At 39.6% G+C, this 122,449-nt stretch overlaps 1 protein-coding gene and 1 pseudogene across 5 annotated transcripts; both read right to left on the bottom strand.

Moving 5' to 3' along the window:
- Window positions 1-20,966: 20,966 nt before the first annotated feature.
- LOC110288726 (solute carrier family 22 member 27) lies at window positions 20,967-107,198 on the bottom strand. 5 transcript variants are annotated; one of them, XM_085834243.1, is made up of 12 exons: window positions 107,086-107,197; window positions 81,324-81,419; window positions 75,003-75,445; window positions 74,492-74,595; window positions 66,598-66,752; window positions 66,340-66,508; window positions 55,429-55,549; window positions 36,701-36,816; window positions 35,928-36,142; window positions 24,979-25,087; window positions 23,836-24,039; window positions 20,967-22,779 (listed from the first exon to the last, which is right to left on the bottom strand). In XM_085834243.1, exons 2-12 carry the CDS (start codon window positions 81,337-81,339, stop codon window positions 22,719-22,721), a joined length of 1,713 nt encoding a protein of 570 aa, XP_085690369.1. In that variant the 5' UTR covers window positions 81,340-81,419; window positions 107,086-107,197; the 3' UTR covers window positions 20,967-22,718. The 5 variants fall into 5 exon arrangements, with proteins under 5 accessions (XP_085690369.1, XP_085690371.1, XP_085690372.1 ...); XM_085834245.1 differs by lacking the exon at window positions 81,324-81,419 and adding an exon at window positions 77,548-77,684; XM_085834246.1 differs by lacking the exons at window positions 35,928-36,142; window positions 36,701-36,816 and adding an exon at window positions 55,223-55,259 and having other exon boundaries at window positions 107,086-107,198.
- On the bottom strand, window positions 100,732-102,259 carry LOC110287968 (elongation factor 1-alpha 1 pseudogene; annotated as a pseudogene).
- Window positions 107,199-122,449: the final 15,251 nt, after the last annotated feature.

Raw genomic sequence — 122,449 nt, 5'->3', positions numbered from 1 at the left:
AAACCCGACTAAGTATCTGTTCTATGTTCAAAACAGCATTTAATTTGGTTATTACAGAATATTAATAATTGATCTATTACATACCATCATTTTAAATAAGATTGACAATCAATATCACAATGATAAGTTAAAAATTGTTTTTATGCATGCTTCTGTATCTTCCATAAATTCATGCATGCATACATCCCAATTATTGTGTTTAAAAACAACCCCTCTATGGGAAATAAGTACATGTGAATTAGATCACACACTTATTCTTTTGAGTTTCCCCCTGCTTCAGCACAGATAATTAAGTTGTGTGCTGTAGATGGTGTTTTAGAATGCTGAACAATCAAACTTTAATTTGTATATTAATAGTCAATGTTATATCTCAGAGCTTACAATTGCTTTAGATTTTTTGTCCCTCCGATGCTATTAATTCTCAAATTTGCAATTGTTTATGCATATACAACTCATAGAAAATATGCTGTCCTTTTATGAAGGCTGGTTTTAGACATTTAATAAATTCTTCTGAATTGTCTGGACATCTTAAAGCAATGCCATGCTGGATTTTCTCTGAGGCAGTCTATAGGTCATACATATAAGATAGATTGGCTATATAACTTCGTTTTTTGTATATTCAAAACAGTTACGGTTTAAGATAATATTTTAATAATCTTGGAAATTGTGAATGTCAATTTCTGCTATTAGCGTCCTCAGTTACTACTTGTTCCCACATAATAGTGTGAATTCTTGAGGACTTATACTTAATAAATAATTGCTGCAAATAAATGCTCTTATTTCTAAGTTAATAAATAAATAAATTATGCCCATGTGACTATTAATAATCTTTCAAGCCATCTAGTTACAATCGCTCTTTAAGAGAAACAATTGAATGAGCTATTAGTCACTGCTCATGTTACATTAATACTGACTATAACAGTCAAGTATTTGATATGTTTTGTCAACAAATTATTAATTCTCAAGGACAAGGTATTGTGGAACTTTAAAACTTTAACTTCTTAAAAGACAAAGAAGGGGGAAAATATATCCCTGTGCATCTTATCTAGTGCATTCCCATACACATTATTTTAATCATATATTTATTTTAGAATTTTGAAATTTAGATGTCAAAGAACTTAATAAATGCTTTATAGTATCTTTAAAAAATCTACTTATTGGCATATGGTTTGATCCTAAACAGCTACCTTATTAGGGAAGGGAAAAACATAGGTTCTCTCCACAGAATGCTGTGGAAGCATGATGGTTAATTTGTGTGACAAACTGACAGGTGGGTTGGCTCAGTGCCCTGACTGAAGTGTCAAGGAAGCTAAATTGGGTACAAGTTTTCAACCCATCCTTGCTTGCCATTTTTCAAGTTTGGACTAGTGAAGCTGTCTGGCTGCAAGCTTTTTAACTTTATGGCAAAAAGAACATCAGAGACTGCATATTCTGACTTAGTTAGATTAGTCATTTAATAGAATCATAATGATTTTTTCTCTTTTCTTCAATGTGACCAGTTATTCTAACTCAAGCTTAGACTGGTCTAGTAAAAATTCCCATATTAGAGATTCCAATTGTAGATAGCTAAAATTCTTAATTACCTAGCAAAGTTAATTGAGAGCACAGCCTCCACTTCCAGAGAGTCTCTGGCCTTTTTCTAATTCTAAAAGCCCGCTCCCCGATACCAGTAGGCCAGATCCTGAGCTTGATTGTTGCTAATTTGTACTGTTGCCTTTCACTGTCTGGATTTTGTTTTTCAAGCAGGTCAATCAACACCCTTCAGCTTGACTGCAGCAGGCATGCATCCTTGCCCCCAAGAGCATGCAGGTGGCAGGTACTAATTTTCATTCTAAAAGCATTCCAGTACATATTGTGGCTTTTGGTCTGTTTTGGGATTAAATTTTGCTATGAGGGCTAGAAAGGCAGAAATTTCAAATATTAGAAGAATGTTGTTTTTATTCTGATAAGGCTGGCTTAGTTCAATATAGCATAGACCTAGTTAGAACTAGTTTAGAAAAGAGAATACACTACAGAGAGGAACAAGAATATTGGTATAAAAATAGGTTTTCTGCTTCTCCTTAGCTCACTACCTTACTTCCCAGCCTTTTGGGACCTTTCGTGGGTATTTTACTGCTTTTATCTTTTGGCCCTTGGGCCTTTAATAGATTAACCAGTTTTCTTAAATCACAGATTGAAGCTGCTTTAAGCAAGCCAGCTGCAGTTCACTACCATCAACTGGATATTCCGAGACTCAAATGAAAAAGATGTCCCCTCCACTGATACAAAAAGAGTAACTGCTGGTCTCCAGTTTTCCAACCTTGCTGCAAATGCAAGGTCCCCTTGGTTCCTCAGGCTGTAGAGACAATAGGGAAGAGGAGGGTGACCTCCAGCTCCTAATATAGCCTATGAGCCACAGATTGTGGTGTTACAATTGGCATAATTCTTGTAGAGGCCTTGCTGAATCTGAGGTTGAAAATTCTCCTTTATGAGCTGCACAGGACTCAGAACTCTGCATGCTGGTTCGTGATAATACTAATCCAGTGTGGGCACCAGCATGGGTACAAGGCTAAGCACTTCAGGGCAAGGTCTAACTAGGCCATTTCTGATTCCCTGAGAGACACACCCAGTTTGGATGGAGGTTGGTATCTATTTCCAGTTATAACCAAAAGAATCTTTCTAAGTCTCTGCCTCCCCTCCCCAAAAGATACCAAGAACTGTGATTGTGGGTTGTGACTGCACCCACGGGAGGAATCGGGTCAATGCTCCCCCAGCCATGGTTAATGCCTACTCATCCAAGGATGAGAAGATCATTTGATCACCTCAGTTAAGTGTGGCCTTATTAAATTTAATTCAAAAGGGGGAGATGTTAGAGATCATACTGTGAGAAAGCAAGCCCTTCACAGTCTCCCACCCTAACAAGCCAAATGGCCTTATGCTAAGAAGCCTGTCATCACCCCCTCCTCCCTTTTCCCTGCCTGTCACCCAAGGCTGTTAAGGAGGATCTACATGTTCTCCTTTTGTGTTATCTTATTATAGTGCCTTTTAAGATTGAATTTGATATAGTTAAGTGTTTGACAGTGTCCCAACGTCCTAAAAAGACAGCGAGCTGACAACTTGGAATTCAGTAGGAATTCAGCAAGGAAGTTACCTATTCAGTAACTAATTAAGCATTACAAAAGACAGAGCCAACAGCTTAGGGCTAGTCTGCAAAATTTTTACTAGGATAGAAAGGACAGTCTTAATCAAATAAGGGTTTACCATGAGAAAAGTTAGGGAATCCCACTGAGACAGGTTTCTTCATTAGGCCCTAAGAATTCAGGCAGAACTATAGAGCATAAATAAATTTTATGCCTCAGCCCAGCCTTTCTTTCTTATATTAATAACAGGGAAGAGATGTAACCCCTCCCCCACAGCCTGAAAGTGGTTGAGCAGGCTTGACTTGTTGTCACTAGGAGACCACCTGGGGTGAGCCTGCCTCCCTGGACCACCCAATTGTTCTACCACTGCCACTGATGCTACCTGCCGCCTAGCTGTTCTGGAGCCTACACGTGGTCACCTGCAGCTGGACTGCAAGGATGATTTGGCAGGAATGGGCCCCCCATTGTTTATAAGTGTGTGTTCCCCAATATTAAAATTGAGCTTTGGTCAGAAGGTCTTGACTTAGCTCCATCCTTTCTCTCGTTGCCTACATTCCCTCTTTTCTTCCAGATTCCAAGGTGCCTTCCAGGCTCGAACTGGGACATCTGAGCTGCTGGCCAGCCACAACAATTAGGATATATGGGTCCCTTTGAGACATTAAGTTCTATTTCCTCTCTGTCTATTGTCTGTCCTTGGTGCACCATTTGTCCATATGTCTGTCTATTTATGTTTGTTTTTGTTTTGTTGTTTGAATGGTTGTTGTTCTCTGTTTCATGTTAAAAAATGGTTAAAATTTTATCTGCTGGCTGTATATCCTTTGATTTAGTTTAACATGTTTAAAAGGCACTCTCAATTTGCCCAGCAGAAACTGATAAGTTACACTGCACTGTGGCTGGGGTCAAATAAAGCTGGAAAAGACCTGCTAGAGGCTGATTATCTACACAGGAGCTCTTAAAGGGGCAGACAGCCTTTTGCTTATAACAGAAAGTTAACTTAAAATTGGAAACTCGGCGTTGGAGTCATTCTAAACAACATGTGGCATGAAGGAACCCAGGAAAACAGGTCTTTAAAGGTACTTCAAAATAGGGATAATCTTTGGGCCAGGACTCTGGCAGAGTGCTCAGATTGAGAAATGTTTGCATTTGGGTTGACGCAGAGCTCAGCTTGGAGCAGCTTCAGCAAGGCTTGTGTGGCACTTCTTTTGTTTCTCAAACCATGAGAAGGGAAGTTCCTGGGACCTCACCTCTCCCTCCCTTCCTTTTAGCTAAAAGAGCCTTGTTGCAGACCTAGCCAGATGTTTTTCTAAATAAAGTTTAAATTCAAAGTTTATAAAAGGTCAATCAGGCTGTGGAATTTATCGGGACATTGCAATTTGACTTGCCTACTTTATATAACGTTATAGTGTACAGAGTTTGCTTATATGTATATGTATATTGTTTCCTAAGTGAAAAGTATTTTAGTTACTAGTGCTTTTAAGGGGAAGTTTACTTTAAATTCTTGCTCTCACACAATGAGCTTTTAAGTTCTGGAGAGTAGCTGTTGCTCCAGATAAGATTTAGAGGCAATATCTTTTAATACTTAGGGTTTTTAGCTATATTAGAAAATCGTGGTACAGAAAATCTAAGAAGGAAAAATTGATTTGCTTCTAAATTTTATTTTCAAAAGCTTCCAGGAGATGTTAATTGGGTAAGACCTCACCTTGAGGCCTTAAAGCTTCTTAAACCTTTGTTAGGTGCTATCTAGTGAGATTCAAAATTACTGGTGAGAAACAAAAAGGTTTCACAGAAAGCAGAGGAAACTTCTCTGATCAATTGTTATCAATTATAATCAATGGTAAATAAATATTACCTGCTCATTTTATTTATGTGCCCACAACAAATCTTTGGCAAGATAAAACACTGTTGTAAAATCATCTTTCTTCACCTCAAAGTAAAGTTTTAGCATCTTATTAGGCCAATGTGGTGCTAATAAAGAATTGTAAGATAAATTCATATATTTTAGAAAAACTATAATAAAAATTGTGTCTTAAGAACCTAAGTATCTTTTCCTTGTTCCAAACAGCCATTATTTTGGTTATTACAGAATATTGATGTTTGATCTATTGCATACCATCATTTTAAATAAAATTGATAGTCATTTTCCTAAGATAGTTAAAAATTGTTTTTATGCATGCTTCTCTATCTTCTATAAATTCATGCGTGAATTCATCCCTTTATTGTGTTTTAAAAAACAGCCTTTCTATGGAAGAAAAGTATATGTGAATTGGATTACATACTTATTCTTTTGAGTTTCCTCCTGGTTCAGCACAGATAATTAAATTGTGTTCTGTAGATGGTGTTTTTAAATGTTGAACAATCAAACTTTAGGTTGTATATTAATAGTCAATATTATATCCCAGAGCTTACAATTGCTTAAAATTGTTCATTCCTCAGATTCTATTAGTTCTCAAGGTTGCAATTGCTTATGTAACGTATAAGAAAAAAATACTGTTCCTTTAAGAAGACTGTTTTTGGACAGTTTAGAAATATTTCTGGGTTGCCTGGAAAAGACCCCCTGGATTTGCTTTTGTGGTATAGAAGTTTACATATAGCTTTAACTGATAAGGATTACAGATAGCTCCTAAAAAGATACAAACTCAAGATCCTTATAATTATTTGGGTTTTAGACTTACTAATCAAGGTGTTTTTCCCTAGAAGATAGTTATTCACAGACACAACTTAAGGACTTTGAATGATTTTCAAAAATTGTTAGGTGATATTAATTAGCTTCGCCCCTATTTAAAACATACTACAAGAGAGTTGAAACCTTTGTTTGATAGTCTTAAAGGTAGTTCTGATCCAATCTCCCCTGGATCTTTAACCTCAGAAGGATTGCTTTACAACAAGTGGAAAAATCTATTGAAGAGCAATTTGTCACTTATACAGATTACTCTTTGTCTTTACATCTGTTAATTTTTATTACGATTCATATGCCTACAGGATTGTTATGGCAAAAGTCTCCTTTAATGTAGATACATTTGAGGATTTCTCCTAAACCTAATATCTTGCCGTATTATAAAGCAGTAACTCAGATGGTTATCCTTGGAAAGAAGCAGATACTAACTTATTTTGGCAAAGAGCCAGATATTGTAAAACAATGTCCTAAATGTATTATATTCTCTCCAGTGCCACATTTAGGAGTTAATCCACGAGGTCTTATACCTAATCATATTTGGCAAATAGATGTAACTCATTATGCAGAATCTGGAAAATTAAAATATTTACATGTTTGTATTGACACTTGCTCAGGATTTCCTTTTGCTTCTCTGCATACAAGAGAGGCCTCTAAAAATGTAATTGATCATTGCCTACAAGCCTTTAATGCCATGGGATTGCCTAACTTTATTAAGACAGTTAACGGGGCATCCTATTCTAGCAAGAATTTTACTTCATTTTGTAAATAATTTGGCCTCAAACATAAAACTGGAATTCCTTATAACCCAATGAAACAACTTTTAAAAACTGTCTATAGAACCTTGTTCTTTATATATTCAAAATAGTAATGGTTTAAGATAATATTTTGGGAGGAACTTAGTCTGCACAGGTGAGAGTGTGCACTACAGAGGCAGACAGCTTCTGGGATAGGCGGGAGCCACAGAGCCGCTGAGACAGCACCCTTCTGGGGCCGCAGACATCCGGCACCCTCCCAGCCGGAGGACAGTGGCCCGCCCTGCACGGGAGCCCTATGCTTCAGGAGAAGGGAGCACCATCTTGGTGCCGGGACTCCGCCAAACTTAGGAACTTACTCTGCACAGGTGAGAATGTGCAACACAGAGGCAAATAGGTTCTGGGACAGGCAGGAGCCACAGAGCCGCTGAGGCAGCACCCTTCTGGGGCTGCAGACATCTGGCACCCTCCCAGCCGGAGGACAGTGGCCTGCCCTGCACGGGAGCCCTCTGCATCAGGAGAAGGGAGCGCCATCTTGGTGCCGGGACTCCGCCGAACTTAGGAACATAGTCTGCACAGGTGAGAGTGTACACCACAGAGGCAGACAGCTTCTGGGACAGGCAGGAGCCACAGAGCCACTGAGGCAGCACCCTTCTGGGGCCGCAGACATCCGGCACCTTCCCAGCTGGAGGACAGTGGTCCCGCCCTGCACGGGAGCCCTCTGCCTCAGGAGCAGGGAGCGCCATCTTGGATTCGGGACTCCACCGAACTTAGGAACTTAGTCTGCACAGGTGAGAGTGTGCACCACAGAAGCTGACAGCTTCTGTGACCTGCCAAAGCAATACAGCATCTGGGAAAGGTCCTGTTTTGGGCCTTCTTCTTCGGTCAGGAGGAGGTCCAAACACCAGATATCTGTGCACCTTCCCTGTAAGAGGAGAACTTGTCAGCAGAGAGTGCTCTAACCACTGAAACTCAGAGGAGAGAGCCTGTCTCCCAGGTCTGCTGATAGACGGTAATCAGAATCACCAGAAGAACAATCTCTAAACATAGACAACTATAACAACTCCAGAGATTACCAGATGGCTAAAGGTAAACATAAGAATCTTACTAACAGAAACCAAGACCACTCACCATCATCAGAACCCATCACTCCCACTTCGCCCAGTCCAGGGCACCCCAACACACCTGAATAGCTGGATTTAAAAGCATATCTCATGATGATGGTAGAGGACATCAAGAAGGACTTTAATAACTCACTTAAAGAATTACAGGAGAACATTGCTAAAGAGTTACAAGTCCTTAAAGAAAAACAGAATAACACAATCAAACAGGTACAAGTCCTAAAAAAAAACAGGAAAACATCCGAACAGATGATGGAAATGAACAAAACCATACTAGACCTAAAAAGGGAAGTAGACACAATAAAGAATACCCAAAATGAGGCAACACTGGAGATAGAAACCCTAGTTAAGAAATCTGGAACCATAGATGCGAGCATCAGCAACAGAATACAAGAAATGGAAGAGAGAATCTCAAGTGCAGAAGATTCCATAGAGAACATCGGAACAACAATCAAGGAAAATGGAAAATGCAAAAAGATCCTAACTCAAAACATCCAGGAAATCCAGGACACAATGAGAAGACCAAACCTAGGTATAATAGAAGTGGATGAGAATGAAGACTTTCAACTCAAAGGACCAGTAAACATCTTCAACAAAATTATACAAGAAAACTTCCCAAACCTAAAGAAAGAGATGCCCATGAACAAACAAGAAGCCTACAGAACTCCAAATGGACTGGACCAGAAAAGAAATACCTCCAGACACATAATAATCAGAACAACAAATGCACTAAATAAAGATAGAATACTAAAAGCAGTAAGAGAAAAAGGCCAAGTAACATATAAAGGCAAGCCTATCAGAATTACACCAGATTTTTCACCAGAGACTATGAAAGCCAGAAGATCCTGGACAGATGTTATACAGACACTAAAAGAACACAAATTCCAGCCGAGGCTACTATAACCAGCCAAACTCTCAATTAACATAGATGGAGAAACCAAAGTATTCCATGACAAAACCAAATTCACACATTATCTCTCCACGAATCCAGCCCTTCAAAGGATAATAACAGAAAAAAAACAATACAAGGACGGGAACCAAGCCCTAGAAAAAACAAGAAGTGAATCCCTCAACAAACCTAAAAGAAGACAGCCACAAGAACAGAATGCCAACTTTAACAGCAAAAATAACAGGAAGCAACAATTACTTTTCCTTAATATCTCTTAATATCAATGGACTCAACTCCCCAATAAAAAGACATAGACTAACAAACTGGCTACACAAACAAGACCCAACATTTTGCTGCTTACAGGAAACTCATCTCAGAGAAAAAGATAGACACTACCTCAGAATGAAAGCCTGGAAAACAATTTCCCAAGCAAATTGTCTGAAGAAACAAGCTGGAGTAGTCATTCTAATATCTGATAAGATTGACTTCCAACCCAAAGTCACCAAAAAAGACAGGGAGGGGCACTTCATACTCATCAAAGGTAAAATCCTCCAAGAGGAACTATCAATTCTGAATATCTATGCTTGAAATAAAAAGGCAGCCACATTAATTAAAGAAACTTTAGAAAATCTCAAAGCACACATTGCACCTCATACAATAATAGTGGGAGACTTCAACACACCACTTTCACCAATGGACAGATCATGGAAACAGAAACTAAACAGGGACACAGTGAAACTAACAGAAGTTATGAATCAAATGGATCTGGCAGATATCTACAGAACATTCTATCCTAAAACAAAAGGATATACCTTCTTCTCAGCACATCATGGTACCTTCTCCAAAATTGACCACATAATTGGTCACAAAACAGGCCTCAACAGATACAAAAATATTGAAATTGTCCCATGCATCCTATCAGATCACCATGGATTAAGGCTGATCTTCAATAACAAAATAAATAATAGAAAGCCAACATTCACGTGGAAACTGAACAACACTCTTCTCAATGATACCTTGGTCAAGGAAGGAATAAAGAAAGAAATTAAGGACTTTTCAGAGTTCAATGAAAATGAAGCCACAACATACCCAAACTTATGGGACACAATGAAAGCATTTCTAAGAGGAAAACTCATAGCTCTGAGTGCCTCCAAAAAGAAACTAGAGAGAGCACACATTAGCAGCTTGACAACACACCTAAAAGCACTAGAACAAAAGGAAGCAAATTCACCCAAGAGGAGTAGACGGCAGGAAATAATCAAACTCAGGGGTGAAATCAACCAAGTGGAAACAAGAAGAACTATTCAAAGAATCAACCAATCAAGGAGCTGGTTCTTTGAGAAAATCAACAAGATAGATAAACCCTTAGCCTGACTCATTAGAGGGTACAGGGAAAGCATTCTAATTAACAAAATCAGAAAAGAAAAAGGAGACATAACACCAGATCCTGAGGAAATCCAAAACACCATCAGATCCTTCTACCAAAGGCTATACTTAACAAAACTGGAGAACCTGGATGAAATGGAGAAGTTCCTAGACAGATACCAGGTACCAAAGGTGAATCAAGATCAGGTTAATGATCTAAACAGCCCTATATCCCCCAAAGAAATAGAGGCAGACATTAATAGTTTCCCAGCCAAAAAAAGCCCAGGACCAGATGGGTTTAGTGCAGAGTTCTATCAGACCTTCAAAGAAGATCTAATCCCAGTTCTTCACAAACTATTCCACAAAATAGAAACAGAAGGTACTCTACCCAACTCATTCTATGAAGCCACAATTACTCTGATACCTAAACCACAAAAAGACCCAACAAAGATAGAAAACTTCAGACCAATATCCCTTATGAATATTGATGCAAAAATCCTCAATAAAGTTCTTGCTAACCGAATCCAAGAACACATCAAATCAATCATCCATCCTAACCAAGTAGGTTTCATCCCAGGGATGCAGAGATGGTTCAATATACAGAAATCCATCAACGTAATCCAGTATATAAACAAACTCAAAGACAAAAACCATATGATCATCTCGTTAGATGCGGAAAAAGCATTTGACAAGATCCAACACCCATTCATGATAAAAGTCTTGGAAAGATCAGGAATTCAAGGCCCATACCTAAACATGATAAAAACAATCTACAGCAAACCAGTAGCCAACATCAAAGTAAATGGTGAGAAGCTTGAAGCAACCCCTCTATAATCAGGGACTAGACAAGGCTGTCCACTTTCTCCATACCTATTCAACATTGTACTTGAAGTCCTAGCCAGAGCAATTCGACAACAAAAGGAGATCAAAGAGATACAAATTGGAAAAGATGAAGTCAAAATATCACTTTTTGCAGATGATATGATAGTATATATAAGTGACCCTAAAAATTCCACCAGAGAACTCCTAAACCTGATAAACAACTTTGGTGAAGTACCTGGATATAAAATTAACTCAAACAAATCAATGGCCTTTCTCTACACAAAGAATAAACAGGCTGAGAAAGAAATTAGGGAATCAACACCCTTCTCAATAGTCACAAGTAATATAAAATATCTTGGTGTGACCTTAACTAAGGAAGTGAAAGATCTGTATAATAAAAACTTCAAGTCTCTGAAGAAAGAAATTATAGAAGATCTCAGAAGATGGAAAGATCTCCCATGCTCATGGATTGGCAGGATCAACATTGTAAAAATGGCTATCATGCCAAAAGCAATCTACAGATTCAATGCAATCCCCATCAAAATTCCAACTCAATTCTTCAACGAATTAGAAAGTGCAATCTGCAAATTCATCTGGAATAACAAAAAACCTAGGATAGCAAAAACGCTTCTCAAGGATAAAAGAACCTCTGGTGGAATCACCATGCCTGACCTAAAGCTTTATTACAGAGCAATTGTGATAAAAACTGTGTGGTACTGGTATAGTAACAGACAAGTAGACCAATGGAATAGAATTGAAGACCCAGAAATGAACCCACACACCTATGGTCACTTGATCTTCGACAAGGGAGCTAAAACCATCCAGTGGAAGAAAGACAGCATTTTCAACAAATGGTGTTGGCACAACTGGTTGTTAACATGTAGAAGAATGCAAATCGATCCATTCCTATCTCCTTGTACTAAGGTCAAGTCTAAGTGGATCAAGGAACTTCACATAAAACCAGAGACACTGAAACTTATAGAGGAGAAAGTGGGGAAAAGCCTAGAAGATATGGGAACAGGGGAAAAATTTTGAATAGAACAGCAATGGCTTGTGCTGTAAGATTGAGAATTGACAAGTGGGACCTCATGAAACTGCAAAGCTTCTGCAAGGCAAAAGACACCATCAATAAGACAAAAAAACCACCAACAGATTGGGAAAGGATCTTCACCTATTCTAAATCAGATAAGGGACTAATATCCAATATATATAAAGAACTCAAGAAGGTGGACTCCATAAAATCAAATAACCCCATGAAAAAATGGGGCTCAGAACTGAACAAAGAATTCTCACCTGAGGAATACCGAATGGCAGAGAAGCACCTGAAAAAATGTTCAACATCCTTAATCATCAGGGAAATGCAAATCAAAACAACCCTGAGATTCCACCTCACACCAGTCAGAATGGCTAAGATCAAAAATTCAGGTGACAGCAGATGCTGGCGAGGATGTGGAGAAAGAGGAACACTCCTCCATTTTTGGTGGGATTGCAAGCTTGTACAACCACTCTGGAAATGAGTCTGGCGGTTCCTCAGAAAATTGAACATAGTACTACCAGAGGATCAAGCAATACCTCTCCTGGGCATATATCCAGAAGATGTCCCAACCGGTAAGAAGGACACATGCTCCACTATGTTCATAGCAGCCTTATATATAATAGCCAGAAGCTGGAAAGAACCCAGATGCCCCTCAACAGAGGAAAGGATACAGAAATTATGGTACATTTACACAATGGAGTACTACTCAGCTATTAAAAAGAATGAATTTATGAAATTCCTAGCCAAATGGATGGACCTGGAGGGCATCATCTTGAGTGAGGTTACACAATCACAAAGGAACTCACACAATATGTATTCACTGATAAGTGGATATTAGCCCAAAACTTAGGATACCCAAGATATAAGATACAATTTGCTAAACGCATGAAACTCAAGAAGAATGAAGACCAAAGTGTGGACACTATGCCCCTTCTTAGAATTGGGAACAAAACACCCAGGGAAGGAGGTACAGAGACAAAGTTTGGAGCTGTGATGAAAGGATGGACCATCTAGAGACTGTCGTATGCAGGGATCCATCCCATAATCAGCTTCCAAACGCTGACACCATTGCATACACTAGCAAAATTTTGCTGGAAGGACCCAAATATAGCTGTCTTTTGTGAGACTATGCCGGGGCCTAGCAAACACAGAAGTGGATATTCACAGTCAGCTATTGGATGTATCACAGGGCTCCCAATGGAGAAACTAGAGAAAGTACCCAAGGAGCTAAAGGGAACTGCAACCCTATAGTTGGAACAACATGATGAACTAACCAGTACCCCGGAGCTCTTGTCTCTAGCTGCATATGTATCAAAAGATGGCCTAGTCGGCCATCAATGGAAAGAGAGGCCCATTGGACTTGCAAACTTTATATGCCCCAATATAGGGGAATGCCAGGGCCAAAAGAATGGGAATGGATGGGTAGGGAAGTGGGGGGGGGGGGGTATGGGGGACTTTTTGGATAGCATTGGAAATGTAATTGAGGAAAATATGTAATAAAAAATATTAAAAATTTAAAAAGAAAAAGATAATATTTTGGTATTTTTAGAGAATGTGCATGTCAAATTGTAAAACCTTTGCTCTTGGTATCTTCAGTTCCTACCTGTTTCCACATAATGGTGTTAATTCTTGAGGACCTTTACTTAATCAATTGCTGCAAATGAATGCTCTTATTTCTGATTAATAAAGAAATTATACACATGTGAATATAATAACTTTTCAAGCATTCTAGTTATAACCGCTCTTCAAGAGAAACAATTGAAAGTGTAATTAGTCACTGCCCATGTTATATTAAAACTGAGTATAACAGTCAAGTATATGAGATGTTTTGTCAACAATTTGATAATTTTCAAAGACAATATATTGTGGAACTTTAAAAACTCAAACTTCTTAAAAACAAACAAGGGAGAAATTATACCCCCATGCACATTATTTAAATCATACTTTTATTTTTAAGAATTTGAAATTTGGTTGTCAAAGAACTTAATAAATGCCTTAAAGTAACTTTTTTTAAAATATATTTTTATTAGGTATTTTCCTCATTTATATTTCCAATGCTATCCCAAAAGTCCCCCATACCCTCCCCCCCACTCCCCTATCCACCCACTCTCACTTTTTGGCCCTGTCGTTCCCCTGTACTGGGGCATATAAAGTTTGTAAGTCCAATGGGCCTCTCTTTCCAGTGATGGCCGACTAGGCCATCTTTTGATACATATGCAGCTAGAGTCAAGAGCTCTCAGGTAATGGTTAGTTCATAATTTTGTTCCACCTATAGGGTTGCAGATCCCTTTAGCTCCTTGGGTACTTTCTCTAGCTCCTCCATTGGGAGCCCTGTGATCCATCCAATAGCTGACTGTGAGCATCCACTTCTGTGTTTGCTAGGCCCCGTCATAGTCTCACAAGAGAGAGAAATGTCAGGGTCCTTTCAGCAAAATCTTGCTAGTGTATGCAATGGTGTCAGCGTTTGGAAACTGATTATGTTGTGGATCCCTGGATATGGCAGTCTCTAGATGGCCCATCCTTTCATCACAGCTCCAAACTTTGTCTCTGTAACTCCTTCCATGGGTGTTTTTTTTACCAATTCTAAGAAGGGGCAAAGTGTCCACACTTTGGTCTTCGTTCTTCTTTAGTTTCATGTGCTTTGCAAATTGTAACTTATATCTTGTGTATTCTAAGTTTCTGGTCTATTATCCACTTATTAGTGAGTACATATCATTTGAGTTCTTTTGTGAATGGGTTAATTCACTCAGGATAATGCCCTCCAGGTCCAACCATTTGCCTAGGAATATCATAAATTCATTCTTTTTAATAGCTGAGTAGTACTCCATTGTGTAAATGTACCACATTTTTTGTATCCATTCTTCTGTTGCGGGGCATCTGGGTTCTTTCCAGCTTCTGGCTATTATATATAAGGCTGCTATGAACATAGTGGCCATCTTCTGCTACACATCCAGCTAGAAATACAAGCTCTGGGGGTACTGGTTAGTTCATATTGTTTTTTCACCTATAGGCTTGCAGACCCCTTCAGCCTCTTGGGTACTTTCTCTAGCTCCTCCATTGGGGACCCTGTGTTCCATCCTATAGATGACTGTTTTTGGGAGCTATTAAGACAACACAATTGTCCTGATCTCTGAATTGGGCCTCTCCCCCTGAGAAGAAAAGGGGGTCAAAATTGGGCTACCCACGCACCGCTCCAAGAACAACCACAGAATGTTCCAGCCCTAAATCAGCGCCGGATGTCCTGACCACAAGATGTACCCTGATACCACCAAGTTCCTCCTTCCCTGTGTAGTCGCCAAAAGAAACATTTCTGCTGCCCCATCCCTCCTGCTGAGAAGCACTTCCTCTCCTCCTGCCTCTGGGCAGGAGATGAAGGCCTGAAATAGGGCCTGTCCCAGAAGCAGTGTTGCTTCCGCCTGTCCCAGAAGCTGTCAGCTTCTGTAATCCACACTCTTACCTGCACAGACCAGTCTTGGAGGGATCCAGAAATCAAGATGGCTCCCCCAGGTGCTCTGACAAAGCCCTCCCGGGCAGGGTAGACACCTCTCCTCTGTCAGGGAAAGTGCCTGGATGTCTGGAGCCCGAAACAGGGTCTGCCTCAGAAGCTGTGTGGCTTCTGCCTGTCCCAGAAGCTATTAGCTTCTGTAGTCCACACTCAAGCCTGCGCAGACTAGTCTCAGAGGCTTTCTTGCTTTTTCTAGAGCATAGTTTCCCTCCTTGTGTTGGAGTTTTCCTTCTATTATCCTCTGTAGGCCTGGATTAGTGGGAAGATAATCTTGAAATTTGGTTTTGTCATGGAATATTTTAGATTCTCCATGTATGGTAATTGAGGGGTTTGCTGGGTAGAGTAGCCTAGACTGGCATTGGTGTTCTCTTAGAGTCTGTGTGGCATCTATCTAATATTATCTGTCTTTTAGAGTCTCTGTTGAGAAGTCTGGTGTAATTAAAATAAGTCTGCCTTTATATGTTACTTGACCTTTTCCCCTTACTGCTTTTAATATTCTTTCTATGATCTATGTATTTAGTGTTTTGCTTATAATGTAATGGGAAAAATTTCTTCTCTGGTTCAATCTATTTGGTGTTCTGTAGGCTTCTTGTATGTTTATGGCCATCTCTTTCTTTAGATTATGGAAGTTTTCTTCTATAATTTTGTTGAAGATGTTTACTGGCCCTTTGAGTTGGGAATCTTCACTCTCTTCTATACCTGTTATTCTTAGATTTGGTCTTCTCATTGTGTCATGGATTTCTTGGATGTTTTGGGTTATGAGCTTTGTGCACTTTGTATTTTCTTTGACTGTTTTGTCAGTGTCTTCTATGGTATTCTCTATGCCTGAGATTCTCTTTTATCTCTTTCATTCTGTTGGTGATGCTTATGTCTGTGACACCTGATCTCTTTCTTAGGTTTTCCAGTTCCAGGGTTTTCTCCACTTGTATTTTCTTTGTTGTTTTGAAAGACTCTAGGACTCCCAAGGGGAGACACCCACTCAAGCCTCGGGACAGCCGCGCACCCAAGAAGACACTGGGACTAAACTTAAGATGTAGAGAGTAAGATTTAATACAGCAGCAACAAGAAAGCACATAAAAAGCACATAAACCAGAGCTCCATAAAGCAACAGCAAGCAAATACATGAACTAGAGCTCTGGGGTCGAAACCCACACACCCAGCATGGTGTAGAGGAGATTCGACGACCGGCCCAAATTTTTCACAGGCTTTTATAGGAAGGAGGCAAGGGGGGAGCAGGGCAGGGAAAATACAATTTTACGTCACTAAGAGATTCAGCCAAGGGTTTTTCCAAAAGTGCTTTTCGCAACGCGTCCCACACTTTGGCCATGTACTTGATTCATTGGAACTGAGGTTTACTCACACCCTTATCTCAAAAATGTCCCTGGCACAGTCCTTAGTTGGGAGGGGTAGGAGGGCTCTGGGGTGAGAGTTCTGGTGGTCAGTAATTTTCCTCTTTCATTCCCCACTCCTTCTAGTGAGTAATTCTAATCTTAGAATTTCAGAAGTCTATATTTTTATGCGGAGAATACTGCATTTACTCTATTTTAACATGGGAACAAAAACAGAATAAGGAGCATTAGTAAACAGAACTAGGCAGGGGCCCTTTTAGCGAGGCTTGAGGGTCTGGGCACGATGTAGGTGCACGTAGATCAGATCTCTGGCTGGAACTGGTGAGATGTCCTTGGGGTACCCAGCTCGTTTACTGTCTCAGCTGTTGGGATCCCTGGAGCAATGTCGTCCGCGTACTCAGTCCGATTTTTCCCAGTTGTGACCAGACCACCTGCAAGCCTTTTAACTTAGCATACAGATCATTATTATAACATCATAGGTTTAAACACATCATTTAAGACTATAATGGGCATAGGAATCTCATAAAGGATAAAACTGAATCAAGAGGAAGTATTTCTAGTACGTTTAAGTAGGGCATAGGGAAGGAACACCAAGTCTGTGCCAGTCTCTACGATTAATTTAGTCAAGGTCTGTCATAGAGTTTTAAACTAATTTATTTTATCTGTCCTGAGCTCTGAGGTCTATACACACAATGTAATTTTTATTTGACCTCTAAATGCTTGGCCACACCCTGACTTACCTGGGCAACAAAGCAGGGCTATTATCTGACACTATTGCTTTTGGCACTCTGAACCTTGGAAAAATTTTCTTCAATAATCTTCTTGATGACTATGTGAGCAGTCTCATTTATCCATTTTGAGAACGTTTTTTCTCAGTAAAGTTTATTTCTCAGTTGATGTCAGGTCTGTCTTTTCAAGGGAGGACTAGTTTTCTTTCTTTCAGTTTTTACCATTTTATACAGGGTTTCTTTTACCAGTCTTAATTTGTCTATAACTTGATAGTCTTCAGACTGCCAGGATCATTGCTCTTTGGGATGCCTGTTTTTGGCGGTTAGATCTGCCATCTGATTTCTTTTGTTCACAGCATCTTAGGTCTTTTTCTGTAGATGTCAACAGCTCTCTTTGTCTGTATATTGTTCCATACAGTGGCAAAAGCATACCTGCTGTCAGTGTAGACTTTTCTTTTGTCATTTATAGAGCTTGTATCAAAGCCACAAGTTCAGCTTTTTGGGCTGAAATCCCTTTAGGGAGGCTGCTGGCCTAGATCACTTGCTTTCTGTCCACCGCTGCACTGCTGTCCCCGCCTTCCGCTTACCTTAGTCAAATCTGGCAAAGCCAGAGCGGGGGCTGCAAGCAGTGCTGCCTTTATGCTGTCAAAGGCTTTTTGGTGTTTTTCAGTCCAGGTGAATGGGACTTTTTTCTGCAAAAGCCCGCCGTCCCCAGAAACTCACGTACTTAGCGCGGGGTGGTGGGGGTTGGGATCAGCATCACAGTCTTTTTTCTGGCCTCGGTGAGCCACCGCTTTTCGTCGTCTCGGCACCTCGGTACGACATAACTGAGCTTTCTTGGCTGATACCCGATACCCCAACTCACCCAGTTCATTCAGGAGCTTCTAGGAGGGCCAGAATTTTTTCTTTGTCTTTGATGTCTCTGCCTTCAGCCAACCGCAGGGCTTGGGTTAGCGCCAAGAGTTCAGCCTTCTGAGCCGAAGTTCCTTCCGCCAGAATGTCAGAGCAGTGATGAGTAGGTGAAGACTCAGCAGGTTAGCAGGAGAAGCGAAGGTCACTTGTTCTGTCAACAAAAAGCTCTGATAATGTGTCCATCAGTCAGGGGAACAATTGGATCATGTTTTCCAGAGCATTAGTCAGCCATCGGTCAGGGGGCTGAACCACACTTTTAGGGCATGTGCCAAGTTTTGTCTCAGAGTCAGTTTATCTGCGTCCTTGACCAGAAGCCACTATGTGCAGACAAGCAGGTCATCTTACAGTCACCAGGTCTAATTTTCACAAGTATGCCACCGGTCTTTTTCAGGGTCCCAATTTCTGAGTAAGAACCTCTTTGGCAATACCTTTGTTTTCAGTCACATCTAGGAGTCTCAAAGTTGGGGACAACATTAGGGCAGTCTCAATAGCATCTAAGGCCATCCAAGGTTGTTCTTTTATTTTTTATACGAAGGGCTGTTTATCTTTTTAATTCAGCAAAACCTGGAATCCACAGTCTGCAAAGGCCCGCAGTGTCCAGGAACCTTTTAAACTTGCTTTGCATTGGTCAGTGGAGGAATATGAAACACAGTCTCTTTTTAGCTGCTTTTAACAGGTAGGCCACCGGTCTCTTTTAAGGACTCAGCTTCTGTGTTAGCACCCCTTCTGCTTTTTCTTTACTTTCAGCCACAAACAGGTGAAGGGTTTGGTCATGAGGGGGGGGCTCCTCTTCTTTTTGTTAGGGCAGTCTCTCACTCAGTGCTCTTTTTCTTTAACAGATAACAGTAAACACTTTGATCTTCAGCCAAAAGCTTGCTTTTGTTGCCGGGTACTAAGTTTTCTAGCTTCCCTGACTTTTGTGGCCGGCATTTTATTTTTCTTATCTTTTTTTAAAAATTTTCTGGCTCCCTGTTTTTTAACTGCAATGGAGATCTCATCTAATGTCTCTCTCTATATATATATATCTTTTTTGTTCCTCTTTTTTGTCTTTGCTTACTTTGAATGTTATTTAATTATTACATCTATATTCTGTCACTTAACTTTTTTCATAGTTCGACTACCCTGGTTTATTTTTCTGTCTTACAGCACATTTCTGATTCTGACTCTGGTCTCTGTAACAAGAGACAGAATACAGGGGACAGGGGAATGAGAAGCAACCAGGGAACCTGTGGCCGCAAACTCCTGGGAGTGGCAAACACTGGCGGGGAGGGGGAAGGTGGCAGAGTCAGCTATTTAACTACTTGATAGGCACCCAGTGTTCTCTGCACTGTCTTCCCGCATGGCTTGAGCCCTTGGAGGCGGCGGCGGCGGGGGAGTGAGCACAAAGGAGTGTGGGCATGCACCCGTGCGCAGACTCTGGGGGGAGCCAAATGAGGGACGACGGCTGTAGTCGGCCCCTCCCCAGCTGTGGCAGGCTTTATGGCCACTCTAGGGCTCCAGGTGGGACCGGCAGGCTGCCGCATTCGCCATTAGCATCTCGCAACTCGCTCACGGGGCACAGACAGCCGCTGCTGCTGCTGTGCCTGCAGAACTCAGAACCTCAGCGCCACTGTTGCTATTAAAGCCCTAACTGCGCCGCCAAGGCCGGAAATTTTTAGCCCAGCTCTGCATTTCAGAGCTCTTTTGAGCAGTCTGGGACTCACCAGCACTGAGTTTTTTTTTCCTTTTAAAACCATTGCTGACAAATTCTGTCCTGACGTCAGTCCAAGTCTACAGTCGGCAAAGGGTTAACACACACACACAGTCTTGTCACGTGGCAAAAACACAACCAGCCAAACGCCACTTTCTGAAGGGGTCGGATTCCACATTGACTCCTTTTCCTGACGGGGGTGGGATTCCACATCCACTCCCGCCCTGGCAGAGAGAACACTCTCTCTCTCCTTCACTCTGCCAGGCAACAGCCAGGTCTTTTTGACTGTTCTGTACCCTGGGCACTCCTTCCAGGGTCTCCCTTGGAACATCTTTTTGGGGTGCAGACTGTGAGGCCATAGACAGTCGTCCTCTCACAGCCACTAGGGTCCTTACGGTCCACAGTGGCAGCTGCCATAATAAACCCACAATCTCAGAATACACAAATGCAGCAGTTCCACACCTACACACCCAGCAGATTGTCCCATTTCTAGAATAATAGCAAACAACAAGAGCAGACACAAGACTGAGACACCACAGGCAACTTACAGAATCAGATGGCCTCTCCAAGGCCGACAGATTGAGACCTTCCTGGTCTCCACAGGGGTCCACCAAGCGTCCTTGGTCCTCCCCTATCTCACCTGGAACGTCTCCCAGGGGCAGATCGGACTGTGGGCACCTGAGCACGTCTGCTCTTACCCACTTCGCACTCCCTCCCGGAGTGCGATCTCTGGTGCTCTTACTGAGCACAGAGCGTCAAGCAAAACCAGAACTGCGATCGCACCAGATACAGAATGGCCTTTCTGGCCTCTCAGAAACTATCAGAACACAGACACCAGACCAAAGCAGAACAGTAAATCTTACTTCTGAGTGGGTCCAGGACTTCTGGGTGGTCGCGCTGATTCCCGGCCAACGCACCAAATGAAAGACTCTAGGACTCCCAAGGGGAGACACCCACTCAAGCCTCGGGACAGCCGCACACCCAAGAAGACACTGGGACTAAACTTAAGATGTAGAGAGTAAGATTTAATACAGCAGCAACAAGAAAGCACATAAAAAGCACATAAACCAGAGCTCCATAAAGCAACAGCAAGCAAATACATGAACTAGAGCTCTGGGGTCGAAACCCACACACCCAGCATGGTGTAGAGGAGATTCGACGACCGGCCCAAATTTTTCACAGGCTTTTATAGGAAGGAGGCAAGGGGGGAGCAGGGCAGGGAAAATACAATTTTACGTCACTAAGAGATTCAGCCAAGGGTTTTTCCAAAAGTGCTTTTCGCAACGCGTCCCACACTTTGGCCATGTACTTGATTCATTGGAACTGAGGTTTACTCACACCCTTATCTCAAAAATGTCCCTGGCACAGTCCTTAGTTGGGAGGGGTAGGAGGGCTCTGGGGTGAGAGTTCTGGTGGTCAGTAATTTTCCTCTTTCAGTTTCTATTTCCATTTTTTGATCCTGGATGGTTTCGTTCAATCTCTTTACCTGTTTGATTGTATTTACCTGTGTTTCTTAAAGAGATTTATGTGTTTCCTCTTTATAGGCTACTTATTTACCTGTGTTCTGCTGAAATTCTTTAAGAGACTTATTAACCCTTATAGGAGGAACAGCAATATGAACTAACCAGTACTCCCTGAGCTCATGTCTCTAGCTGCATATGTAGCAGAAGATGGCCTAGTCGGCCAACATTGGGAAGAGAGGCCCTTGGTCTTGCAAAGATTATATGCCCCAAAACAAGTGAATACTAGGACCAGGAAGCAGAAGTGGGTGGGTTGGACAGCAGGGTGGGGGAGGGTATAAGGTACTTTTGGGATAGCATTTATATTGTAAATGAAAAAAATATCTAATAGAAAATTGTTTAAGTAAAAAAATGAGAAAAGTACCAAAAAATAATAAAATGTAGTCAATCTTCTTATTATAACTTGGATTTAAGTGACTCTAAAAGTTTCCTCTACTGAAGAACTGGTCCCCTCCATTTGTTGTTATTACAAGGAAACAGAAAATTTGAGCAGGGGCAGGTTGGAGCATTACTTTGATGCAATGATTTGGGGAAGCATTGCTTTCAGGATTCTAGTTTGTTCTTGGCCATATCCAGTTACTTTTCTCCAATGTTGCCCCTTTTCTTCTTTTTCTTCCTTCTCCTGTGTGTTTTCTTTCTTTCAATCTCTCCCTCTCCCTTCCTCTCTCTCTCCCTGCACCCTCTCTCTTTCTTCCTCCCTCTTTCTTCCTCCTAACCTCCCTCTTTCTTTTCCCCTCCCCCCTTTATCTTCCTTGTTAGTATGAAATAACCATTCTCCTACCATACTACTGTTTAACACTAGAGCTGAAGTGTCTCCTAGTAACCATAAACTGAAACTAGTGATGTGGATTTGGGGGGAAAAGGATTACTTCCTTTTATTTCCTCAGGTATTATATCACAGAAGTGGAAAAATAGAATAGGTATACCTTCCCAAAACAAAACAGGTGTACATGATTGCAAAAATAGGCAAGTATGATTTTTTCCAATGTACTTTTCAAATCTTTCAATGTTCTTTCCAATTCTTCAAATCACCTATGTGATTACTCATAGGTATTTGACATATAGTAATCGATTGCAGCAATGCCAATGTGATCAGTTTTTTATTTTATCTTGAGTTATTAATAATTTTGATAATATCAGTGAATAATTCTGAGTAATGATCCTGGGAAAAATGTCACTATGTCCTGAATACCATTTTCTTCTCTTCTTTGATCAGATGACAATTCCAGGAGTTCCTTAAAACCTTGTGACTTTAATGATGGGATCCTCCTTCTTTCCTTTTCTTGATTCTTTCCAACTAGAACATATACAACAAAAAAACATAAGCATGAAACCAAAATCAGTAAAATCTGGAGAAAATGTGTTTGTCCCTAGGTTCATCACAGAATAATCTATTTTTACCCATCACCTTTGTAACAATGACTACTTCTGGAGGATTTTGCTAAATATTATAAAATAAATTCTCGAGCCGGGCGTGGTGGCGCATGCCTTTAATCCCAGCACTTGGGAGGCAGAGGCAGGCGGATTTCTGAGTTCGAGGCCAGCCTGGTCTACAAAGTGAGTTCCAGGACAGCCAGGGCTACACAGAGAAACCCTGCCTCGAAAAAACAAAATAAATAAATAAATAAATAAATAAAATAAAAAAAATAAATTCTCTGGTAATTTGTGAGTGAGATTTAGTACTTTCTATGTTGGTCATTAGGGGATTACCAAATGAGTTTTGTAAGAAAGCATTTGAAATACAAAAAATGTTTTAAAAAATACTCCATTATTTCCTTGCTAAGATCCATTAATTGACTTACACATTATTCTCTACCTGAACTTTTCATTTCTAGAGAAACCAAGGTGATTGGAATGTCATAGAGAACAGAAGCATGCAGTACTTAGATGCATAGTCATCTATGGCAGGTTCTTTAGTCTTGTATATTACAGACTATTACTTCCATACAGTTTGTCAGCATTCACTGAGTTGAAAGGTAACTGGGTCTGATATGTATGTGTGTATATATATATATATATATATATATATATATATATATATATATATATATATAACCAGCCAACAAAACCAGTAAATGTGTGTTGTGACCTAGAGAGCCTCTAGGGACTTCTGAATCTACAGGAAAAATTGATTAAAAAATTGTCCTCATTCAAAAATACTGACCACAATTAAAATAACTCCAAATTATTTTAGTTATATATACAAATATTTAGGAGATACACATTCCAATCAAAGGTAGTAACTACTATTAAATAAACCCAATTGATTCTGTCCTTCATTGTTGCTTTGCCTCCCTCAGCACAGCACATTAGCAAACAATTCCCCTAAAGGGCACTGAGAAGTTTTACTCACTTATTTCCTACATCATGGGTGGAGTCAGGAAGAGGCTGATTTTTGGTCTCAGGAAGGAGAAACACACTAAACGCATTGAAGATGGAGAAGCCTCCATAGAAGATCCAGGGCAAGTTGGCATAGTATGTCGCTAGCAGCATAAACAGGGGGGATAGGAATACTCCACTATTACCGAAGAATCCAATGACTCCTATAGCTGTTGCCCTTGGAGCAAAAATACAATGCACAGAAAAATCTGGTAAAAATACACACTTGAAACTTGTGACTTGGGATCATACAGATACTTTTAAAAATCTAAAAACCTGTTACTTGTCAGAAATCAGTGTAATTAAATTTAAGAATCTTGGTAAGTAACTCGTCTTTCTCAAATTTGTTTCATTTTGTAATATTTTTCGTCAGATTCAGACGAAGAAGACACTTCCGTATTCAACACAATGAAACAGAAATAGCAACACTATATAATTTATCTTTTATGTAAATTGTATATTTTAGCATTGTGTGTGTACACATATGAGCTAGGGATATAGGCTCTAAAACTGGGAAGGAGATATTAAAAGAGGTAGAACCCATCTCAAGATGAATAATAGTTTAAGTATAAACATGACATGAAAATAAAAGGGTTTACTGAGCATTAGAAGTGGACCAGCAGAAGTGTGGATCAGAGACTGGCAGAGTTGAATCAAAAGAAAGAACATCTCTGTGATAATGTTACAAAGCAACTAATTGTGTTGTATGCCAATTTAAAAGTTTGGGTATGAGAGCATTCAATTACAAAGAAGAATTAATTAAGTAGAAATAATAAGTTGATCAGAAAGAATAATGAAAATAAATATGATAACAGTATATTCTGTACCTGCATGAAATTGCCTTAAGTAAATATAATAAATGTAAAGAAATTTAGAGTATGCTGTTGCTTATAAAACACGCCTATTTATTTATTCCACATATTTACATAAGATGCTAAATAGTAGTGCTTTAGTAGACTTAATTATCCCAAAATAAAGTGAAATTCCAGGATACAAAAGTTATAAATATTTTCTTTACAAGTAATTGGTTAGACAAGTTCCCAGTCTTTATTTTTCTTCCTTTAGTTATATAGAATGAGCAGAGAAGTCTATTCTGTGACTGACTTGAAACTTGTACCTTAGTGTGGTTGGGAGTAGCTCATTTGTATGAAGACGACTAACACCCACACATAGAGAAGAAATTCCTCCTGCCAATGTGGCCATAATAATACGCAGGGTCTGCATTTCTAGAGAAAGGTAGACCAAGGGCAGTAGTTAGTTCAGCTTGGCTGTAGTAATTTATAGTTCCCAATTCCTAAATGATAATACCATCCTCAGAGGTGTTTGCATATATAAAACACAGAGAGGAAAACCAGCACAGAGAAAAGAATGGCTAGTATGTTGAGAAAAGTAACTAATTTATTCATGATGATTTGTGGAGAATCAAAGCTTTTAAACAATTGTGTTCATTCCTTCACATTTCAGAGAGTGGTTCGTCCAGGGGGAATTCACTTTCATATTTCCTCTCTAGAGTCCCAGTGGTCTTTCATGCACAATATAAGACTGTCATGGGGTGAATCAGGAAAGAATATAAACTCTTAAAGAATCATAGGACATTGAAATCCATGCTAAATATGGGATAAAATAAAAGAGTGTTATATAAACCTGGAGGCCAATACTGCTGGGGTGGCATATTCCTCAAGAAAAAAGAATAAGGATTTCTTCAGGACAATGTCAGACTCTGGATACCTTTCAAAGAAAGTTTCTTAGAACTATTTTCCAACTTCATTTTAGAAGTCTCATGATGAAAGAGCTAGAGAAAGGACCCAAGGAGATGATGGAGTTTGCAGCCTCATAGGAGAAAATACAATATGAACTAACCAGTACCCCCAGAGCTCCCAGGGATTAAACTACCAGCCAAAGAGTCACATGGTGGGACTCATTGCTCCAGCTGCATATGTAGCAGAGGATGGCTAGTAGGTCATCAATGGGAGGAGAGGCCCTTGGTCCTGTGAAGTCTCTATGCGTCAGTGTAGGGGAATGACAGGGCCAAGAAGCCAGAGTGCGTGGGTTAGTGAATGGGGGGGGTACAGGGGAGAACACGGAGAGGATAGGGGATTTTCCAAGGGGAAACCAGGAAAGGGGATAACATTTGAAATGTAATAAAGAAAATACCTAGTTGAAAACAAAAGTCCCATGAATCCACCAATCCTACATCTGATAGAGGGATAATATTCAATATATACAAAGAACTCAAGAAACTAGACTCGAGAGAACCAAATAACCCTATTAAAAATGGGATAAAGAGATCTTGGATCCGGGACGCCACCGAAAGTAGTCTGCACAGGTAAGAGTGTGGACTACAGAAGCTAACAGCTTCTGGGACAGGTGGGAGCCACAGAGCTTCTGAGGAAGCGCCCTTTTTAGGCTCCAGATATCTGGGCACCTTCCCGGCCAGAGGATAGGTGTCCACCCAGTCCAAGAGGGCTTTGCAGGAGCACCTGGGGGAGCCATCTTGGTTTGTAGATCCCTCTGAGACTAGTCCGTGCAGGTGAGAGTGTGGAATACAGAAGCTAACAGCTTCTGTGACAGGCCAAATCAACACAGCATCTGGGACAGGTCCTGTTTTGGGCCTTCATCTTCGGCCAGTAGGGAGGTCCAAACTCCAGATATCTGTGCACCTTCCCTTGTAAGAGGAGAGCTTGCCTGCAGAGAGTGCTCTGACCACTGAAACTCAGAGGAGAGAGCTAGTCTCCCATGTCTGCTGATAGAGGTTAACAGAATAACGAGAGGAACAATCTCTAACCAGAGACAACTATAACAACTAAATCCAGAGATTACCAGATGGCAAAATGTAAACATAAGAATCTTACTAACAGAAACCAAGACCACTCACCATAATCAGAACCCAGAACTCCCACCTCGCCCAGTCCAGAGCACCCCAACACACTGGAAAGCTAGACCCGGATTTAAAAGCATATCTCAAGATGATGGTAGAGCACATCAAGAAGGACTTTAATAACTCACTTAAAGAAATACAGGAGAACACTGATAAACAGGTAGAAGACCTTAAAAAGGAAGCACAAAAATCCCTTAAAGAATTACAGGAAAACATGACCAAACAGGTGATGGAATTGAATAAAACCATCCAAGAACTAAAAAGGGAAGTAGACACAATAAAGAAAACCCAAAGTGAGGCAACGCTGGAGATAGAAACCCTAGGAAAGAAATCTGGAACAATAGATACGAGCATCAGCAAAAGAATACAAGAGATGGAAGAGAGAATCTCAGGTGCAGAAGATTCCATAGAGAACATCAGCACAATAATCAAAGAAAATGGAAAATGCAAAAAGATCCTAACTCAAAACATCCAGGAAATCCAGGACACAATGAGAAGACCAAACTTACAGATAATAGGAGTAGATGAGAATAAAGATTTTCAACTCAAAGGGCCAGCAAATATCTTCAACAAAATTATAGAAGAAAACTTCCCAAACCTAAAGAAAGAGATGCCCATGAACATACAAGAAGCCTACAGAACTCCAAATAGACTGGACCAGAAAAGAAATTCCTCCAGACACATAATAATCAGAACAACAAATGCACTAAAGATAGAATATTAAAGGCAGTAAGGGAAAAAGGTCAAGTAACATATAATGGCAAGCCTATCAGAATTACACAAGACTTTTCACCAGACTATGAAAGCCAGAAGAGCTTGGACAGATGTTATACAGACACTAAGAGAACACAAATACCAGCACAGGCTACTATAAACAGCCAAACTTTCAATTACCTTAGATGGAGAAAAGAAAGTATTCCACAACAGAACTAAATTCACACATTATCTTTCCATGAATCCAGCCCTTCAAAGGATAATAACAGAAAAAAACCAATACAAGGACAGAAACCACGTCCTAGAAAAAGCAAGAAGGTAATCCCTTAACAACCCTAAAAGAAGACAGCCACAAGAACAGAATGCCAACTTTAACAACAAAAATAATAGGAAGCAACAATTGCTTTTCCTTAATATCTCTTAATATCAATGGACTCAACTCCCCAATAAAAAAGACATAGACTAACAGACTGGCTACACAAAAGACCCAGCATTCTCCTGCTTACAGGAAACCCATCTCAGGGGAAAAAACAAACATTACCTCAGAATGAAAGGCTGTAAAACAATTTTCCAAGCAAATGGTCTGAAGAAACAAGCTGGAGTAGCCATTGTAATATCTAATAAAATCGGCTTCCATCCCAACGTCATCAAAAAAGACAAGGAGGGACACTTCATATTCATCAAAGGTAAAATCTTCCCAGAGGAACTCTCAATTCTGAATATCAATGCTCCAAATACAAGGGCAGCCACATTCATTAAAGAAACTTTAGTAAAGCTCAAAGCACACATTGCACCCCACACAATAATAGTGGGAGACTTCAACACACCACTTTCATCAACGGACAGATCATAGAAACAGAAACTAAACAGGGACACAGTGAAACTAACAGAAGTTATGAAAAAAAATGGATCCAACAGATATCTACAGAACATTTTATCCTAAAACAAAAGGATATACCTTCTTCTCAGCACCTCATAGTACCTTCTCCAAAATTGACCACATAATTGGTCACAAAACAGGCCTCAACAGATACAAAAATATTGAAATTGTCCCATGCATCCTATCAGATCACCATGGACTAAGGCTGATCTTCAATAACAACATAAATTATAGAAAGCCAACATTCAAGTGGAATCTGAACAAGACTCTCCTCTATGATACCTTGGTCAAGGAAGGAATAAAGAAAGAAATTAAAGACTTTCTAGAGTTTAATGAAAATGAAGCCACAACATACCCAAACTTATGGGACACAATGAAAGCATTTCTAAGAGGAAAACTCATAGCTCTGAGTGCTTCCAAAAACAAACTAGAGATAGCACACATTAGCAGCTTGACAACACACCTAAAAGCTCTAGAACAAAAGGAAGCAAATTCACTCAAGAGGAGTAGATGGCAGGAAATAATCAAACTCAAGGGTGAAATCAACCTAGTGGAAACAGAAGACCCAGAAATGAACCCACACACCTATGGTCACTTGTTCTTTGACAAGGGAGCTAAAACCATCCAGTGGAAAAAAGACAGCATTTTCAACAAATGGTACTGGCACAACTGGAAGTTATCATGTAGAAGAATGGGAATTGATCCATTCCTATCTCCTTGTCCTAAGGTCAAATCTAAGTTGATTAAGGAATTCCACATAAAACCAGAGACACTGAAACTTATAGAGGAGAAAGTAGGGACAACCCTCGAAGATATGGGTACAGGGTAAAAATTCCTGAATAGAACAGCAATGGCTTGAGCTCTAAAATCGAAAAATGGGACCTCATAAAATTGCAAAGCTTTTGCAATGCAAAAGACACAATCAATAAGACAAAAAGACCACCAACAGATTGAGAAAGGATATTTACCTATCCTAAATCAGATAGGGGACTAATATCCAAAATATATAACGAACTCAAGAAGGTAGACTCCAGAAAATCAAATAGCCCTATTAAAAAATGGGGCTCAGAGCTAAACAAAGAATTCTCACCTGAGGAATACCGAATGGCTGAGAAGAACCTGAAAAAAATGTTCAACATCCTTAATCATCAGGGAAATGCAAATCAAAACAACCCTGAGATTCCACCTCACACCAGCCAGAATGGCCAAGATCAAAAATTCAGGTGACAGCAAATGCTGGTGATGATGTGGAGAAAGAGGAACACTCCTCCATTGTTGGAGGGATTGCAAGCTGGTACAACGACTCTGGAAATACATCTGGCGGTTCCTCAGAAAATTGGACATAGTACTACCGGAAGATCCCTCAATACCTCTCCTGGGCATATATCCAGAAGATGTTCCAACCGGTAAGAAGGACACATGCTCCACTATGTTCATAGCAGCCCTATTTATAATAGCCAGAAGCTGGAAAGAACCCAGATGCCCCTCAACAGAGGAATGGATACAGAAAATGTGGTACATTTTCACAATGGAATACTACTCAGCTATTTAAAAGAATGAATTTATGAAATTCCTAGCCAAATGAATGGACCTGGAGGGCATCATAATGAGTGAGGTAACCCAATCACAAAGGAACTCGCACAATATGTACTCACTGATAAGTGGATATTAGCCCAGAAACTTCGAATACCCAAGATATAAGATACAATTTGCTAAACGCATGAAACTCAAGAAGAATGAAGACCAAAGTGTGGACACTTTGCCCCTTCTTAGAATTGGGAGAAAAACAAACATGGAAGGAATTACAGAGACAAAGTTTGGAGCTGAGAAGAAAAGATGGACCATCTAGAGACTGCCATATCCGGGGATCCATCCCATAATCAACTTCCAAATGCTGACACCATTCCATACACTAGTAAGATTTTTCTGAAAGGACCCAGATATAGCTGTCTCTTGTGAGACTATGCCGGGGCCTAGCAAACACAGAAGTGGATGTTCCCAGTCAGCTATTGGATGGATCACAGGGCCCCCAATGTAGGAGCTAGAGAAAATACCCAAGGAGCTAAAGGGATCCGCAATCCTATAGGGGGAACAACAATATGAACTAACCAGTACCCCCCTGGAGCTCATGTCTCTAGCTGCATATGAATCAGAAAATGGCCTAGTTGACCATCAGTGGAAAGAGAGGCCCATTGGTTATGCAAACTTTATATGCCTCAGTAGAGGGGAACAAAAGTGCCAAGAAGTAGGAGTGAGTGGGTGGGGGAGTGGGTGGGGGACTTTTGGGATAGCATTGGAAATGTTAATGAAAAAAATAACCATTAAAAAAAAAAAGGATACAGAGCTAATCAAAGCATTCTCAACTAAGGAATAATAAATGGCTGTGAAGCACCTAAAGAAATGTTCATCATCCTTAGTCATCAGAGAAATGCAAATCAAAACAATCCTGAGATTCCACCTCACATCAGCCAGAATGGCAGATCAAAAAAAAGGTGACAGCAGATGCTGGTGAGGATGTAGAGAAAGAGGAACACTCCTCCATTGTTGGTTCTATTGCAAGCTGGTACAACCACTCTGGAAATTAGTCTGGTGGTTCCTCAGAATACTGGACTTAGTACTACCTGAGGATCAGCAACACCACTTGTGGGCATATATCCAAAAGATGCTCCAAAATATAACAAGGACACATTCTTTACTATGTTCATAGCATCCTTATTTACAGTAGCCTGAAGCTGGAAACTATCTAGATGTCCTTCAACAGAGAAATTTATACCAAAAAAATGTGGTAAATTTACACAATGGATTACTACTCAGCTATTAAAAACAATAAATTCATAAAATTCTTATACAAATGGCTCAAACAAGAAATATCATCTTGAGTAAGATAACTCAGTCTCAAAAGAACACACATGGCATGCACTATTGATAAGTGGATATTAGCCCAAAAGCTCCAAATACCCAAGATACAATTCACAGACCATGTGAAGCTCAAGAAGAAGGAAGACCGAAGTGTTGATGCTTCAGGTCTTCTTAGAAGGGGAAACAAAATACTCACAAGAGGAAATCTGGAGACAAAGTGTGGAGCAGAGACTGAAGGAAAGGCCATCCAGAGATGTCCCACCTGGAGGTTCATCCCATATACAGACACCAAACCTAGACACTATTGCAGATTCCAAGAAGTGCTTACTGACAGGAGCCTTATATAGCTGTCTCCTGAGAGGTTCTTTCAGAGCCTGGCAATTACAGAGGTAGGTGCTTGCAGCCATAGAGCAAGGGGTTCCCAATGGAGGAGTTTTAGAAAGGACTGAAGGAGCTGAAGGGGTTTGAGACCCATAGGAAGAACAACAATATCAACCAACCAGAGCCCCCAGAGCTCCCCGGAACTAAACCACCAACCAAAGGGTACACACGGAGGGTCCAATGTTTCCAGCTGCCTGTATAGCAGAGGATGGCCTTGTTGGACATCAATGGGAGGAAAGGCCCTTGGTCCTGGGAAGGCTCAATGCCCCAATGTAGGGGAATATCAGACTGGGTGGGTGGGCAAGCACCTTCATAGAAGCAGGGGGAGAGAAGATGGGGTAGGGAGTTTCTGGAGAGGAATCCAGGAAAGGGGATAACACTTGAACTGTAAATAAATTAAATATCTAATTTAGAAAAAAACAGTCTCATGAAAACTTCAAACACTAGAATGTGCTGCGTGGTATGGTTGTTTGAAAAAGAATGCCTCCCATAAACTCATTTATTGGACTACTTAGTACCAGGGTGCAAAACTTTTTGGAATGATTCAAAGCATTATACGATGTGGCTTTTGTCATTAAGGCATGTCACTGGGGGGTGGGAATTATGTCAGAAGCTCATGCCAGGCCCAATATCCCTCAGCCTTTGATTAGGATGAAGCTTTTCCCTGTCTCTCTGTACTACACTTGCCTCCTTCCATGCTCCCTGCCACTATGCTTACTGCCATGATGATATTGGACTAAACCTCTGCAACTTCAAGCAAGCCCCCAATTAAATACTTTCTCTCATAAGAGCTGCCTTGGTTGGTCGTGATATTACTTCACAAAAATAGACCAGTCACTAAAACAGATACTGGTACCAGGGACTTGGTTGACTACATTTGTGACAGGCTTGACCACACTGTTTATTAAAACAATACTGAAAACACTGGGACTTGGACTACAAAATTGGTTGGATGATTTAAGTTAGGCTTAGTGGGCCATAGTAGTTGAAGAATGGATGACTTTACTAAGGCTTATTTAAATGGAAGAGGTCAAGCTCAATAGAATTCAAAGGGAAAATTTCTAGTAACTGGCTAGAGACCATTCTCGTGATTTGGAAACAAAGAATGTTGCTGCTTTTTGTCCCTGTTCTGAAAAAGTGTGCTTCAAACTAAATAGTTAACTAACTATTAATTAACTCTGACATATTACAAGACAGCCTAATATTGATTGTGTCACTTGGTTATTCGTGGTCACTATTATATAGATCTACATGAAAAGGAAAGAACAGAGAAATAAAAACAATGTAAAAGGTGTAGTTTGAGAAGAAAATGACTGCCAGTACCTATGATAGAGCTAAGCCTGGTTCTTAGGAGTTAAAAAAAAATTAAAGAACAGTCTAATGCTTAGTGGAATAAATGGATTGATAACCTCAGGATAATAACTAAACTAGCTATGCTTCCAAATTTCAATTTAAAGAAAATCTTAAGTTGTAATGGATATCATGATGAAAAGAAAGCTGTTGCACATATAATTGAATAAGGGGGCCAAGTTCCATCACCATCAAATGGCCAAACTCGATAGGCTTAGCCAATTGCATCTAGACTAAAAGTCAAGGGTGTTAAAATGGGTTGGTGAAATATACCTCCATGACTGAAGAAATCATCTGATTGCAAGCATGTGTCAGGCAGTTCCCTGATGGAGACCAAAAGAAACCATAGTCTGAAGTGAAAGTGAACGCTGGCTTTCATTTGAGACTTCAAGATGTTGAAGATGCCAGAGTCATACATGCTAAGGGGAGCTGCAGAGCAGGAGTGGAACCAACCCAAGACATAGAAATGAGTTATAGCAAACAAGGATGAAAGGAGTTTGGAGTCAAAATTTGGCATCAGACATGAAAATGCAGTGTTTGGAGATTGCTCTGCACATTTTTTATTTGCACTGGGACAATAGCACCTCATTGTGCTCTATTTCTTCCCTTTTGGAAGAGTAATGAATAAACTGAGCCATAGTATGTTGGATATGATCTGCTATTTATTTTGAATTTATAAAAGCTTAGAGTTAAGTGATTGATGTGACTCTCAGAAGATACTTAAACTTTGGAGTTTTAAACAGTGTGGAGACAGCAATAGACTGTTGGGACTTTTGAAGTTGGACTGAATGCCTATGGGGCTCAGAGATTGGAAGTGGTAGATTGAATACGAGTGTCCTCTTTCCCATATGAGGACACCTCAATCCCACTTGGTGGGGGGAGAAGAAAGCAATCAAATGTGGGGAGAGAAGAAAGGACCTGAGAAGGAAAGGAGAAGGGGGGAAGGGGAACGTGATCTGGTATTGGTTGGGGGGAAAAGGACTGAAATCCTGAGGGCCAGCAGAAATAAAGGAAACAGGCAACCTCAGGAGGTAGGAGGTTAGGGGGACCCTCCAGAATATACCAGAGACGTGGAAGGTGAGAGACTCTCAGACTCAAAGGGAGGGACCTGGAGATGAAATGCCCTACAGTAGGGAGAGTGAACTTGTAGAGCCCACCTTCAGCAGAAAGACAGGGCATCAAGTGAGGGATGGGGTTACCATCCCACAGTCAAAACTCTGACCCATAATTGTTCCAGTATGAAAGAACTGCAGGGATGGAAAAGGAGAGGAGCCTGAGGAAAAGGAGGTCCAGCGACAGGTCTAAAGTGGGAACCAGCTCAAGGGGAGGCCCCAAGGCCTGACACTATTACTGAGGTTATGGGGCACTCACAAAAAGGGACCTATCATGACTACCCTCTGAAAGACCCAACAAGCAGCTGAAAGAGTCAGATGCAGATATTTGCACCCAACCAATGGACAGAAACTGTTGATTCCTGTGGATGAATTAGGGAAAAGCTGGAAAAAGCTAAGGAGGAAGGCAACCCTATAGGAAGACCAGAAGTTTCAATTAACCTGGACCCCTGACACTCTCAGACACTGGACCACCAAGCAGGCAGCATGAACCAGCTGATATGATGCCCCAACACATATACAGCAGAGGACTGCCGGGTCTGTGTTCAGTCAGAGACGATGCACCTAACTCTCAAGCGACAGGAAGTCCCAAGCAGTTTAGAGGTCTTGCAGGGTGAGGGTGAGAAGTGAGGACACCCTCATGGAGACAGGGGGCAAGGAAGGGGTACGGAATGGGGAACAGTTCGGTGGACTGGAAATGGAATACAATCTGGAGTGTAAATAAAAGGTTAAATAATATTTAAAATAATAATAATAATGGCCCCTCAAAGATCCATAATTTTGAATGCTTAGTCACCAGGGCCAGTGTGACTACTGGAAAAGTATTGAATGATAGGTAGGTTTGTTGTAGGAATTATATTGTAGGTTGGATTATTTATGTATTTATTTATTTTTTGGTTTTCTGAGACAGAGTTTCTCTGTGTAGCTCTGGCTGTCCAGAAACTCACTCTGTAGACCAGGCTGGCTTCAAACTCAGAAATCTGCCTGCCTGTGCCTCTCAAGGGCTGGGATTAAAGGTGTGTGCCACCACTGCCTGGCTGTAGGTTGGAATTTGAAGTGTCAAAAGCCCATCCCAGGCCAGTCTCTCTCTTGGACTATGAATCAGGTTTTAAATATTAATTACTTTACCAGATCCCGCTTTCCTGTGGCCATTCTCCTTGTGATGATAGTGAACTAGATCACTGAAATATTAAGCAAACTTCTTTTAAGTGCTTTATTTTATGAGACTTTCCATTAATCATGGTGCTTCTTCACAGAAATAGAACAGTGAATGAGACAAAGAGAGAAAAACTGAGAGTTCAAGGGTTATAACATCATGGGATTTTAAAAAATATATTACAATACTGCATTTTAGTAAACTTAGTTGAGCACATGGGTACCACTACTTATTAATTGTATGTACATAACTTAGTCTTGAGATTTTTAGTATTCAGTCTACTTGTTCTTCTCTGCACATCTGCTATATTCCAACACAACTAAAAATTATTTTCTTGATTAGCAACACAACTGGCATAGCACATACAGTTGGTTAGACTTATTTGTGCAATCTTGGAGATAATTATAAGGCCTAAAACATATGTGGCTAGATTATCAAAATATAATGACCAAAATTGAATAATAAATGTTCTTTTCTGAATTTTGACTTCTTTTGCTATCCAGTTCCTTAATAGAGCACATGCCCTAAATTTCCAGCATGGCTACCAGAAATTGTTTGATTAGTGCTGTGATCTATAGTAGATAAGGGATGATAATTCCTGGGGAGGTGGCAGAATTTTTTTTCTTTTTCTTTTTCTTTCTTTTCTTCTTTTTTCTTTCTTTCTTTGCTTTTTTTTGTTTTGTTTTGTTTTTGCTTTGTTTTGTTTTGTTTTGCTTACCTGCAATGCTTTCCTTACCTTGAGGTACAAATACAGCAATCAGAATGAAGATTCCCCTCAGAGACATGACAACCAGATAGGTTATTCTACGGCCAATGTGATTAAGTACAAAAGGTCCAATAACACTGACTAGTATGGCCAATGCACTAATGAGAAACTGCAACAGGATAATATTAGAACTCAGATGTTGGAGGTGAACTGCCAGGCCAAAAATTGATACTGTAAAGAAAAGTCTGTAGTGGGAAAAGAAAAATGGGGTATCACAAGGTTTGGAATTGATTTTCAACAGATGTTAATATTATTGGACAAGAAATCAAGTTCTAGTAGTTTGACTATGAAGGCATCTCGGCTTTTTGGAATTTTTAGTTCTAGGGTATAATTTTATAGCCACCAAAAATCACTGTATGGTGAGGGAGCACATAATCACTCTTAAAGTTTTGGAAAATATTAGCAGGTTTGTGGTTGAAGGTTCCATCTTTATATCGACATATGTTCTTGAGTTAAATGTATTTATGTAAATTATATTAGAATTTTTATATTTATTTGAGTGGAACCAGGCAACTGGGGAGTAACAACATCCAAGTTTATACTGTGATTGGCATTCTCACCATCAGCCCATGGGGATGAGCCTGGCAGGAAGTTTGGATGCACACACTCCTCACTGCACAGTAAGTTCCATATACTCAGAACTCTGATTACTTCAAGCAGCAGAAATTGTCATATTCTACCTCAAATCTGTCAGTGAGAAATTTTGTCTGTACACTATTTCAATAGGCACATTTTAAGCATACCTCATAAAGGACAGGACACATATCCGCTTACGTAGGATGGATGTATGGAACAAATCTCTTAGAGAAGGTTTAGTCTTTGCTGCCTCAAGTTCTGCCTTCATACTTGTTCTCACAATCTTTGAAAATAAAATCAACACTTTGTTTAGTTGTCACAAAGTGATGAGAACTCCGGGGTATTCTGGACACTTGTAGAAGACCAGATCAATAATTATTGTTCTACATACTGAAAATATAAACATCAAAGATAAATTTACATCCAAAAATTAGAGTGAAATAAAAGCCCAGGAGACAAAAAGACACTCAGGGGATTTCTACAGTGAATATTAAACAAGGGATTATAGGTGCTTATTGAACATTAAAGGAGTCCTTGGAGCTGCAGATAAAGGTTAGAAAGGAAAACATTTGAAGAGTTATTTAACATAAAATCCAAATTTTATTTAGACCATTGAGTTTCAATGCTAATGGTACTTATATTTGGCTTCCACTGATTCCGAATGACTGAAAATAGATTCAGGAAAAATAATTCTTTGCAGGGCTCTTTATTTTCCCTTAGAAAGCATGCTATTTAAAGGAAGACACAAATCACTTTCTTTATGATGCCTAGAATTTAGTTAAGGATGTTCAGAAAACAAGTAGACTGAATCTCCTAGTTTCATTTTGGAATGCTGGTGATATTTTGGAGGGCAATAAGCTTTTAGGTGGTAGAGTCTACCTGTCAAATATGTCACTTATAATCTGGCCTTCAATTGTAGTCATGAATGCTGGCTTGATGATGTGAGAATCCTCTGCCCCCAATACCTGCTTCCACAAATGCTGCCATGGTCTGTCCACTATAATTAAACCCTTGAATCATGACACACACTGAGGCTTTTTCCCTGTTTCTGCCAGGAATTTTAGTCATGGTATTGTGAAAGTAACCAACATAGAAAATATATACAAGATATATGACGTTATTGCACAGACAAAGGTTCTTGATATTGTTCTTGATATTTGGTTGTACTCTGGTGGGTATTTTGGAGGAGTTCTTAGATGCTGGATAGAAAATCGCAACAGTGCTATGAGATTAATGAAGGAATGCAGCTATATACTGACTATGATATAAAAACATACATGAGGTTGAATTCATTTTATTAACAGAATGACTTGAGAACAAAAATTTCAAGACCATGCAGCATTTAGACAGTGTTTTGGTTGTACACAGAAGGTGATAGATGTTTTTGCTCAGCTAAATTCATCTGTTTTCTATAATCCAAGTCTCAAGTTCAGAGCTACTGCACCTCCTTTAGGGAGGATCTTTTTACTTCAGTTAAACCACTCAAGATAATAATGCAAGAATTTTCAGAATCTACAATAAGCTAAATAGTCCCTTATATGTGTAGCTATAGTGTAATATCTCAAGCGAGTCTTGATATTTTTCAGGTTTAAAAACAAAATTAACCACCAGAGCTCACAGTATTGTTAACTTGAAATTCAAACACACCATTTTAAAGTCTTAAGATCTGTCCTTACTCTTTTCTGCATAGTCTCATGGGCATTTAATCTTGGCAACAAAACTGCATGCAGTTCAGAGTTACAATCTTTATAGCTTTTTAAAGATTTATTTTTATTATTTTATTTATTTACATTTCAAATGCTGCCCCCTTCCCAGTTCTCCCTCCATGATCTAGAATCGAGAAGAATAGAGATTCACCTGATTCTTCCTCCCCTCAACACTTAAAAGGTGCTCTCCCACCCACCCACTCCTCTTTCATGCAGCTAGCCTTCCCCTTTAATAGAGCATCAGGACTCTACAGGACTAAGTCCATCTCCTCCCACAAAGGCCAGACAAGTCAGTCCTCTGCTACATATGTAGCATCGGCTATAGACCAACCCAAGTATGCTCTGTGGTTTGTGGCTTCATCCCTGTGAGCTCTGAGGGATCAGGTTAGTTGCTACTATTGTTCTTCCTATGGGGTTGCAATCTCCTTCAGCTCCTTCAGTCCTCCCCCTAATTCTTCCAAGGGGTCCGCAGGATCAGTTCAATGGTTGGCTGTGAATAACTACATCTGTCTCAGGCAGGCACTCAGAGGACAACTATGCCAGGGTTCTGTATGCAAGCACAACTTGGCATCAGCAATAGTATCAGGGTTTGGTATCTTCACATGAGCTGTATCCCAAGTTGGGACAGTCTCTGGGTGGCCTTTACTAGTCTTTGCTCCATTTTTGTCCCTGCATTACCTTTAGACAGGACCAATTCTGGGTCAAAATTTTTGATATAGGTGGGTGGCCTTGTCCCTTAACTGGAAGTTAAGTTTGTAACTTTTAAAAGTACAAAATCTATGACTGTCAGAAGCAACACCAAGAAAGTCTCTCCAATGTTGACTGCCTAAAAATAAACTGGACAAGACAACAAGCATGCTAAATTGGACTAGAGAAAGTTATCAAAGCCTGAACTGTCCAAGAAAGAATGACAGGGAAGAAAGGAATGCTGAGAGAGGGCAAAATAATATTCCCCTGAGAAAAGGATACCAAGTAGTTTCTGATACCAAATGGTCAGCACTGAAATCATACAAAGTGATTAGATACTTAGGTATCTAGGAATATAAAGATATGCACATAACATGAATGTATATAAAAGCAAGGTTAAAAGGTCTTGAATAGCCAGGTGCGGTGGTCCATGCTTTTAATTCCAGCACTCGGGAGGCAAAGGCAGGCAAGGCCGGCCTGGTCTACAAAGTGAGTCCCAGGACAGCCAGGGCTATACAGAGAAACCCTGTCTCGAAAAACAAAAACCAAAAAACTAAAAACCAAAAACCAACCAAACAAAAAAGGTCTTGAATATTAAAAGGAGGTTAGGAGATATATAGGAGGATTTGGAAAGATAAAAGAGAAAGGGTAGCCAGTGGGGTCCACTTGAGGCACAGCCAACAGAGGTGAGTTAAATATGGTCCTTTGATCACCAGCACATGGAATACAGATCATCCTGCCATCCTAAGGAGCCTTGCAGGCAGGCCTCCAGGAGCATCCTGCTTCTCTGAGGAGGACTGTAGGGACCCCAAAGACTTCCAGATTGGACCATTTCCTAGCAATCCCTGGCATAGCTATCAGAGGGAAGCAAGGTTCTATTTCCTCAGATCCATTGTCAGGTTCTGCCTGCCTACCTGAGGGGTCTTGCTGGCAACAAGAACATCCAGCCAACACAAGTGACAAAGAGATGACTAAAGGACAAATAAGAACAGAAACAACAAGACCAAACCTAACAATGATAGAAATAGAATTCACCCAGCTACAATGCCAAGAAAAATTTTCCAACCTAAAGAAATATGTGAATGATCATTCTGGTTTCCATCTGTGCCCAGAGATAAACCTGTGCCACAGCTCTCCATACTCAAATCCCATCTGGAGAGAGCTGGTCTCCCAGGAGTGCTGAGACACCTAAGATCACAGGCTTGTAGGCATACAGGAGGGACAAGCTACAGTCAGAGACAGCAAGACCAACTAAACACAGAGATAATCAGATGGTGAAAGGCAAGCTCAAGAAAAAAAAAAGCAACAGAAATCAAGGCTACTTGGCATCATTAGAATCCAGTTCTCCCACCACAGCAAGCCCTGGATACCCCAACACCCTGGAAAAAAAGATTCTGATTTAAAAATCACATCTCGTGAGGATGATAGAAGATGTTAAGAAGGACATTTCCCTTAAAGAAATACAGGAGAACACAGGTAAACAGGTAGAAGCCCTTAAAGAGGAAACTAATAAACACCTTAAAGAAATACAGGAAAACACTATAAAGCAGGTGAAGAAATTGAACAAAACCATTCAGGGTCTAAAAATGCAAATAGAAACAATAAAGAAATCACAAAAGGAGACAATTCTGCAGATAGAAAACCTAGGAAAGAGATCAGGTGTCGTACATGCAAGCATCACCAACAGAATACAAGAGATAAAAGAAAGAATCTCAGATGTAGAAGATACCATAGAAAACAATGACACAACATTCAAAGAAACTGCAAATACAAAAAGCTCCTATCCTCAAACATTCAGTAAATTCAGGACACAATGAGAAGATCAAACCTAAGGATTATAGGTATAGAAGAGAATGAAGATTCCCAACTTAAAGGGCCAGTAAATATCTTCAACAAAATTATAGAAGAAAACTTCCCTAACCTAAAGAAAGAGATGGCCATAAACACACAGGAAGCCTACAGATCACTAAATAGATTGGAACAGAAAAGAAATTCTTCTTTTCATATAATAATCAAACCCCCAAATGCACAAAAGAAAGAAAGAATATTTAAAACAGTAAGGGAAAAAGGTTGAGTAACATATAAAGGAAGTCCTATCACAATGACATCAGACTTCTCAAAAGAGACTCTAAAAGCCAGAAGATCCTGAGCAAATGTCATACAGACTCTAAGAGAACATAAATGCCACAGCAAGATACAATACACAGCAAAACTCTCAATCATCACAGATGGAGAAACCAATACATTCCATGAAAAAAATTAAACAATATTAACCAGGCAGTGGTGGTGCATGCCTTTAATCCTAGCACTTAGGAGCAGAGGCAGGCAGATTTCTGAGTTAGAAGTTAGCCTGGTCTACAGAGTGAGTACCAGGACAGCCAGAGCTACACAGAGAAACCCTGTCTCAAAAAAAAAAAAAAAAAAAAAAAGGAACCAAATCAATACAAAAACAAAAAACAAAGAACAAAGAACAACAACAAAAAAACCCCAATATCTTTCTACTAATCCAGCCCTATAGAGAATACTGGAACAAAAGCTCCAATATGAGGAAGATACCTCCAAAAACACAAGAAACCAACATTTCACAATAAACGCAAAAGAAAAGAATCATACACACATCATACCACCTCTAGCAACAAAATACCAAAAACTAACAACCATCTCTCTTTAAAGTCTTTCATCAATAAAAAAGACACAGACTAACAGACTGGATATATAAATAGGAGGCAGCATTTTGCTGAATATAAGAAACACATCTCAGTGATAAAGACAGGAACTATAGCAGAGAAAAAGGCTGGAAAAAAGTTTTCCAAGTAAATGGTCACAAGAAACAAGTTGGAGTTGCCATTCTAATATACAATAAAACAGAATTTCAATAAAAAGTTATCAAAGGAGATGGGGAAGGACAGTTCATATACATCAAGGGAAAAATCCAGCAAGAGAACATTTCAGTTCTGAACATCTCTGCAACAAAATGCAAGGGTACCCACAGTCATAAATAAAACATTACTAAAGCTCAAAACACAGATTGAACTTCACACAATAATAGTGGGAGACTTCAACACTTCACTTGCACCAACACGCAGGTAATTGAAACAGAAACTCAACAAACACACAGTTAACTAACAAAGGTTATGAACCAAATGGATTTATCAGATATCTACAGAATATTTCACCCTGAAACAAGAGAATATGCTTTCTTTTCAGTACCTCATGAAACTTTCTCCAAGACTGAACAAATAATAAGGTATAAAAAAGCCTCAACAGATACAAGATGATTGAAATAACCCCATGCATTCTATCAGATCACTATGGACTAAGGCTAGGCTTCAATAACAACAAAAACAACTGAAAGCCTACATGGAAAGTAAACAACTCTCTGCTCAATGACTTGGTCAGAGAAGAAATAAATAAAGAAATCAAAGATTTATAGAATTAAATGAAAATGAAGACACATAATACCAAAACTTATGGGATACACTGAAAACAGTGCTAAGAGGATAAGTCATAGGACTAATTACCTTAATAAAAAAGTTGAAGAGATTCCATACAAGCATCTTAACAGAACATCTGAAAGCTCTAGAACAGAAAGAAGTAAATACAGGCAAGAGGAGTAGATGGCAGGAAATAGTTAAACTCAGAGCTGAAAGCAACCAGGGAGAAACAAAGACAATGATACAAAGGATCAACAAAACCAAGAGCTGATTCTTGAATAACATCAAGGTGATAGATAAACCTTTAGTCAAATTAACTTAGGGCACAGGGACAATATACAAATTAACAGTATCAGAAATGAAAAGGAAGATATAAGAACAGATATTGAGGAAATTGAAAAGCTCATTAGAACCTACTACAAAAGCCTATACTGTACAAAACTAGAAAATCTTGATGAAACAGATGATTCTTCTAGATAGATTCCATGCAGCAAAGTTAAATCATGATAAGATAAACTATATAATCAGCCCCATAACCACTAAGAAAATAGAAATAGTCAACAACAACAACAACAAAATCTTTCAACAACAACAACAACAAAAAAAAAAGGCCCAGGGCCAGATGGTCTTAGTGTATAATTTTATCAGGCTTCAAAAAAGAGATAATACAAATACACATCAAACTATATCACAAAAATAGAAACAGAAGTAACACTACCTAAATCATTCTATGAAGCAACAATTACTCTGATACCTAATCCACATACACACAAAAGAAAGAGAACTTCAGATCAATCTCAATTGTGAACTTGATGCAAAAATACTCAACAAAATACTTCCAAAGCAAATCCAAGAATATGTCAAAGACATCATCCATTATGATAAAGTAGGCTTCATCCCAGGAACACAGGGATGGTTCAACATATGAAAATCTATGAACATAATACACTATATAAACAAACTCAATGAAAAAAAAAACACATGATATTCTCATCAGATGTTGGAAAAACCTTTGACAAAATACAACAGACCTGCATGGTAGAGTTCTTGGGGAAATTAGGAATCCTGGCATATAGATAAACATAATTGAAGCAATACATAGCAAACCAAAAGCCTACATCAAATTAAGTGGAAAGAAACTAGAAGCAATCCCACTAAAATCAGGGACAAGACAAGGTTGTCCACTCTCTCCCTATCTATTCAATATACTACTCAAAATTCTAGCCAGAGCAAACAAAAGGAGATCAAGGGGAGAAAAATTTGAAACAAAGACATCAAAGTATCACTATTTATAGATTATATGATAGTATACATAAGTGACCCTCAAAATTGCACCAGAGAACTCCTACAGATGATAAACTACTTCAATACAATGTCAAGATACAAAATTAACTCAAACAAATCAGTAGCTTTCCTTTACAGAAATGATAAACAGACTAAGAAAGAAGTCAGGGAAACAACACCCTTCACAACAACCACAAATACTATAAAATATCTTGGTGTAATTCCTAACAAGCAAGTGAAACATTTGTATGAAAAGAACTTCTAATCCCTAGGAATAGAAATCAAAGAAGACCTCAGAATATGGAAAGATCTCCCATACTCATGGAATGGTAGGATTAACATAGTGAAAACAGCCATCTTACCAAAAGCAATCTGCAGATTCAATGCAATCCCCATCAAAATTCCAACACAATTCTTCACAGACATGAAAAGAGCAATTCTTGACTTCATATGGAAAAACAAACAAACAAACAAACAAACAAACAAACAAACAAAAAGGATAACCAGAACAATTCTCAACAATAAAAGAACTTGGGAATCACCATCCCTGACCTCAAGCTGTACTGCAAAGTAATAGTGATTAAAACCTGCATGGTGTTGGTACAAAAACAGACAGGTCAATCAATGCAATAGAATTGAAGACCCACAAGTTAAACTACACAGCTATGGACTATATGTTTGACAAAGAAGTAAAAAACATACAGTGGAAAGAACAAAACATCTTCAATAATTGGTGCTGGTCTAACTGCCAGTCTGTATGTTGGGAAATAAAAATAGATCCATATTTATCACCCTGCACAAAGCTCAAGTCCAAGTGGATCAAGGACCTCAGCATAAAACCAGATATACTGAATTTAAGAGAAGAGTAAGTGGTAAAGAGCCTTGAACTCATTGGAAAAGGGGAAGTTTACAGAATAGAATACCAATGTGTCAGGCTCTAAGATCAATAGTCAATAAATGAGACCTCATAAAACTGTAAAGCTTCTGTAAGGCAAAAGACACCATCAATCGGATAAATCAGCCACTAAATGGAAGGAGAAAATATTGGGAAAAAATTTCACTAACCCTACATCTGATAAAGTGCCAATATCCAAAATACATAAAGAACTCAAGAAGGCAACCTCTAAAAAACAAATAACCTTAATAAAGAATGGGTTACAGAGCTAAACAGAGAATATAAAACAGAAGAATCTTGAATGGTCAGGAAGCACTTAAAGAAATGTATAAAGTCCTTAGTCATTATAGAAATGCAAATCAAACTGACTCTGAAATTCTGCCTTACACCAATCAGAATGACTAAGATCAAAAATTCAAGTGGCAGCCCATGCTTGGCAAGGATGTAGAGAAAGAGGAACACTCCTGCATTGCTGGTGGGATTCCAAGCTGCTACAGTTACTCTGGAAATCTATCTGGAGGTTCCTCAGAAAATTAGAAAAGTTCTACCTGAAGACCCAGCTATACCACTCTTGGACATATACCCAAAAGATGCCCCACCATACTCCAAGGACACATCAGCCACCATGTTTATATCAGCCTTATTTGCAATACCCAGAAGCTGGAAGCAACTCAGTTGTCCCTCTACAGAAGAATGGATATAGCAATTGTGGTACATTTACACAAATGGAATACTTATTCAGCTACTAAAAATGAGTACATCATGAATTTTGCAGGCAAATGGATGGAACTAGAAAATACTCTGAATGACGTAACTCAGACCCAAAAAGACATATATGGTATGTACACCCTGATTAGTGGATATTAGCCAAAAAGTTCATAATACCAAGGATACAACCCACAGACCATAAGAAGTGTAATAAGCTGAAAGTCCCACATGAGAATGTTTCAATTCCACTTAGAAGGGGGATGGAAATAAACAAGGGAGATAGTGAGGGCAGGGATCTGGGTGTGAGGAGGCAGGGAGAGGGAGGAAGGGCAAGCCAATAGGGTGAGAGGGTAAAGGAGCAGGAGAGAAACCCAGAGGTCTAAGAGAATAAAAAGAGATAAGCACCATTGGGCATGGTTGAGGGAATCTAAGAACTCAATGCCCAAGATTGGGGAGAGGCTACTCAAAGAGTCTACCTCCAGTAGATGGACAGGGCCTCAAGCAGAGGGACAGTGTTACCAACCCACAGTCAAAATTTCTGATCCAGAACTGTTCCTGCCTAAAAAGAACTGCAGGGACAAAAATGAAGAAGAAACTGAAGGAAAATCTTCCTTCTGAACCCAGTGGAGGCCGCTAAGGGCTCCAGAGTACTCTCTATGCCGCAGGACCTCGGGATCACTTCAGGATCACCTCCGGATCACAGGTGAGTGGAACGCAACATCAGCTCCAAAGAATCTCGGAGGGTCTTGTGCCAGCAAGAACAGGGACAAAGGAACTCTGCCAGACCAGAGGCTGGTATCCATTCTGGTCAGGGCCACCCCCAGCCATCTTCCTTCTGAACCCAACAGAGGCCACCAGGGGCCCTAGAGTGTTCTCCATGCCGCAGGACCTTGGGGTCACCTCGGGATCACAGGTGAGTGGAACGCAACATCAGCTCCAAAGAATCGAGGAGGGTCTTGTGCCAGCAGTAACAGGGACGGAGGAACCCCACCCCACCAGAGGCTGGGATCCGTTCAGGTTGGACCAGCCCTGTAGTCTTCTGCATGAACCTGGCTGAGGGTATCTAGAGCCCCAGAGGACTATCCACACCACAGAACCCCTAGCACACCCAGGACCTTGTGATCACCTGAGAGCATGTGGACGACAGAAGCAACAGAGCTTCTTGGACAGTGTCCCTTCAGGTCTTTGTCCTCAGCCAGGAGGCAGAGCTGAGACCCAGACCCATAGGCACCTTCCTTGCCAGAGGAGAGTCGGCCTACAGAGAGGGCTCTGACCCCAGGACTCAGGAGGTGGATTGGAGCTCCAGACTTCTAGACACCTGCCCTGCAAGAGGAGAGCCTGCAGAGAGTGCTCTGACCATTGGAACTCAGGTGAGAGTTGGACTCCAGGGAGTGCTGACAGAGGCTAACAGAATCACAGGAGGATCAAGATCCAGCCAGAGACAGCTTGAGCATTAACACCAGAGATCTCCAGATGGCAAAAGGCAAACGTAAGAATCTTACTAACAGAAACCAAGAACACTGGGTATCATCAGAACCCAGTATGCCCACCACAGTGAGTCCGGGATACCCCAACCCACCTGAAAAGCAAGACGCAGATTTAAAATCATATCTCATGATGGTGATAGAAGATTTTAAGAGGGGCATTAATAACTCACTTAAAGAAATACATAAGAACACTACTAAATAGGTAGAAGCCCTTAAAGAGGAAACACAAAAAACCCTCAAGGAATTAGAGAAGAACACTGCTAAGCAGGTAGAAGTCCTTAAAGAAGAAACACAACAATCTCTTAAAGAATTACAGGAAAACACAAACAGAGGATGGAATTGAACAAAACAAGATCTAAAAATGGAAGTAGAACCAATGAAGAAAACCCAAAGGGAGACAAATCTGGAGATAGAAACCCTAGGAAAGAAATCAGGAACCATAGATGTGAGCATCAGCAACAGAATACAAGAGATGGAAGAGAGAATCTCAGGTGCAGAAGATTCCACAGAGAACATAAACTCAACAATTGCAAAATGCAAAAGGATCCTAACTCAAAACATCCAAGAAATCCAGGACACAATGAGAAGGTCAAATCTATAGTTAATAGGAGTAGATGAGAATGAAGATTTTCAACTTAAAGGGCCAGTAAATATCTTCAAAAGATTATAGAAGAAAACTTTCCATACCTAAAGATAGAGATGCCCATGAACATACAAGAAGCCTACAAAACTCCAAATAGACTGGATCAGAAAAGAAATTCTTCCCAACACATAATAATCAGAACAACAAATGCACTAAACAAAGACAGAATATTAAAAGAAGTAAGTAAAAAAGGTCAAGTAACATTTAAAGGCAGACCTATTCAAATTACACCAGACTTCTCACCAGAGACTATGAAAGCCAGAAGATCCTGGAGATGTTATACAGACCCTAAGAGAACACAAATGCCAGACCAGGATACTATACACAGCAAAACTCTTAATTACCATAGATGGAGAAACCAAAGTAGTCCATGACAAAACCAAATTTACACAATATCTTTCCACCAATCCAACCCTTCAAAGGATAATAAAGGGAAAACACCAACACAAAGATGGAAACTACACCCTAGAAAAAGAAAGAAAGTAATCCTTCAACAAAACTAAAAGAAGACAGCCACAAGAACAGAATTCCAACTTTAACAACAAAAATGACAGGAAGCAACCATTTCTTTTCTTTGATTTCTCTTAACATCAATGGACTCAATTCTCCAATGAAAAGACATAGGCTAATAGACTGGCTACACAAACAGGACCCAACATTTTGTTGCTTACATAAACCCACCTCAAAGACAAAGACAAATACTACCTCAGAGTAAAAGGCTGGAAAACAATTTTCAAAGCAAATGATCCAAAGAAAAAAGCTGGAGTAGCCATTCTAATATCGAATAAAATTAACTTCCAACCCAAAGTTATCAAAAAAGACGAGGAGGGTCACTTCATACTCATCAAAGTTAAAGTCTACCAAGATGAACGCTCAATTCTAAATATCTATGCTCCAAATGCAAGGGCAGCCATATTCACTAAAGAAACTTTAGTAGTCATCCGGCCATTTTCCTGGTCAGAGGATAGGTGTCTTCACGGCCCAGGAGCGCTTTGCCTGAGCATCAGCAGCAAACATCTTGGTTCCAGGATTCCGCCGAGAGTATTCTGCACAGGTGAGAGTGTGGAATACAAAAGCTAACAGCTTCTGAGACAGGCCAAAGCAACTCAGCTTTGGGGACGGGTCCTGTTTTGGGCCTTCATCTTCGGCCAGGAGTGAGGTCAGAATGCCAGATATCTGTGCACCTTCCCTGTAAGAGAAGAGCTTGCCTGCAGAGAGTGCTCTGACCACTGAAACTCAGAGGAGAGACCTAGTCTCCCAGGTCTGCAGATAGAGACTAACAGAATCACGAGAGGAATAAGCTCTAACCACAGACAACTATAACAACTAACTCCAGAGATTACCAGGTGGCAAAAGGTAAACATAAGAATCTTACTAACAGAAACCAAGACCATTCACCATCACCAGAACCAAGTACTCCCACCTCACCCAGCCCAGGGCACCCCAACACACCCAAAAAGCTAGACCCGGATTTAAAAGCGTATCTCATGATGATGGTAGAGGACATCAAGAAGGACTTTAATAACTCACTTAAAGAAATACAGGAGAACACTGCTAAACAGGTAGAAGATCTTAAAGAGGAAGCACAAAAATCCCTTAAAGAATTACAGGAAAACATGACCAAACAGGTGATGGAATTGAATAAAACCATCCAAGAACTAAAAAGGGAAGTAGACACAATAAAGAAAACCCAAAGTGAGGCAATGCTGGAGATAGAAACCATAGGAAAGAAATGTGGAAAAAATAGATGTGAACATCAGCAACAGAAAACAAGGGATGGAAGAGAGAATCCCAGGTGCAAAAGATTCCATAGAGAACGTTGGCACAACAATCAAAGAAAATACAAAATGCAAAAAGATCCTATCTCAAAACATTCAGGAAATCCATGACAAAATGAGATGACCAAACCTATGGATAAGAGGAGTAGATGAGAATGAAGATTTTCAACTTAAAGGGCCAGTAAATATCTTCAACAAAATTATACAAGAAAACTTCCCAAACCTAAAGAAAGAGATGCCCATGAACATACAAGAAGCCTACAGAACTCCAAATAGACTGGACCAGAAAAGAAATTCCTCCAGACACATAATAATCAGAACAACAAATGCACTAAATAAATATAGAATATTAAAAGCAGTAAGGGAAAAGAGTCAAGTAACATATAAAGGCAAGCCTATCAGAATTACACCAGATTTTTCACCAGAGACTATGAAAGCAAGAAGAGCTTGGACAGATGTTACACAGACACTAAGAGAACACAAATTCCAACTCAGGCTACTATACCCAACCAAACTTAAAATTACCTTAGGTGGAGAAACAAAAGTATTCCATGACAAAACCAAATTCACACATTATCTTTCCACAAATCCAGCCCTTCAAAGGATAATAACAGAAAAAAAACAATACAAGGACAGAAACCACGTCCTAGAAAAAGCAAGAAGGTAATCCCTCAACAATCCTAAAAGAAAACAGCCATAAGAACAGAATGCCAACTTTAACAACAAAAATAATAGGAAGCAACAGTTACTTTTCCTTAATATCTCTTAATATCAATGGACTCAACTCACCAATAAAAACTCATAGACTAACAGACTGGCTACACAAACAGGGGCCAACATTTTGCTGCTTACAGGAAACCCATCGCAGGGGAAAAGATAGACACTAGCTCAAAATGAAAGGCTGGAAAACAATTTTCCAAGCAAATGGTCTGAAGAAAGAAGCTGGAGTAGCCATTCTAATATCTAATAAAATCGACGTCCAACCCAAGGTCATCAAAAAAGACAAGGAGGGACACTTCATACACATCAAAGGTAAAATCTTCCAAGAGGAACTCTCAATTCTGAATATCAATGCTCCAAATACAAGGGCAGCCACATTCATTAAAGAAACTTTAGTAAAGCTCAAAGCACACTTTGCACCTCACACAATAATTTTGGGAGACTTCAACACACCACTTTCACCAATGGACAGATCATAGAAACAGAAACTAAACAGGGACACAGTGAAACAAACAGAAGTTATGAACAAATGGACTTAACAGATATCTACAGAACACTTTATACTAAAACAAAAGGATATACCTTCTTCTCAGCACCGCACAGTACCTGCTCCAAAATTGACCACATAATTGGACACAAATCAGGCCTCAACAGATACAAAAATATTGAAATTGTCCCATGCATCCTATCATATCACCATCGACTAAGGCTGATCTTCAATAACAAAATAAATAATAGAAAGCCAACATTCATGTGGAAACTGAACAACACTCTCCTCAATGATACCTTAGTCAAGGAAGGAATAAAGAAAGAAATTAAGGACTTTTTGGAGTTTAATGAAAATGAAGCCACCACATACCCAGGAGATTTCAATACCTAACTCTCATCAAAGGACAGATCCTGAAAACAGAAACTAAAGAAAGACACATGGACACTAACAGAAGTTATGAAACAAATGGATTTAATAGATATCTGCAGAACATTAACTCCTAAAACAAAAGGATATACCTTCTTCTCAGCACCTCATTGTACCTTCTCCAAAATTGACCATATACTCGGTCACAAAACAGGCCTTAAGAGAGACAAAAATATTGAAAGTATACCATGCATCCTATCAGATCACCACGGACTAAGACTGATCTTCAATAACAGCATTAATAAAAGAAAGCGAACATTCCCGTGGAAACTGAACAACACTCTACTCAATGATACCTTGGTCAAGGAAGGAATAAAGAAAGAAATTAAAGAGTTTTTAGAGGTCAATGAAACTGTAGTCACCACATACCCAAACTTATGGGACACAATGAAAGCATTTCTAAGAGGAAAACTCATAGCTCTGAGTGCCTCCAAAAAGAAACTCGAGAGAGCTTACATTAGCTGTCTGGCAGCACACCTAGAAGCTCTAGCATGAAAGGAAGCAAATTCACCCAAGAGGAGTAGACTGCATGAAATAATCAAACTCAGGGCTGAAATCAACCAAGTGGAAACAAAAAGAACTATTCAAAGAATCAACCAAACCAGGAGCTGGTTCTTTGAGAAAATCAAGATAGAGAAACCATTATCCAGACTAACTACAGGGCACAGGGACAGTATCCTAATTAACAAAATCAGAAATGAAAAAGGAGACATAACAACAGATCCTAAGGAAATCCAAAGCATCATCAGATCCTACTACAAAAGGCCATACTCAAAAAACCGGGAAACCTGGATGTAATGGACAACTTCCTAGACAGATTTCAGGTCCCAAAGTTAAATCAGGATCAGATTAAGGATCTTAACAGTCCCATTTCCCCTTAACAAATAGAAGCAGTCATTAATGGTCTCCCAACCAAAAAAAAAAAAAAAAAAAAAAGCCCAGGACCAGATGGGCTTAGTGCAGAGTTCTATCAGACCTTCAAAGAAGACCTAATTCCAACTCTCCTCAAACTATTCCACAAAATAGAAGCAGAAGGTTCTCTACCCAATTAATCCTGTGAAGCCAAAATTACTCTGATACCTAAACCACCCAAAGATCCAAGAAAGAAAGAGAACTTCAGACCAATTTTCCTTATAAATATCAATGCAAAAATACTCAATAAAATCCTCACAAACCAAATCCAAGAACACATCAAAATGATCATCCATCATGATCAAGTAGGCTGAATCCCAGGGATACAGGGATCGTTTAATATACAGAAATCCATCCCCTCTATAAATAAACTCAAAGACATAAATCACATGATCATCTCATTAGAGGCTGAGAAAGCATTTGACAAAATTCAACACCCCTTCATGATAAAATTCTTGGAAAGATCAAGAATTCAAGGCCCATGGCTAAACATGATAAAAGCAATCTACAGAATACCAGTAGCTAACATCAAATTAAATGGAGAGAAACTCGAAGCAATCCTACTAAAATCAGAAACTAGACAAGGCTGCATACTTTCTCTCTACCTATTCAATATAGTACTTGAAGTCCTAGCCAGAGCAATTAGACAACAAAAGGAGATCAAAGGGATACAAATTGGAAAAGAAGAAGTCAAAATATCACTCTTTGCAGATGATATGATAGTATATATAAGTGACCCTAAAAATTCCACCAGAGAACTCCTAAACCTGATAAACAGCTTTGGTGAAGTACCTGGATATAAAATTAACTCAAACAAATCAATGGCCTTTCTCTACACAAAGAATAAACAGGCTGAGAAAGAAGTTAGGGAATCAACACCCTTCTCAATAGTCACAAGTAATATAAAATATCTTGGTGTGACCTTAACTAAGGAAGTGAAAGATCTGTATAATAAAAACTTCAAGTCTCTGAAGAAAGAAATTATAGAAGATCTCAGAAGATGGAAAGATCTCCCATGCTCATGGATTGGCAGGATCAACATTGTAAAAATGGCTATCTTGCCAAAAGCAATCTACAGATTCAATGCAATCCCCATCAAAATTCCAACTCAATTCTTCAACGAATTAGAAAGTGCAATCTGCAAATTCATCTGGAATAACAAAAAACCTAGGATAGCAAAAACGCTTCTCAAGGATAAAAGAACCTCTGGTGGAATCACCATGCCTGACCTAAAGCTTTATTACAGAGCAATTGTGATAAAAACTGTGTGGTACTGGTATAGTAACAGACAAGTAGACCAATGGAATAGAATTGAAGACCCAGAAATGAACCCACACACCTATGGTCACTTGATCATATACATATAGAGACAGCTATATCAGGGTCCTGTCAGCAAAATCTTGCTGTCATATGCAATAGTGTCTGGGTTTGGTGGTTGTTTATGGGATGGGTCCCCAGGTGGGACAGTCTCTGGATGGTCCATCCTTCAGTCTCAGCTCCAAACTTTGTAACTCCTTCCATGGGTGTTTTGCTCCCCATTCTAAGAAGGAATGAAGTATCCGCACTTTGGTCTTCCTTCTTCTTGGGTTTCATGTATTTTGCAAATTGTAATTTGGGTATTCTAAGTTTCTGGGCTAATATCCACTTATGCATATATGTGAGTTCTTTTGTGATTGGGTTACCTCACTCAGGATGGTATCCTCCAGATCCAACCATTTGCTTAAGAGTTTCATAAATTCATTGTTTTTAATAGCTGACTAGTACTCCATTGTGTAAATGTACCACATTTTCTTTCTTTTTTTTTTTTTTTCCGAGACAGGGTTTCTCTATATAGCCCTGGCTGTCCTGGAACTCACTTTGTTGACCAGGATGGCTTCGAACTCAGAAATCCGCCTGCCTCTGCCTCCCAAGTGCTGGGATTAAAGGCGTGCGCCACCACGCCCGGCTATGTACCACATTTTCTGTATCTATTCCTCTGTTGAGGGACATCTGGGTTCTTTCTAGCTTCTGGCTATTATGAATAAGGCTGCTATGAACATAGTGGAGCATGTGTCCTTATTACAAGTTGGAACATCTTCTGATATTAATGATCACACATGTATAAGTAATATCCAAATAGAAAGAATATTAAGAGTCAAATGCTGAATATACTACAACTTCTGGTTGCTGAACATAAAAAAACTAAGCTAGAATTAACCTGGAATCTTATTCTCTGCTGGTTAGTCTCACTGCACTGAAAGTTGCTATGCAGGCTGATGCTAGACAGTATTCTATATCATTTTATTCAACAATGGACTCCTGGGCCCTAGTAGTAGAGGCAATTCAGTATTTATCTATATGGAGATTGTGTGCCAGTTGAATGGCCTTCTAATGATTTTGGTCATGTCCATATATTAATCATATAGTAATGCTGTTTTCAGTTCATGTCCATATATTAATCATATATTAGTCATACATTAATCATAAATTAATCATATGTTAATGCTGTTTTCCATTTTGATCAGAGAGGCTTCTTTCCACCGTTTGAGAAAGTTACTCCAAAGGTGAAACTGACCATTCCTCAAAAAATTAAAATAAAGAATTATTAAATGAGTAAGTCCTAAACTAGATGTCTACAACACTATTTGCAAGGATCAGGGACCATACCGAAAGTGAGTTCTCTCACAATACAAGGTCTAAAATTGTGCATGGGGTGATATGTGATGCTGTATTCTAGGCATGACATAGTGGTTGCACTCTAAACAGCTGTGGTTATCTGCACTAGACCCACCCAAAATTCATTGAATAAAATCCATCATCCTGAGATAGGAGAGATGATTAATGATTGCTCTGGATAGGGAGAGGTTTGTAAAGTAATGTAGCCCCTTGTTTATTGTCCATGCCCCTATAAATGGATCCTCTAAGAAATCTTAATTTATCTTCTTAATTCACCAAAAAATAAAAGACACACACAGAGAAACTAGTTGGGGACTTCTTGGGAACAAGAAAAGCCTTTTCTTTTATTGGATATTTTCTTTATCTACATTTCAAATGTTGTCCACTTCCCAGTTTACCCCCTCCTGGAAACCCCCTATCCCATCCTCTCTCTCCCTGCTTCTATGAACGTGTTACTCCACCCACCCACCCACTCCCACCTCCCTGCCCTCAATTCCCCTATGCTGGTGCATCTAGTGAGCCTTCATAGGACCTCTTCTCCCACTGATGCATGACAAGACCATCCTCTGCTACATATGCAGCTGGACCCATGTGTACTCCTTTGTTGATGGCTTAGTCTATGGGAGATCTGAGGGGTCTGTTTGGTTGATATTGTTGTAGGACTGAAGGAGTCAAAGGGGTTTGTAAACCCATAGGAAAATAAGACTTATTTTTATCTCCCCATCTTCCTATGTTCCTCTTACACTCTCTAGGGTACTGTGAGGTTAATGAAAGGATAAAGTGGGAATCATCAAAATATATTATCTAGATATATTAAATGTAGCAAACTAGTATATATCACTAACATTGTACTAAAACACTTACTTTGTGAATGAGATCCTCTGCAGAAGAATTTTACAAACTGAATTCAAGAAACAAAGGGGTTAAAACATCAGTGCTTTCAATCTCATTAGAATGAAACTCTCACATGCAGTGTTCTTAATGACAGCGTAGTGCATCTTGGGCACTAACTCATAGAAATGTCAAGCCTGTATTTCCTTTATGTCATAACCATCACCCATTATGTTTACCTCCATGGTTAGGTCTCCGAAATTCTTCATTCCATTCATGTGTGCAACTTTTCTAAGTTCCTTTAAGCCCTTCTGGGGTTTGTTGGTCACAATCAGCCACCGAGCTGACTCTGACAGCCACCTGTCCATGAAGATATTGGAGGTAGAAACAATTCTTGCATTGTTATTTTCCATACAAAATTTAACCTTCAAAATTTTGTTCTTTAATTGACCTAAAACATTCTCATATATCCATCATTAAAATCTTTTGTCATCTAATACCTTCATTAAAAGTGAGGAATGATTTAGCCACATAATGGACTGCACTTCTGAAATTCATACCAAGATCCCTAGTGGGGATCTGTCTCCCTCTACCTGGATATACATTAGTACTATGAAGCATGGAACTAGACTATGAGGGATGCTTCCACAGACATATACCAACTTCCTTGTTAGGGTATAGGAAATATCATGTAATAATGTGTTCTTTTCTCTAAATGAAAAGCATTGGGCTGGATGTGGTAGCACACGCCCTTAATCCCAGCACTGGGGAGGCAGAGGCGGGAAGATTTCTGAGCTCGAGGCCAGTCTGGTCTACAGAGTGAGTTCCAGGACAGCCAGGGCTACACAGAGAAACCCTGTCTCGACAAACAAAAAACAAACAAACAGAAACAAAAAAAGCTTTAAAAAAAGAAAAAAATAGTGCTGGCGAGATGGCTCAGCGGTTAAGAGCACTGGCTGCTCTTCCATAGGTCCTGAGTTCAAATCCCAGCAACCACATGGTGGCTCGCAACTATCCGTAATGAGATCTGACACCCTTTCTTGTGTGTCTGAAGACAACTACAGTGTACTTACATATAATAAATAAATAAATCTTAAAAAAAAAAAGCTGGGTGGTGGTGGTGCACGCCTTTAATCCCAGCACTTGGGAGACAGAGGCAGGTGGATTTCTGAGTTTGAGGCCAGCCTGGTCTACAAAGTGACTTCCAGGACAACCAGGGCTACACAGAGAAACCCTGTCTTGAAAAAAAAAAGCATTGTATAAATTTTGTATACTAATTATATCATCCAAATTGCATTCATAACTTCTTCTAATCAGCTGCTGACTTGTCAAGCAAAGCAAACTGGTCCTGCTTTTCATTTACAGGGTGGAAGCATATATAAGGGATGGGAACTTGTCCCAGCACTGGTTCTCTCTAGATGGCAGTCCACTAGGGTGTAGTGAAGGTGGAGGGGAAAATTTGGTTTTGTGAGAGTAAAGGTTGCTTAGTATAAATAATATTTACTCTCCTTGATTCATTATTATGGGGCCAAGAAGCAAATGGCTTCAGACAATTAACATTTGCTGCTTAACAACAGGGGATTAAGTAAAGGATTTATTGATAGTGCTCCCTTCTCTGGCCAGGCAGCCAGGAGCCCGTCACTGATCAAGCTGGTTTACTCTTTGTTAACCAAAGAAGAAAGAGAGAGTTATTCACACAGAAAGCACATAAACTGGAAGAAGTTAAAAATGACGATATCACCCTTTATAGACAAAAGTTTTCTGTGTATAAAATAATTACCTCATAGATAAAATGCTACAACAAAAAAAAATAATTAGAATCCTTTACACAGACAAGTATGCACAGACACACATACATTCATACAAAAACCTTCTAGCAGGCCCAACCATCTGTCTCAATCAACTCCAGAAGCGTCCATGCATGCTTACATATATATATATATATATATATATATATATATATATATATATGTATGTATATGTATATATGTGTGTGTGTGTGTATACACATATACCTATATACATAAATATAAACAAACAGACAAACATTTTGATGGATGGATGGATAGATGGATGGATGGATGGAGCAGAGCCCCCCAAGCCACCCAATTTATTTATTTATTTATTTATTTATTTATTTATTTATTTATTGTTGAGGTCGACCAGCGGCCCATGTGTCTGGGTTCTAGACTGGGAGGCATCTTGGAATCTGGAAGAAAAGAGGGAACTAGGCGGTGAGAGAAAGGATGGAACCAAGACATTAGTCTGATCAAGATTCAATTTTACTATTTGGAGACACGGGGTTATGAAGAAGGGGGAGGGGCCCATTCCAGCCAAATCATCCTTGGAGTCCAGTTTCAGATGACCATGTGTTGGCTCCGGAACAGCTAGGCGGCAGGTAGTAGCAGTGGGAGTGGCAGAACAATAGGGTGGCAGGCTCCACCCCTGATGCTCTCCTAGTGCTAACAGTCAAACCTGATTAGCCAGATTTCAGGCTGAGGGTGGGAGGTTACAGTTTTTGAGACAGGGTTTCTCTGTGTAGCCCTGGCTGTCCTGGAACTCACTCTGTAGACCAGGCTGTCCTCGAACTCAGATATCCACCTGCCTCTGCCTCCCAAGTGCTAGGATTAAAGGTGTGTGCCACCACTGCACAGCCAAATTTATTTCTTTTCTCTAGACTTTTTATACATACTAGAAAAAAGTTCTTTAGAAAATTACCTCATAAAATTTTACAAAACATGGAAGATGCAAAAGGATGATAATATTAAGTTCAAAGCAGTGCTTCATTATAAAAGTTCATTATAAGTTCAAAGAACAGTTTCATATGACCTTGTCTTATCATAGAGCACACCCGTGGCTTCATCCTTGGATCTAACCTAGAATGAACATAAATTTGTCCTAAGATTATCTTGATTTTTGTGTAATTATGAAAGCTCATTGTACTTCTTACTATGCAGCCTTACTTACTAGTATGAGGAGTGGGCACATTATAGCCTTGATTCTATTTTTATTACATCTTTTTAGCAAAACAACTAAAACCACCCCTTAAAACTTTCTTTCTAAGATTATTTGAATCAAACAGGAACTCTATAAAATCATTAATTTATCAAAACAACATTAATTCATGAAAGTTAATCTTTATGTTGATCTGCAGGAAATCAGCTCAGTAGGGTTGACTAATGCCTAGGGATTGTTAAATTAATTTCATAATGATAGGAATGGAATGTCAGCTGCAAGAAGCAATCCTGAGATAAAGTCTCTTTGACTTGCCTCTCAGAGATTACCCATCTTAGTCCATGCAAAAAAGTGGACCACCTCTAGGAAGGACATCTGCTACCCTTAGTTTTTCCTAGATGGCTCCTGACACACAATAATAGTGACAGGCTGTATGGATGAAAAGAAATGTGTGGCAGGTGAGTTGTTTGTACTTGTCTGTATAAATTTGTCTTTATGTATTGTCTATGGTCACCTTGTAGAGTCATTTCTGATCAAATATTCCTATATTGATGGCCCTGTGGTAGTAATTGTTAAGTCTTTTTAAAAGGAGGTAAGGAAAGAGATCCTGTTGGGATTCATCTTGTGTGTTGTGTACTCAGAACCTGAATACTGTTCCCCAGACCAGACTATAACCTGATATTAGGGCACTATATTAACCAATGTACTGTAAAGAATTCTCCCCATTAATGTATGATTGGTCAATAAATGGCAGGGGTTTATGACTGGGCAGAAGGATAGGAAGGAAGGGCTTAGAATCAAGTGAGGGGTCTCAAGAAAGACCAGAAGGGAGGAAAGAAAAGACAGAAAGACGAGGAAGTTTTCATCAGACAGGATGAACTAAGAGCATTTAGCCAAGAGAAGTTCACCCTGAGGGCAGGCAGATAGAGTAGAAGCCAGAGAGACATTAGATTGGCAAGTGATTGACATTTGGGTGGGTTTTAACAGGTAGAAGGATTACAATAGCTCAGAACCTGATCAGCATAGTGCTTACAGCTTACTAATAAATTGTCAAAAAGGTACAGGAGGGAGGAGGAACCCTGCCATGCACAAATGCTGGCCGACCAATCCCCGTGCTGCTAAAACACACTAGCAACCAGACATTTGACTCCCTTCCTCTTCTTATAGACAGGTGAAATGCAGCTCACAGTTAATTGTGCTCACATAGGTGGTAGCATAGTGCTGCCATACTAGCATAGCTGGCCTACAAGGACTGTGCCAAATGCAACAGAGCCCAGATTGACATGCAACCTGGCTATAGACTGGCTCAGCTGGCCAATTTCCGACCTGCACTTTCAAAACAGCTGTGCTAAGGCTTAAAGCATGTAAGACACCACAGCCCACTTGAAACAGGTACCATCTTCCCAGAGGTGGGGGAGGTCACAAGTGCTGACTCAGCCCAACAAAGCAAGATGGCACAGTACTCCAGGACTCAGATGGCTACAAGCTGGTTTTTCCAGTTGAAGGAACTTTCCACCCCTCCCAGTGAGCAAAAAGATTAGGACAAGACCAACCACTGTAGTGTCCTGAACTGAACATCAGAGGGAGACAGAATACATATAAAAGGAATCCAAACACAACAAAACTTCAGAGAAGGTAAAAATTCTGTTTTTATGTTTAAAGGGAAAGAATTGGGTGCAAAATTTCATACATAAATATAAGTAGTCAGAAATTCATAGATTTGAGGGATTAGGGCATATGAAGATGAGACACACAATAACACAAGGTTCTTGGAGATTATATATTGAGTTTATGAATGGATCAAGGATGGAAACAAAGGAGAGTGAGATAGATGACCTGAATGAAAGTGAAACATTACTGATTATGATTACTGCATTGGTCATCCTCATTCTTATCCTCATAATCATTTTGGCTTCCTATGTCGTCTTGAAGAAGAGGGCCATAGAGAAACAAGAAAAGGGAAAGTATGAAGGATGTTCACAAGCCTTCAAGGAAAAGTTTCAGAAATTTACAAATCAGAAAGAGGAAAATACTAAGATATCTAAAAGATAACAAAAAGAAAAGGGTGAAATATGCAGACAAGCATTAGAAGAGATATTTCAGAAATTTTAAATCAGAAGGAGGAATATACTAAGATGTCTAAAAGACAAGAGGAGAACAATGAAATATAGAGGCAAGTATTAGAGAATAAATTAAAGAAATTCATAAATTAGACTGAGGAAAATACTAAGATATCAAAGATGAAACAAAGGGAAAGAGATGATACATGAGATCAAACATTAGAGGAGAGATGGAAGAAATTTATGAATCAAAATGAGGAAAATGCTAAAATATTAGAGATAGAAGGTAAAGGAGTATGAAAAAATGAAATCAAACATAGAAGAAAAATTTGGAAAATTAATTAATAAAATTGGAAATGACTCTAAGAGATAGAAGAAATAAGGCCAGAGACTAATGTACCACCCTATTATAAAGCTCAGAAAAGTCTGCCAAAGGTTTTTGGAAAAAAAACTGTAGCTTATCTGGATAGTGTAAATGCCATCAGACTAAAAACGAAAACAGACATGACAACAGAAACTAAGGAAAATTCAAAAAAATCATCAGAACCTACTATAAAATTATATATTCTAAAAAAGAAAAATAGATAATCTACATAAATGGATGATTTTCTAGACAAATACCACATACCAAAGTTAAATCATGACGAGATAAACTATTTAAACAGTCCCATAACCCCTAAGGAAATAGAATAGTTATCACAAATCTCTCAATCAAAAAAAAAAAAAAAAAACCCAGGGCCAGATTGTTTTAGTACAGAATTCTACCAGACCTTCAAAAAAGAAATAATACAAATACTCCTCAAATTATCACAAAAATAGAAACTGAGGAACACTACCTAAATCATTATATGAAGCAACAATTACTCTGATACCTAAACCACACAAAGGCTCAACAAAGAAAGAGAACTTCAGACCAATCTTGATTATGAATATTGATGCAAAAATAATTAATAAAATTCTTGCAAACCGAATCCAGGAACACATCAAAACCACAATCAAGTAGGCTTCATTGCAGGAATGCAGTGATGGTTCAAAATATGAAAATCCACGAACAAAATACACAAAAAGTATATAAACAAACTCAATAGAAAAAGGCACATTATATTCTCATCAGATGTTGGAAAAGTCTTTGACAAAATACAATAGCCCCACATAGTAAAAGTCTTGGAGAGATTAGGAATCCTGGCATATACATAAACATAATTGAAACAATATATAGCAAACCAAAAGCCTACATCAAATTAAGTGGAGAGAAACTAGAAGCAATTTCACTAAAATCTGGGACAAGACAAGGTTGCCCACTCTCTCCCTATCTATTCAATATACTACTCAAAAGTATAGCCAGAGCAATTAGATCAAAAGGAAATCAAGGGGAGACAAATTTGAAATGAAGAAGTCAAAGTATCACCAGTTGCAGGTGATAAGATAGTATGTATGAGCGACCTCCCAAATTCCACCAGAGAAGTCCTATAGCTGATAAACTACTTCAACACAATGTCAGGATACAAAATTAACTCAACAAATCAGTAACTTTCCTTTACAGAAATGATAAACAGACTAAGAAAGAAGTCAGGGAAATAATACCCTTCACAACAACCACAAATACTATAAAATATCTTGGTGTAACTCTTACCAAGCAAATGAAAGAGCTGTATGACAAGAACTTCAAATCCCTAATAAAGAAGAAAGAAAGAAAGAAAGGAAGGAAGGAAGGAAGGAAGGAAGGAAGGAAGGAAGGAAGGAAGGAAGGAAGGAAGGAAGGAAGGAAGGGAAAGAAAGAAAAGAAAAAGGAAAAAAAAAGAAAAGAAATCAAAGAAGACATTAGAATATGGAAAGATCATCTCCCATACTCAGGGAATGGTAGGATTAACATAGTGAAAACAGCCATCTTACCAAAAGCAATCTGCAGATTCAATGTAATCCCCATCAAAATTCCAACACAATTCTTCACAGACATGAAAAGAGCAATTCTCGACTTCATATGGAAAAACAAACAAACAAACAAACAAACAAACAAAAAGGATAACCAGAACAATTCTCAACAATAAAAGAACTGGGGAATCACCATCCCTGACCTCAAGCTGTACTAAAAAGCAATAGTGATTAAAAACCACATGATATTCCTAGAAAAACAGACAGGTTGATAAATAGAATAGAATTGAAGACCCAAAAGAAAATCCATACAGCTATGGACACTTGATGTTTGACAAAGAAACCAAAAACGTACAGTGGAAAGAAGAAATTATTTTCAATAATTGGTGCTGGTCTAACTGGTGGTCTATATGTAGAAGAATGAAAATAGATCCATATTTATCAACCTGCACAAAGCACAAGTCCAAGTGGATCAAGGACCTCAGCATAAAACCAGATACACTGAATCTAATAGAGGGGAGACAGATATAATAGAGGGAGGCAGAGGAAGACAGTGACCTGGATGTGAGGAGGGAGGGGGAGGGGAAAAGGGGGGAACATCATTAGCTTTGCCAAGCAAGGGGAGAGAAGTCCAGAGGGAGAAGATAATGAATAGAGATAAGCAGTCTCAGGGAGGTGTGGGTGATCCTATAGAAATTAGCAGAGACCCAGGAGGTGAAAGACTCAAAGGACTCAATGAGCATGACCTTAGTCAAAATACCCAACATTGGGGAAAGGGAACTGGAAGATACAACTCCAGTAAATAGACATGGCCTCAAGCAGAGAGATAGCATTACTAATCCACAATCAAAACTTCTGGCCCAGAACTGTTCCTCTCTAAAAGAACTGAAAGAACAAAAATGGAGAAGAGACTGAAGCAAAGGCAATCCAATGACTGGCCCAACTTGGGATCCACATCACAGGAGGGCACTGAGGCCTGACACTATTACTGATTCTATGATGTGCTTACAGATGAGAGCCTGGCATAGCTGTCCCTGAGAGGCCCTTCTAGCAGCTGACTGAGACAGAAACAGAAACTTACACCCACCATTGAACTGAAGTCAGGGACCCCTGTGGTTGAATTAGGGGATGGATTGAAGAAGCTGAAGGGGAAAGCGACCCCATAGGAAGGCCACCAGTCACAACTTGCTCAGATCTCAGGAAGCTTCCAGAGGCTCACCCACCTTTCATGAGCATACAAGGGCCAGTCTGAGGCCCCTGGCACAAATGTAGTAGAGATCTGCCTGGTCAGGCCTTAGTGAGAGAAGATGAGTTTAATCCTTGAGAGACTTTAGGCCTCAGGGACGGACGGGGGAGTTGGCTGCCAGGGGAGAACCCTCTAGGAGCCAAGGGGGAGGAGGAATGGGATCAGGAACTGTGGGAGGGAGTACTTGGGGGGGAGGGTAATGATTTGCATGTAAATTTTCTAAAAAAGATTTAGCTGAAATTTTGGTTAGAGACATTTTTATGTCTAAGCCAGTTTTAGGGCTGTTCCCATATGGAGAGATCAGCAATTCATGATACCTCTCCTGTTTGGTCTTCTAGAATTTCTCTTTCCTGTCTGTAGCAAAGATTTCAGGGAGTCTTTGCCTATCATATCATATCCATATTACTTTGGAAGGGGTCCAAAGCCTTTTCTCCTTTCCTGTTAACACAAATACAGAGGCTCCCTCCCAAAATAGCATGTCCTTGGTCCAGAAACCCGAAATCAATCGGTTCAATTTAGCAGCCTCCTTTTTCCTAGGGTCTTCTTTACTATGACCTCTTTCACAGAAGATTAGTAATGGCATTGATACCACCTTCGTTTTGATAATTAAAACAACTCAAAGCAACTAAAACGTGTTTTAACAATTATTATTATCTGTTTTGATATAGGGTTTCTCTTTTATCTCCATGCTTTTGTTTCCTACATTTGAGATCAGGGCCTGAATTTCTTTATTTTCCCATGTATACTTAAAAGAACTTAAAGCAGTTACCACTATTTCTCTCTTCTATCCTTAAAACAATGCCATTTTCCCTTATTCTTCCCTTCTAAGGAGATTGGTATCTGTGGACATATAGTTATGTCCCCTTTTCTTTATATAATTTATCTTAACATCCTTTCCTTTGTATTTAACTTCAATTAAATTCCCTTCTATTTTCTTTATGAGCATATTCTCGGGCAAATTTGTGAATGAATATCATGCTAAGCTATCCCTGAATTCCTCTGTTCCAAGAATCTGTGTTCCAAGGCTTGTGAAGCCTTAACTTCTTAAATTTCCATCAATTCCTCCATTCCTATCCTATTCAAGCCTGTCTTCTGCAGCTGCCTTGTCCCAGCAGGAGCTCACAGCAAGAGCTCAGAACTCACAGGTGTTAGAAAGAACCACATGCTTGGTTCCGCTGAGAAAACAGTTCTCCCTTCCTTCTAAACTTAGGGAGAAGGCATGTCTATCCCATTTGGGAATCTCCAATTAATTTTTAAAAGTGAGTTCTTGCCTAACATGTTGTTTGCCATCCATTGAAATAATTTATAATGAACCAGGTGGTGGGTGTGCTACCTACCTCAATGGTCTATGTTCCCAAATGAAAGACACTCACAGCCTTTTTATTTTAACACATCTTAAACAGCACAATAGCTGAACCACTATCCATTCTGTTAATCCTGAACTTTTACTTATCAATTCTATATCTATCTTGGGCACTCTGGAGCCACGTATGGTGCCCTCTGGGCCATAATTTCTTACCCCAGAGCCTAGGGTCCTCTCCTTGCTTTTCTACCTCATTGCTGCCTGTCTCTCCTTTATTCACACACTCTGCCCAGCATGGTATATCTCCTTCTTCCTTTTCTCCTCCTGGTCCCAAGCCCAGGAAGTCCTAAAATCCTGTCTATGCCTGTTCTCCCAAGCTATTGGCTATTGGCATTTTTATTTACCAATCAGAGAATCAACTTGGGGCAGGTTCCCAAAAGCTACATGCAGACACTTGTGCAGATACAGTTTTTTGGGGGGAACATAGTTAACAGTTGTAATACAACAGCTACATATGGCCATATCTATTCAAACATTCACACTGTCCATATCAATAAGTACAATCACCTTGTCTTTGGTGAATCAGTGTCGCTATCCCCTGGCATCTGCCACCTCAGGAGCCAAATTAAACACATTGCCTTTAATTCATCTAATTGACCAACAGCATCTCCAATTCTAATATCTGGCACAAGAAAAAGTATGACAGCAAAACTCTACAAATGAGCTGGTGCCCCCTTCACCAATTTGTGTCTTATAAAAATTAATTATTGTTCTATTCAGGAATTTTCCCCTGTGCCCATATCTTTGAGGCTTTCCCCTACTTTTTATGAAATTCCTAGGCGAATGGATGGACCTGGAGGGCATCATCCTGAGTGAGGTAACCCAATCACAAAAGAACTCACACGATATGTACTCACTGATAAGTGGATATTAGCCCAGAAATTTAGAATACACAAGATATAAGATACAATTTGCTAAACACATGAAACTCAAGAAGAACGAAGACCAAAGTGTGGACACTTTGCCCCTTCTTAGAATTGGGAACAAAACACCCATGGAAGGAGTTACAGAGACAAAGTTTGGAGCTGAGACGAAAGGATGGACCATCTAGAAACTGCCATATCCCATATCCCATATCCCATAATCAGCTTCCAAACGCTGACACCATTTCATACCCTAGCAAGATTTTGCTGAAAGGACCCAGATATGGCTGTCTCTTGTGAGACTATGCCGGGGCCTAGCAAACACAGAAGTGGATGCTCACAGTCAGCTATTGGATGGATCCCAGGGCCCCCAATGGAGGAGCTAGAGAAAGTACCCAAGGAGCTGGGGGGGGGGGCGGTATCTGCAACCCTATAGGTGGAACAACAATATGAACTAACCAGTACCTCCCGGAACTCGTGTCTCAAGCTGCATCTGAATCAGAATTATTTTCTTCATTTACATTTCAAATGCTATCTCGAAAATCCCCCCACATGCTCCCCCCACCCACCCACTCCCACTTCTTGGCCCTGGCATTCCCCTGTACTGAGGCATATAAAGTTTGCCTGACCAATGGGCCTCTCTTTCCACTGATGGCCTCCTCTCCCATAATTGCAAAGAGGAGCTCACACTGTCAGGTGTAAACCAAAGATAACTGCATTTCTTTTGTCCTTATACCTGTTCATTATTGTCACAGAATTCCATAACACAGAATAGGAAAGGAAGCTCATACCTTATGAATATAAGGAAGAAGAACATTGGCACAGACATTGTCAGCTGGAGGTGATGCCAGATTCTAAATAGAAAAGCCAGGCCTGACAATATCATGAATCCAATATTAGGAGCACAAGATGAAAGTGCTGTCATCATGGCTAGAAATTTAGGGCTTGTCCATTCTAACACTGAAAGAAAAAGATACATTGACTTGAAAGGGATTTGAGGGTCAAGCCCTAAGTTTGAGCAAGGTCCCATTTCAAAAGCTTTGACTTACTGAGCAAGTGACTGTTTACTGTTATGGGTTCCACAGACATCCCTGCCAGGAATCGAAGTGAGCAGTAGATGAAGAAGGAGGGGGCAAAAGCTCCACAGGTTTCAGTGATGGCAAATTGTAATAAAGCACATGTTAAAATTAACTTCCTCCCAAACCTGAGAAAAAGGAAAAGATTCGATTATGGGAACAATTCGGTTTGCTTGAAACTTCAAGGCAGATATAATTATAAATAATAAGGAATTGTAAATAACAGAGTGCATAAACTCAAAAGATTTTTTGTTTTTATAAATAAATATATATATATATAGTTAAACAATATTTTTCTCAGTTTATTATCAGCAATTTTATTAACTCATGCCATATGATAAAATATTATGTTGGTATTATAACATATCATAAAGATATAATGTACATAGCATTATTACTGATTTGTTTCATTGATATTACAAGATACCTGTTAAAAGCTCCTTAAGGGAAAAAAGACATATTTTGTTAGAGTACCAGCAGATACATAATAAATAAAACATGGTAACTGTTCAGTATGATACCATGAACATGAGATAGATACTCATACAGAGGATGAAACAGTATAATACCAGATTTCAAATAGGTATTTCCCAAAATATGTACTCAAGCAACCCAATTCCTCCAGGCAAATTCCATTACCAAATGTTCTGTGTCCTCCCAAAACACCGTCATTAGCTAAAATACAAATTGTTCAAAAACATGAGATTTTGGTGGACACAGGAGCATAGTACAAAACACAAATAGACTTGTAAAATTAGGTACTTAAGCCAGCACTTGCAAGTTTAGTACTGCAAAGACCATGGCTACAGTAATACCACAGGAATATTTGATCTGTTCCTTTGTAAAAGCTACTTTTGGTGACTTTGAATGTATTGACCTTGAAATTCCTATTCCATTTTGCAGTACAGGCTATAAGACAGTCATCATGCAGGGCAAGATACAACTAGAAAGTTTCAGAGAAATGAGCAACACTGAGAATGAAGAAACACCAAAGAGGAATGATTTGACATAGGAAAACAAAATTCTGAGTTTCCCAGAATATGAGAAATGCAATATTTTCTGTCAAATTGAACAAATCATTTATACTGAATTTATTGGAGCAGCTGTGCTAACAAATGGGAACTGGGAAACTGATGTGTTATTTGCAACTCTCAACAGCTTAGCCACATCATAACATGTATTATACACTCCATCTCATGAGTACTGTGGTGGTTTGAATATGCTTGGACTAGGGCAAGTGGCACTATTAGGAGGTGTGGACTTGTTGGAATATATGTTGCCTTGTTGGAGGAATGTATTTATAAATGCACTCTCTGTGGAGGTGAGCTTTGAGGTCTCAATGCTCAAGATCTTCCCCGTGTGGAAAAAAAAGCCTCCTCCCGGCTACCTGCAGCAGGCATTCTCTTTCTGCCTGCCTTTGGATAAAGATTTAGAACTATCAGTTCCTTCACCAACACCATGTCTACCTGTACACTGCCATGCTTCCTGCTAGGATGATAACGGACTAAATGTCTAACACAAGTCAGTCACAATTACATGCTGTCCTTAATAAGAATTTCCATGGTCATGGTGTCTCTTCACAGTAATAAAACCTTAAGACAGAAGTTGGTAACAGGAGTGTGGTATTGCTGTTACAGGCCTGACCATGTTTTTGTTTAGAGGAATGTGGATTTGGGGATTTGGGATTATGGAAATCAGTGGAATGCTTTAAATTGGGTTAAATGGGCCTAGTAGGAATATGGAAGACATTGGTATTGAGAGTAATTTGAACTGTGAAACCCTGGCTCAAGAGGTTTCAGAGGACAATAATGTTAGTCTGTTGCCCAGAGACTATTTTGTGATATTTTGGTGAAAAATGTGACTGCATTTTGCCCTGGTTCAAAGAGTCTGCCTGAGGCTAAAGTAAAGAGATTTAGATCCATTGCATTAGCAAAGGAAATCTCAAAAACCCAGGTATAATTTCTGTTGTCTGGTTACTAAATTTCAAACTAATGAAGAGCATTTAGATGAAAATGCACAAGCTGAGAAAGAAAAAATACAAAATGTATGGTTCAAATATTAAATGGGCACCAGGTAGTGAAATGGAGCTGAATTTTTTGCTCAAGAAAATAAAGAGATTAAAGGATGTGTGACCTCAGAGTAAAATCCCACCCAGCTAAGCATATTGTTTATGTGTTTGTGGTTGAACAAGGCACTTTTAGGAGGTATGGCCTTGCTGGAGTAGTTGTGGCCTTGTTGGAGGAAGTATGTCACTGTGGGCATAGGCTTTGGGGTCTCAATACTAAGATCTACCCAGTATGAAAGAGAGTCTCCTTCTGGCTGCCTGCAACAAACATTATTCTTCTGCCTACCTTTGGATCTAAATACAGAATTCTCAGCTCCTTCTCTAGCATCATGTCTGCCTGTATACTGGCATGCTTCCTGCCATGATGATAACTGATTGAACCTCTAAATATATAAGCCAGTCACAATTAAATGTGCTGTATAAGAGTTATCCTGGGAAGTGAAAGATATGTATGATAAGAACTTCAAGTCTCAGAAGAAAGAAATCAAAAAAGATCTCCCATACTCATGGATTGGCAGGATCAATATAGTAAAAATGGATATCTTGCTGAAAACAATCTACAGATACAATGCAATCCCCATCAAAATTCCAACACAATTCTTCAACGAATTAGAAAGGATAACTTGTCGGGGGAACACCAGGACCAAGAAGTGGGAGTGGGTGGATAGGGGAGTGGCGGGGGAAGGTTTGGGGGTTTTTTGGGATAGCATTTGAAATGTAAATGAAGAAAATACCTAATTAAAAAATAAATAAAAAAAAAAAGAAAGGGTAACTTGCAAATTCATCTGGAATAACAAAAAACCTAGGATAGCAAAAGCTATTCTCAATGATAAAAGAACTTTTGGTGGAATCATCATGCCTTACTACAGAGCAATTGTGATAAAAACTGCATGATGCTAGTACAGCGACAAACAGGTAGACCAATGGAATAGAATTGAACACCCAGAAATGAACCCACACACCTATGGTCACTTCATCTTTGACAAGGGAGCAAAAACCATCCAGTGGAAAAACATCCATTTTCAACCAATGGTGCTGGCAAAATGGGCAGTTGTCATGTTGAAGAATGCAAATTGATCCATTCTTATCTCCTTGTACTAAGGTCAAGTCTAAGTGGATCAAGGAACTCCACATAAAACCAGAGACACTGAAATTTATAGAGGAGAAAGTGGGGAAAAGCCTTGAAGATATGGGCACAGGGGAAAAATTCCTGAACAGAACAGAAATGGTTTGTGCTGTAAGATTGAGAATCGATAAATGGGAGGTCAAAAAATTGCAAAGCTTCTGTAAGGCAAAAGACACTGTCAATAAGACAAAAAGGCTACAAATAGATTGGGAAAGGATCTTTACCAATCCTAAATCATATAGGGGACTAATATCCAATATACATATAAAGAACTCAAGAAGTTGGATACCTTAAAATCAAATAACCCTATTAAAAATGGGGTACATAGGTAAACAAAGAATTCTCAACTGAGGAATATCGAATGGGTGAGAAGCACCTGAAAAAAATGTTCAACATCCTTAATCATCAGGGAAATGCAAATCAAAACAACCCTGAGATTCCACCTCATACCAGTCAAAATGGATAAGATTAAAAATTCAGGTGACAGCAGATGCTGGTGAAGATGTGAAGAAAGAGGAACACTCCTCCATTATTGGTGTGATTGCAAGCTTGTACAACCACTCTGGAAGTCAGTCTGGAGGTTCCTCAGAAAATTGGACATAATACTACCAGAAGATCCAGCAATACCTCTCCTGGGCATATACCCAGAAAAAGTTCCAACTGGTAATAAGAACACATGCTCCACTATGTTCATAGCAGCCTTATTTATAATAGCCAGGAGCTGGAAAGAACCCAGATGCCCCTCAACAGAGGAATGGATACAGAAAATGTGGTACATTTACACAATGGAGTACTACTCAGCTATTAAAAACAATGGATTTATGAAATTCCTAGGCAAATGGATGCATCTGGAGGATATCATCCTGAGTGAGGTAACCCAATCACAAAAGAAGTCACTTGATATGCACTCACTCATAAGTGGATATTAGCCCAGAAACTTAGAATACCCAAATTACAATTTGCAAAACACATGAAACTGAAGAAAAAGGAAGACCAAAGTGTGGATCCTTTCCCCTTCTTAGAATGGGGAACTAAATACCCATGGAATGAGTTACAGAGACAAAGTTCAGAGCTATGAGGGAAGGAAGGACCATCCAGAGACTGCCCCACCCAGGGACCTATCCCATCTACAACCACAAAACCCAGACACTATTGCATATGCCAGCAAGATTTTGCTGACAGGACCCTGACATTGCTCTCTCTTGTGAGGCTATGCCAGTGCCTGGCAAATACAGAAGTGGATGTTCACAGTCATCTATTGTATGGAACACAGGACCCTCAATGGAGGAGCTAGAGAAAGTACCCAAGGAGCTAAAGGGGTCTGCAACCCTATAGGAAGAACAACAATATGAACTAACCAGTATCCCCCAGAGCTGTGTCTCTAGTTGCATTTGTAGCAGCCATCAATGGGAGGAGAGTTCCTTGGTCTTGCAAAGATCATATGCCCCAGTACAGGGGAATGCCAGTGCCATGAAGCGGGAGTGGGTGGGTTGGGGAGTAGGGTAGGCAGAGGGTATAGGGGGCTTTGGGGATAGCATTTGAAATGTAAATGAAGAAAATATCTAATAAAAAAAGAGTTACCTTAGTAGTGGTGTCTCTTCACAGCAAAGAAACCCTAAGACAAGTATGTATATGACATACATGTCTTATGTAAATATGACTCCATTGAGATTGGAAAAGAATGAATAAATAAATGATATATTAGGTAAAAATAATTAAATGTCAGTTATAAAGGTTGTTTGGCTTAAATATTATATAGAGTTCTAAAATAAATCTTGTATATTGTCACAGGAAATAGTATTTATAAAATTAATGCTTTAGATGGCAAGCCATTGGTGGTAGCATTGTTATTTCTTTCCAAAAGAAGAAATCATTACATATAGAAATTCTGAAATTCAGCTTTCCATTGTGCATATACACTTTTCTCGATTGATTTTGTTGTTAAAATTTAGTACTTTGTGACTTCAGTGACTTATTAACCTGCTTCTTTTTTTTATTACTTATTTTCCTCAATTACATTTCCAATGCTATCCCAAAAGTCCCCCATACCCCCCCCACTTCCCTACCCACCCATTCCCATTTTTTTGGCCCTGGTGTTCCCCTGTACTAGGGCATATAAAGTTTGTGTGTCCAATGGGCCTCTCTTTCCAGTGATGGCCGACTAGGCCATCTTTTGATACATATGCAGCTAGAGTCAAGAGCTCCGGGGGTACTGGTTAGTTCATAATGTTGTTCCACCTATAGGGTTGCAGATCCCTTTAACTCCTTGGGTACTTTCTCTAGCTCCTCAACCTGCTTCTTTAAAAAGAATTCTGTTTCTTTCTTCACTTGTAGACAGACTATATTGTTTATTGTATGGCTATATCACCTGTCAGTTAAAAAGCTTATGGCCTATGGCTTAGGCAGGAAATACGGTTGGTCCTATGAAAGAGATAGAAAGGATTCGGGCATATAACCAGGGTGTGGAGATCGGCCCAGAAAAATGTGAGGAGATAGATGAATGATACCTGAGCAGAGGTAAACAGCCATGTGGTAGAATTCAGGTTAAAATAACTGGGTTATCTTTGGTTACAGTATAGTCATAGAAGAGCATAGCTATATGGTCACAGTATTTGTAAATAGATTTTGAGTCTCAGTCTTATTTCTATGAGCATGGGGCTAGGAGGAAGAACCAGGCCCCAACTTCAGCAGTTTCTAATGTCTCTGTTTCATTATATTACACTATCTAAAGTGTTAACACATATTTCCAAGAATGTCATTAAGTGTACTCCCCCCACCCCATTTTTGAGTATTGACACTCCTCAAAGAAGAAACTAATATTGCTCCATCGGAGCATTATGAGACACTATTTTTGAAAGATATAAACAAACATGTATTCACTTCAGCTAGGGAACTGGAAAGAGCCTAAAGAAGGGATACCACAAAAGTCTAACTTGTTGAAACAATCAGTTTTATTATACTACTCAAATGAAGATAGGTGAGAAGTTCCTTAAAAGAGTAACATGACTCAAAGACAGCTTTGTCACCAAACACATCCTGCATGGGAGATAGCTCATGAAAGCTGGAAACACAGTGTCCGGTCTGGCCCACAGATAGTTCAACAGGTTGGTGGGTGGCCTCTGCTGGTAACACAGTTAGTTTGAGCCTCTTCCTAGTAACTTTGTAACATTAATGAATTCTGTCTTTCCAGAGTGTTCAGCTGGTCTGAGCCCTTTCTAGGCAGATCAGTGTGTCTGAGAGTGTCTCTGAGAAATTCTTTCTACTTAGGCATGCATGAAAAAGGAGGGGACTAACTAATCTGGTCAATTTCAGGGACTTCTTTAAGTTATTTGATTGTTTACCTCCTAATCTTCCTTGCAGAGTGAATGTTTCACCTCCCCTAGAACATCCCTTGTTTCGTCTCCCAGTAAACATCCTATCACAAAATATGCAATTGGGTCAGTTTTGCTTCAACCTACTTTGTTTTAAGGAGTGTCCATGTAACAGGAAGAAAACTGAATCAAGTTGATTTGCAGAAACAGGTGTTGATTTAAGGAAAATATTATCAGGCACAAGATGCTGCTTCTTATTCCACAATTAAACTTTTCAGTATTTACTTGCCTAATCACATAATAGCATGGATTCTGTAACTGTCAGAAAGGTGTGTCAGCAGAAGCAAGCATAGAAGAGATAGGTATAACTTCCAAATGTTGGGTTCAGGGAGAATCTGAAAAAATTTACTTCAAAACGTAAGGTTAAAATGAAGGCTGTATTCTCTGATCACTCAAGCAGTTGGTCAGCTCAGGATATGAACCATGTCCTCGAATGGAAATCGTATATCACTTTTAAAGGAAGAAGCCAAAAAGCAAAGGGAATGGGGGTCAGGTTGGCTGTAGCATTATCTAGTCATATTTTGACACAAAGGGTTGAGAAAGGAATTTCCACTAAGGTTTTGTTACTAACTGGGGCCAGCCAGTCACTGGAAGGGAGTAAATGTGTGTGGTTGGGATTTATCTAGGTTACCAGGTCCTTGACTCAAAGCCTTGAATATCAGATCCCATTCTGGGCATCTAGCACATAACTCAAAATGATTAGGGAACAAATGAGTGAACAAGCTGCATGTAGTCAATTAGGTCTATGACAGGCTATCGGTTATATACATTTATGACTTGGTTATATTTGTGTAGATAACAGGCAGTTTCCCTTTTTACATTCTTTTTTAATTTACTGGTTAACAGACAAACAAGAAACATCTGGACAAACATGATAAAAGTTGGTTTCTGGCCTGGAAACATGAGCTTAGTTTGACCCTGGCAGCAAGATGAAGACGTTATCTCTGAGATGGCTGGACTCAGACTACTGCCTCCTTCAACCAACATACCCCTAATCACACTTGGCTGTATATTTCACAGGCATCCAAAGGCATTCTGTTTGTTGTTATCAAGCAACTAAAATACTGTATTATTTTCATTTGGCATCACATCTACTCAGTTCAGTGTCCTAGAGGAAGGGAGCCATGTGCCTTGACCTGGAGGAAGGGAGCTTTCTGCCTCTTGAACACTGTTCATAGATTTTTCTTTTATTGGTTCAGTGTCAGAACTAGAACAGTATAATATACAACCAGTACTTCATGTCTAATGAATCACAGCTGCTAAAAGTACATGTAGAGTGGGTAGGAGCATTTTAAACACACTCACCTGTCTGACAGATGGCCACATATGATACTCCCTATAAATAGACCAATCATGAGTGAAAATTTAGTGACAGAATTCAGTGCCTGAGATTCACATACCAGGTCCCACTAGAAAAGAAGAAATGACCAACTCAGAGATTATAGCTACTCAGTGACACTTGCTCTAAGCCTTCACCATAAATCCTGATATTACTCTATAGCCCTATCTTACACTTCAACATTCCTTTTGCATACAATATTATTTCTACTATCAGCTAAAGTTACCTTTCTCTATAACCTTAATCGAACTCTCTGTAGCTTAGGTTAATGATTTGTAAAACATACTACAAAGTTCTCTCAAATAGGCCATAATGTGCCATCATCATTAGAATAAAATACTAGAAGAATGAGAAATGTTTCACATTTAGTATAACAGTAATTAATGTTGTCTAAAACACAAAGACTGAGCTAAATGAATATCTACTATTGTGCCCTTGGGAAAGCACAATCATGAATTCCTTTTGGGAATGACTTACCTCAGTCACAATGGTAGAAAGGAAGTTGCTCCTGTCATACACCCAACCATCCACACAGGGCTCAGTCTCTGGTTCTGTCACATTGGAGAAAGTGCCATTCAAATGAAGAAGATGCCACTGTGGTTGGGCAAAACGACGACATTTATCCAGTTTCAGGTTGGAATCCAGGGGGATGGAGATCCTCAGGAGGTCATCTTGGCTCAGGATCCTACTGCCATTATCAAAGGCAGTGTCATTGTCAAGGATGGGGACCCAGCAGCGATGATTGGGAATGGCTGCAGTAAAGTTCTCCATTGAAATATGAGGTATCACAATGGCATTGAGGAGGAAAAGAAAAACTATCTGAAAGATCTGGAATCTCCCTAGGCTTCCAACTTGATTCAGGAGTTCTTGAAAGGACATTGAGGCTGAATAACTATCTCCAAAGGGAGATAAAGACTTTACTGTAAAAAAATATTGGTACAAAGCATTAAAATTATGTTTCACAAAGACACCGTAAATAGTCTTGATCCTGAGCTGTTCTTCATGTGTCCCTTCTGCATTGCTGTCAGAGTAACATCACCCTCTAGGGAGCTAAATTTAGGTATGGAGCCTATTATTTTAAAGTCAGTAAGCATTTTACTAATGTTTTATTTATGCAATTGGATTTGTTAAAGATTTATTTTTAAAGGAATTTTGCTTACACATTTCCCATGGTCAACTATGGACATTGGTCTTCAAATCTCAGAAAAAAATAAAAGAGTTAACCTATTACATTTAATACACTACAGAATGTGCAATTTAAAGGACTTCAAAAAGATTCTATGCCCCAGTATAGGGGAATGCCAGGGCCAAGAAGTGGGTGTGGTTGGGTTGGGGAGCATGGGGAGGGGGTAGGAGACAGGGGATTTTTAGAGAAGAAACTAGGAAAGGGGATAACATTTGAAATGTAAATAAAGAAAATATCTAAAAAAAAAAAAGAATTCAAAGTGAACCATTTTATTTTTTTACAGTGTGTTGTGTTTAGTATTAGGTGAAATTTTAGGTGAAATTTTGTTAAAAGAGTTAAGAAAAAGAATTAAAGTTGATGGGCATGGTGGCACATGCCTTTAATCCAGAACTTTGGGAGGTAGAGGCAGGCGGATTTCTGAGTTCGAGGTCAGCCTGGTCTACAAAGTGAGTTCTAGGACAGCCAGGGCTACACAGAGAAATCCTGTCTCGAAACCTACCCCCCCCAAAAAAGAATTAAAGTTAAATTATTTAAGATGAAGCATGGTTCACATGCTGTTTCAAATAAGAATGCTCCCCCCAGGCTCATAGGTTGAATGCTTGGTTCTCAGTAGATTGAATTGCTTGAAGAGATTAAAATGTGTGGCCTTGGTGGAGGACATTCATCACGTGGGTAGGATTGGAGGATAATATTCCTAATGAGCTTTTCTCTCTTTGCCACTGTCTTGCAGATAAGGATTAAGCACTTAACTACTGCTCCAGCGCTTTGCCTGCCAGTCTGTTGCCAAGCTCCTGGACTTATGCTCTACCCTGTAAGCAAGCTCTAAATTAAAAGTTGTCTTTGTTTCGGGGTCTCCTCACAGAGATAGAAAATTAACTAAGCCAAAAGTTGGTAGCAAAGTGTGGTATGTTTCTATGACAGGCGTGACTATCCAAATTTTTGGAAAAATATCAAAAACTTGGGCACTTTGGACTAGAAAAGTGGTTTAACATTGCAACTGGGGCATAATATCTCCTCCTACTTACGCATGGAAGACACTCATGCTGACATCAATGTAGAATATGGAGGCTCAGCACAAGAGGTTACCAATGGGAACAATATTAGCAACTGGGATAGTGACCATTCTTGTGGTATTTTGCAGAGAAGGTTCCCGCCTCCTGCCCTTGTCGTAGAAATCTGTCTGAAGCTAAATTGAAAAGTTTTAGACTAACTTCATTGATGGAGATTTCAAGACAGCCTAATTTTGATACTATTTTATAATTGTTATGGAATATAGTGCTGCCAGGCCAAGCCATGGTGGACCCCTGAAAAAATTTGCCAAGCCACAGATCTTGTGCAAAATAGGATTATTGGTAGAGGACAGCTGAATGAGGACATGGGGAAGGTGATAGAGGCAGATAAGTAGATGTATGGACAGACAGACAGACAGACAGGTAGACAGCAATGAGAGAGCCATGAGGGCAGTGAGGATCACACAGGGAGAACAGAGAGAGGGAATGCAGAGAGATCAATTAGTGTGGCTGGTGGTAGTTTTATCTGCAGCACACAGGTGGTACACCTGATATACCTGGCACACTTGTGGCAGGGGCAGGTGATGGCATAAGCAGTTGCTGGGTCCCTGAGAGCAGACCACTGGGATTGCCTGTGTGCTAACAATGATTACTATTGATCATTCTTGTAAAGTTCTAAAGTGAAAATGCAAGCAAAAAGAGATACAGAGCATGCAGTTTGAGTACAAAAAGAGCATTAGAAAAATCTAATATTGCAGCCAAATCTTGTTCTCAAAGATATAAGAAGATTAAATCTAGGCCTGATTCAAATGGAATAGAGTGGTACCTTTGGGGCAAGAATCCCCACTCCACAAGTTTCTAGATTGATGAAATTGCCAGGACCCAGGAAGGCTGGAATGTTAGTCAAAGGCTGGGAGGAGATTCAGGCAACTGAGCATTATCAAAAGCATCTGGTTCAATAATCTAGATGAAGAAATGGTGAGCAATCGTATCAGCTTGATTGGTTCACCTCAACTCTAAGCAAATCCAATAACCCTTGATCCAGCTAATAAGCCGCCTCCCTTCTGTTGCAGACCTGTTTCCATGCCTTCTAAAACCAAGAAGCGGGAGTGGGTGGGTAGGGGAGCAGGGTGTGGGGAGAGTATAGGGAACTTTCGGGATATCATTTGAAATGTATATAAAGAAAATATCTAAATATCTAAATTTCTAAATGAATGAATGAATGAATAAATAAATAAATAAATAAATAAATAAATAAATAAATAAAAGAAAACCCAAACTGCCACCTCAGTTTCTCCTTCGGGATATCATTTGAAATGTATATAAAGAAAATATCTAAATGTCTAGATAAATAAATAAATAAATAAATAAATAAATAAATAAAAGAAAACCCAAACTGCCACCTCAGTTTCTCCTTCGGGATATCATTTGAAATGTATATAAAGAAAATATCTAAATGTCTAGATAAATAAATAAATAAATAAATAAATAAATAAATAAATAAATAAAAGAAAACCCAAACTGCCATCTCAGTTTCTCCTTCTTACCAGGATACTCCAGAGCCTACTAGCTCCACCTCACCAGAGCCCTCCCATTCCCGTGTGCCAGCTGCAGGTTGCTCCAATCATCTTGCATTGGCACTAACCTTCACCCCTCCTATTACTCGCTCTAGGGCCACAGCCAACCCCCCAAGTTGTTCCTCTCCAGGGACACCTAATCCAGGATTGGGCCTTCCTCTGAGGGAAGTTTGGGGGTAGATGGTCTTGTCAGAGTTCATGTTCCATTCTCACTGAGTGAACTTTCTCAAATAAAAATCAGACTGTATTTCTACATCTCTGACTCCTCTGCCTTTACTAAAGAGTTCTAGTACATTACTCAATCTCTTTTTTTATTTTTAATTTTTTATTAGATATTTTTTCATTTACATTTCAAATGCTATTCCCCTTCCTAGTTTCCTCTCCAAAAGTTCCCTATACCCTCCCCCACCCCACCCTGCTCCCCAACCCACCCACTCCAGCTTCCTGGCCCTGGCATTCCCCTGTACTGGGGCATATAATCTTTGCAAGACCAAGGGCCTCTCCTCCCATTAATGGCCAACTAGGCCATCCTCTGCTACATATAGAACTAGAGTCACAAGCTCTGGGGGTACTGGTTAGTTCATATTGTTCTTCCTATAGGGTTGCAGACCCCTTTAGCTCCTTAGGTACTTTCTCTAGCTCCTTCATTGGGAACCCTGTGTCCCATCCAATAGATGACTGTGAGCATCCACTTCTGTATTTGCCAGGAATAACCCTATTAAAAAATGGGGTACAGAGCTAAACAAATAATTCTCAACTGAGGAATACAGAATGGCTGAGAAGCACCTGAAAAAATGTTCAACATCCTTAATCATCAGGGAAATGCAAATCAAAACAACCCTGAGATTCCACCTCACACCAGTCAGGATGGCTAAGATCAAAAATTCAGGTGACAGCAGATACATTACTCAATCTTATACCTTGATCTTACATGATGTACTTATGATCCTTATTAATAATTTACTTCCTGATGAATGCTAGAAAGTTTGGGAACAGGCAAAAATACATGCAGACAAAATTCATCAAACAGATAAACATATCCAATCAGATCTGAGGCAGTACCGGACAAAGATCCTTGATGGAATTATAATTCCATGGGTGGTATTTTAGCCAGAGATAGATTCATAATCTGCCTCCTGGCTGATCTCTATGAGGCAGCCTTAAAACCAGTAAATTTTGAAAAACTCCAAGAGGTTATCCAGAACAAACAGGAAAACCCATCCCAATTTTTAGAATGCCTCACAAAGGCTTTGTTACAATGCACTAATCTGGACTCTGAAGACCCAGAAGGTAAGCAACTTATGATGACCTACTTTTATTCCCAGAGCTACCCCAACATCAAAGCTAAACTTAGGCAGGTGGAGAACTGCCCTAACTCCATAGGCAAAAGTTTTTGTGCTGGCCTTCAAGGTGTACCATGAGAGAGATGAGAAAGCCCACAAACAAAAATATCACATGCTCGCAAAGGCTTCCCAACCAGTTCCAGCTATTGCCTTGGACTTCAGGTCTTCTAAGGCTCAGAGACCACCAGGCCCCTGCTATAGATGTGGTCAACAAGGTCACTGGGCAAGGCTTGCCCTACCCTCTGCAAGCAAAGGGGGCCATATCCTAGGTGCCATTGGGAGGGACATTGTATTGTCAATTGCCTTCATGCCATGCAAGAGAGAGGGGCATCACTCCCAGGGAACCCTCTAGCTGATCTCCTAGGCTTGACTATGGACGACTGAAGAGGTCCAAGATATGTCAACCTGACCATGGCCATCACTAGCAGGGAGACCCAGGTAGCCATCATGGTATGTGGACAGACCATCTCCTTCTTCTTGGTCACTGGGGCCACTTATTTGGTGGTTTTGGGGACCCACTTCCTCTCACGTTTTCCTTTCATTGGGGTAGGAGGACAGTCTTACCTTCCTCACCAGACCCCACCATTTAATTACATTTTTAGGGGTGTACCTCTCACCCATTCCTTTTTGGTAGTGCCAACATGTCTGGTCCCCTTATTGAGAAGGGATATTTTAGCTAAGTTGGGAGCCTCTATTTCCTTTGCTTTCCCCATTCGCCTAAACTCAAGCTTGGCAGCAGTCACTCTGCTCCTTCTTCTAGCCAGTCAACCTAATAGCACTAACATGTTGTTTCCTTTACCAGCTTCTCATGTGGACTCCGAAGTTTGGGACATCCCTCTGTTGCTCAACATCATTCTCCTGTTGTCATTCCGTTATTGGACTCTAGCAGGTACATCACCCAAGCTCAAGACCCCACCTCCTCTCTCTCCAGATCCTCAGGGGACTTAAGCCTATCATTTCTGACCTTAAGGAAAAAACTCATTTGTCCCACCTCCCCCCCCCTTTAACACCCCTCTATTAGCAGTTAAGAAACCTAATGGTACCTATCACCTGGTTCAAGACCTCAGGTGCATTAATTCTGCAGTTGTGGCATAACCCTATACTTTTCTTTTCACTATACCCTCAGAGACTTCCCATTTCTCAGTCATGGATCTCAAGGATATATTTTTCTCTATTCCTCTAGATGCACAGTCACAGAACATATTAACCTTTACCTGGACAGATCCTGAAACTCACTTCTCTACCCAACTTACCTGGACTGTTCTACCTCAGGAATTCAGGGACAGTCCACACTTATTTGGCCAGGCCCCGGCTTCTGACTCACTCTATCTCTCCCTAAATCTAAGATTGTGCTTTACTTAGATGATATCCTTCTCTGCAGCCCTTCTCTAGATATTAGCCAAGCTGACAACTCTGCTCTTCCTTTCTAGTCCAGGTTACAGGGTCTCACCTTCTAAAGTCCAACTCTCCACTCCTCAGGTCATGTATGTAGGACTAAAAATTACCCCAACCCACGAAGCTATTACCTTATATAGAAAATATCTGATTTGATCTCTAACTGTTCCTTCTACAAAGGAAGAGATTTTATCATTCCTAGGAATAGTTAGTTTTTTCCTTCCTGGGTTCCTTCCTTTTCCCTCCTTTCCTGCCTCTTATATGAAGCAGCAAACCTTTTCTCAAACCTGTTACCAAGGCCATTCAAAGATTCCAACAGGCTCTCCTTGAGGCTGCAGCCTTACAACTCCATGATCTGACTCGTCCTTTTTCCGTCTATGTCACTGAAAAAGAGATATTTGCCCTTGGAGTCTTAGGTCACCAACTGGGACCCTCTTTTTTTTTTAATTTTTAATATTTTTATTACATATTTTCCTCAGTTACATTTCCAATGCTATCCCAAAAGTCCCCCATAGCGCCCCCCACTTCCCTACCCACCCATTCCCATTCTTTTGGCCCTGGCATTCCCCTATATTGGGGCATATAAAGTTTGCAAGTCCAATGGGCCTCTCTTTCCAGTAATGGCCGACTAGGCCATCTTTCGATACATATGCAGCTAGAGACAAGAGCTCCGGGGTTCTGGTTAGTACATCATGTTGTTCCAACAATAGGGTTGCAGATCCTTTTAGCTCCTTGGGTACTTTCTCTAGCTTCTCCATTGGGAGCCCTGTGATACATCCAATAGCTGACTGTGAACATCCACTCCTGTGTTTACTAGGCCCCAGCATCGTCTCACAATAGACAGCTATATTTGGGTCCTTTCAGCAAAATCTTGCTAGTGTATGCAATGGTGTCAGCGTTTAGAAGCTGCTTATGGGATGGATCCCTGGAAACGGCAGTCTCTAAATGGTCCACCCTTTCATCACAGCTACGAACTTTGTCTCTGTAACTCCTTCCCTGGGTGTTTTGTTCCCAATTCTAAGAAGGGGCACAGTGTTCACACTTTGGTCTTCATTCTTCTTGAGTTTCATGCGTTTAGCAAATTGTATCTTATATCTTGGGTATCCTAAGTTTTGGGCTAATATCCACTTATCAGTGAATACATATTGTGTGAGTTCTTTTGTGATTGTGTTACTTCACTTAAGATGATGCCCTCCAGGTCCATCCATTTGGCTAGGAATTTCATAAATTCATTCTTTTTAATAGCTGAGTAGTACTCCATTGTGTAAATGTACCATAATTTCTGTATCCATTCCTCTGTTGAGGGACATCTGGGTTCTTTCCAGCTTCTGGCTATTATAAATAGGGCTGCTATGAACATAGTGGAGCATGTGTCCTTTTTACCGGTTGGGACATTTTCTGGATACATGCCCAGGAGAGGTATTGCTGGATCCTCCGGTAGTACTATGTCCAATTTTCTGAGGAACCGCCAGACTGATTTCCAGAGTGGTTGTACAAGCTTGCAATCCCACCAACAATGGAGGAGTGTTCCTCTTTCTCCACATCCTCGCCAGCATCTGCTGTCACCTGAATTTTTGATCTTAGCCATTCTGACTGGTGTGAGGGGGAATCTCAGGGTTGTTTTGATTTGCATTTCCCTGATGATTAAGTATGTTGAACATTTTTCAGGTGCTTCTCTGCCATTCGGTATTCCTCAGGTGAGAATTCTTTGTTCAGTTCTGAGCCCCATTTTTTAATGGGGTTATTTGACTTTCTGGAGTCCACCTTCTTGAGTTCTTTATATATATTGGATATTAGTCCCTTATCTGATTTAGGATAGGTGAAGATCCTTTCCCAATCTGTTGGTGGTTTTTTTGTCTTATTGATGGTGTCTTTAGCCTTGCAGAAGCTTTGCAGTTTCATGAGGTCCCACTTGTCAATTCTCCATCTTACAGCACAAGCCATTACTGTTCTATTCAAGAATATTTCCCCTGTGCCCATATCTTCAAGGCTTTTCCCCACTTTCTCCTCTATAAGTTTCAGTGTCTCTGGTTTTATGTGAAGTTCCTTGATCCACTTAGATTTGACCTTAGTACAAGGAGATAGGAATGGATCAATTCGCATTCTTCTACATGTTAACAACCAGTTGTGCCAGCACCATTTGTTGAAAATGCTGTCTTTCTTCCACTGGATGTTTTTAGCTCCCTTGTCAAAGATCAAGTGACCGTAGGTGTGTGGGTTCATTTCTGGGTCTTCAATTCTATTCCATTGGTCTATTTGTCTGTCACTATACCAGTACCATGCAGTTTTTATCACAATTGCTCTGTAGTAAAGCTTTAGGTCTGGCATGGTGATTTCACCAGAGGTTCTTTTATCCTTGAGAAGAGTTTTTGCTATCCTAGGTTTTTTGTTATTCCAGATGAATTTGCAGATTGCACTTTCTAATTCGTTGAAGAATTGAGTTGGAATTTTGATGGGGATTGCATTGAATCTGTAGATTGCTTTTGGCAAGATAGCCATTTTTACAATGTTGATCCTGCCAATCCATGAGCATGGGAGATCTTTCCATCTTCTGAGATCTTCTATAATTTCTTTCTTCAGAGACTTGAAGTTTTTATTATACAGATCTTTCACTTCCTTAGTTAGAGTCACGCCAAGATATTTTATATTATTTGTGACTATTGAGAAGGGTGTTGTTTCCCTAATTTCTTTCTCAGCCTGTTTATTCTTTGTGTAGAGAAAGGCCATTGATTTGTTTGAGTTAATTTTATATCCAGCTACTTCACCGAAGCTGTTTATCAGGCTTAGGAGTTCTCTGGTGGAATTTTTAGGGTCACTTATATATACTATCATATCATCTGCAAAAAGTGATATTTTGACTTCATCTTTTCCAATTTGTATCCCTTTGATCTCCTTTTGTTGTCGAATTGCTCTGGCTAGGACTTCAAGTACAATGTTGAATAGGTATGGAGAAAGTGGACAGCCTTGTCTAGTCCCTGATTTTAGAGGGATTGCTTCAAGCTTCTCACCATTTACTTTGATGTTGGCTACTGGTTTGCTGTAGATTGCTTTTATCATGTTTAGGTATGGGCCTTGAATTCCTGATCTTTCCAGGACTATTATCATGAATGGGTGTTGGATCTTGTCAAATGCTTTTTCTGCATCTAACGAGATGACCATGTGGTTTTTGTCTTTGAGTTTGTTTATATACTGGATTACGTTGATGGATTTCCGTATATTGAACCATCCCTGCATCCCTGGAATGAAACCTACTTGGTCAGGATGGATGATTGTTTTGATGTGTTCTTGGATTCGGTTAGCAAGAACTTTATTGAGGATTTTTGCATCAATATTCATAAGGGATATTGGTCTGAAGTTTTCTATCTTTGTTGGGTCTTTTTGTGGTTTAGGTATCAGAGTAATTGTGGCTTCATAGAATGAGTTGGGTAGAGTACCTTCTGTTTCTATTTTGTGGAATAGTTTGTGAAGAACTGGGATTAGATCTTCTTTGAAGGTCTGATAGAACTCTGCACTAAACCCATCTGGTCCTGGGCTTTTTTTAGTTGGGAGACTATTAATGACTGCTTCTATTTCTTTGGGGGATATAGGGCTGTTTAGATCATTAACCTGATCTTGATTCAACTTTGGTACCTGGTATCTGTCTAGGAACTTCTCCATTTCATCCAGGTTCTCCAGTTTTGTTAATTATAGCCTTTGGTAGAAGGATCTGATGGTGTTTTGGATGTCTTCAGGATCTGTTGTTATGTCTCCTTTTTCATTTCTGATTTTGTTAATTAGGATGCTTTCCCTGTGCCCTCTAGTGAGTCTGGCTAAGGGTTTATCTATCTTGTTGATTTTCTCAAAGAACCAGCTCCTTGATTGGTTGATTCTTTGAATAGTTCTTCTTGTTTCCACCTGGTTGATTTTGCCCCTGAGTTTGATTATTTCCTGCCATCTACTCCTCTTGGGTGAATTTGCTTCCTTTTGTTCTAGTGCTTTTAGGTGTGTTGTCAAGCTGCTAATTTGTGCTCTCTCTAGTTTCCTTATATAAGGTATATAAGGTATATCCTTTTGTTTTAGGATAGAATGTTGTGTAGATATCTGCCAGATCCATTTGATTCATAATTTCTGTTAGTTTCACTGTGTCCCTGTTTAGTTTCTGTTTCCATGATCTGTCCATTGGTGAAAGTGGTGTGTTGAAGTCTCCCACTATTATTGTATGAGGTGCAATGTGTGCTTTGAGATTTACCAAAGTTTCTTTAATGAATGTGGCTGCCTTTGTATTTGGAGCATAGATATTCAGGATTGATAGTTCCTCTTGGAGGATTTTACCTTTGATGAGTATGAAGTGTCCCTCCCTGTCTTTTTTAATGACTTTGGGTTGGAAGTCAATCGTATCAGATATTAGAATGGCTACTCCAGCTTGTTTCTTCATACCATTTGCTTGGAAAATTGTTTTCCAGCCTTTCATTCTGTGGTAGTGTCTATCTTTTTCTCTGAGATGAGTTTCCTGTAAGCAGCAAAATGTTGGGTCTTGTTTGTGTAGCCAGTTTGTTAGTCTATGTCTTTTTATCGGGGAGTTGAGTCCATTGATATTAAGAGATATTAAGGAAAAGTAATTGTTGTTTCCTGTTATTTTTTTGTTAAAGTTGGCATTCTGTTCTTGTGGCTGTCTTCTTTTAGGTTTGTTGTTTCTTGTTTCTTGTTGTTTCTAGGGCGTGGTTCCTGTTCTTGTATTGGTTTTTTTCTGTTATTATCCTTTGAAGGGCTGGATTCGTGGAGAGATAATGTGTGAATTTGGTTTTGTCGTGGAATACTTTGGTTTCTCCATCTATGTTAATTGAGAGTTTGGCTGGGTATAGTAGCCTGGGCTGGAGTTTGTGTTCTTTTAGTGTCTGTATAACATCCGTCCAGGATCTTCTGGCGTTCATAGTCTCTGGTGAGAAATCTGGTGTAATTCTGATAGGCTTGCCTTTATATGTTACTTGGCCTTTCTCTTACTGCTTTTAGTATTCTATCTTTATTTAGAGCATTTGTTGTTCTGATTATTATGTGTCGGGAATTATTTCTTTTCTGGTCCAGTCCATTTGGAGTTCTGTAGGCTTCTTTTATGTTCATGGGCATCTCTTTCTTTAGATTTGGGAAGTTTTCTTCTATAATTTTGTTGAAGATGTTTGCTGGTCCTTTGAGTTGAAAATCTTCATTCTCATCCACTCCTATTATCCGTAGGTTTGGTCTTCTCATTGTGTCCTGTATTTCTTGGATGTTTTGAGTTAGGATCTTTTTGCATTTTACATTTTCCTTGATTGTTGTGCCGATGTTCTCTATGGAATCTTCTGCACCTGAGATTCTCTCTTCCATCTCTTGTATTCTGTTGCTGATGCTCGTATCTACGGTTCCAGATTTCTTTCCTAGGGTTTCTATCTCCAGTGTTGCCTCATTTTGGGTTTTCTTTATTGTGTCTACTTCCCTTTTTAGGTCTAGCATGGTTTTGTTCATTTCCATCATCTGTTTGGATGTGTTTTCCTGTTTTTCTGTAAGGACTTCTACCTGTTTGGTTATGTTATCCTGTTTTTCTTTAAGGATTTGTAACTCTTTAGCAGTGTTCTCCTGCAATTCTTTAAGGGATTTTTGTGCTTCCTCTTTACTGTCTTCTACCTGTTTACCAGTGTTCCTTTGTATTTCTTTAAGTGTGTTATTAAAGTCCTTCTTGAAGTCCTTACCATCATCATGAGATATGCTTTTAGATCCGTGTCTAGCTTTTCCGGTGTGTTGGGGTGCCCTGGACTGGGCGAAATGGGAGTGCTGGGTTCTGATGATGGTGAGTGGTCTTGGTTTCTGTTAGTAAGATTATTACGTTTACCTTTCGCCATCTGGTAATCTCTGGGGTTAGTTGTTGTCGTTGTCACTGTTTAAAGATTGGAGCAGAAGCTGTGTTCCACTCACCAGCAGTCTCAAAATCCTGTGGTGGGGGTCGTGGGTAGCTGGCGGGTGTCAGCCCACCCTGCGCTCTAGCTACCCCGGTGCTGGTCCGGCCGGAAGAGGCCTGCGGTCCTACTCAGGCAGGTTTTCTGCTTCCCTAACTAATTCAGTCTCAGGTCCCGCATGCAATTGGATTGGAGCAGAAGCTGTGTTCCACTCACCAGAAGTCTTAAGACCCTGTGGCAGGTGTTGTGGGTAGCTGGCGAGTGTCAGCCGACCCTGCGCCCTAGCTACCCGAGCACTTTTCTGACAGGAAGAGGCTTGTGGCCCTACTCAGTCCGGATTTCTGCCTCCCCAACCAAAGCAGTCTCAGGTCCCGCGTGATTGGACTGGAGCAGAAGCTGTGTTCCACTCACCAGCAGTCTCAAAATCCTGTGGCGGGGGTCGTGGGTAGCTGGTGGGTGTCAGCCGACCCTGCGCTCTAGCTACCCCGGTGCTGGTCCAGCTGGAAGAGGCCTGTGGTCCTACTCAGGCAGGTTTTCTGCTTCCCTAACTAATTCAGTCTCAGGTCCCGCGTGCAATTGGATTGGAGCAGAAGCTGTGTTCCACTCACCAGAAGTCTTAAGATCCTGTGGCGGGTGTTGTGGGTAGCTGGCGAGTGTCAGCCGACCCTGCGCCCTAGCTACCCCGGCGCTTTTCTGACCGGAAGAGGCTTGTGGCCCTTCTCAGGCCGGATTTCTGCCTCCCCAACCAAAGCAGTCTCAGGTCCCGCCTGGGACCCTCTTTTGCATCTGTAACATACTTGTCAAAAAAATGATCTAATCATCCAGGAATGGGCACCTTGTATCTGGACCTTAGTACCGCAGACCCTCTGGGTCCCTTTGTCTGCGTGGAATGGGTCTCTGGGTGCAGATGGGCAAGGAGTTAGCAAATGACAGACAGACCAACACGCGAGGTTGTGTAGAATCTGAATGTAATTTGTCAAATTGAGCATCAAACTTTTTATACAGAAGAAAATAGGGAAGTTAGGTGACACATCTGCAAGGTACAAATGAGGTTACTGGATGCTTAATGACTCTTATACAAAACAGAGGAATATAAACACAAAGACTGGCAGGAACTGGGCAATAAAACAACTGAGACAAAGTCAGCCCTATCTAAGGTCAGCTATAGTCTTAGAAGCCAGGTGTGAGGTCTTTACACTCCTAGGGCAAGGGTTTTCACACCCAAGTCATGGCACTAATTAGGGAGTTCCGCTTTAGCTAACCATCTCATGAATAATGCAATACTCTAAAACCACAGCCCGATCTACTTCCTAAACCATTGTAAATTCCTGTATATGGGAGCGACTTGGCTTTTATTCTAAGTGATAGTGTAATACCAGAGGCAATTTTGAATGTCACTGAATAGGCAACATTGAATTCCAAGCCCATGGTCAGCTCAAGGACTTTCTAGGACGTTGGAACACTGGTGAAAGCTTAGCTATGTCAGAATTCAATCTTAAAAGGCACTTATAATAAGATAATACTAAAAGAGAGCACGTGGATCCATACACCAGACTAACTCGGGAATAGGGTATGAGTATATGGGTTAATGAGAATGCCAAAACTCCAGGAGGTGAGTTCCTGTGAAACTCTTTGCCTCGTGAGCACTTCCAGGCCTCTCGGCCTGCCAAGCAGACTTCCCCGGAGTGTGCCTGGCACCTTAGCAGCCACTGAACTCCTTATTCGAGAGTCAACAAAACTAAGCTTTGGGTCACCTATAACTGTCTTCTCTTCTTATAACTTGTCACAGCTCCTAACATATAAAGGCTTATAGACTGTATCTCCCTCCAGGGTTCTTTCTTTTCAGGTAGCTCTAATAGAAGACCCCACACTCACCTTCGAATCATGCCCACCTCTTAATATTTCCAATCTTCTTCCTTGACCAAATACTGACCACTCCCTATCTCATTCCTGCACTGAAACTTACACATACAGGAGGGCACATTGCCTCAGGGCATCTTTACCTGATATACAGATGGCAGCTCTTTTTTACATGAAGTGGCCAGAAGAGCTGCCTATACCATAGTATCAGAAACCAAGGTGGTGGAGACACAGGCCCTTCCTGCTCATAACACCAATCAACAGGCTGAATTAACAGCCCTTATCCGTGCCTTTCAACTGGCACAGGGAAAACCCCTCAACATCAACACAGATTCCAAATATGCTTTCCATATCCTCCTGTCCCATGCTGCTATCTGGAAGGAACATGGTTTACTTACCACAAAAGGAGGATCAGTAACTAATGCAAACCAAATTATGGCCATGCTAAAGGCCTCCCATCTCCCCACAGCTATTGGGATTGTTCGCTGTAGATCCCACCAGATGGATGACTCTATTGTCTCCAAGGGAAACAACCAAGCTTACAACTGTAGGAGACCCTGGCCCCTTATTTAGACAATTAGTGGGGTCCAACGGCCGAGTGCCTCTTGGGTCACCCTCCCCCAGAAAGGAGCAAAAGACTGCTGTGTGTGCTGTTAAGAAGAAAGACCACAAGATGTTCCGGAAAGATTACTGCAGATGTCCTGACCGCTGAGACACAAGATGCACCCTGACCTCGTTTCAGTTCCTGTCTTACCCCCTCCTCATATGCTGTTGCTGTTAAAGAAAACATTTTCCACTGTATGCTGTTTTTTTTTTTTTTTTACAAGAGTATATAAAGCAAACCCTAGCCTTAGTAAAACGTAACCTTGACACACTCCAGACTGACTTGTTGTCTTATTTGCGCCTGGTTCTCTATCTCCCTTTTCCCCCATTTGGCTTTTAGGAGAAGGTCCCCTCGAGACCCCTGGACCTGCTTGACGGGAAAATATAGCTGTGGCCCTTAGGGGACTAGACTTGTGTCATCCACTCCAGGACATTCTTATACTACAACCTACATATCCACTTCACCTCCTGACACCCACCAAACTCTGTCTTACATTCACCAACTCTTTCATCCTAATAGCCAAGCATTGTCTTCTTTTGTAAAGACCTACCTACAGCATACTCCTGAGGACCTAAGCTTTTTAAAATATATCACTGCTTCTTGCAAAATCTGTCGGATATCAGACTCCAACCCAGGGTATCATAGCACCTTTTCCTACCCATCAGGCTAGAGTTTCCCTTCCTGGAACTGACTGGCAACTTGACTTTACCTACATGCCCACTGTCAGATGTGCCAAGAACCTCTTGGTTTTGGTAGAGACCTTCTCTGGGTGGATAGAGTCATTTCCCACAACTAATAAAAGGGCTCAGACAATCTCTGATCTCCTCCTCCAAGAGATCATCCCCCAGTTTGGTGTCCCAGCCTCTCTCCAATCAGACAATGGTCCCAAATTTACTTCCCAAGTTTCTCAAATTCTATCTAAGGCCCTAGACATCCCCTGGCATTTTCATATTCCCTACAACCCTCAATCTTCAGGTAAGATAGAAAGAACTAACCACTCTTTAAAAACCACTCTTGTTAAGCTGTCACAAGAATTTCACTTTAATTGGGTAAAACTCCTACCTCTGGTTCTGTTCAGGCTACAAGCTCCCCCCCAGTTGACTTCTCCTCATCTCACCCTTTGAACTCATGTATAGACATCCAGTCCTAATTCCTGGTCTTTCACCTAAATGCTCTCACCTCTTAGACCATCTACTCACCCCATTATTTGGCACCTTTGTTCTCTCCTATGGAAAATTGCTGACTACCACTTACTGTGGCCATACACTGTCTCCTGTCCACTGCCTGGCAACATTGGAGACGAAGTCCTTCTATCCCCTCCAGATCATCAGTCCTCATCCCTGTCTCCCAAATGACAGGACCTTTTAAAGGTAATCCTCATAACCCCTACAGCTACAAAACTCGAGGGACTCACTCATTGAGTCCATCTGTCTCACCTCAAATCTTTCATTCCTCCACCTAAAGATGACTCTTCTTCATACACATCAACCCTAACAGGACTAGGCTCTGTTAAATCCTGGAGGACTTCGAGACCACCCATCTTGTCCCCAATCCCAGAAAATGAGACTCCACTCCAGCAGCCGAGCACAACCTCACTGGATTAGACAGGGGTTTCTCAGACTCCCCCTGCTGTTCATTTCCATCCAGGGTAGCCCTTACATCTGGAGATTTGAAGTCCAAGAAACTCCCACAGATAACAGTCTTTACAAATAGGGTCAGGAAACTGCTTCATAGCTGGATGACAGGAAATTATCCAAGTTGCTATCATACCTATATCTGTTATCCCATCTAAATATTATGATCTCTATACTTGCTTTCTCTTTGACCAGACAAAAGATTACTGTAGAAAATGGCCAGAGGAATATGGGGGCTTTTTTAATAACTGGAAGGCATGGGTCTACTCCAGCTCTCTTACAGACACCTGTTAGCTGCTTTTTCTACAACATAGATTTCAGTACAGATTATAAAGAGTGGTAATGCCAATATACCTAAAACTTTTGTCTATTTTGTAAACTAAAAAAAAAAAAGAAAGAAAGGAAGGAAGGAAGGAAGGAAGGAAGGAAGGAAGGAAGGAAGGAAGAAAGAAAGAAAGAAAGAAAGAAAGAAAGAAAGAAAGAAAGAAAGAAAGAAAGAAAGAAAGAAAGAAAGAAAGAAAGGAAGGAAAATGTCATGTAAACTTTAGGGAGTCCAGGGAGCCATAAGACTTGGATCCACCTCTCACTGATCAAATGGACTCCAGAGAAGTACAGCCTTGTCTATCCCTGAGAATTTGATTCTTTGTCTGTCTCTGTCTGTCTCTGCCCCTCTCTCTCTCTCTCTCTCTCTCTCTCTCTCTCTCTCATCCCCCCTCTTGGGCCTCCTCCCCTCCCCAGACTATCAGAATTATAAACCGGAGAACTCCAAAGTTCCTAAACTTTAACTTTGGACCCTAGTCAATATCTGTCTCAGCAGATTTCCACTTGACCAACAGACAGTATCTAGGAATCAACTATGTAGTACAAACTGCTTCAAATTGCTTCCAGCTATCCTGCTACAACAAACATTGGATAGCCTATGAAACTGAAGCACAAGAAGATGATCTTCAATCCAAATTTATAAAGATGATAGAGACATTTAGGAGGAAATGAACAAATTCCTTAAAGAAATACAGGAAAATACATACAAATAGAAGTATTAAAAAAGAAAGCAAACAAATATAAAGAAATACAGAAAGATAAACTCAAACAGGTGAAGAATAGGACTAAAACTCTCCAAGACCTGAAAAATGGAAATAGAAACAATAAAGAAGATACAACCTGAAGCAATTCTGGAAATGGAAAATCTAGGAAAGGTGAACAGAACTACATACATAAACATCACCAACAGAACACAGAAGATGAGACAGTTGAATATGGTGGTTACAATTTGCTTGGCTAAGGGGGAAGTTGGAGGAATTATGTCATTATAGGGGTAGACTTTGAGACCTCTTCCTAGCTCCCTGGAAGCCAGTCTGCTGTTTGACTTCAGAAACAGATGTATTTCTCAGCTCCTCCAGCACCATGACTGCATGAATGCTGCCATGCTTCCCACCATAGGCCAGCATCAATTAAACATTGTCCCTTATAACAGTTGTCTTGGGCATGTTGTCTCTTCACAGCAATTAAAACCCTAATTAAGACAATTCCACCTGTAATTCTTAGATGTCACAAAGATTACACAGGGCACATTGAATAAAAGAATGTCTTTAACACCCCCAAAGAGTTCACTTATATTCAAGGAAGTGAAAATCAGTATCCCAAGCAAGACAAGGAAAACAGCACATGATTCCTGGGAGGCTTTTCAGTCTGTAAGTCTGTCTATCCATCTGGAGTCTGACCCGCTACAAACCCACAGGTAGAATGAGGGTTTTATCAGAAATGTAAATCATCTAAAATGGTGTCTCCTACAAATTTTATTTTCACAAAATTAGGAGACGATTTGCCACATCTGAGAAAAGGAACACCATGATAATATTCAGTTAAATAACAGGAAGTAACACATAACACAATAGACAAAAGCACAGAGAAGACTCTAACAGTCCAGGAGTCCTAGGAAGGAGGTCAATGCTAATTTAGTCCATGAGAGCTCTGGCAGGTCTGGTTGGTTGATATTGTTGTTCTTCCTATGGGATTGCAAACCCCTTCAGCTTCTTTGGTTCTTGCCCTAATTCCTCCACTGGGGTCCTATGCTCAGCCCCATGCTTGACTGTGAGCATCTGCATCTCTATTGGTCAGGCTCTGGCAGAGCCTCTCAGGGGACAGCTATATCAAGCTCTTATCAGCAAGTGCTTCTTAGCATCAGCAATAATGTCTGGGTTTGGTGTCTACAGATGGGATGGTTTGGAGGTGGGTCAGTCTCTAGATAGCATTTCATTCAGTCTCTGCTCCACTCTTAGTCCCTGCATTTTCTTTTGACAGGAACAATTATGTGTTAATATTTTTGAGATGGGTTAGTGGCCTCACCTACCCTAACCTCTGCATGTGACCTCTACAGGTTCTACCTCCCTTTTGTTGGGTATTTCAGCTAATGTCATCCTCTTTGGGTTCTGGGAACCTCTTGCTTCCCTGGCATCTGGACTTTCTAGTGGCTACCCCTTATCCCAAATCCCTAACTGCTACACACTTCTGTTGAAATTTCTGACCTTCAGTACTTCTTGCTGTCTCCTCCCATCTGATCCTGCCCCTTTTTCCCTCCCCCTCCTCTCTCCCTCCCAGTTTTTTCCCTCCCTCTACCTCCCATGATTATTTTGTTCTTTCTTCTAAGTAAGACTGAAGTATTCACATGTTGGTCTTCCTTCCTGAGCTTCATATAATCTGTGAGCTTTATGGTAGGTATTCTGAGCTTTTTTCCTAATACCCACTTATCAGTGAGTACATACCATGTGTGTTCTTTTGTGACTGGGTTAAGTCACTCAGAATGATATTTTCTAGTTCCATCTATTTGCCTAGGAATTTCATGAAGTCATCATTTTTAATAGTTGAGTAGTACTTCATTGTGTAAGTGTAGACATTTTCTATATCCATTCCTCTGTTGAGTGATATCTGGGTTGTTTCCAGCTTCTGGCTATTATAAATAAGGTTGCTATGAACATAGTGGATCATGTGTCCTTGTTATATGTTGGAGCATCTTTTGGGTATATGCCCAGTAGTAGTATAGCTGGGTTCTCAGGTAGAACTATTTTGAAGTTTTGGAGGAACTGCCAGACTGAATACCAGCAATGAAAGGAATAGAAGAGTATGGTGCAGCAAGGATGTGCCTGACCAAGACACTCATGTTCACAAACCTCTAACATTCACACAATTTAAACTTCTATTCTCATACAAACTACCTTCATAAGAATAAGGAGTATAGGTAAGAAACTAAATGTTAATAACAACAAAAGACATATTGAATAAAGTAAGATAGAAAGAAGTAAGCATGTTACATTTCCCAAAACACTGAGAACTGCACTATGAAGATGTGAACCCCAATATGGTGAAAGCAGACAGAATTAAGTCTAAGCTTTAGATTGCAAATACCTCCTCCTGTGTAGCATAGTCATCGATAGTGCACTGATCTCTAGGCAAATAATTGATTTTTCAACTTCTGGACCTTCTTAGACATTTGGTCAAAATATTGCCTCTCCCACATGTTCCCAAACCGCAGCAGACTTTTGGGCAAAGCCTACATGCTGAATGGCAATCCTGGGAGGTACCACAGGGATATTCCATAAAGTCAGTGCTAAGCTGAATACTGGAAAATCAGGTACCAAGCAGAGCCCACATACAGCTATTTTTCCTGGTCAGCTCTTACATACCAAGACCATGTAAAGGTTTCGGTCTCATATGGACAAATTACATTTGGCTTATGGCAAGTTAAGCCATCGAATGGACCACACATATATACTTGATACATTTAGATCTCTTTAACTAGGGCAAACAAGCTTTGTGTCAACTTATGGATATCCTACAGCAATTCATCACAATCTTCAGACAGGACAGAAAGACAGTAGCAAGAATGATCTGCCCTGGAAAGTAGAGGAGTTAAGCAAAGATTTAGGCATGAATGTCAGTTTGACCTAATAAAATGAATATTGGGACATCCTAGAAACTTCTTTCCCAGTTGTTCATGGCAAGAGTTTCTAGTTGTATCAAATAGCAAAAGCTGATTTAAATAGTACTTTTTCAAGAATTACATGTGCTGATTATAAAGTAATGAGCCCACTCCAGCTGGAGACAATATATAAAAGTTGGTCCCAGGTGCCCTGTAACAAGGACTGAACAACATTCTCCAATCAACATTCCAAAAGAAGTGGGGTAAGATATCATAGACTTCTACAGTTATCTGAGAAACTATTTTCAGTTGATAGCTTCAGGAAAGGAGAGTCAGTTCTCTTCAGATATTGCCCAGAAAAGGCCACCCATGTTCCACTGGGTGGTTCTACAGTGTAGAGTCTACACCCTGTACACAGGGGCAACATTAAGTGGACTCAATGGGTTTTAAAGAGAGTACATAAAACTGTAGAGAGAAGTGGAAAAAACAAAAAGGAAGTAGATGGAGGAGAGGAAATAGGGGCAAACTAGATAAAAATATATTCATGTATGCAATTCTCAAACAACAACAACAGACACATGCAAATAGAGCAATGGAATAGAACTGAAGACACAGTAATGAACCCATATACCCATGGTCACTTGATCTTTGACAAAGGAGCTAAGATCATCCAGAGGGAAAAAGACAGCATTTTCAACAAATGATGCTGGTTCAACTGCAAGTCAGCATGTAAAAGAATGCAAATAAATCCATTTTTATCTCCTTGTACAAAGCTCAAGTCCTAGTGGATCAAGGACTTCCACATAAAACCAGATACTCTGAAATTAATAGAAGAGAAAGTGGGGAAGAACCTCGAACATATGGAGACAGGAGAAAATTTCATGAACAGTACAATGGCATATGCTCTAAGATCAATAATTGACTAATGGGACCTCATAAAATTGCAAAGCTTCTGTAAGGCAAAGGACACTGTCAATAGGACAAAATGGCAACCAACAGATTGAGAAAAGATCTTTACCAATCCTACATCCAGTAGAGGGCTAATATCCAATATATAAAAAGAACTAAGGAAGTTAGACTCCAAATAACCAAATAACCCTATTAAAAATGTGGTACAGAGATAAGCAAGGAATTCTCAACTGAGGAATTTGAAATGGCCAAGGAGCATCTAAGGAAATGTTCAATATTCTTAGTCACAAGGGAAATGCAAATCAAGATGACCCTGAGATTCCACCTCACACCACCAGTCAGAATGGCTAAGATCAAAAACTCCCTCTACCTGTGCTGGGTTGTGGCCTGCAGTGGAGATTACATGTATTAATTTAAGAACATTTATTATAGGTAGGTTTTGAAAAATCTAAGCCTACAATAGTCTTTAATTTTTTAAACCCTTTAAATAGTTTTGCTTTCCAAGAGAGAAGGCAAATCAAAGTAAAAACAATGTCCAATAGAGTAAATTAAATCCTATAGCTAAATGTCTGGTATCTTGGATTTATGATCTCCCAGGCTCCAAAGGGCTTGAGCAGTGTGATTTATATCAATTTGCCAACTGTCACACATAGCTTGTCTTATAATCTAGTCCAGTGGTTCTCAACATGTGGGCCAGGCTCCATTTGAGGATCTAATGGCCCATTCACTAGGTCACTAAAGACCGTAAGAAAATACAGGTATTTACATTATAATTTAAAAAGTAGCAAAATTACAATTATGAAGTAGGAACAAAAATAATTTTATGGTTGGTTGTCATCTCAACATGAAGAAATATATTTAAAGGTCACAGACATGGAAGGCTAAGAACCACTGTGCTAGACGGATCCCATTCCACATGTTTTGATGCCTTCTTGGTTATACCACAATCCTAGCATCTCCAATATACTTGAGTCTCTACCGCAACTAAGGCTGGCCTGCACAAACAGCCTTTCCTGACTTTTAACAGTACCAAGCCTCCACTGCACTTCCTTGACCCATTCAATCTAGAAGCTCCCTTGTATCCAAATCAGTATCATGTGGGTAGCTCTCACACAGTTTTGCTTACCAAAAGATTTCACCTTCAATAATGCTGGTCTCTTCTTATTCACAGCTATTATCTCAGCCCCTGTTGAGCAGCACTGATTGTCCAGGTAAAACAGGGATTTCATGTCAGGGTCCTGGTCTCTTCATAACCACTGCTGATTTTGCAGGGTCAATTTACCAGGTACACCAGATTCCTAATCCCATGTATCATATGAATGTCCTCACCTTCAACATCTCATTCTCACTAATGGACAGGTCATTGAAACAGAAACTAAACAGAGAAATAGTGAAACTAATAGAGTCTATGAACCAAATGGATTTAACAGATATCTACAGAACATTTCACCCTAAACAAAAGAATATACCTTCTTCTCAGGACCTCATGATACCTTCTCCAAAATTGACCATATAATCGATTACAAAACATGCCTCAACCATTACAAGAATATTGAAATAATCCCATGCATCCTATCAGATCACCATGGACTAAGGCTGGACTTCAATAACAACTAAACAACAGAAACCCCACATAACCATGGAACTGAACAACTCTCTACTCAATGATAACTTGGCAAGTGAAGTAATAAAGAAAGAAATTAAAGGCCTCCTAGAATTCAATGAAAATGAGGACACAGCATTGAATTCCAAACTTATGGGACACAATGAAAGCAGTGCTAAGAGGAAAATTCATAGTGCTAAGTGTCCTGGTAAAGAAATTGGAGAGATACTACACTATCAACTTAATAACACATCTGAGAGCTCTAGAACACAAAGAAACAAGCACACCCAAGTGGAGTAGATGGCAGGAAATAGACAAACTCAGGGCCTAAATCAACCAATTAGAAACAAAGAGAAGTATACAAAGAATCAACAAAACCAAAAGCTGGTTCTTTGAGAGAAATAACAAGATAGAAAAACCCCTAGCCAAACTAACTAAGGGCTTCATCACTGCAATGCAAAGTTGCTTCAATATATGAAAATCCATTAATGTAAATCTTTGCTACTGTGGGATATGAGAAAGTGCCTCAAAGTCATTGACATGGGGGGAAATTTCCTAAACAGAACTCTAATGGTTCGTGCTCTAAGATAAAGAAGGATAAAAGAGACCTCATGAAACTGAAAAGCTTCTATAAGGTTGGATATTTCTTCTGGTACTTCTCAGCCACTTCTCAAGTGATGCCTCACTTGAGAATTTTTTGTTTAACCCTATAACCCATTATTTTTTAAGAGTTCTTTGGTTCTCTGGAGTCTATCTTATTGAGTTCTTTGTATATTTTGGAAAATACCTCTATCAGATACAGGGTTGGTAAAGATCTTTTATCAATCTGTAGGCTGCTGTTTTGCCCTTTTGACAGTGTTGTTTGCCTTAAAGATACATTTCAATTTTTTCAATTGTTGATCTTGAGCAGGAGCCTTTGGTGTTCTTTCATAAAAAATTCTCATGTGCCAATGTGTTCGAGGCTTTTTCCCACTTCATCTTCTGTCAGATTCAGCATAACTGGTTTGATGTGGATGTCCTTGTTCCACTTGGACTTGAGCTTTGAACAAGGAGATAAAAATGGATCAATTTGCATTCTTCTACATGTAAATCACAAGTTGAACCAACACCACTTGTTGAAAATGCTGTCTTTTTCCACTGCATGCTTTTGACTTCTTTGTCAAAGATCCAGTGACCATGGGTGTATGGGTTTACTTCTGGGTCTTCAAGTCTATTCCAGTGATCTACTTGCTCATCTATGTACCAAGACCATGCAGTTTTTATCTCTAGTGCTCTGTAGTACAGCCTGTATCTCAAGGTCAGAGATAGTGATTCCCACAGTTCTTTTATTGTTGAAAACAGTTTTAGCTATCCTGGGATTTTTGTTATTACAGATAAATTTAAGAATTGCTCTTTCTGTCTTTGTGAAGAACTGAATTGGAATTTTTTTGATGGGGATTGCATTGAATCTGTAGATTGCTTTCGGCAAGATGGCCATTTTTACTATATTGATCCTGCCAATACATGATCATGGGAGATCTTTCCATCTTCTGATATCTTCTTTGATTTCTTTCTTCAGAGACTTGAAGTTCTTATCATACAGATCTTTCACTTCATATATTTGTATACATATATTTGTCGTTTTATATATATATATATATATATATATATATATATGTGTGTGTGTGTGTGTGTGTGTGTGTGTGTGTGTGTGTGTATACATACATACATACATATATGTGTATATTCACACACACACACACATATGACAAAGGGGAAAAAAGTAGTTGAGGATTTTGGGACAGAGGGAAGAGAAAAGACTCATATATATTCTACCATCATCCTTATGTTCCTCTCACTCTCTGTAGGTGAATATGAGAATAATGAATAGATAAAAGAGAAATTATCAAAAATACATATACTAAAATATCAGAATTAAGCATACTAATATATATCACTAACATATTCCACTACAATTATTAATTTTGTGAATGAAATTTTCTGCAGAAGAATATTACAAAAAGCTTCTAGTCTGTGCCTTCCACCAGGGCAGATTACCAGCTTTCCTGCTCCTCTAAAGACCCCAGAGTCTGAAAGCATCACAGTAGTTCTGCTGCACAGAGGGCAATAGGTAAGGGATCTTCTCAAACAACCACAGGATCTGGGAACCCAAAGAGCCCAGCCGACTCAATACAGATCATCGTGCAACCCTCTTCACACAGAATTCAACTGTCCTACACCTTCCACAAGGGCAGATCACCAGCTTCTCAGCTCCCCCGAAGACTGAACACTCTGAAGGCCTCTGGAGAGTTTTATTGCACACAATGCAACTGACCCCACAGTCTAAGAGCCTCCCAGGAATGTTGCTGCACACAGGATAACAGACCCCACAGTGTAAAGCCCTCTTAGGAGAAAAGCTAGATGCAATACAACAGCTTGAATACACCTCTGAAGACCCAACGCTCTGAAGGCCTGCCAGGAGATCTGCTGCACACAGGGCAACAGAACATCAGATTGTCTGCTCTTTTGAAGACCCCAGGGTCTGAATGTCTCCCAGGAGATCTGCTACAGCCAGGGCAACAGGCCTACAAGAAGACTTTCACCAACCCAAGGACACAGGAGAAAGACTCCAGAGAGAGGTATCCAGGCCAGATAACACCAGATATTACCAGATGCAAAGAGGCAAGCATAAGACCACAAGCAACAAAATCCAATATACTTTTGCATCATCAGAATCTGGTTCTCCCAACATAGAAAGTCCTGAATACACCAACACACCTGAAAATCAGGAAGCAGGCCTATCTTGTGAAGATAATAGACTCCTTTAAGTGGGATGTAAGTAACTCAATAAAAGAGATACAATAAAACACAGGATAACAGGTAGAAGCTCTTAAAGTGGAAACAAATAAATCCCTTGAAGAAATACAGTAAAACACAATCAAACAGGTGAAGGAACTGAACAAAGCAGTCCAAATCCTAAAAGTGGATGTAGAAACAATAAAGAAAACATATGGAGGCAACACTTAAAATGGAAAACCTAGGAAAGAAGTCAGGAATTACAGAATACATGAGATGGAAGATAGAATCTCAGGTGTAGAAGATACATTAAAAGATTTAGATACAATGGTCAAAGAAACAATTTTTTTCTCATTAAACTTGTTTTAATGGTCTCAAAATTCTGTGACAGATTTATGGTCAAGTTGTTTCCATTAAAAAAGCACTGATTTTGAAAACTAATAACTTAAAACTGCCACACATACACACACAAAATTGCCCACAAAACATTCTTTCCTTCTGAAGGTTTTACGATGCATTGTTATCATTAACCAGTCTTTTACTATTAAACTTAAATGGCCAATTGAGGCAAACAGTTCTGAGACCATTCTTTCACAACTGATTAAGACTGGGGTGGCAGGTGTTAGGGATAATATTCATTTAGCCTTCAGAGCTTTCTGGGCAGACTTGGTGACTTTGCCAACTCCAGCAGCCTTCTTGTCCACAGCTTTGATGACACCCACAGCAACTGTCTGCCTCATGTCATGAACAGCAAAATGACCAAGTGGAGGGTAGTCATAGAAGCTCTCAACACACATGGGCTTGCCAGGGACTATATCAACAATGGCAGCATCACCAGACTTCAGGAATTTGGGACCATCTTCCAGCTTCTTTCTTTAAGCTCAGCAAACTTCCATGCTATGTGGGCTGTGTGACAATCCAGAACAGGAGCATAGCCAGCACTGATTTGGCCTGGATGGTTCAGGATAATCACCTGAGCAGTGAAGCCAGCTGCTTCCATTGGTGGGTCGTTGTTGCTGTCACCAGCAACATTGCGTTGTCTAACATCTTTGACCAACACGTTCTTTACATTGAAATCCACATTGTCCCCAGGAAGAGCTTCACTCAAAGCTTCATGGTGCATTTCAACAGACTTGACTTCAGTTGTTACGTTGACTGGAGCAAAGGTAACCACCATGCCAGGTTTGAGAATACCAGTCTCCACTTGGCCCATGGGGACAGTGCCAATGCCTCCAATTTTATAGACATCCTGGAGGGGCAGTCGCAGAAGCTTGTCAGTTGGACGAGTTGGTGGTAGGATACAATCCAAAGCTTCTAGCAGTGTGGTGCCACTGGCACTGCCATCTTTGCGGGTGACTTTCCATCCCTTGAACCAAGGCATATTAGCACTTGGCTCCAGCATGTTGTCACCATTCCAACCAGAAATTGGCACAAATGCTACTGTGTCAGGGTTGAAGCCAATTTTCTTCATGTAGGTGCTGACTTCCTTAACGATTTCCTCGTATCTCTTCTGACTGTATGGTGGCTTGTTGGAGTCCATTATATTGACACCAACAATCAACTGTTTCACACCCAGGGTGTAAGCCAGAAGAGCATTTTCGAGGGTATGCCCGTACTTGGAGATACCAGCTTCAAATTCACCAACACCAGCAGCAACAATCAGGATAGCACAGTCAGCCTGGGATGTGCATGTAATCGTGTTTTTGATGAAGTCTCTGTGTCCTGGGGCATCAATGATGGTCACATAGTATTTGCTGGTCTCGAATTTCCACAGGGAGATGTCAATAGTGATACCACACTCAAGCTCAGCTTTCAGTTTGTATAAGACCCAGGTGTACTTGAAGGAGCCCTTTCCCATCTCAGCAGCCTCCTTCTCAAACTTTTCGATGGTTCGCTTGTCGATTCCACCATATTTGTAGATCAGGTGACCAGTGTGGTGGACTTGCAGGAATCTACATGTCTGATTACGATGATGTTGATATGAGTCTTTTCCTTTCCCATTTTTGCTTTGAATAAGTGGTGGCTTTCACAACACCTGCATTCTGACTGCAAACCCCTTGCGGAAAGGGGTCAAAGAAAATTTAAAACATAAAAAACTCCTAACACAAAACATCCAAGAAATCCAGCACATAATGAAAAGATCAAATGTAAGAATAATAGAAATAGAAGAGAGCAAATATTCCTAGGCCAAAGGACCTGAAAACATGCTCAACAAAATCATAGAAAACATCCCCAACTTAAAGAAAGAGATGGCCAGAAATGTACAAGAAGTGTTGCAGAATTTTCCCTTTCCAATTATATTAGTACAGGGTCGGTTTATGATTGGACAGGGTAAAAGGAGTTGGAGCTAAGAGTTACAGAGAGAGAGGGAGTGTCTCAGGGTAGGAGGAAAAGAGAGATGGCTGTAGATGTGAACATGTATGGCATTTACCACCTACAAGTACTTGTGGCATCATAAGGTTAGATAATTGGAATAAAGCATTTATCATTATCAATTGGCTCAGAAATTATTGTATTAGCACCTTGTAAATTGTGATATAATTGATACATAAATATGAGTAGACAACAGGAAATACTCAAACTCAGGGCCAAAATCAACCAAATAGAAACAAAGAAAAGGATAAAACGAATGAACAAAACCTAAAGCTATTTCTTGGGGAAAATCATCAAGAGAGGAAAACCCCTAGCCAAACTAACTAAAGGGCACAGAGAAAGTATCAAAATTAACAAAATCAGAAATGAAAAGGGAGACATAATAAGAGAAACTAAGGAAATTCAAAATATCATCAGATTCTACTACACATGCCTATACTCAACAAAACTGGAAAATCTAGATAAAATGGGTGATATTCTAGACAGACACCATGTGCCATAGTTAAATCAAGAGCAGGTAAACTAGCTAAACAGCCCCAAATCCCCTAAGAAAATGGAAGAAGTCATTAAAAACCTCCCATCCAAAAAAAAAAGTCCTGGGTCAGATGGCTTTGGTACAGAATTCTACCAGACTCTCAAAGAATAGCTGATATCAATATTCCTCAAATTATTCCATAAAATAAAAATAGAAGGAACACTACTTAACTCATTCTATGAAGACAAAACTACTCTGATACCTAAACCACACAAGGACCCAACTAAAAAAGAGAACTTCAGACCAATCTCCCTTCTGAATATTGATGCAAAACTATGCAATAAAATCCTCCCAAACCGAACCCAAGAACATATTAAAACCATCATTCAACATGATCAAGTAGGCTTCATCCCAGGGATGCGAGGTTGATTCAATATACAACATTCCATTAAAATAATCCACTATATAAACAAACTCAATGAAAAAAATCACATGTTCATCTCCTTGGATGCTGAGAAAGCATTTGACAAAATACAATACCCTTCATGCTAAAAGTATTGGAGAGATCAGGAATTCAAGGCCCATACATAAACATAATAAAGGCAATTTACAGCAAACCAGTAGTCTGTATCAAATTAAATGGAGATGTACTTGAAGCAATCCCACAAAATTGAGCACAAGACAAGGATTCCTACTCTCCCCATATCTATTTATTATAGTACTCAAAGTGCTAACTAGAATAATAAGACAAAAGAAATCAAGGGGATACAAATTGGCAAAAAAGAAACAAAGTTGCAGATTATATGTTAATATGCATAAGCAACCCCAAAATTTCTACCAGAGAACTTCTACAGATTATAAACAACTTCAGCAACATGGCTGGATAAAAATTAACAATTCTTAACAATAAAAAATGGCTAGGGGAATCACTATCCCTGACCTCAAGCTATGCTACAGATCAACAGTGATTAAAAAGTGCATGGTATTGGTACAGAGACGGATATGTTGATCAGTGGAATAGAATTAAAGTCCCAGAAATAAAACCACACACTTACTGACAATTGATCTTTGACAAAGAAGCCAAAAATATACAATGGAAAAAAGAAAGCATCTTCAATAAATGGTGCTGGTCTAACTGCTGTCTGTATTTAAAGAAATGAAAATAGACGCATATCCATCACCTTGCACAGAGCTCAAGTCTAAATTGATAAGAACCTCAAAATAAAACCAAATACACTGAATCTAATGGAAGAGAAAGTGGAAAAGAGCCTTGAACTTATTGGCACAGGGGAAATTTTCCTAAACAGAACTCCAATGGCTCATGCTCTAAGATCAGGAATTGATAAATGGGACCTCATGAAACTGGAAAGATTTTGTAAGTCAAAGGACATAGTCAATAGGACAAATCAGCAAACTACAGATTGGGAAGACATCTTCAGTAACCCCACATTAAACAGAGAGCTAATATCAAAAATATATAAAGAACTCAAGAAGCTAACAACCAAAAAACCAAACAACCCAATCAAAAAATGGGATATAAAACTAAACCAAGAATTCACAACAAAGGAATCTGGAATGGCAGAGAAATAAAGAAATGTTTGAAGTTCTTAGTGATCAGGGAAATGCAAATCAAAATGATCCTGAGATTCCAACTTACACCAATCAGAATGGCTAAGGTCAAAACCTCAGGGGACAGCACATTGACGAGGATGTGGAGATAGAGGAACACTCGTCCATTGCTGGTGGGGTTGCCAAACTACTACAACCACTCTCGAAATCAGGGAATAAACCCAAAAATGCCCCACTATGCCACAGGGGCACATGTTCCACTATGTTCATAGCAGTCTTGTTTGTAATTGCCAGAAACTGGAAACAACCTAGATGTCCCACAACAGAAGAATGGATACAGAAAATGTGGTTCATTTACACAATGGAATACTACTCCATTAATACTACTATTAAGAACAAGGACATCCTGACTTTTGCAGGAAAATGCATGGAACTAGAATATATCATCCTGATTGTGGTAACTCAGACCCCAAAAGACATGCATACTCACTAAAAAGTGAATACTTGCCAAAACATAATACAGTATGCCCAAGATACAGCCACAGAACAAGCTGAAGGGCCCAAGTGAGGACTCCCCAGTCCCACTTGGGAGGGAGAAGAAAGAAATCACAAATGGGAAAGGAGGGAGGGACCTGGGAGAGAGTGGTCAGAGGGTGGAGGGGGAAGAGGGGATCTGATCTGGTACTGGGTATGGGAAAAGGACTGAAGCCCTGAGGGCAGGCAGAAATAATGGAAATAGGCAACCTCAGGAGGTAGGAGGTTGGGGGGACCCTCCAGAATGCACCAGAGACCAGGGAGGTGAGAGACTGTCAGGAATCAAATGGAGAGATCTTAGGTGAAATGCCCTATAGTAGGGAGAGGGAACTTATAGAGCCCACCTCCAGCAGGAAGACAGAGTATCAAGTGAGGGAGGAGGTTCCTATACCACAGTTACAACTCTGAGCCATAACTGTTTCTGTCTAGAAGAATTACAGGGATGGAAATGGAAAGGAGCCTGAGGAAGATCCAGCAACAGGCCCAAAGTGGGGTCCAGCTCAAGGAGAGTTCCCAAGGCCTGACACTATTACTATGGAGCACTCACAAAAAGGGACCTATCATGACTGCCCTCTGAAAGACACAAGAAGCAGTTGAAAGAGTCAGATATAGATATTTGCACCTAACCAATGTACAGAAGCAGCTGACTTCTGTGGTTGAATTAGGGAAAATCTGGGAGAAACTGAAGAGGGTGACCCTGCAGGAGGACCAGGAGTCTTAACCTGGACCCCAGAGATCTCTCAGATACTGGACCACCAACCAGAGAGCGTACACCAGCTGATATGAGGCCCCCAACACACATATATAGCATAGGATTGCTGGGTCTGGGCTTAGTCTAAGAAGATGAACCTAACTTGCAAGAGACTGGAAGCCCCAGAGAGTTTAGAGGTCTGGATGGGTGGCAGGTAGAGGGTGGGAACATCCCCCCGGAGACAGGAGCATGGGGGAAAGTTATGTGATGTGGACCGACAGGAAGGAAATAAAATCTGGAGTGTAAAACAATAAATAAATCAATAAATGATTAAATAAAATATCAAATTAATTGAAGAGATACTTGATACAATCTGACTTAAGGAATTTTCGGGATCCTATATACCAGTGTATAAACTCTGACATTATTTCACTAGCTGTTGACAGAGCCTGAATGACTGCCTTCTCATCTCTCTCTATCCCTCTCTTATATTTTTTCCTATTCCCTTTTGTTATTTTTGGTAGAATGAATATTTAGCTAAGTGAGACAGTGTTCTAACAATGAGAAATATTCTATCCTGTTATAGAGGTAAAATATAATATCTTTTCTTAGACAATGCTGATATAGGATCCTGAGTCACACACATGAAACATAGTCACTCTTCCTTTGAGCAATAGCCTTAGCTGACCTTGTGGTTTTATAGAATCGCCCAGCTCTTTTAAATTTTAAATTGAGGCTGAATAACACTGTCCTGTCATAACATGTCCAAGAAGGCACATAAGGGTTTGCTAAAAATGAATTCATACATTCATTGAAGAGATTTAGATTGAAGAGACACCTAAACAATAGAGAGCACTTACTGCTGCTGCAAAGAACCAGAATTCAGTTCTTAGCATACACATAGTGGCTCACAAATATCTCTAATTTCAGTTTCTAGGATACAACACCCTCTTCTTACTTCTTAGTGTACCAAGCACACAGGTGGTCCACATACTTAGATTCTAGAAAACACTGATAAATAAATTAATTCATAAACTGTGGTCAACCTTAGAATAACATATTAGAAGAATGAGAAATGTTTCACATTTAATATATCAGTAATTAATGTTGGCTTAAAGTTGAAGACTGAGCTAATTGAATATCCACTATTTGTACTATTGGTAAAACCCCATAATGAAATCATTTGGGGGAATGCCTTACCTTGATCACAGTGGATAAGAAGTTGCTCCTGTTATTCACCCATCCATCCACACAGGGATCAGTGTCTGGCTCTGTCACACTGGAAAACATGCTATTCAAATGAAGATGCCACTGTGGTTGAACAAAATGATGACACTTCTCCAGTCTCAGGTCAGAGTCCAGGGGGATAGAGATCCTGAGGTCATCTTGGCTCAGGATCCTACTGTCATTATCAGAGGCAGTGTCATTGTCAAGGATGGGGACTCAGCAGCGATGACTAGGAATGGCTGCAGTAAAGTTCTCCATTGCAATATGAGGTGTCACAATGGCATTGAGGAGGAAATGAAAAATTATATGAAAGATCTAGAATCTCCCTAGGCTTCCAACTTGATTCAGGAATTCTTGAAAGGCCATTGAAGCTGAATAACTATCTACAAAGAGGGACAAATAATACTTTACTACAGAAAAGTATTAGTACAAAGCATTAAAAAATTATATTTCACAAAGACACCCTAAATAGTGTTGATCCTGAGCTGTTCTTCATGTGTCCCTACTAACTTCTTCATTGCTGTCATAGAAAAATTATCCTTTAGTGAGCTAACAAATGTTTAAAATGTCCATGCCATTAATAATGAACTTTTCTCTCTTTAGCTTCTTTTAAAGTCAACAAGCTTGCTACCATTGTTTCCATTTCAGCAATTGAACTTGTTAAAGATTTATTTTAAAAGGTATTTTGTTTACACAATGCTCCATGGTCAAATATGGACATTGATCTGCAAATCTCAGAAATCAAAAAAGTTAAACTATAACATGTTATGCATTGCAGAACATGCAATTTAAAAGGCTCCAAGGTGGCCCATTTTATTTTTTATTCAATGCATTGTGTTTAATGTTAAAGCTTGTTAAAAGAGTTAAGAAAAAGAATTAAAGTTAAATTAGTTAATGTAAAACACCATACAAATGCTGTTTCAAATAAGAATGTTCCTCCCAGACTCATTTGTTTGAATGCTTGGTTCTCAGTATATGGAAATTGTTGATGAAATTAAGAGGTGTGGCCTTGGTGAAGGACATTTGTCACTAGGACTAGGCTTAGAGGTTTAAAATGTGCATTCCATTACTACTTGGCTTTTCTCTCTCTTTGCCTCCACCTTGCATATAACAATATAAGCTTGTAACTATTACTTCAGTGTTTTGCCTGCCAGTATTGTTGCCAAGCTCTTTTTATGAACATGGACTCATGACCTGACACTGTAAACAAGCCCTAAATTAAATATGTTGTTTTATAGGCTGTGTTTGTTCTGGTGCCTCTTCACAGGGATACAAAATTAACTATAACAAAATTAGTATCAGATGGTGCTGTATTTCTGTTATGGGCCTGGATATGCAGTTTTTGGAGAAATATGGAAAATTTGGGTACTTTGGACTAGAAAGTGGTACAACATCACATCTTAGTATCTACTAAGATCCACTTAGTATTTACTCATATTTAAGCTTGGAAGACAACAGTGCTTACAGTAATGAGGACTATGGAGGCTCAGCTCAAGAGGTTACAGAAGGGAATAATATTACCAACTGGGATAGTGACCATTCTTGTGATATTTTGCAGAGAATGTGTTTGCTTCCTGCCCTTGTCCTAGAAATCTGCCAGTGGCCAAATTCAAAGGTTTGGAACTAATTTCATTGGCAGAGATTTTAAGAGAGCCCAACATTGATTCTATTACATGGCTGTTATGAAATATAATACAGCCAGGGGTACCTTTGTCAGGATCTACCAAGATGAACCTCTGAAAAACATTGAGCATGCAAAAGATTTGATACAAAAGAGCTTTATTGATGGAGGAGAGGGGAGTGATGACCTGGGGAAAGAATAAAGTTAGAAAAGTGTGTGTGCACACAGGCAGATAGACAGACAGTCAGACAGACAGCACTGAGAGATCATGAGGACAGAGAGAGGGGGCTATAGAGGGTCACACCAAAAGAACAGAGAGAGGAAACAAAAAATAAATTGGTATGGCTGATCGTAGTTTTTTTTCTGCAGCACACACCTTATGCACCATGTGTACCTGGCATTCTTGTGGCAGGAGCAGGTGAACAAGTTGCTGAGGCAAAATGGAATAGAGTGGTGCCTTTGGAGCAAGAACCCCATGCTACAAATTTTCAAATCTAGGTCTGGGTTTATTGGGTTTTAAAAGGTATATTTCCTGCTATATAAATAAGTACTATAGGGAGCCATTTTGTTGCTTATGCCTAACTGAGTTTCCTCGTGAACTGACATTCCAGCATTTGAGAAGAGGCCAGTAGAACTGCCTTTACCCTAACAATATTTATTAGTACCACACTTGCAAAATTCTAAAGTGAAAAAGGAAGGAAACACAGATACAGGATGTGCAGTTTGAGTATCATAAAAGCATCTACTATTGAAACCAACTCTTGTTCTCAAAGATATAAGGATAAAGATAAGCCTGATGAAAAAAATGGAATAGAGTGGTGCCTTTGGGGCATGAACCCCAACCTGCAAGTTTCCAAGTTGTAAAAATATTGTTGATATGTCTGGGCCTATTTGGTTTTAACAGGTACATTTCCTGTTACATAAACAAGTACTATAGGGAGCCATATTTTGTTCCCTATGCCTAAATGAGTTTCCTTATGAACTGACATTCCAGCATTTCAGGGATAAAGGGTGAGGTACAAACTTCTGTAGCTATTTACTACTGAAATAGCCAGGGCTAAGGAAGGCTGGATTGCTAGTCAAAGACTGGGAGGGGATTCAGGAAATCAAGCATTCATCTAAAGCATCTGGTTCGATGGCCCAGATGAAGAAATGGGGAGCAATCACATCAGCTGCACTAGTTCACCTCAGCTTTCAGAAAATTCAAAGCTTGAAGCTATTTGAAGCAATTTTTACTCCACACTGATTCCTGGATAGTCTGTCAGTCAAGTGGAAAACTGCTCAGACAGATATTGCCTGGGTACAAAAGTTAAAGTATAACAACTTAAAGGAAAATGTTACATTTCGAGCTCTCAGGTTCACAGTTCTGGTAGTTTGGGGACAGAGAGAGAGAGGGAGAGGGAGAGGGAGAGGGAGAGGGAGAGGGAGAGGGAGAGGGAGAGGGAGAGGGAGAGGGAGAGGGAGAGGGAGAGGGAGAGGGAGAGGGAGAGGGAGAGGGAGAGGGAGAGGGAGAGGGAGAGGGAGAGGGAGAGGGAGAGGGAGAGGGAGAGGGAGAGGGAGAGGGAGAGGGAGAGGGAGAGGGAGAGGGAGAGGGAGAGGGAGAGGGAGAGGGAGAGGGAGAGATCAAACGCTCAGGAATAGACAGATGGGAAGACTTAGGCTGTGATTATCCGGAGTCCATTTGATCTGTGAGAGATGGACCAAGGCTTATGACTGCCAGGGCTCCATAAAGTTTACATGATTTTTTTTTAAATTTACAAAATAGATAAACCTTTTAGATATATTAGCATTACACTCTTCAGAATCCACTGAAATCCACATTGCAGAAAAAGCAGCTAACAGCTGTTTGTAAGAAAGCTAGACAGATTCATGCCTTCCAGTTATTTAAAAAGCTATGCCTTTGGGTTATGAAGAAGGAACATAGTTTTTTTTTCTGTACTGAGAGCTGGATATGTATATATATGTTTTTAGCCCAATGAGGAGCACCTTTAAGTCCATGATTAAAAGACTGTGGTTATCTTCATTACATGGGATGATATGGATGGTTGGTTGTTCATTGGTTGGTTGAAAAAAGAGAGACACTTGGGATGAGTTTAGCCTCCTCATGCAGCAGGGAATCAGCCTCTCAAAGACTGAACCCTGAACCCTTTTTGCAGAGCCTTTTTATTTTTATATAAAAAGGCACCTTTAGCAAGTCAATTTCGGCATATCAGAACTTCTTATCTGGTCTAGATTTTGTCCCAAAAGAACCATCACCTTAAACAAGTCTCACATTTCCTGGTTTGCCAGGCATGTCTCAAGACCAAGTTATGCAAAGGCTATGAGAATTCTTCAAAGGAAGAGCTCTATAAAATCTCCATCTCATGGTGATTAGGGAGTACCAAGATCTGAAACTATTACTGATGCTATGATATGCTTACAGACAGGAGCCTGGCATGGTTGTCTTCTGAGAGATTCTACCAGCAGTTTGACTGAGACAGACATAGATACTTACATCCAACCATTGGACTGAAGTTAGGGGCCCCTTTGGTTGAATTAGGGAAAAGATTAGAGAAGTTGGAAGGTAGGTCAATCCCACAGGAAGACCACCATTTTCAACTAACCTGGACCCCTGGGAACTCCCAGAGACTGAGCCACTAATCAGACAGCATACATGGCCTGGCGCATGACCCCCAGCACATATAAGGCAGAGGACTGCCTGGAATGACCTCAGTGGGAGAAGATGCACCTAATCCTCAAGAGACTTGAGGCCCCAGGGAAGTGGAAATGCCTCTTGAGGGGGAGCACCCACTCGGAGGCAATGTGGAGAGGGAATGAAATGAGTGACTATTTAAGGGGGAACCAGGAAGTGAGCTACAGGAGAACTGTAACTAAATAAAATATTTTTAAAAACTCAGATAACAGTCACTGACAAAACTGTATTTTGAAAGCCTAAATGCCACCACTCTGGAATTCATACCAGGTACAATGGATCTGATAAATTCTGCTATAGAACACATCCAAAGCAAATTTAAAATCTCAAGTTTGTGACTGATAACAGTAGTCAGTGCTTTTCCAATTTATCAGAACTCCATTGATCAATGTTAAAACTTTGAACTTTTGAAATATTAATATAACAATAATGTAAAGGGGGAGTAAATCTGAACAATTTTATTTCCTTAAATCAGCTACTTATACCTTTAAAACTTGCATTTACATTCCTTAAAACACTTCCTTAGACCCTCTGAATTTACATAAACTTAAAACAGTTTTAACCACTTGCCAGAGACACAGTAGTTATTACTAAGAGTAGTCATTGCAAAGCAAGTTCTTTTAAATAAACATAGTAAAAAGTTACATCTGAAACCTGTTTACCATTTTTAATATCAAACCAGTTAGCAAGACAAACCTGTCTGTTTTTTTCAGCTGAAGACATAATAGCTCTAGAAAAAGCAAGGCCTGAAGGTACATAATGAAATGAAGTAACAAGATAGCTGCAGCTTTGGGGAAAAGAGCTGGTTTCTTGGTGTTGTTAAACTTACAAAGATAGTTAGCCTAGCCACCACCGCCATCAGAGATCTGACAAGAATAAGTTATAGGAGGAAGTATAATCCAAAACCCTGTGTGTCAATTAAAATGATAGAGACTTATCTACTATCTAGATGGTGGATTTGGCTACCATTTTCTCTATGGCTATATCAAGAGCAGTGATCAGTCTTTGGCTGTTATATAGAACATAATTTGATCTTCAGCTGCCACACACAGTAGCTGTCAGACATAGGTATGAGAGATTTTCCTATAGAGGAGAAACTTGGAGAACCAGGCAAGGTAGAGCAATCAACTCAACAGTGTCCACAGCTTGTGCAGAGACCTGGTAGAAGGTGAGATGTGAGAAAGATTTCCCCAGTAGTTAGTAATACCAAAATCTAGGTGGAAGAGTCAGTGCCACCTTGTCTGTTAGGGTGATCTTAGGATTCCTTGGATTCCCTTTAGGATCTGACATTTCTATCTCAGGAAGATTCTTCCATTTAAAATTTTAAATGCCACAATCAGAAGATCTCAGGAAAATTTAAGGAGTGTAGTCTATTAAGTATATCTGATTTTATACTAATTTTATTCAGCTTCACCTTGAAAACAGTATTAAGTATATCTGATTTTATACTAATTTTATTCAGCTTCACCTTGAAAACATATGTAGTAGGCCAAATAAAGCTTATTCCTGTAATTACAGTTTAACTTGGCTTGACTAGTATAGTTCTGAATACAATAAATAATTTAATCATTTCTAAGGTGACTATTAAGTTGCATGTTTTAATCATCTTTAACAATTTATAATAAGTTAGTAGCTTTTATAAGAACAGAATTTGCAGACGCAGAACCTACAGAGTAGCCGGGGACAGTATCCTTCCAGTTTCCATCGGTGCCCAGGAGCTTAACTATGTCATAGTTTTCTGCACACCAATACTTCCCAGAGAAAACTTGTCCCCAAGGACTGTGGAGACACCCAAGCTGATGGGCTCACAGGAGGAACAAGCTCCAATCAGAGACAGCAATCCAGCTAACACCAGAGATAAACAGATGGATAAAGGCAAGCACAAGAACATAAGCAACAGAAACCAAGACTACTTGATGTCATAGGAACCCAGTTCTGCCACCATACAAAGCCCTAAATACCCTAACAAACCTGTAAAGCAAGATTATGATCTAACACAAGATCTCATGATGATGATAGAGGACTTTAAGAAGGACATAAATAACTCCATAAAAGAAATAGAGGAGAATACAGGTAAACAGGTAGAAGCACTTAAAGAGGAAACACAAAAATCCCTTAAAAAAAGACAAATAAACAGGTGAAGGAATTGATCAAAACCATCCAGGATCTAAAAATGGGAGTACAATCAAAAAAGAAATCACAAAGGTAGACAATGCTGGAGATAGAAAACCTGAGAAAAAGACTGGGACTCACAGATGCAAGAATCACCAACTGAATACAAGAGATATGAAAGAAAGAATCTCAGGTGTAGAAGATACCATAGAAAACAAGCAAGTCCTAGATACACCATCACACCAGAAAAAGCAAGATATGGATCTAAAGTCACTTCTCATGATGATGATGGAGGACTATGAGACAGACATAAATAACTCCCTTAAAGAAATACAGGAGAACACATACATACAGGTGAAAGAACTGAACAAAACCATCCAGGATCTAAAAATGGAAGTAAAAACAATAAAGAAATCACAAAGGGAGACAACTCTGGAAATAGAAAACCTAGGAAAGAAGTCAGGAGCCATAGATGCAAGCATAACAAACAGAATACAAGAGATAGAAGAGAGAATCTCAGGTGCAGAAGATACCATAGAAAACATTGACACAACAATGAAAGAAAATGCCAAATGCAAAAAGATCCTAACCCAAAACATCCAGGAAATCCAGGACACAATGAGAAAACCAAACCTACGGATAATAGTAGATGAGAATGAAGATTTTCAAATCAAAGGGCCAGCAAATATCTTCAACAAAATTATAGAAGAAAATTCCCCCAACCTAAAGAAAGCGATGCTCATGAACATACAAGAAGCCTACAGAACTCCAAATAGACTGGACCAGAAAAGATATTCCTCCCGACACATAATAATCAAAACAGCAAATGCACAAAACAAAGAATATTAAAAGCAGTAAGGGGGAAAAGTCAAGTAACATATGAAGGCAGACCTATTAGAATTAGAGCTGACTTCTCCCCAGAAAGCCATAAGATCCTGGACAGAGGTCATACAGACCCTAAGAGAGTACAAATGCCAGCCCAGGCTACTATACCCAGAAAAACTCTCAGTTATCACAGACAGAGAAACCAAGTCATACCATGACATAACAAAATATACACAATATCTTTCCACAAATTCAGCCCTTCAAAGGATAATAAAGGGAAAACTCCAGTAACAGGAGGTAAACTATGCACTAGAAAAATCAAGAAAGTAATCTTTCAAAAAACCTAAAAGAAGATAGCCACATGAACAAAATTCCATATCTAACAACAAAAATAACATGAAGCAACAATGACTTTTCCTTAATTTCTCTTAATATCAATGGACTCAATTCCCCAATAAAAAGACATACACTGACAGACTGGTTACATAAACAGGACCCAACATTTTGCTGCATACAGAAAAACAACCTCAGGATCAAAGACAGAGTAAAAGGTCAGGAAACAAGTTTCCAAGCAAATGGTCCCAAGAAACAACCTGGAGTAGCCATTCTAATATCGAATAAAATTGACTTCAAACCCAAAGTTATCAAAAAAGACAAGGAGGAATACATCATACTCATCAAAGGTAAAATTTTCCAAGATGAACTCTCAATTCTGAAAATCTAGAGTCCAAATGCAAGGGTGTCCACATTCATTAAAGAAACTTTAGTAAAGCTCAAAACAGATATTGAACCGCACACAATAATAGTGGAAGACATCAACACCCCACTCTCATCAATGGACAGATCATGGAAACAGAAACTAAACAGAGACACAGTGAAACTAACAGAAGTTATGGAACAAATGGATTTAAATGATATCTATAGAACATTTTATTCTAAAACAAAAGGATATACCTTTTTCTCAGGGCCTCGTGGTACCTTCTCCAAAACTGACCATATAACTGGTCACAAAACAGGCCTCAACAGATACAAAAATATTGAAATAATCTCATGCATTCTATTAGATCACCATGGATTAAGGCTGATCTTCAAAAACAACATAAATTAGAGAAAACCCACATACATGTGGAAGCTGAACAACAGTCTACTCAATGATAACTGAGTCATAGAAGAAATAAAGAAAGAAATTAAACACTTCTGGAGATTAGTGAAAATGAAGCCACAACATATCCAAACTTATGGGACACAAAGAAAGCAGTCCAAAGAGGAAAACTCATAGCTCTGAATGCCTCTAAAAAGAAACTAGAGATCACATACATGGACAGCTTGCCAGCACACTTAAAAGCTCTACAACAAAAGGAAGCAAATTCACCCAAGAGGAGAACACTGAAGGAAATAATCAAACTCGGGGCTGGATTCTATCAAATAGAAACAAAAAGAACTGTCCAAAGAATAAACCAAACCAGGAGCTGGTTCTTTGAGAAAATCAACAAGATAGATAAACCCTTAGCCAAACTAAATAGAAGGCACAGGGACAGTATCTTAATTAACAAAGTCAGAGATAAAAAAGGAGACATAACAACAGAATCTGAGGAAATCAAAAAAAAAAAAAATCATCAGATCTGACTACAAAAGCCAATACTCAACAAAACTGGAAATCCTGGATAAAATGGACAACTTCCTAGACAGATACCAGGTACCAAAGTTAAATCAGGACCAGATTAACAAGTTAAACAGTCCCATATCCTGTAAAGAAATAGAAACAGTCATTAATAGTCTCCCAACCAAAAAAAGCCCAGGACCAGATGGGTTTAGTGCAGAGTTCTATCAGATCTTCAAAGAGGACCTAATTCCAATACTCCTCCAAACTATTTCACAAAATAGAAACAGAAGGTACTCTACCCAATTCATTCTATGAAGCCACAATTACTCTGACACCTAAACTACACAAAGACCCAACAAAGAAAAAGAACTTCAGACCAATTTCCCTTATGAATATCAATTCAAAAATACTCAACAAAATTCTAGCAAACTGAAACCAAGAACACATCAAAACAATCATCCATCATGATTAAGTTGGCTTCATCCCAGGGATTCAGGTATGGTTCAATATAGAGAAATCCAACAAACTAATCTACTTTATAAACAAACTAAAGGACAAAAACCACATGATCATCTCATTAGATGCTGAGAAAGCATTTGACAAAATCCAACACACATTCATGATAAAAGTCTTAGAAAGATCAAGAATTCAAGGCCGTGCCTAAAACTAATAAAGGCAATATACAGAAAATCAGTAGCCTACAGCAAACCAATAGCCAACCTCAAACTGCATGGAGAGAAACTTAAAGCAATTCCACTAAAATCAGGGAGTAGACAAGGCTGCCCACTCTCTTACTATCTATTCCATATAGTACTTGAATTCCTAGACCGAGCAACTAGACAACAAAAGGAGATTAAAGGAATACAAATTGGAAAGGAAGAAGTCAAAATATCACATTTATACATGATCTGATAGTAAATATAAGTGATCCCCAAAATTACACCAGAGAACTTCTAAACCTGATAAACAATTTCAGTGAATTAGCTGGATATAAAATTAACTCAAACAAACCAGTGGCCTTTCTCTACACAAAGGATAAACAGGCTGAGAAAGAAATTAGGGAAACAACACTATTCAAAATAGTCACAAATAATATAAAATACCTTATTGTGACTCTAACTAAAGAAGTCAACAAAGATCTGTATGATAAGAACTATCATACAGATGTATGATAAGAACTATCAAGTCTCTGAAGAAAGAAATCAAAGAAGATCTCAGAAGATGGAAAGATCTCCCATGCTCATGGACTGGCAGGACCAATATAGTAAAAATGGCTATCTTGCCAAAAGCAATCTACAGATTCAATGCAATCCCCATCAAAATTCCAACTCAATTCTTCACTGAGTTAGAAAGAGCAATTTGCAAATTCATCTAGAATAACAAAAACCTAGGATAGCAAAAACTATTCTCAACAATAAAAGAACCTCTGGTAGAATCACAATGCCTGACCTCAAGCTGTATTACAGAGCAATTGTGATAAAAACTGCATGGTACTGGTACAGATTTAGTACCAGTCCTAAATCCGATAGAGGACTAATATCCAATATATATTAAGAACTCAAGAAGTCGGACTCCAGAAAACCAAATAGCCTTATTAAAAAATGGGGCACAGAGCTAAAAAAATAATTCTCAACTAAGGAATACCAAATGGCTGAGAAGCACATTAAATAATGGTCAACATCCTTAATCATCAGGGAAATGCAAATCAAAATAACCCAGATATTCTACCTCACACCAGTCAGAATGGCTAAAATCAAAAATTCAGGTGACAGCAGATGCTAGTGATGATATGGAGAAAGAGGAACACTCCTCCATTGCTGGTGGGATTGCAAGCTGGTACAACCACTCTGGATATCAGTTTGGCAGTTCCTCTGAAAATTGGACATAATTCTACCAGAAGATCCAGCAATGCCACTCCAGGGCATATACCCAGAAGATGCTACAACTTGTAATAAGGACCCATGCTTCACTATGTTCATAGCAGCCTTATTTATAATTGCCAGAAGCTAGAAAGAACCCAGATGTCCCTCAACAGAGGAATGGATACAGAAAATGTGGTACATTTACACAGTGAAGTACTGCTCAGCTATTAAAAACAATGAACTCATGAAATTCATAGACAAGTGTATGGATCTGGAGGATATCATCCTAAATGAGGTAATCCAATCACAAAAGAACACACATGATATGCACTCGCTGATACATGGATATTAGACCAGAAGCTCAGAATACCCAAGGTACAATTTGCAAAATACATGAAACTTAAGAAGAAGGAAGACCAAAGTTTGGACATCTTGATCCTTCTTAGAAGGGGGAACAAAATACCCATGGAAGCAGTTATAGAGACAAAGTTTGGAGCAGAGAATGAAGGCATGTCAATACGAAGACTGCCCCTCCTGGGCACCCATCCCATAAACAACCACCAAACCCAGACAGTATTGCAGATGCCAACAAGAGCTTGCTGACAGGAGCCTGATATAGCTGTCACCTGAGAGTCTCTGTCAGTACCTGACTAATACAGAAGTGGATGCTCACAGTCGTCCATTAGACAGAGCACAGGGTCCCCAATGAAGGATCTAGAGAAAGTATCCAAGGAGCTGAAGGGGTTTGCAGCCCCCTAGAAGGAACAACAATATGAACTATCCAGTAACCCCAGAGTTCCCTGGGATTAAACCACCAATTAAGAAAACACAAGGAGAGATTCATGGCTCTAACAGCATATGTAGCTGAGGATGGCCTAGTCTGTCATCAATGGAAGGAGAGGCCTTTGGTCCTCTGAAAGTTCTATGTCCCAGTATAGGGGAATGCCTGGTCCAGGAAGCAGGAGTGGGTGAGTTGGGGAGCGGGGATTGGGGGGAAAGGATAGTGGAACTTTTGAAGGGAAAACTAGGAAAGATGATAACATTTGAAATGTAAATAAAGAAAATATTTAATAAAAATGGAAAAAGAAAAATGAAGAGAGTGAAGATTCCCAACTTAAAGAGCCAGTAAACATCTTCAATGAAATTATAGAAGAAAACTTCCCTAAACTAGACAAAAAGATGCCCATAAACATACAAGAAGCCTACAGAATGACAAATAGAATGAATGGAAAAGAAATTCCTCCCTTCACATAAAAATCAAAACACAAAATGCACAGAAAAAAAGAGAGAATATTAAAAGAAGTAAGGGAAAAAGTTCAAGTAACATATGAAGGGAGACCTATCAGAATTACTCCAGACATCTCAACAGAGACCCTAAGAGCCAGAGATCCTGGGGACAAGTCATATAAACCCTAAGAAAACAAAAATCCAGCCTGGGCAAAACTCTCAATTATCATAGATGGAGAAATCAAGATATTCCTTGGCAAAATCAATTTTAAACAGTATCTTTCTATCAATCCAGCTCTAAAAGGTATAATAGATGGAAAACTCTAGCACAAGGAAGTAACCTACACTCTAGAAAAAGCAAGAAATTAACCTTATTACAACCAATCCAAAAGAAGATAGCCCCACAAACAGAATTCCACCTCTAACAAAAATAACAAAAGCAACAATCATTTTTCCTTAATGTCTCTTAAAAATCAATGGACTCAATTCCCCAATAAAAAGACACACACTAACAAACACATAAACAGGAACTAGCATTTTGCTGCATACAGGAAACGCACCTCAGTGACAAAGACAGACACTAAAAGACTGGACAAAAGTTTCCAAGCAAATGGTCGCTAGAAACAAGCTGGAGTAGCCGTTCTAATATAGAAAAAAATTAACTTTCAACTAAAAGTTATCAGAAACTATAAGGAAGGACAGTTGATACTCATCAAAGGAAAAAATCTAACAAGATGAATGCCCAATTCTGAACATATATGTTCCAAATGCAAGGGCACGCAATTCATAAAAGAAGCTTTACTAGAGTTCAAAGCAAACATTGAATGTCACAGAATAATAGTGGGAGATTTCAACACCCCACTTTCAGCAATGGAAGGATCATGGAAACACAAAATAAAGAGAGACACAGTGAAACTAAAAGAAGTTATGAACCAAATGGATTTAACAGATATCTATAGAACATTTCATCCTAAAACAAAAGAATATACCTTCTTCTCAGCAACTCACAATACCTTCCCCAAAATTGACCATATGACTGGTCACAAAACAGGCCTCAACAGATATAAGAAGACTGAAATCATCCCATGCATCCTATCAGATCATCATGGACTAAGGGTAGTGTTCAATGACAACAACAACAAAAAAAAGCCCACATACACATGAAAGCTCAACAACCCTCTACTCAATGATAACTTAGTCAAAGAAGAAATAAAGAACTTAAAGACTGTTTAGAATTTAAGGAAAATGAAGGCACAACATACAGAAACTTAAGGGGCACAATGAAAGCAATGCTAAGAGGAAAACTCATAGCTCCAAGTGCCTACAAAAAGAACTGGAGAAAGCATACACTAGCAGCTTGACAGCACATCTGAAAGCTCTAGGACAACAAGAAGAAAATAGAACCAAGAGGAGTAGACAGCAGGAAATAATCAAACTCAGGGCTGAAGTCAAACAAGTAGAAACAAAGATAACTATACAAAGAATTAACAAAACCAGGTACTGGTTCTTTGAGAAAAATAAACAAGATAGACAAACCCTTACCCAGACTAACCAGAGGGCATAGAGACAGTATCCAAATTTTTAAAAATCAGAAATGAAAAGGGAGACATAACAACAGAAACTGAGGAAACTAAAAAAATCATCAGATCCTACTACACAAAAAAAAACCTTGCTGGGCGTGGTGGCGCACGCCTTTAATCCCAGCACTCGGGAGGCAGGAGGCAGGTAGATTTCTGAGTTCGAGGTCAGCTTGGTTTACAAAGTGAGTTTCAGGACAGCCAGGGCTATACAGAGAAACCCTGTCTCAAAAAAACAAAAAACAAAAAACAAAAAACAAAACAAACAAACAAACAAAACCTTGAAACTACTCAACAAAACTTGAAACTCTGGATGAAATGGACAATTTTCTAGACGGATACCAGATACCAAAGTTAAATCAGGATCAGATAAACCATCTAAACAGTAGTATAATCCCTAAAGAAAGAGAAGAAGTCATTAAAAGTCTCCCAACCAAAATAAAACAAACAAACAAACAAACAAACAAAAACATCCACGACCAGGACCAGATGGGTTTAGTGCAGAATTCTATCAGACCTTCAAAGAAGGCCTGTTCTCAATACTCTTCAAACTATTCTACAAGATAGAAACAAAAGGAACACTAGCCAATTCATTCTAAGAAGCTGCAATTATGCTAATACCTAAACCACACAAAGACCCAACTAAGAAAGAGAACTTCAGACCAATTTCCCTTATGAATATCAATTTAAAAATACTCAATAAAATTCTTGCAAATCAAATCCTAGAAAACATCAAAACAATGATCCATATTGGTAAAGTAGGCTTCATCCCAGTGATGCAGGAATGGTTTAGTTTATGGAAATCTGTCAACATAATCCACTGTATAAAAAAATCTCAAAGAAAACAATCACATGATCATGTCACTAGTAGCTGAGAAATCATTTGACAAAACTTAATGCCCCTTCATGTTAAAAGTCTTGGTAAGATCAGGAATTCAAGACCTATACGTAAACAGCAATATAGTGCAAACCAGCAGCCAAAAAACTAAATAGAGAGAAAGAGGAAGCAATCCCACTAAAATCAGGGACTAGACAAGGCTGTCCACTCTCTCCCTCCTTCAATATAGTACTCTGTCATAGCCAGAGCAATTAGACAACAAAAGGAGGTCAAATGGGATACAAATTTGAAAGGAAAAATTCAAAATATCAGTATTTTCAGATGATATGATAGCATACTTAAGTAACCCCAAAAATTCCACCACAGAATTCTTAGAGCTGAAGAACAATGTCAGCAAAGTGACTGGATATAAAATTAAGTAAAACAAGTCAGTAGCCTTCCTCTACTCAAAAGATAAATAGGCTGAAAAAGAAATTAGGGAAACAACACCCTTCACAATAGTCACATATAATATAAAATACCTTGGTGTGACTCTAACCAACCAAGTGAAAGTTCTGTATGACAAGAACTTCAAGTCTCTGAAGAAATTAATAGAAGAAGCTCTCAGAAGATGGAAAGATCTCTCATGCTCATGGATTGGCAGGATTAATATAGTAAAAATGGCCACCATGCTGAAAGCAATCTGCAGATGAAATGCAATCTCCATCAAAACTCCTCCTCAATTCTTTATACAATTAGAAAAAACAATTTGCAAATTCATTTGGAATAACAAAAGATCCAGGATAACTAAAACTATTCTCAACAGTAAAAGAACTTCTGGGGGAATCACCATTTCTGACCTCAAGCTCTAGTACACAGCAATAGTGAAAAACAAACAAACAAAAAACAAACAAACGAACAAAAACCCCGCATGGTATTAGTACAGAAACAGGTATGTGGATCAGTGGATGGAATTGGATACCCAGAAATGAACCCAAAAA

The sequence above is a fragment of the Mus caroli genome, unplaced genomic scaffold (genome assembly GCF_978045245.1).
Source record: "Mus caroli unplaced genomic scaffold, Mus_caroli_1 scaffold_20, whole genome shotgun sequence".
NCBI classification, from domain to species: domain Eukaryota; kingdom Metazoa; phylum Chordata; class Mammalia; order Rodentia; family Muridae; genus Mus; species Mus caroli.
Note: the sequence above shows the minus strand (reverse complement) of the source record. Positions and strands in the feature narration are given on the sequence as shown.

Bases quoted from the DNA above. Each gene is read 5' to 3' on its own strand.
- LOC110288726 (XM_085834243.1), bottom strand. The intron at 36,817-55,428 runs GTAAACATAATG...TTATTTTCAAAG, and splicing joins TCGGAGACCTAACCATGGAG to ATTGTGAGAACAAGTATGAA. The intron at 36,143-36,700 runs GTATGCTTAAAA...TTCCCACTACAG, and splicing joins TGTGTCCTGTCCTTTATGAG to ACTTTTCTTTACAGTATCAA.